Here is a 143,315-nt window from a genome sequence, read left to right on the forward strand (position 1 = left end):
CATCGATTCGATAGTTCTTAGCAACCATCAATGCAGAGACGGGGAAGGTAGAGAGAGTCTTCTCAATCAACATCGCATCTGTGATCTCTTTACCACAGAATTCTATTAAGGATTTAATGCGAAGTGCTTCCTAGTTGTAGTCAAGAACTGACTTGAAATCACAGAAGCGGAGGCTATGCCATCTTACTTCTAGGTCAGGAAGCAGGGAGTCACGGACGTTGCCAAATCTATCTTCGAGTGAGACCCACAGCCTTCTGGGGTCTTCTTCATTCATACACTCGTACCAGAGCGAATCATCCATATGACGAGTCATTAGAATGATGGCTTTCGCCTTATTTGCCTCTAAGGCTGCTCTATTTGCTTCCAAAGCTTGAGCTTGCTCAACAGTTAGCACGTCCTGGCTAGGCTCGAGAATCGTATCCAGGATTCCATCGGCCTTGAGATGCTGGCGGATATCACGAACCCACCTGTGATATTCAGAGCCAGTTGTTCCCAATGGAGTAAAGTCCAATTTGTTCAGGTTACTCATCCTGAAAGAGAACAAGAAATTAGGGTCAGTTTCGGAGCGAAAAATGCTACCACGAAAACAAATAAAATTTCTGAGCGTAGTCACTTCCAAGAAATTAGGAATTTCCGAGCGTAGTTGCTTCCAAGAAATTCGATTCCAAGAGGGGTTGGATTAGATCGAAACAATGATGTTTACGGTCGATCGTTTTATCTCAACAAACTCTAAGTTTAGAGAACTCTACAAGCTCTAAGCTTGGAGTGAGCACGAACCCCCACAATTCGGCTTAATTTGGTCTCCCCTATGATAAAGAAAGTGGGGTAGAAGAAGGGAGGTTGCAAGTCCCCGAAAAAGAAGAGAAATTAAATGTAAAAACTCTAAAAAAGTGGAACTTTTAGAAAAAAAATACCTCGAAATAGGTTCCCGGAAAAGTTGGCCGGAAAAAGTGGTCGGAAAAAAGCGCCGGATAATGGTCGGAAAAGTCGCTGGAAATTGGCCGGAAAGTGGTTGACCGGAGGGTTGACCGGCGTTGACCGGATGCTGACGTGGCACTGGTGCTGATGTGGCAGGCTGATGCTTTACTGACGTGACAGTGGGGTCCGGTTGCTGACGTGGCGATGGGGTCCTGCTGATGACGTGTCAGTGGGTCCAGATGCTGACGTGGCGGTTGCTGACATGGCAGGCTGATGTTAGTGGGTTGGGCTTTGACCTTTGGGCTGGGCTTTGACTTCTTCCTTTTGGGCTGGGCTGCTTCTTTCTTCTTCTTTTCTGCCGGTTTTTCTGCCGGACGATCAGGTTGCCGGTTCAGCAAATTTTAGGCTGATTTTTTGACTTTTTATTCTGGTTCCTGAAACTTCAGATCAATAGGCTTCTGCTACCACAATTTGGTGGAAATTGGAGGTTCGGAAGATGGTGAACCGGTGGAATATTTGCTGCGAGTTGTATGGAGCTTCCGGTGGCCGGTTCGGTAGGTTTCTGGCCGGTTCTTGGGATGGGGCCGCCGGTTCTGGACTCCTGGGATCGAGTTCTTCAAGGTGTGAGGTGGAGGCAGAAAAGGCTTCAAGGTTTTGTATTCGGATTCAAGGTTTTTAGCTTCTTGAATCAGGGTTTGGCTGTTTGTTTCAGGGTTAGGGCTTCGTGCTGATAACGTGTTTAAGGAAAACTGAATTGGGAGAGAATTGAGTCGTACTTTCATTGATAATAGGGGTCTTTTTATATAGAGGATTACAAGCATAGAGATAGAGTTTTACATGGAAACATAATCGTACATTGATTAGATATCTCCTAAGATTCTCCGAGAATATCTCTAATATAAACCCTATTTCAACTAGAGCAAGTAACCTCGAGTTTGGGTCAGACACATATTCTGAATTTACTTGAACAATTTATAGTTTGCTATCACATCTAAATATGATGAAATTGGTATCACGACGAATTAATTTATTTCACATATATCTATCAGATGCTCCAATATTAATTCAGTATATATGTGTGGCTTGTCTTCACAAGAAATACACTTTTCATTTGAAAAGGCAAAAGGATCCCGAAGCAACACAGACATGTTGATTATGCTTCGGAAGCCACACTTGTGCTCCAACGTGACTTTTAATTAGGGTTTTTCTGCAAGACTTGGCTACTCATCTATACAGGTGGAAAACACCAGATACAGAAAGAAATTAGAGACACAAAATTTGTAATTAGTGGAAAACACCAGAAATAAAACAAGTCGTAATTAATTAACTTGATGATCAATCAGTGCCATCAAATCCAAATGATCAATTAACAATCGAGCTAGCAGGTTGGTATAAGTGATTCTATGTTAACTGGGGTGGGCCAAAAATGCCGATCAAATAGTGAGCCAAGCCAGGAGCAACTTCCTATAAAAAAAAATAAAAAAAACTCGGGGAGCATACACATTTAACTTGATTTACATTAAGGTCATGTTTGGTTGGTGGAAAGGAAATGATAGGAAAGGAAACATTTCCTTTCCTTTGGGAAAGTGATTCCTGAGGGGGGGGGGGGGGGGCTCCACTTTTTCATTTCCTTTGGGAACCACTTTCCCTTCCTTGGCTGTCCCAAACGCAGGAAAGGAAAATGTTTCCTTTCCCAATGCCCAGATTCCACCAACCAAACATGGCCTAAAGGTTTTTCCTTGACATTTTTGTCTTAGATTAGCTTAATATAATGTTATTCTTTTGGACAATAAAACGAATCAAACTATCTGAAAATAAAACACTTCTTAAATTACTACGTACTTACTAGATTCGATAACACATTCAACACTTTTGTTTTGCAGAAGTAAAACCTATCCTCAAACTTAAAGAACCGGCCGAATTTTCATTGTGTAATAGTGTAAAATTAATACCCTAAACCCTAAGCTCGTAGTCAACTTTACTTGAGCTAAAACGGCTTGATGTAAATGTAAATGTAATGGAATTATTAGACTTTGTAGAATTTTGTAGTTAATTAATCACATTCCATATTCCATAACGGACATGTCAACCATTATTAACTAAGCCATACGCCATATGTAGGACAATACTGCTAATTCAGCTGAAAGTTTATCAAAACCAAACTTCTACTTTTAAACTTATCAGGCAGAATCAGAGGTGTTAATGTTTCTGTGTTAATCTACAGTTCTCATCAAAACCAAACTTCTAATTTTAAACTTATCGGGCAGAATCAGAGTGTTAATGATTCTGTATTTGTGGTTTGTTTTCTAACTAGTTTCTGCAAAATTCATGATTTAGCCTAATCAATGAACAACAAAAGATCCCTAGCGGTTACAACAATAAGATCCCTCAATCTTGTTCATATCTAATTATTCTGATTCAATAATACTCTTCTGTACTTTGATTTTGTATGCTAGCTATATGCTAGAAAACCCCATGGTAGCCTTTATTTGTAGAACATAAAAACTGCTAAGACAATATTAAGAGGATCAAAATTTGCCTCTATTTATAAAACATACATGTTACTGATACAGTACTAAGAGGATTGAGATTCCTACTCCTAATAGACTAATCTCCCTAAATGTATAGTGCGGGAAATGAAAATTTTTGATTTTTCTAGAACTTGATACTGCGCAAACCTCTACTTAATTTTGACTTAAATTTGTCTCAAATGTTAACTTTTCAAAGTTCAAATGTATCAACAAGCCAAAAGCACAACATTTAGATACATAGATGACAACTCCTATATATTAAAGCCTCATGCATCTTCAATCGTATCAACAAGCCAAAAGCACAAGATTTAGATACATGGATGACAACTCTTACTAAAGCCTAATGCATGCGGGTTAATCATCTTTTTAACAATATATATTTTTAAGATGCTCGAATATTCATGTTCACTGATTTGTGGTTTGTCAAATAGATCGGTTCTTACGCATGTTGAATTTCTAAATCAATGACCTTAAATGTTACTAAATTTGTTAACAAAACAGAGAGCGTCAAACTTGAAAATAAGAATTTAATTTATTCAGTTTCTTACAATATCTTATTATAGACTAGCTAACTTGATGTGATATGTGGAAATCACTGTTCTCAAATAATAAGTATTTATTGAATTATTTATGGTTCACCATCATATGCATGTAGATAATGCTAAATGAATGGTTTTGCCCATGATGAAGTGATTTATTTCACATATATCAACGTGTGAACTGTGAACTGTGAAGATATCCGTAGTGTATGTTTCAAACTTCCAATATTAATTCAGCACTACACTATACGTGCGTGGCCTATTTCAATCTAGAAGCAAGATACATGTCGATTATGTGCTTCAGAAGCCATACTTGTTCTCCAACGTGACTTATTCGATTAGGGTTGTTCAGCAAGACTTGGCAATCAAAAGGCCACAAAATTTGTATATGGAAAACATTTAATTTCTGGTATGTCGTAATTGCAAGCATCCAATCAGCGCCATCAAATCCGATGATCAAATTAATAACCAAGGTTGATATAAATTAATGGCATACATATATATTAGGGTAGAGGGCCAAAGATAAAACATCAAAAAAATCACTTCCAGAACTAGCTTTAAACTAGTGTTGTTACTGTTGCACACTTCCTTTTATCATGTTCCTTATTTCTTGATTGACAATCAACCTGATACATGTGTATATATTTGAATGCGTACTCAAGTGAGACGCTATAATCTCAAGGTAAAAATGATATTGTTGGTCCCAAATACACTTGATTTTATAGGCGGGGGCTGGTCCCTAAACAAAGTTGGGCAATTCTGTCCAAATTCGTGAGCTATTGATTTGATCATTGATCAATCCATAAGGAGCACTTGAACATGTCTAATTAATACTATAAATTCTTTTAGAAAAAATATCATCATGGTTCGCTAAGCGAAAGGAGAAATGGATTCGGGTTGTTCTGCATGTCTTTTTTTTTTTTTTGGTAATGAGAAATTCATTTAGGGACAAAAGCCCAGGAAGAACTGAAGCCCAGAAACATACAAAGATGGAAAGGATTAATTTCCAACTAAAACCAGCAAGGAAATAGAAGCAGGAAATAAACCCAGAACATGGGAAAACAAAAGATGATCAATTCTAATGCCCAAGCTCTGTCGCGTGAGGGCACGGGAATCCGTCGTTCCTCAGCACAAGGAAAACAATGAAAGCTGAAAGACAATGAATACAATGATGTGAATAGCTAGCAAACGAAATAGCTGCAAGACTTAGCTAGCTACTCATCTTTGTACTGGCTAGCAAACGAAAACAACGAAAAGACATGAAAATTTGAAAGTTGAAAGACACCAGAAATTAAACATATCGCAATTGTAGGAGTCCAAAATCAAAGCAATCAAATCCATATATATTATCAAAGTAATAATCAACATTAATATAAATGATTGGTATTGTATATTTTAGGGTGGGAGCCAGAAATGTCGATCAAATAGTGAGAGGTTGGTGATGGCTGCACGCACAGGTGTTTGATGCAGGAGAGAAAACGGCATTGGGAGGGGATAAGGGAGTTGATTAATATTGCTATAACAAATCACTTCCAAAGCTAGCTGTAAACTGCTGTAACCGCTTCTTTTTGGCATTTTTTGGTGAGTTATTGCCGATCAGACAAAATTCAACCGTTAAATTCGATATACATTGAATGTTATATTTTTATTATTGACGTTGAGGTTTCATGTTAATTTAATATGCATTAATATTTTTTATGTATGATGTAACACTCATCTTCAATAGTACGTTGTCTTATAACTAGTCATACTATTTGGCAATAAAACATCTCTCAAGTTACTAGATCGCCTATAGCCCAGGCCAGATGACAGTGAACTTTTTTTGAGTTAGTTTATACCTCAAATATTTAGCTCTTCCTAATTGCTACATGTCTCGAAATTAAGAATCTGGTGAGCTTCATCGCAATGCTAATACCCAAAACCCTAGCTCATGATTGACTTACCCAAAAACGACATGGATGCAAATTATTAGACTTTGCTAAAGTATGTAACTAATCAATAATACCCACATTCCAGAACATGTCTGCCATTATTATTACTTGAGCCATACGCATATGTCTATGTATGTGTGTATGACAATAATGCTGGTTCGGCTGGAAGTGTCTTATCATAACCAAACTTCTATTTTGGAACACGAGACACATTTTCAGACATCCTCCAAGTGAATGAGAATAAACACCTTCCAATTATATATATGCTCTGGTTTGGACAAGTTTTGGTTGCTTTTTGTATAATGAGAATCCAAAGTTTCTTCGTTGTTAAGGGTCCTCTATATATCTTTACTCAAGAATTATAAGAAAGATGCATTTGGCAAACTAAAATTGCTCATTTTAATGTTGGCAAAAGCACCTCAAGAAACCCTTCAAAACGTCTTTGGTTAGTCTAACATACGGATGACAAAGACACCCAATTAAGTACCTGCCGATCACTATCATTCTCTCGGTGCCCCTTTAAGGAGGGGAAAGAGAAGTCCATGGCCGTGCCCATTACTATCGACATTGCTTCTTACCGAACCACTCCCCTAGTGCACTTGCGTTGGGTTGGAAATATCGCAAACATGTATATATATCTAGGTTTCATAGTTAAACACAGAGCTTCAATCAACGCACAACCCTGTTCTCCTCCAAACATTCGTATTCCCGGCCGGCTTTTACTATAATGAAGAGGTGAAGCGCAATGCAACGCGGCGGCTTAGATGCGAGTGCGGTTGCTGGATGTTCCCTCCTACGCAAGAAACACTCTCAAAATGTGTATAATGCCCATTAACATAGAATAAACTGAGACAAGCACAATTCCCTTCGACTATTCCCATGAATACGAAAACGACTTGACATAACCACTTGTTCATGGACCATGCGAGGTCGGGATCGGTAATTGATCGATAGCGATCCAGCACCAACATCGATCTTCTTCTTCTTCTCTTTTTGGAGGTTGCAATCCATTGAATTCTTCTTTGCTTTGTTCCAAGGGAGAATAGAAATGTGTGGGGCCCCACCACCAAATTGCGCGCCATATATTTCACTCCTCCACCACTCTCCACCGTCCACGTCCGCTCTTGCTCTTCTCAAGAAAATTCGTCACTTTCCATACCCGCCAATTATTCACCACAGCAACGACATGTCGTGGGATTAGCATGGGGGTAGTGGTCGGTCACTCAGGCACTGCTGGAGATACTTACCACTGAGAGAAGGCCACGTGGGAAATGGGGGAATGGCTTCTCCTTGTTTGTCTCATATGCCCCATTAAGACTTTTTGAGAAGGTCCACTGTAACAGAGAAGAGAAGAAGGGATTGATTGCTTTGCTAGCTAACCCAATAAAGCTTTCAGCTTTTTGCATTAAGAGAGACTCAGACTTGGAGGCCTTTCCAAAACCATATGGAAGAAGATGCTTCACGCAAACATAAAGGAAGAGAATTTATAGCTACAGAATTCAAATACAAGAAGAAGAAGCAGTAGCATAAGAAAGAGAGAGAGACACAGAGACTGCAGTACCAAAATAGTTAGTACTTGGTACTTGGAATCTTTGCAAGAGTTTTTGAAATGGAGCGCTATGAGATAGTGAAAGATATTGGTTCTGGGAACTTTGGTGTTGCAAAATTGGTGAAGGACAAATGGAGTGGTGAGCTCTATGCCGTCAAGTTCATTGAAAGAGGCCAGAAGGTAGACCTTTTCATATTTTCTTGATCAAAGTTTTGATTTTTGGGTTTATGAGCTAGCTAGTACTGCTCTGTTTTTTCCATTAATCTCTGGTGGGTTTGATTGTTTGTTCATTTTTGTCGTCTGGGATTGTGTTTATTCCAACTGGCTTTTTGGTTTTAATGGAGGAATTGCCTTGTTTATTTACAGATTGATGAGCATGTACAGAGAGAGATCATGAACCACAGGTCACTGAAGCATCCCAATATCATAAGATTTAAGGAGGTATAATTTCTGAGTTTAATCACACCTTTCTCACTTTCTCAGTGATATGTTCTCTTTTGTGAAATGGTACTATTGGAATCTCATTGAGAAAAGATTTGTGCAACTTGGAAGAATTTTAGAATCAAACTACTTTTTGGCCTATCATTCAACATTCTTTTTCACACTCGTTTAAAGACCTTTTTTTTCTCCATTTCCTTGGCCTTGGAAGTTGGAACAGGGCTAAAGTCAAATATTCATCATTACCAGCTTGGCTTTGAATTCCTCTGCCTCTCTGTTTCTAGTTGTTGCTTTAGCATATATAAAAACTTGTGGAATTTTTCTTATGTACAATGTTTTTTTATGTACTGTATATCTAATTATGTGGTCATTTGTGCAGGTCTTGTTAACACCAACTGATTTAGCGATTGTCATGGAATATGCAGCTGGAGGAGAACTTTTTGAAAGAATATGCAATGCTGGTAGATTCAGTGAAGACGAGGTAATTGGAACAATTGAACAAAGGCCGAAATGAATGGAAGCAGATTTCGTTGCAGTAAATTTAATTGTTGTAAATTTAGAGTTTGATAATTGTGTTTTCTTTTCTTCAGCCACAAATCATTTGGAATCTTAGTTGTTGTTTTGAAATTGCAGGCCAGATTTTTCTTCCAGCAGCTGATTTCAGGAGTCAGTTATTGCCATTCAATGGTAAAAAGACATCAAAATCTTAACGTAATTTGCATTTTGTAGATATGCTTTGCCTCACATCCCTTGCTGGTTTAATTTGATTTGATTTTTATTACTGCAGCAAATTTGTCACAGAGATCTTAAACTGGAGAACACACTTCTAGATTCAAGCTCAGCTCCACGTCTCAAAATTTGTGATTTTGGTTATTCCAAGGTGAACTATGCCAATCCATCATGTTAAGTACATATAATTTTAATTACTGTTACAGTGTTACTAATTACTTTTCTGCTACATGTTATAGTCATCTGTGCTGCATTCACAACCCAAATCAACCGTTGGAACACCTGCCTACATTGCACCAGAAGTCCTGTCAAGAAAAGAGTATGATGGGAAGGTAATTTTGTTGGTTTCTTGTTCTGTTTTTAAGTTGGCCTTATTATTGTGGACCAAATTTTGGGTCACCTAATTATATCCATACATATTGAGACTCTTATTTTATCCTTTGAGAATCTTAGATAGCAGATGTTTGGTCTTGTGGGGTTACATTATATGTGATGCTGGTTGGTGCTTATCCCTTTGAAGATCCAGAAGATCCCAGAAATTTCAGGAAAACACTTCAGGTTCATTGTTTTTACTGTAGTACTTTTTAAAGTTAGTTTTCCAATTCTTATGGCTCAACACATATAACATGTTAATGGATTTTGGCAGAAAATTCTGAGCGTCAGCTATTCAATTCCGGACTATGTACGCGTTTCCAGGGAATGTAGACATCTTCTTTCTCGAATTTTCGTTGCTAACCCCGAAAAGGTTTTACTACTCCTTAGAACATAGCGAGCAATGGAATGTCTGTCTGTTGATGCACATTCAATTTGAATCATTAAATTTGATACCTGAACTCCTGAATTCTATGCAGAGAATAACAATCCCAGAGATAAAGCAGCACCCCTGGTTTCTAATAAATTTACCAGAGGAATTCATGGATGAAGACAGCCTGCAAATTGGTGATGATCAAAAAAATGAAACCTCCCAAAGTGTTGAAGAAATAGTGTCCATTATTCAAGAGGCTCGAAAAGCTGGAGATGGTATCAAAGTTGGTGGACATTTTCTTGGAAGTATGGACCTTGATGAGATAGATGATGCTGACATCGATGATATAGAAACAAGTGGTGATTTTGTATGTGCATTGTGATTTGTAGTAGTGCAAGTTCTTATCAGTATACACCTTTACCACCTTGCAGCTTCTGAAGGCCAAATACTTTTTCCCAAAAAGACGTTGGGAGGATGAGGCATTCTACTTTTAATGGTGGGGAATCAAACTATCTTCTAGAAAGTGTTTTTATTTTCCTTTGCTTGGAAGTTTGCTGTTATGGTATGTCTTTAAATTACAACAACTAGTCTTTTGTGAATCGAACTAATTGTAGTAACTCTTAGCCTACAAACTAAAATCTTAACTCCAACACTAGACAAAGTCTTGAATCGCTAGCAAAACAACGATCATCAAAACCGCTGAGCAGTGGACTCAAATTAAGGGATCCAAGGGTAAATTGGGAAGCTCGGAGGCATGGGGGAGGTCACCTCAGCATCCCAGATACTAGGCTTTGGCTGTGTTGCTTTCCTTTTTGGAAAGTTTGTCATAATGTTCGTTCTCTTTTTATAGTCCAGATGGGAAAAGCTAAATCTGCACATTTTGGAATTCTGCTGGCACGTTATAGAATATCAATATCACCATCTGTTATCGGACCTAATCCAACTGCGATAGATTAAGACAGTCTAGAATATTAACAAAAACCGCACAAGGATCACATATAATATCAAACTTTATGATATCTCTTCTTAGTTGATAGAACCGTATGAATATCTTTGATATAAGTATTGCAAAGTCCAATGGTTAGTTCTTGCTCTTACTTTGGAGGAATGTGACCGAAGGTCCATCTGTTAATTAAATATCCAACGAACTGTATCACAATTTTGTTGCATGCATTCACCAGATGAGATCGGATCCGCACAAAGAAAAGTTCAAACGCTTTGTTTAAGGATTCAGTTTTTTTCAGGTTTGTAGCTAGAATAATTGATTCATGGATCGAGAGCGTATTACAAAAGTAATACAACAGCAAATTGGACTCTTAGCTAGGGACAAATCCAAAGTTTTAAACAAACTTTCCAACCAAAACCCAATAACACAAAATTAGTAGAGCGTTTTGTTGTGGGTAATATTTGTTTTTTCACGAAAGTAAGATTTCATTATTTATTGAATCAAAAAGTAAATCTACGAGTAGGGAAGCAATACAATCCAGAACCATAAAGCCTACTTATAACTAAACAATACAGCTCAGGATCCTGAATTTATCATAATCAATATAAGAAAAAAACATGAGCCGCAACATCTCATGAAGCGTCAAAGATGACCACTAACTTATTCAGCAAACTGCCAACAAAGTTGGAAAGAAAGCGCCGACATCTAGCATAAAAGATTGGTCTTTTCAACCGACTTTTGGCTCAGAACCTCAGGTGGAAACAGATATGCTCACACAAGTGTAGGGAAATGACAAGAGCCGCAAGTGTAGTTATTTTCAACAGAGAATGCTTGTGTGATTTTGTGAGGGACAGATCGACCATTCTAGAAGAAAAAAACGAAAGAAAAAGGAGATACAACAGCACTCCTAGGCTAACAAAATCAGGCCCGAGTTTGAAAAAGCCCAGACCCAAAATTTGTAGTCCACCCCAATTCAAGCCCGACCCCAAAGCCCAGAAACTTGCCATCAGAACCCTAAAGCAGGTCATATATAAAGAAGCCCTCTCAGTCTCAGCTACAAAAACCCTAATAATAGCTGCCTGCCAAGAAGAGCTTGGAGCATTTCTCCCCCCATCTCGGCCGCGGCAGCTGAGCAATCATGAAGGTTCGAATTCGCTTCCCATCTCTCTTTCCAATCCTAAACCCTAACCCTAATCCCCGATGCTTTACTGATCGGCTTTTTTTTTTTGCTGTTGTTGTTGGTTTTCAGTTCAACATCGCGAATCCCACCACTGGGTGCCAGAAGAAGCTCGAGATCGACGATGATACCAAGCTGTATGAACACACACTCTCTCTCTCTCTCCCTCCCTCTCTAATTCTTCTCAATTTTATGGCTTTGGTGCTTTTTCGTGAATAGATAATCGGATAGGTCATTGAATTTATATGAAGGAGATTGAAAAGCCTTTTGCTTTTGAGAAAATTTATCTGTTTGGTTTGGTTAGTCACATAGTAGGCTACATGATTTGAATCTTCTTTGTATCAGTAGTACTCATTTGGTTTGTAGATGGATGGGTTTGCTTTGTTTGGTTTGTGTAGGATTTTTGGGCTTTTATTCAAATCATTTGTAATTTTGGATGATAGGATAGAAAACCCACTACCTTTGTTTTGGTTTCTTGACAGTTTTTTTCTGGTGATATGGATGTTAACCGAGTGATTAAGGATAGAAATCTTGTCACAATTTTGCGATACTTTTCGTATATTATTCAATTATGTTCTTGACTCAATTCCTTTTTATGCAATTTGTGTCTGTTTATTTACTGGATGACTTGAGTAACGATTGTGTAGATTGATGATTTCAAATCGATTTTATTTAATTTGCAAATTGTTGGTGAACTAAACTATTTTAGATTGTATGGAGAGCTTGTCTTCTGTTTTGCCCACTCGATGTATGTAATTTTTGTGTTTGGAACCTGATTGCCAATTTGATTGACGTTTCTTTTGCTCATCGTAGCAAGGCTAACACTGTTTTACTTCCTGTTCTTTGTTGAGATCATGAGCACTAATCTTTTAGTAAATAATTTAACCTGCAGCCGAGCATTCTGGGACAAGAGGATCAGTCAAGAAGTCAATGGTGATGCACTTGGCGAGGTATGATTCCTAACAATTCGTACGGTTCTTTAGTTTGCCAGATTTTGAGTTGTTGTATTAATGTATTTTTTTTTTTTTTTATGTTTTCTCTTTAATTTTTAACAGGAGTTCAGGGGTTATGTGTTCAAAATCATGGGAGGCTGTGACAAGCAAGGCTTTCCTATGAAGCAAGGAGTGTTAACCCCAGGGCGTGTTCGCCTTTTGCTCCACAGGGGTATGTTACAATCAAATAGTTTTTGTGGGGGAGGGAGAGGCAGACAGAGAAAAACACAATTGATTTTGGGATACTGGTTTTCTGTTTTAGTACCTACTGCATTGATGTTCTTAGTTTCAACCATTGTTTGATTTTGCCATTGATATGTGCATATCATTTTAGGGACCCCATGCTTCCGAGGACATGGAAGGAGGAATGGTGAGCGAAGAAGGAAGTCTGTTCGTGGATGCATTGTTAGTCCAGACCTCTCTGTGTTGAACTTGGTTATTGTTAAGAAAGGTGACAATGACCTTCCTGGACTGACTGATGTTGAAAAGCCAAGAATGAGAGGTCCAAAGAGGGCTTCCAAGATCCGCAAGCTATTTAACCTCACCAAGGAGGATGATGTTCGGAAGTATGTCAACACTTACCGCAGAAAATTCACATCCAAAACTGGTGGGTTTTGATTTGTTAATTCACTTAATATGTGATTACTAGTTAAATAATTATGAAAACAGTTATTCTTATATGTTGGTTGTGATGCACTATTTAATGAAAATATTCTGGTTGGCAGGCAAGAATTGCAGCAAAGCTCCCAAAATTCAGAGGCTGGTTACTCCTTTGACTTTACAGAGGAAGCGAGCAAGGATTGCAGAGAAGAAGAAGAGAGTTGTAAAGGCCAAGTCAGAGGCTGCAGAGTATCAGAAGTTACTTGCTTCCAGGTTGAAGGAGCAGCGTGAGCGCCGCAGTGAGAGCTTAGCCAAGAAGAGATCAAGACTCTCCTCTGCCACCAAGCCATCTGCTGCTTAGTTTTCTGGTGGAGAATGTTGATGTTTTGGCTCTGATGAGCAACATCATAGTTAGGCTGAGGTATTTCTGATTGTTTATTTAAGCTTTCAGAGTTTATTTTGGGAATGCCGAACATGTTCTGGGCTGACATTTCAGATTTTGTTTATGTTTATGAGTTTTGTGGATCTGGATAAGATATAAATGTTTGAATTATTGAGTTGGCTATTAAGGTGCATTGTGTTTTTGGCTATCTCATTTTGAGACCCAATGTTTTATCCTCTAATTCTATAAAGCCCTTCTATAAAATTAATATCAAGTTTAATTATATGTCAAAGATTGGCATAGGTGGACCGATTCCAAGACTTTTTATTATGTATCTGGATGGATAGGTTTTAGAGCAGTCCTGAACTGTTCTACTCTTTTTGTTTTTGGTCAATAAGATAATTCATTAAAGAGCAAAGCAAAGTACGAACAGAGCCAGGAAAACAAGGAACAGAAAGACTGAAAACAAATAAAATTTAGGCTGCAGCTGCAGGACTAGAATTCAGTCTGCGGGTCGTGGTTGAGCATCACGACGAAGGGCTGACACCAAAGAGGCTGGGGATAGTGTATCCACTCTTGGGATAAAAGCCTCTGCTTAGCTAGCTTGGCTGCAGCATCTGCTGGACGGTTAGCTTCACGGGGAGTCCAAGTGCTGGTGAAGTTACTGGAGTGAGACTTAAACCTCCTCAGGTCTTCCACAAAAGGATTTAGTCTCCAACTCTCACTGCAGGCTTGGGTGTTTACAAACTCCACCAAATCCTTTCAGTCACACTGACAAATAACATTTAGGGCACGTTTACTTACTTGGAATGGAAATAAATGATTACGGGGTAAAAACATTCTTGCGTTTACTAACATATAAAGGAATCAGAATGATTCCGGGTAAAAGAATTCTTGCGTTTACTAACACATGAAGGAATCGGAATGAGTGTAGGTCCCACCTCCTTATCAGGAATCGATTCCTGAATACTCATGAATTTGATTACGAAGGGGGAGATGGGTTTAGGAATCAATCCTCCGGAATCAATACCGATTCCTTTCTTCTCTCATTCCAAACGTGCTATTAGCTTGTTCAATCTTGCTTCCGGGAAACACCCTTGGATTAAGGCCATAGCCTCAGACTCAATGGCTGAGTTGTAGGTACTGAAATAGCTTCCCCCAGCAAGGAAACGCCCACTGTGATCTCTCAAAATAGAACCTGTGCCTCCATTTTTTGTCATGGAATCCCAAGCTCCACCAGAGTTTATCTTGATAAAATCCTCAGGAGGAGGTTTCCAAGTAGTGATACTCTACTAGACTCTGGAGTAGAGATTGGGGAGACATTAGCTAACTTAACATTTGTCCATTCCAAGGAACTGAAGTTGGCATTTGAGATGACTACATCCGGGTTTACAATACCATTCTTGTAGATAGCTGCACATCTCATTTTCTAAATTTCAAAGAGAATGAAACCCAACAGCTCCAGGAATTTTGAGGGATCATCCACCAGCTTTGTACTCTCGAACTGTTCTACTCTTGAAAGGACTTCTAAGCTCTAAATAATTTTCCAATTTGTATCTCCCATGCTCACTTATATTCTTTCCCAGATATGCGTGATGTGTCTTCATAATCAATGCTAAAATCAATTGGAATCTGGAATCTCGATCACTCTCATTTTTATTTAGATTTTAGCTTACTGTTTGAACATAAACTGGCATGGAGGGAAGTTTGTTGTGTAAATACTGGAACAAAATTTGGAGTGAATCTGTACCTCCTAAAGTGAGAGTCTTCATATGGTGTCTGATGATGGGGATTGTTCCTACACGGGCAGCACTCAAATCACGTAAGATTGCCCTGTTTGATTATGGGTGTTTATTTTGTAACAAGGCTGAGGAGACCAGTGTACATGTTTTCAAGAATTGTGATGCGTGGCAATGTTTTTGGCTTTATGGTCCTCTGAAATTAAATGCTCAAGTTCACCCAGCACTTTGCATGAAGTCTTGGATTTTGGACTGGACGTTTTGCATGGTGATAAAATTGATTTTTTTTTTTTGGCACTATGGTTGGTCTGGGGGGAGAGAAACAACGTGCTATGGAAGAATGGCCACTTTAGACCCATGCACTTAATCCATTGGTGCGTCAATCAATTGGAGGAGTACCAGAAGTATCACCCCAAGGCGTGTAGGAAGAAGAACAGGCCAATGACCAAGTGGTAGACCCACCCAGTGGTAGGTTGAAAATCAATATTGATAGCTCCATCAGAGTAGATAGTGGTAATGGTGGGATTGTTGTGGTAGAAATGATGCAGGTATGAGCATTGCGGTTATGGTGAGACCTGTTTTACATGCATACTCGGCTCTAAACATGGAAGCTGAGGTGTGTAGAGCTGCTCTTCTTCTTGATATACATTAAGGTTTGACGGAAATAGATATTGAAAGTGACCCAACCCTTCTAATCATATGTCGGGGCCAGAAGTGGCCCTGCCCCCCCCCCCCCCCCCCCCCCCCCAAACTTTTGAATTGCACACGTGTGCACATGTAATTGGTGTGTCCCAAACTTTTGAATTGCACACGTGTGCACATGTAATTGGTGTGTGAATTTAATAAGATTTAGACCCATGCACTTAATTCATTGGTGCGTCAATCAATTGGAGGAGTACTAAAAGTATCACCCCAAGGCGTGTAGGAAGAAGAACAGGCCAATGACCAAGTGGCAGACCCACTCAGTGGTAGGCTGAAAATCAATATTGATGGAGCTTTTAGAGTTGATAGTGGTAATGGTGGGATTGGTGTGGTAGAAATGATGCAGGTATGAGCATTGCGGCTATGGTGAGACCTTTTTTACATGCATACTCGGCTCTAAACATGGAACCGGAGGCGTGTAGAACTACTCTTCTTTTTGATATACACTAAGGTTGAACGGAAATGGATATTGAAAATGACTCAACGGCTCAACCCTTCTAATCAGATGTGAAACTATTAAGGCCCCCCAAACTTTTGATTTGCACACGTGTGCACATGTAATTAGTATGTGGATTTAATAAGTTTTAGACAAGAATCATGGGACTGGCCCCTCCCCCCCCAACGCACCTACACTTTTTTTTTTTTTTTGGAGAATCCCCAACGCACCTACACTAGTTTGTGCAGAGAAGGAACAATAAATAAGAATAATTTTCAACACTTGTCGTACATTATTTTTAACCTGTTAATAAAAAAATTAAAACGAAGACATGAATAGATGCTATGAAAGCATACATCGGTACGTAGCTCAAAACATTAAAGCTTTCTTTACAAATGTTAAATATATTTTACATTAAACTGACTTTTATAAAAGATTTTTTTTTGTCAAACATATTTCATAATCTCCCCCCACCCGGCCACCCCCCGGTCGAGTTTTAGATGATTGTAAAGATTATATGTCTGCTTTTCAATCAGTTAGAATTCGTCATATTCCGTGAAACAAATGGTGTAGCAGATAGACTTGCTCACTTAGCTAGTTTATTTCATCAGTTTGATGACACTCATGCTATTATTCAGAATGTATTTTACGAGGATTATTGTAAGTGTTTTTCTGTAACTCGGGGTTCAGGTTTTATGTCATTCTGAGACATAATTTTAATATAATAAATAGAACTGAGTATGGGGCTGAGCCTCCCAGCTAAAAAAAATATATATATATGGTGTAGCCTAATTCGTGATCCCTCTTATATCTCGCACTGCTCTCCCTTTCTATCATGAGTTTTTATCTGGGTTATGGCCATAGACCATTGTATCCCTTGTCATCAAACTCTAAACAAAACACATTTGGCTTGTCTCTAATGTAGATCTGCAATTTTTATACAACCCTTCAACCATCCTCGTTGATCTCGAGTCTGCTTGAGATCCATCTAGGCACGGATTTTGTAATTGGTACTTGAAGATTGCACGGCTCCTGAACTTGCAGGGTTTTTGGTGGCGTTTCTTTAATTAGTGGCTGCAGCAAGATGATCTTGAAGAAGGAGCTTTGCACGAATAATTTATCACCAACGTTATTTAAACTAGTTAAAAGGTCAACAATTATTCAAATGGTCTTAGAGGTTTTGGCTTGCAGTTTGTTCATTTCTATAATCGAAAGGAAAAAAAAAAAGAACAAAAGAAATTGAAGTCACAAATAATTAAACCTTCTGAACCAAGAATTCATTGAAAAGCTTTACAGATTCCAAAATGATTATTTATAATCTAGTTCTGAGTAGCTCATTATGAATCTCAGAATAATCCCAAGTTGTTCACTGGGGAAAATACATTTTTTATTCATTAGTTTTTCTTTATAAAGACGAGGAAAAGATTTATTGACATCAGATAACAAAACAACACTAAGACTTTCTCAATGCATTGACCACCCTACAATTCCTTCTCACCTCCCCAGGTTGCTGGATCTGCAAGTCACCCAATTTTATCATCCCCTCAACAAAGGCCTTGAAAAAGGTTCCTTGGTCTATACTAAACTGCCTCACAAATCCCCTAGTCTGTGGAAATGTGTAAAGTGTTTGATCCGAATTCAGAAACCCTCTGCCGGAAACCAAGTCCTTGAAGTACTGGTTATCAAATAGCACTGATGTTGCATCAAGGTCTCCGGTCACGTTTTGGTCCACATTCAAAGGGCAAAGCTTGTCTAGCTTTTCTCTAAACTTGGGTTCAATGGCAGGATCCGGCCTGCCAGTGCCGGATTGGTTGTAAAGCCGAAACATGATGGAAAAGCACCGAGCTTTGCCAATGGAGTGTGATCCAGAAAGTGCAACCATGTCTTTGACAGAAAGATTGAATTTGCTGAATAGATCAATGAGAAAGGTTGCATTAGATCTTGGACTTGGCATCACATTGTCTGAGGCTTCTTGGCTTGCTGTTAAGCTATCCAATCTTCCCAACTTCACTTCCCAATCTGGTCCTCCAGTCTGAGTAACAAAACATTATGTGATATGAGCTGCATGAACTTGCTCGATCAAAATCTATTTACTGTCCAATATATACGACGAAAAAAAAAATCTAAAATGAACTCTAGCTTTGCACACAAATTCTTATTAATTAGTTGTTGTAAGTACTACTTTGATGTCAGTGTAATACCAGGGCAACAGCATCTCTAGAAGCCATGATTATGATATCCGCGCATGAAACAACTCCAGGACAGACATTCTCCAAGGCTTCCTTGGCTTCATCAACAACTTCATAAGATCTCAATGAATTTATATTTGAAAGGGCGAGTTTCTCTCCGAGCATGGTTGGTGTGTCATCAAGTAACAATGAAGCATCACAACCCTACAGGGATAAGAAAATATTAAGTGTTCTGTGTTCAATATATGATAGTAACCATTGACGAAATATAATATCTAGTAAGTCCTTCGGGTTAATTCCAAGGATCTCCGTAGGGAAAGATGGTGAAGGGTTAGGATAAGAAGACGCTAGCTAATATTTTCAAAACGCACGTAACTAGTATTTGGCCTTATATATGTAGTTAATTGGCTTACATTAACAAAGCAATCGTGAAATTGGAGTCGCATGACTGAGGCGAGGCTCCGGGGTTCTCTCATCAAAGCCCTCCACATGACATCTCGGACGATGTATTCGGCTTTTGGACACACTCCCGAGTAATAACCGGTCCGGAGGTGTGTGGCCGCACCGGTTATTATGTGTAGGAGGAAGATGAACAAGAGAGGAGACATTGAATTGGGAGAGATAAGTGACTTAGGCAAGTGTGTCTTTGAATTGGTACGATATAGAGTTTGTTGTGGCTTTTTATACTTGTGGAATGCTCGTACAGAAAGAATGTAGATGTAGTGGTTATTCAATCACTTAAAAAAGAGATGGTTGATATTATTAAGAGGTATTTGAAAGTCAACAAGATGAATATGGTGCAATTAATCCTTCTACAATATGCACTGAGACAAATATTAATCCTTCTAGCTATTAAAGCTGGGCTGATCGAAGTTTGTGGTTCAAAGACGGTTGGCTCGGGTGGAGGTGGTGACGGATTGTCAGGCACCGGTGCAGATGATCGAGGAGGATGGAGTGTGTTATACGAATGATGTAGTGAAAAGCCTAATATCTCTTTTACATGTTCAGACAGTCTCAATTTGTTCAGGGGAAGCAAAACCCAGCGGCTCACGTGATTTGTAACCCAAGAACATGGAGCATTTGTTTGGTTAGAGGCCGAGTTTTCTTGTCTCATCGGGAGGTCGTTTTGCAATTGAAAATGTCAGTGCGGGCGTTAAATTAGCTTATGAGTGTGCCACACCGCGAATAATATGCAGTATAAAAGTTGGAGTTTCAATACTCCAGAGTATCATAAGATTTTCAGAAAATGACAGTATTTGAGCTCGATCATTCAAAAGTACTAAAATTTTTAAATAATTTTGAGAGAAAGTTTGAATTTGTAAAAGAACCCGCACGCGGTTCAACATCCCCGTAAATATATGTTTTTATACAAATGATGAAACAAATCTTAGACGTGTATGAACATATTCAGAAATTTGTCATACTAGAATTGACAATATCCAATTAGAAGTAAGATAACAAATAATATCGAACAGTAAATCTTGAATCTTTCATAGCATCTAAAGGCCTAGATTTCTTTAAAAGTTAAACAAACAAAAAAAACAAAATCACGGAAATCGAACTATGCTTGACCCTTTGGAATCCTTTTTGGCACTTTTACGGCCATAACAAAATTAAGAAAATGAAACGTTACACAACTTATTAAATATACTCTAAGCTATAAACATACTTAAATTTTGATGGATCGAGCCGTTGATAATCAATTTAGACAACAAATAGTATTTTGGTGAAGTCATGCATGATCATGAAAAGTTCACTACTGTCTACTGCTCTCATCTCTAGTGTAATTAAATGGCCCATAGCATGATAGTTTGCGCTTTGAGGATAGTTTGCGCTTTGAGGGCTCTCCCGGAATTGCTTATAAATTGTGTTGATAACTTCAAATTCTGATAGCAGTAACTCTAGTATTTTGCTGCTAATTATGTTCAATGATTATTTTAACTTCCAGTTTTTTGGATTTGATTGTTTTAGAGACACTCTTGTATTTAGTTTTGTTGTGCTTTTTTCTTCTTTTAAAAATTTTTTAATGGTTATTTATTTGGGTAAATACCCAAAGCCAACAAGTTCCAAAGTGATGGTACTGTAATGTCAGCCAATGTGATGGTCCATTTCGGATCCTTATTATGCAACTGTCCTAGTTGTAGGACCAGAACACCAGATATTTGAAGCCCCTCAATTCACATTCACCAATTAAGTCTGAGATGTCAATCTAGCTGTGGTCCACCTGTATCTAGCTGTGGACCATTGGCGCGTGAGCAACACGCACGCTGTCAATCTAGCTGTGGTCCACCTGTGTCTTGATCCACAATTGAATTTTCGTGTCCCTTGATGTATAGATATATGGCTACAGTCGAAGCACTTACCCACTATACAAACCACTCACTTTCTTCCGCTTGATGTTGTGTCACATATTAACTTTTCTCCCGACATAGTTATACCCTCAGACCTCAGTTTGATTTATTGAAACCCTTTCACTTTTGTTTACTCTACATTATTGTATCGAGCAGATTAGTTTGATACACAGGTAAATTAGCTCGATATAATAGTAGATTAATTTGAGATCAAGTCAAGCTAGTCTATTTATGCATGAAGTCAGTCTACCTCTGCATCAAATCTAATCTACTTGATGTATTGATACATTAATGTACCGTATAATTTTCTTTCATTTTTTTCTTTCTGATCATCAAAATAATCAAAAATTGTTTGATCATGTCATTTCATTATCTTCATGCTGAGAAATTTTTAGGTGGGGGTTTCCCCACCACGTGGCTTTAGGGCCATCCAATCAAAAGAAATAAATTTTTTTCTCTTTTCTAAAACTACACCTGCTCTCTAAATGTACAATACCCAAAAGATCTCCATGCTGGATAATGATTGGTCTGCCGCACCATGTGGCGGTGCGGGTGCCCACGCAAGTCTTCCTCCTTCATGTTTATTCCAATGTGGAATTTGAAAAAGATTATGATTGTCAATTAGACAAACAAAATTAAATGGGGAAATAGCTATCTTTCCTCAACTGAAAAAGGTTATTGTACTAGATTCAAGGAACTTCTTTATCTTTGTAAACATGGGGCACACAGTGGTCGAGTAGTCCATTTGAAAATGATATTTAATTACTAGATTACCAGAAACAAAATCCCCGTGCGATTTGAGATTTGACTTATCCAATCTACAACAGTAATAAGCTTTTTCAGATGAGGAAGGGAACCATGGAGGACTGTGGTTGGGAAGATTTCTGCATATCTCACTTTCAATACTTTTGATTTACTTTTCTGTAGTGCACATTATTCTATTTAGAAGAATAGGGTTCTTCTCATCTCCAGCAGCCTTTGAGCCGAAAGTGTAGGATTACAAATCCAAAAGTGGATCATTACTAATCAGATTTTCTTACTTCTGTTATCTGTTATCTTACTAGGGGTAGATATGAATAAACTCAAAGGCATCAGTCTCGTAAAAGTGGTAAAACGTTTACTAGCAAAATATCTATTCAAGAGTTACTGCAACGATCAAACCTAAAACTAAAACAGTTTACAAAGTGTTGTTTACTCAAACCTAAAATGACTCCAGAAATTTTAATGTAGGACAAGGCTTTAGCCAATTTTAACAAAGAATATCAAAAAGAAAGGAGTGGAACATGTCGATAGATTTTTTCCCTAGGACAACCTCATCAATCCAAAGCCAAAAAAAAAAAAAAAACACGGAACATTGTGTATTCACAATTGCTAGACTATGATGACTTTCGAACAACATGTATCACTCATGAGAAGATATGCTTGGTGATAATTGACAGTGGTTTACATGAGAACTTTGTGGCAAAGAAAGATGTGGATTATTTTCAATTATCGATGGAGAAGCATATTGATCCATACTAGTTTCCATTCGGGGAGGAAGAATATGCACAAGTGTCAGAAGTTTGCAAAATTCCTTCTATGGGAAAATTTTATAAAGAAGAGGTTACTTGTCATGTGATCGATATGGACGTCACTTATGTGCTCTTTGGAAGACCATGACATAAAATAGTCAAGGGTATGTATTGCCAAGATGATTCATATTTATTTTGGTGGGAGTCTCACAAAATCAAATCAAATCAAACCTAAAAAGAAGATCATCAAGAATGACCCTCCTAAGATGTGTGAGAATAAACCCAAAGAAGTCACTTTGTCCATTGATAACCAACCTATTGAAGACAAAGTAGGCCTCATCATTTAGCCCGCGGATCAAGTGGGCCGATGGAGGCTCGCAAGCCCGGCCATAGGCCCTTTGACGACCCTTAAGACAAAGAAGTTGATTTGTTCATCGAATGGTTAAACATGTATAGAAAAGATATTTTTGATGGTGAAGATCAATATATGATCAAGTACGATTCTCAACGCATAACTCAATACTATTCTATCAACATGATTGTAGGTGATAAAGCAGATTTGGAGATGCATGTTCACCAAATTAAAAACTTTGTCTCTACACCAAATTCCATGTCATACATGCCTACTAGTGATCAAGATAAATCCAAGGAGAAGTCGATGTCGAATCCTTTTCAAGTGGAGGAGTTCAGGTTCCAAGATGCATATTTCAAACTTGTTTATGGTATTGGATTCATGGTGATACCTTCTAAATTCAAGAATGTTGAAGTTGATGGCTTATCATATTTCATTCCTACTAATGACCGAGCTATATTCAAGCAAAATTGGAGGTCGAGTTCTTTTCAAGTGGAGAAGATAGATGTAGCTCATCTTTAGCCAATTTCAACAAAGAATATCAAAAAAGAAATAAGCGTCGTCATATTAAGAAGAATGATTTGAAGATTGGAAATTGATATTCAAATAAGCGTCTTAATGATAGAATTACTTGTAAATTGCTCTTTTAGATATATCAGGTTTCTCGGGGTTGGGACCCTAGATACAAATTGGCGTAGTTTGACAAGTTTAGTATTCTTCTAGAATTTAGGATCTTATTTCCTGATTTTGGTTAAATTAGGTTTCTTTGTCCTAGTCTATAACTAGTAACTAGTTGTTATTTACGTTTTCTAGTTCTACTAGGTTTAGGATTTGGGCACTATATAAGCACTTTTTTTTAGAGAAGTTTCTCTTTGTTATCTTACGCATGTTCCGTATTCGCTAGTGGATTCGAGCCTATTTCGCAAGTGGATTCTAACTTGTTCCATTTAATTTCAACACTTGACGAAATCATATTTCTACCGTGACACGCTTCCGACATCAATTCTAGCCTTGCAAAAGGGTTCTGTTTACTATCAACATCACTCTACTTTCTCTTTTCATATATTCCAACCAAAACCTTCATAATGACAAGAAATCAGACTACGAATAGAACTTCGTAATCTGTATTCTTTCTAATCTTAAGTCTGATCCCTTCAAGACTCTCAGAATGTGTTGATAGGGCGACGATTAGCCACCCTGCAATTTTTCCTTATCTCCCCAGGTTGCTCAATCTGCAAGTCACCCATCTTTATCATCCCCTCAATAAAAGCCTTGAAAAATTCTCCTTGATCATTGCTGAACAGCTTAACAAATCCTCTTGTCTGCGGAAATGTGAAAAGTGTTTGATCCGAATTCAGAAACCCTCTCCCGGAAGCCAAGTCCTTGAAGTACTGGTTATCAAATATTATAGGTGTAGCATCAAGGTCTCCAGTCACATTTTGGTCCACATTCAAAGGGCATAGTTTCTTTAGCTTTTCTCTAAACTTTGGTTCAATGGCAGGGTCTGGCCTGCCAGTGCCGGATTGGTTGTACAGCCGAAACATGATGGAAAAGCACCGCCCCTGTCCAATGGAGTGTGACCCTGAAAGCGCAACAAGGTCTTTGACAGAAAGATTGAATTTGGCAAAGAGGTCAATGAGGGAGATTGCATCGGCTCTTGGACTCGGCATAATGTTGTCCGAGGCTTCTTGGCTAGCTGTTAAGCTGTCCAATCTTCCTACCTTTACTTGCCAATCTGGTCCTCCAGTCTGACAACAAAAAATCAGAAGGACAAACCAGAAAAAGAAAATAACTCTCTCAAGTCATAATTCATGTTGTACAAATCTTTCTCTAGCATTGGTTATAGTCAAAGGAAATTACATATGCAATAGCATGATATCCTCAAAAAAAGAAAAAAAAAAGAAAAAAAGAAGAAGAAGTAATAGCATGATACTGCAAATCAACATTACAGATACAATCTTGTGCAGTAAAACAAAAAATACCTTTTGGGTTCAGGAGTTAATGACCCCCTTAACATCAATTGACAGGAAAAAAGAAAAAAAGAAAACATCTTTACTCATTTCATCCTTTAATTACAGAGTGAATACTTTTCTCTAAATCCCATTTTGGCATGGGGTAGATTTCCAATCATGATCTGGTAATCCAAGCCACAAATTAACAAAACTAGATTTTACATTTTTAGTTTTGGGTGATGATAAAGATAGATAAGAGAGAATCATACCAGAGCAACAGCATCTCTAGAAGCCATGATTATGACGTCAGCACAAGAAACAACACCAGGACAGGCTTTCTCCAAGGCTTCCTTGACTTCATCAACAACCTCATAAGATCTCAGTGAATTTATGTTTGAAAGGGAGAGTTTTTCCCCAAGCATGGTTGGAGTGTCATCGAGTAACATAGAAGCATCACAACCCTACAACACATATAACTTAAAACCATAAACACAAAGGCCTATAAGGTCTATAACCAAATTAAAGCTTTTTCCTTTGTTTTACTCACATTAACAAAGCAATCATGGAATTGGAAGCGCATGACCGAGGCAAGGCTTCGCGGCTCTCTATCATAAGCCTTCTTCATGACACCCCGGACTATGGTTTCAGCTTCCGGGCACGTCTCGGAGTAATAATCGGGGCAGAGCTGCACGGCCGCCCCGGTTATTATGTGGACAAGAAGGAGGAGGAGAGGAAGGAGGAGGGGAGACATTGTATTTTTCTTTATGTCCAATCCAACTCGGTGCATGTCTATATAGGTGAAGAGGTGAGGAGGCTCTTACCCTTTTTCTGTTTGGGGATTTGGATTGGTGGGGATACAAGGATGGCTCATAATGGGGTTTCAGAAGACAGAGACCAGGACGGGAATTTTCTGGATCCTTGTGTGCTGTGATGGCAGGAAGCAGGGGAATGCAATTGGGCAAGAGAGCCGACTTGAAGGGACTATAGGCTGTTGAGACTGGGAGTGGGGACTGGTGGCTGCGTCAACAATTACGACACCCACGATGATGCTCTGACTGAAGAGACCATCAGTATATGTACTCTTATTTCCTGATACCATTTTGTAATTATGAGGTTTGTCCTGAGACTCTGAAAAGATCTATTTTTGGGTATGGATATTTTTTTTTTTTTTTTTTTTTTGAAATGGGGTATGGATTTTAATGGGATGCAGATTGTGGAGCTGTTATAGCACTGGTGGGAAAAAAAAGAATAAAGGCATCATTACTTCATTAGGCAGGCGTTTTTGAAGGCTTGATTGTCCAATTCAGGGAAAAGAGATCCTGATTACCTTTCCTCTGTTTTTGCTGAGGAATGGCTGAATCCACAACCTTTTATTTTATTTTTTCTTTTAACTTGGACTCGTTGAACTACGGTGTGAAAAGAAATACCGTTATTATTTTATCAAAAAGAAATATATATTTTTTTCATTTTCAGTAATCAATTAAATAAAACGTACTTTATTACTTTTCATTGTTTAGTTTTGAAAAAATCTATGGTTTTGCCTTTCTTCCAGTTCCATTGCTACAATGCTTTTCAAGGTAACGTTTTTTGTTTTGTCGTTCGTCTTTACAGTGCTGTGGTGAATATCCTTTACCCGACATTGATTTGTAGGAAGGGATTGGAGTTTCTATAGTGGCTTTGTCCATTTGAGAGTTTGATGTGAGTGATCAACCCTTGGAAAAGTCGGATGGCTGTGGTGATGGTGCAAGCGTCAATGACTGTGGATGCACAATGAATTGGTCTTGGGGCGACCTTGAGAGTGTGTCGATGGTGTGGCTGCGCAAGGTCTCTAGCTTTCGCAGGCCTTTGATTTTGTAACACCTATATCAAACTAATATAGGGGGAGTCTAATGAGAACTTTAATAATGAGCTCTCCATGAGGACTTTCAAATAAACAATTGTAAGACCCACTTTTTGATTACATCTAAGCAATTTAACCATTAGATGTTTAGGTCTCCACGAGCATATCACTTCTGAAAATTTTCTTCTAAATTTTTAATTGTTAAGATACTGAACTAGATCAAATCAATGGATTGACCAAATATGTTCAACTTGAATATTTTATATTCATAAATGATAAACAACGATTATGAATGCCTTAACGATTTTCAATTTGGTTGAAAATTTATAGAAATGATTTAGTCACAAAGAGTTAAACATTTAACGGTGGATTTGCCAAACTGTGATTTAAAAGTGAGTTTTACAACCGTTGCTTTAATCCTCATTTTAACAGTCCTCATTAGAGACACACCCATATATATTTGGGAATGTTATGAAGTATTGAGGTGTTATTTTAGTTTAGGACAAAATACTGTTTACTCCCTATACTTATAGGGTCTCGACGTTTCAGTCCCTGACGTTTCAATTTCACCTAAAAACTCCCTAAACTCTCTAATTTCACACAATAGGTCATTGCCGTCAATTTTCCATCAAAAACTCCGTTATCTTGCTGACGTGGCATTCCTTTTACATTAAAATGACTATTATACCCTCACTTACTCTTTTTTTATTATTTATTTATTTTTTTCTCTTTATTTTTTCTGTCTCTTTTGTTTTTACCTCTTCTTATTCCCCCCCCCCCCCTCTATTGTCTCCATCCTCAGCTTCACTGAATCACTGCAACCTTCACGGCGTCGCCACCTTCCTCGCTCCGCCTCTGCCGTCGTCATCCTTCCTTCCCTCCTCCGATTCTCCACCGCTTTCGCCGTCGCCGGCGCTCTTGGGAGTCCGCCGCCGCTACTACTGCTTTTCTCTGCTTCATCTTCCGAATCTCCGGCATCTTTCTCTCCACCTCATCTCCAGCAACCTCTTCCTCATCCCCTTCACCACCACCGCCGCTGGTTTGTCCTCAAGGACTCCCATGTGACCCCCCCTCCTCCACCCCACTCGACGTCATCCCCGTCAGCACCTGCCTCACGGTCAAAGGCGCCGAGGACGTCCTCCACAAGCCCTGTGCCTTCGAACTCTCCATCACCACCCACGACTCCATGTACTTAATCACGGATACGAAGCATTGCTGCCTTAAAATCAAAGAAAATTCACCAAATTAAAGAAAATGGTTTCTGAATTAACCTTATGAGAATTAGGAATTTCTGCCAGAACAGCCTGAAGTGCCGTCACAGAGTTCCTATACCGAAAGCGAGCCTCCTCAAGAGCTCCGCCATTTCCAAGACCACCACCGCCGCTCGAGTCTCCGTGATTTTGGGTATTTGTGTTGTCAGAAGAAGACGAATCGCTATGAACGGCGCCGTTTGAGAGCGAAGGATGTCCGTTTGCGGTGGTAGTAGCAGCGGCGGCAACAGAGGAATTGGTGGACCAGAGTAGGGGGTTGTAGAGCTCTTCGTTCATGGAGGAGAGGATCTGGAAAGCTGACTCTATAACGGAGTGAACTTTAATTGTGTGCTTGTGCTAAACCTGAGATGATTTGTTCTACTGGCTAATTGAGGTTCGCAAGAGGAGAAAGAGAAGGCCGAAGTGCAGAGAAATGGTGGTGGAAGAAGACGGAGAGAAGAAAAAGGTAAAACAAAAAAATATATAAAAAGAGAAAAAAATAATAATAAAAAAGAGTAAATGAGGGTATAATAGTCATTTTAGTGTGAAAGGAATGTCACGTCAGCAAGATAAAGGAGTTTTTGACGGAAAATTGACGGCAGGGACCTATTGTGTGAAATTAGAGAGTTTAGGGAGTTTCTAGGTGAAATTGAATCGTCAGGGACTGAAACGTCGAAACCCTATAAGTATAGGGAGTAAACAGTATTTTGTCCTTTAGTTTAGGGTTAATTCCTGTTTACCCAGAAATCACATGTATTGTGCCCACTTGCACCAACAAGTTTGTATTGTGTCCATTTACACAAATCTTTGGGGAAAAGACCTATAAGGGTAGTCTTTTCTAAACTAGTGTCTAATATGTCCTATGCTGACTTTTTGGGTTTAACCTTTGCTTTTTCCTAAAAAAAAACTGTTCACACTTTTGAGAAAAACAAAACTAGCCTTCAACATGCCGAAGTTTTTCACCTAACGGCTTCCTGCCTAACAGTTACTTTAACAGGCAGAATCACTGCTGCTTGTTTCTATCTTAAGCTGAGTCAATTTTTCCTAAAAAAAAGAAAGTCTAAGCCTAAAAATAGTACAGGAATAAGGCAGAAACAGATATAATCATTTAAAACATCAAACTAAAATATAAAACATAATTGACAAGGTGGATGAGCAATCTGAAATTATTTATTCAAACATAAATTACAGAATAAAATTCAGAGCCTCATTCTCAGGTAAACAGCTAAGGAGCTGTTTAGCTATCCATAAGAATGATTACATATACTTACTTGTACCGAGGTACTTCACACTTAAACCGAAAGAAACTAGCACACTGCTACTGCTTGAGAGAAGACTCTTCTGCTCAACTAGCTAATCTTAGAACTATGGCAATTTTTCGGAAAGGTTTTTCTATGGTGGAAACTTTCGATCCTTTTTTTTCGAATGCCTTACAAATGAAACTTAAAGCTCCTTATATAGGGAGCGGACCTCAAAATGAAATTCAAAACAACTAAACGTACAGAACAACTCCGTGATTTTTTGCTTTCCTGAGTGCTCCTGATCATGGAGGTCGGACGGGAAAAAGCAGATTCCTTAGGTGAAATGTTTTTCACCTTGTTCTTTTCTGAAAAGCAAAAGCATCTTTTGGGAACAATCCAAAAATGCTTTCGGTGTTTTCTACACCTGCTGCTTCACATGTTCTCGTCTGTTTCTGAATTGTGGCCAAGGACAAAATAGTTGTTATCCATCCGGGCCATTTGAGTGGTAGTTGCATTGTCTTCGACATCTGTATCAACATACATTTTATAGTGGTTGTCACTTTCAAGTTTTTCGACCCACTGTAAGCATGCCAGCGTCGAGTCTATCTCTTTTCTCATGAGAGATAGGAATAGGTCACTACTGATTACGTCAGGGTGATCGTAGGCAGTGATCATGGTTTTTTCTCCTGCTGCCAGGAAGGTATTCCTTGTTTCTTCTTCGATGATCTTCTTGATATATTCAAGGGACATGGCCTTCATCCATGGAATGCTTGAATTTGGCTGGTCATTGTATCCAACACAGGCGGGCTGAAGATATCTTCGTTGAATAATCCTCACATAGTGATAAGGAGAAATGTATTCAACCTCACCATTTGTTTTCTGAATCCATTCTGGTGGAGTAGATCTGAACTTCAGTCTCAGGGTACAGTCATTTTTTCTGATATTTTTGACTGTGTTGACGATGATGGGGGGGCAGGCCTTTGAGATCATCATTCGTTTTGCTCCAAAGATTATGAACAAAACCATTTTCAACAAGCCAAACCTTGTGTTCTTGAGGATGTTCACTCTGAACATTGACTAAGTATCTTCCAACATAAGGTCCTGCAATGATGAAGAGGGTTGGAGGAATACAGGCCTCAGAATTGTGACTTCCTATCAAGTTATGGAACTCGAACCAATCTGATTCTTTTAATGCTATGATAGGAACTCTAGCACTTTTTGGATCTTCAAGATAGTGAATTTTTTCACTTCGACCAGCACTCTGCTGTGTGTGAATTTCGGCAATCTGTGGTATAGTATTTTCATAGAGTTCTTCAGCTAGGGCAAACAGAGCTGGGAACATTATATCATTGTTTCGTTCTTGAAAGGCAAATAAGAGGTTATCAAGGATTGCCTTTTGGTGGTAAGCTAGCCTCCGGCCAGTTCTGAACACAGGATTATCAAAAGTTTGCAGTTCGTAATTAAAAACATTTATTACTCCAGTTGGAGTAGGTTTGCTTTTTGGCAAAGCAACAGCCTTTAACGGTCTTGATGAGCCTTTAACGGTCTTGATGAGCCTTTACCGTCTGCCGTTTGAGACGGGCTAGCCAATCTTTTACCCTGGGATTGATCAGTTATGGCTAGTCCTTTTGGACCTAGCAGGAATCTTTTGAGGATTTTTTCTTTAGGATCCTCAGCAGGTTCATGTTCTTTCCCAGTTCGTCTGCTTCTGAGATTGCGACCTTCGTCGTCATCTTTTCGGCTGAACATTGCCATTTCCCTGGTTAGGGCGTCTGGAAGATAGTTCTTTTTTCCTGCAATTAATTCAACAATATAATCATATTGGTTAAGAAATAATTGCCAATTTGCTACTCTTCCTCTATCAGCAGCTTTGTCAAGTTTAAAATTTTTAAAATTCTTTACTCTAGCACAATCGGTGCGGACAGTAAAGGGTTTTCCAAGAAAAGCTGGAGAATTTAAAATTGTTTTCTTGACAGCCAAAATTTCTTTTTCCCCTGTGGGATAATTTTGTTCTGCAGGGCTGAACTTGCCGCTACAAAATTTGCAGATCTTTTCAGTATTAGTTCCAGGCGTTTTTGCCAGGACAACACCGGACCAATAATTATCACTCGCATCTGTTTGGAGGATAATTTCATCATTTTCCTCTGGTTGTTGTAGAGGAGGGAGATTTTTGCAGAGATTTTTTATCTGCTTCACAATTTTTTCATCATCTTCAGTGAAGTTCCATTTTCTTTTGGAACTGGTTTTAGGAGATAACATTGCTATTAGTCCTGAGATTTTGGGAATGAAATCTCTCCCATAATTAATGACTCCTAAGAATCTCTCTAGACTCTTAGCATCAGGAATTCTATCTGGGAACTTCTAGATCTTCTCAAGGATGTGCGGTAGGAGTTTTATTACTCCATTCTTGATGTTTATTCCTAGGAAATCAACTTCATCGAGGATAAAGAAGATTTTTTTTTCACTTAGGATAATTCCATGCTGAACTATCAGCTTGACAACGTCATAGAGGTGTTTCATGTGTTCTTCTTTGGTTTTGGAGAAGACAAGGATGTCATCAATATAGACGACGCAAAATTCAGCAACATGTTTGAAGATGTCATCCATCTTTCTTTGGAAGATTGAGGGAGCTTGTTTTAGACCAAAAGGCATTACTAACCATTCGTAATGTCCTTGTGGTGTTCCAAATGCAGTGAGAGGAACACTCTCAGGATGCATCTTGACTTGCCAAAATCCCGACTTTGCATCGAATTTTGAAAAGACTTTAGCTCCTCTGAGCTGGTTGATCAGTACTCGTACTTGAGCAATTTGATAACCGTCCTTCACGGTTTTGTTATTGACATCTCTGTAGTCAATTACCATTCTAGCTTTTCCTCTGAGGTTTTCTGCATGATTTCTCACGTAGAATGCTGGAGCATGATGAGGGCTAGTGGAAGGTTGAATTAATCTCTTGTTCAGGAGATCTTCAATATCTTTTCTGAATTCCTTTTGATCTTCCTCTTTGTACTGAGGAATGGTTTTGACATGACAGATAGCATTCATATAATGTAATCTCAATTCACAGACCACAGGGTCTTTTTCCCAAAATTTCTGAGGGTCTACATCGATATTCTGTTCGAGTAGTTTCTTGATTTTATCAAGAGTAGGAATTTTCTGAGATTCAAGCTTATTCTGAAAGTGCTTGAGGTTATGCTCATGGAGAAAACTAGCTTCTTCATCTTCACTAGTTTCTTCTTCTTCTTCAGAAGATTCATCAACAAGTAATTCTTCTTGTTGTTTGATTTGGAGTATGGGTTCAAATTTGGGTTTGTAGGGGGTAAGATCACCACTATTCTGTTGCGATCTCTGATATTGTGTAGTAAAGTGTGGACCTACTACACTTTTGGCTTGAGTAAGCCTGTCTACCCAGAACACCCGTTCTCCTTTTCTGAAGCCTATCGCTTCTTCATCTTGAATAAATCTCTGTTGGAGAATAAAATCATTTCCCAACAAGAAATCAGATCCTTGGCCTTCAGATTGCCAAAAAGTATGAACAATAAATGTTCCTCCACCAATGGTGATATGAACATTTTTTGCTACTTTATTCATTGTTAGATGGCTTCCATCAAACTGAACACCTGTAGCTGTTCTTTTCTTATCTTCTTTCCAGAGTTCTTCTGGAATTGCAAATCTCTTTGCAACTGTGAATCCCGATCCATTATCTACAAATGCATGTAGATGATATTTCTTGTGATCAAGGAATTTTAATCCAATCTCTATGTAGTTGCTGTACCTACTAGTAGAGATGATTTTCGACTGTTGAAGCTCATTTTCTTGAGCTGCTTGTTCCTGTGGAATGAATGGTTTACATTCTTCTAGAACAATTTTTTGTGGTTCAACCAGTTCAATATTGTCATCGATTTTTTCTTCCTTTATTTTTGAGGAAGATGGTTCCATAATTTCTTGGAACAAGGCTTCTACCTTTTTCTCTTTTTGTTCAGAGAAATATTCTTCATATTCTTGTTCTACTAGTTGGCTGATAAGGCCACTCTTGGTTTTTCTTCTTGCTTAAGCTATGAAGCATTCTTTGTGATAAGTCTTTTTTTGACTCTTCACAGAACATAGGAAGTCCATTATTTTCATGACATAGACAGTAGTCACAAACGAATGTACCAAGGTTCACACGATAAGAAGACATTATCGTCACCACTATGGTCTTCAAGATAAATCAAACCATCAATCAATAAAATCAAGAAGAAACAAGGCAATCACAATTCAAAACAAGCAAAGCAAGTCATAGTAATCATCATAACCCCACACTCTGACATCCATAGGTAGCTCCGACTATAACAGCAGTCCTCTCGATCTTTGTTAACTTAATAACAATTCAACTCCGCTACCGAGCTATCATCACACTGATCATCACACAGATTTCACTGGTCATCACGCAGATAACCATCATCCTACTGATCATCACACAGATATCGCCAGTCATCACACAGATAACGATCATCACACAGATACTCCTACACAAGCCTTACATGACAATCATCACAAATATTCACTGATGTCATCGATTCATTACATAGATACTCCTACACAAGCCTTACATGACAATCATCACAAAGATTCACTGATGTCATCGATTCATTACACATATACTCCTACACAAGCCTTACCATATCTTAAATCTCACTTAAGACGGTCATATTAGACCCATGGTATCTCAACATAATATTCTACAATCACAACTCAATACACAATTTTACCATTCTCGAGCAATAATGAACTCATTTAAAATATTATTCACTTCACAGAGAAACCACCAATACATATATATATCACGCAAATATATATATATGTAGTCATCCACTCAGGAATGCCACTAATACCACTATAGTCACAGTTAATTCCATAACTTCAAGACAATATGGTAATTAGGCTCATAACAAATATCGTGAGATTTACTCACCTCGAAACTCCTGCCGCGTCTTCAATACAGAACAAGGCAGCCACACCACAAAACAACCGTCCAAGGATACCTCGTCAAGTACCTAATCACATACGGTTTCAACTTAGCAACAATCCACAAACGATTTAAGTCTGAAACCCCTGTTTTGAACTAAAATCCCCGAAGTGACACCAATCGAGGCGAAACCACATCCGAGACCACCCAATGTCTCCGGAATACTTCTACGATCGATATACCAAAATCACAAGTCGATGGGAAGCTCGAATCCTCACGGATCGAATAAACGACCAGTATGAAACCGTAAAAATCATAACAATTCCATACGAACTCCAAAATTTGCATATTATATATCGAAACGCTCGTATCAACGAGTAGAACATATATAATACCAAAAACAATTCCCTACATGGCCGGAAAGCCACCAGAACACCGCCGACAAAAAATCAATATTTCACAAAACTCCCAACGTCAAAGCTGTTCATCTAAGCATGCTTGTGAATTTTCATAACTAGCTCGAAGTCAGAAAACATGCATAAAGGGTCGAAAACTACCTCACAAGCTTTGGATTCTTACTCAATCCGAGTTGAACCGATTTCCACGTGAATCGATCCAAACAACCACCACAGATCGATCAGGGAGCCTTCTCTGAACTCAACCAAGGAAGCATGAAGCCACGAAGTCGCCGGAGCTACGTTTTCCGACTGGGTCAGAAAACACCAAACTGCGCCGCCTTGCTGCGCCGCACACGGTGGATATCGCCACTAGAGGATGCCACAGAGATGACCGGACGGAGGAGACGAACCAGCTGACCAAGTTTCACGGCCAGAGATCGCCGGAGCTGCGAGTTCCGGCCTGGTCGGATCACCGGGTCTGGTCAGTCGCGAGTAAGGAGAGAGAACGGAGCGTTTCTGGTTTCCCGAAAAGGAAAATGGAAAAATGGAAATAGTAAGTTTCCGAAAATGGAAACTCCTACTTATAGTAACTTTCCAAAATTTCAAACGCTCATAACTTTCTCATAAGAACTCAGATTTCCGCGTTCTATATATCCACGAACTCGTATCGACGCGCTCTACAGCTTTCGTGAAGGAAGTTTTCGGAGAAACCCAACGATTAAAAAGTCAACCCTTGCGCCCCCCCTAAAATGACGCTTCCTGAATAATTATTCGCCCGAAACACTTCCGCTCCATCCACGAGCCACGAAACCGTCCGATGCCCACAATTTAAATTCTGGAAAATCCTAGGAAAATAAATACGAATTTCCGGGGTATCACAAATATACTGACCTGTCGTCTTCTTCATCATCAGAATAGGCTATTTCGTAGCCTTTCATATTTGTTGTTTCTACTATAGGCTCGTATTCATCAAATAGAGCTTTAGTAAATCTTTTACCCTTTTCCGGGCATTCATTGGCATAGTGCCCTTCTGCTTTACATAACCAACATCTGCAAGCTTTTTTGCTTGGTTGTTGTTTATGCTGATGATTATTCTTCTTTTTCTTGAAGAATTTCTTCTTAGGATCTTCATCCTGCTATTTTTTGAAGTTGGAACTTTTCTTGAATTTCCAATCTCTTTTCTTATTACTCTTTCTGAATTTTTTCGAGTAATATTTTTCTTTTCTTTTTCTGTGGAATTTGGATTCATGACATCCCCAGTTGGTTGGCATATCCAGTATTCCGTAACAGAATTTCTCAACTCCTTTGAGTTGTTTCTTAGCCATCTTTGCTCTAAGATTGGGTTTGCATTGTTCTTTTAGTAATTGCCTGATTCTGTCGGCAATTCCTCAAACTGAAAATCTTTCAATTGGTTTTTCAACTATGCTTTCTCTCACAGCTGTTCTCCATGATTCAGGGAGTTTTCTGTGCAACAAGTTAACTAGATCATTATTCTCTAGTTCACCTATAGTACAGTAGTATTCTTGAAATTCATTCAAATATTCTTCAAAATATCTCATGTCACAAATTTTGAGAGCATAGATATTTGATTTGGCCGTTTCTTTAGCCTTCTCACTTAGATTTGAGAGATCTCCACATAACTGATCATACAGGGGTACTGCAAAATCATATAGAGATTTCGAAGTTTTGATTTCTTCTAGCCAGTCTTTTCCTCTGGCAGTCTCTTTGAAAGAGAAGTAATACTTTTTTGCTACTCCGGTGAGAGTAGTTTCGTAGTACACCTGAAGATCTTGTGCTTCAAATTTTCCAACGGTTAGAGCAGAAGCCATCATCAGGCTGTCAACCCATTGGTCAAGAGTTTTTCTCTTGTTTAGAGCTTTGTCTAGATTTAGCCAGATACCATGAGAGGAAATTGGTACTCTGGGTATATTGTCCTCTGGGACAAATCTTTGAGAATTTCTTTCTCCATTTCTGCCCGTAGGGGCTTTCTGTACATGGAGTTTTATCTTTCCTTTTTCTCTAATGATGGCGGTTTTGGAATTGGAGCTTTCTCCTTCTTCCATGTCAACATCTTGATACGGTAGGAGTTTTCTCTCCTTTCCTGGTTTGAAAATTTTCATTTCTTCGATTAGTTTTTCTAATCGTTCAGGATTTTCGCAAGATTCTGCTTCATCATAGAGATCATAGAGCTTTTGTGCTCTAAGCATATTTACTGGTCTGTTCAGATCAGCTTCTAATAATTATGTAAGATAAAAGAAAAGGATGATGGAGAGGAGTATTAGTGGGATAAATAGTGAGTGGTTTTGAAAAGTAGGGAGAAAAAGTGGAAAGTTTTGTGTGAGTGGGAATAAAAATAAGTTGTTGGGGTGTATGGGAAGTATATTGGTGGATTTGGGGTGTATGAGAATTTCCCCTTTAGTTTAATACTAGACTCCAAACACATCCTATGGGTGTGGATAATTACGTGAGAAGTTATTCAACAGAATGTGGAGAAAATTACTGCACATATTTTGTTTTTTTTATATTAAATTTCTTTTATTTTTCTTTTATTTGTGAATTGACCATTTTGTCTTTCTCAAATATTTCAGTTAAAATGTTTTTTAATATTTCAGGGATATTTTAGTAATTTTTTTTTTTTTTTTAGCTGACAAACTCTCTTCTCTTAATAATAGTATAGATAGATATGAAAAGCATAAATGTTCATTTTTATTTTATTTTATGATGGGGAAGTACAAATTGCCCCATAATTTATGTTTTTGGCAATAAACCCAACTTTTCTAATGGGCCGAGAGAGATGTGAGAGCAATATGATAAGAGAGGGCAGCCCAAACCTAAACCTCCCGGGGCGCACAAGAATCCGATTTCACTGTCCCTCCAAAACCCACAGCAGCATATCGAAGCGCAGCAACCAAGTGGGTTCACTTCACTGAGAGCAGCCACCAATGGGCAGAGGCAGAGGAGGTTCACGCACTCAGAGACGCCACTTCCGTCAGAACAGAGAGAACGTCTGGAAGCGCACCAAGCCCGATCCTTCCTCTGAAAACAATGGCGCCGCCGCCGACCCTTCTTGGCAGCCCTTTGCTACCCAAAACCCATCATTCGAGGAGTACTATAAGGTGAGTATAATATGATTTCTATGGTTTTCGAGTACTAAAGCTTGAATCTTTGTTACTTTTCAGTAGTAAAGATTGTAACTTTTTTTTTCTCTTGGGTGTGATGGTGTGTAGGAGCAAGGGATAGTTGCCCCAGAAGAGTGGGATTTGTTCATGGAAGTTCTTCGAAAGCCGTTGCCGGCTGCTTTTAGGATCAATTCAAGGTAATATATGAAGTAATATGAACTCAAAGGAGATGGTTGTTCAATTGCAGTAGCGTTTGTGTGTAGGCATTGACTGAATTGTATGGTTTTTTGTTGTGTTTAATTTTGCAGTAGCCAGTTTTGTTCCGATATCCGAACCCAGTTGGAGACTGATTTTATGATATCTCTTCAAGCTGAGGTAGGTTGCTTTGAAACTTGGGTGCAGTGACACATTGTGTTGCTACATTTGGATTTGGTTGTTAGTGCAAGGCATGTTTCGGTTTTTGCTTCTTTTTTTATTATTTAAACTATGCTGTTCAGGTGAGTGAAGGGGGTGAACCGCAGCCTATCCGGCCATTGCCTTGGTACCCTGAGAATCTTGCTTGGCAGTCAAATTTTTCTCGCATGCAGCTGAGGAAGAACCAAACTCTTGAGAGGTAAATGATGTAAATTGTTAGAGATATTGAGTACAGTAAGTAGTGAATTCCTACCTAGAAACTATTTAGTTTTGGAAGCTCGTAGTACATCCATATGTTTATGCCATTGTCCTGCAGTTATTTTCAACCATATTTATGACTGTCCATGGCCTTTTGTGCCCCTAGGAGTTCCTATATCAGTACTATGTATCTACCCAAATAATTTTGCTGGTTTCGAAGTCGATCATCCTTCAATTGCTGGTGTACATATATTTTGACCAAGTTGCCATTCTGCTAGCAAGTTGCTTGATTCAATCTCAGTCATGCTCTTTCTAATTGTTTTTTTTTTTCTCTTTTTTCCTAGTTCTGATGATATGATTTTCTCAGGTTTCATGAGTTTTTAAAGCTTGAAAATGAGATTGGAAACATCACAAGACAGGAGGCTGTCAGCATGGTGGGCTGTTGTTATTTACTGTTTGTTCATTTATTGTTTAAAAACTGTTAATGTGTTGTAATCATTGTTTGTAACGTTTTGGGTTTTCAGTAGACGAAGTTCACTTTATCTTAATGCTCAAGTATTCAGTCGTGTTTTTTTTTTTTGATGATACAGGTGCCTCCTCTATTCCTTGATGTACGTCCAGAACATTTTATACTTGATAGTAAGCCACTTATGTTGTATTTATTACTCTCTCTCTCTCTCTCTCTCTCTCTCTCCCAGTTGTTCAAAGTTAAAACCTTGTTTGATCAAATGATAGGATTTGGACTTTTTAGCAATAGAAGAAAGCAGTTAGTTCTTTCCGTAATGAATTTCTAAGCTTCTTGGAATTTTGAGTGAAAAGGTAGATGGATGAGAGTGGCATAATGTCTCATAAATTTTCTATCCGGAGAATTCTCTACCGGCCTTTTGTTTTTTTAGTTCTGTGAAGAAGCCTAAGTTTATCTCATGTGTATCTAGTATAAAGAAGTGGCAGATTATCGTTGAATCATTATTTTTAACAGTACTAAACTTTTCTGACTATGTGCTGCACTTTTCCCAGTGTGTGCTGCACCAGGTTCAAAAACATTCCAATTGCTTGAGATTATACACAGATCAACAAAACCAGGACTCCTACCTGATGGATTGGTATGCATCCCTTTAATTCCTGTTTTATGTTCTTTAGATCCTAATTCTTCTATTTTGTCTTCTCTTCAGATAAGTGTAGTGGAATCCCTGTCAATACCCTATTTAATTGTCCTAGTTAGTACAAATCCTTCTCATTCTACTGCCATATCTGAAATGATTCCTTGTTTTTTCCTTTTTCCTTTTTCCCATGGATTAAGGTTGTAGCAAATGATCTTGACGTTCAAAGGTGCAATCTACTCATCCATCAAACAAAAAGAATGTGCACAGCTAACTTGATAGTCACAAACCATGAAGCTCAGCACTTCCCTGGCTGCCGTTCACACAAAAAAAGCTCTAGTGCTTCTGAAATAGGAGCTGAATTGGAGCCACCCATCAGTCAACTTCTCTTTGATCGTGTTTTATGTGATGTCCCTTGTAGTGGCGATGGTACCCTCCGCAAGGCTCCTGATATCTGGAGGAAATGGTAGAACCTTTATTCTCAGTTACAATTTCTTTTGGCAGGTTGATAAGATTTGTTTTGCTTATGTACAGGCATGCAGGTAATGGCAATGGGCTGCATGCTCTACAAGTTCAGATAGCTATGCGAGGTATCTTTGATGATAAACTTTTACTCAGAATTTTGATATAGTTGTGTGGCTCTCGACTTCTGTCTATAATTCTCATGTATTGAAATTCATATTTTTCCGGCTCTCTTAGAGATTTTGAGTAATTTCGTACAAGTGCCAAGTCCATTATATGCTTAATGTGATATGAGTGAATTGGTTAGGAAGCGGCACATATATGTGAATTCATATGACTTCTCTTCCTTGGACAATGTGACTTGTCTAGTGGATGCTTATGTGGTTTGTGCCTTTCAGATAGACCACATATTATCAATTAATGATAACCCAGAATGTATGTAGATTGATTGTACATCATGTGGAGTTTTTTCCTTGATGCAATGCATTTCGTTGGGAACTAGGGAAGTAGTTATTTTAGATGCTGCACCAGGTGCATGTTAGTTTTTCCTGGGATTTTGTATTTTCACATCCCTTGCGTTGTTTATTAAGAACATTACTTTAAATGTCTCTGGGATTGATTCAGTATAAACTTTGCTCAAATAGACTATTGTGAGTTTAGACAGAACTTAAGTCATTGTCTTTCAGTGTCTGACATTGTGGGCATACATAGGTCTTCTTCTGGTTAATCAGTGAACAGAGGATTGAAGGAAGGCAATTTTATTTCTTTTTTAAGTGAGCATACAAAATGTAGCTAATGTGATATTGTTTATTACAGGTTTGTCTTTGCTGAAAGTTGGTGGAAGAATGGTTTATTCTACCTGCTCTATGAATCCAGTTGAGAATGAGGCTGTGATTTCTGAGGTAATAATATTTGATTCTATTTCTACACACCAAGATCCTGGATCTCTCTACTTTATACATCGTATGTATGGAGTTTGTGTCACCTTTTGAAGATAAAGGCAGAGAAATAATTGGCAATGTTTGGTTCTTATGCAGTTGCAGTTTTTGTGAATAAAATTTATAAAACTAAAATTTGAAAATTTTACATTATCATGTAGGTTTGTTTTGTTTTATTTATTTGTCAAATTAGTGTGCTATCGTGGCCGAAGAAAGTAGTTAACTAGGGACATATTTGTTAAAATATTGTAAGCCAATGGGGTGAAGTCTCTTAAGACTGCAGAGAGCCAGAGAGCCTGTAATTCATGGACTCATGATAGTTTGTCATGGCATGCTAACCATGGTGGAGGCTTATATTATTTCTCAGTATTGAACTACCCCAAAAATCATATATTATTTCTCAGTATTGAACTACCCCAAAAATCATTGTTCTCCCCTTGCAAACTCTGTAGTAGATTGGAGCATGTGCTGTTTGACATATAGTTAATGATTTTCTAATTAGCTCAGTTGCTGATGGATATTTGTTTTGTTTCATTGCTCAACTCTTTTGACCTAGGGCATCAGTTGCATAATTGCATCATTTTCTTTTCTGCAACTATGCATAGCAAAAGTTGTGTAATTTTTTTTTCATTTGACCTTATTTGACCACGATGTCTGCAGATTTTGAGGAAATGTGGTGGATCTGTTGAGCTTATTGACGTCTCTAGTGAGCTTCCTCAACTTGTCAGGCGGCCAGGTCTTAAAAAATGGAAGGTTAGTTATTAGTGTTTACTTTGTTATGCTAGTAAGTTCTGATGAAAGTATGATGTGCATTGTTTAATAAAAAGCCACTTTGTGGAATATAAGTTTTCTTTCTTGGTTACTGAACTGGATGGGGTGGATGCTGATATCATTTTGTAATGCTATAACATGGTCATGCAACCACTGAACTAATGTAGAATTGTAATAAGGTATCTTTGCTAGTATTTTCTTTTGATGGGAAAACTAAAGAGTGGAGAAGATGCCATATATGCTTTCTCTCCAGGTAAAACCCGCAGGATTTCATAAATTGGAAGATAGGATCTATGCATTAGTAATGTTAGGTGGAAGCTTTTTATCCTACTTGGCTCCTTGGCTATGTGTTAGTTAAATGAATATTTAAATTTTGTGTCTCCTAATGCATCAAATTCAACTACATTTCCCATCTTATTGGATAGCATCCTTGGTCTTTGATATAGTGATCTAAATTGCGCAATGTCGCTTACAGCTTCAACTTTCTTTCACTGTATAATTTCATATTTTTCATTCACTTCTCATCTCAGGTACGTGACAAGGGTCGATGGTTAGTTTCCTCTAAAGATGTCGGCAAATATCGCACAAATGCCATTGTCCCTGGCATGTTTCCATCTGGAAGAAGCCTTGCAGTATCAACGGACCACAGTGGTAGTATGGATCAGGAAGAAAAGCAGGAGAATGGTGAATATGGAAATGTTGAAGATGCATTGCAGTCAAGTGAGGATGCTGTAATTTCAGCCGGTGAAGTAGACGAGGAAGTTTCTTTGTTTCCACTAGAACGTTGCATGAGGATAGTCCCACATGATCAAAATGGTGGAGCTTTCTTCATTGCAGTCCTCCACAAGCATTCCCCTTTGCCAGGTGACATCTATCATCGAAGTCATTGGATCTTTCTTAATAATTGAATAGCCTGGGCTAAGTTAATTTGTAGTTTCTTCTTATTAATGTATGAATTGGGTGAATACCATCCCATGTAGGAAACAGGTTCTGTCCTATGCAATAGGTGTGACTTTGATTTGGATTTGAAGCAAATCCTGTACTGTTCCGTTTATTTCTTTTCTAATTTAGTTTCTTTCTTTTGCATGTTGAGCAGCCAATCAGGGGACAGCTTGTCCTGAAGGTGACTTGTGCTCTACAACTGACGAGCTGATTGTAAAATTACCAACTCAGGATACTGAAGATACAAATGGGTTGCTAGCTAATTTGGCAGATGATACGGATGAGACAACTACAGAAGCTGCCTCAGAGGCAGAGTTAATTGAGGGTGAACAAGAGGGGGCTACTTTGGAACCCGATACTACCATAACGAGTGAAGAAAATGTATCAGAGGCAAACCAAGTGCCTGGTGATGTGGAAGCTGATCCAAAGAAAACTCGAGGAAAAAGAAAGCAGCTTCAAGGCAAGTGGAAAGGAGTTGACCCTGTTGTATTCTTTAAAGATGAAGCTGTCATCAATGCCATAAAGACATTTTATGGAATTGATGAATCATTTCCATTCAACGGCCACCTTGTCACAAGAAATAGTGATACCAATCATGTGAAGAGAATTTACTACGTCTCAAAGCCAGTCAAAGATGTTCTTGAACTGAATTTCTCTGTTGGAGAGCAACTTAAGATAACATCCATTGGGCTTAAGATGTTTGTAAGTATTTCCAATCTGAACATTATTATTTTTTCTTTTCCTTTGAAATAATGTCCTGTTATTCTTCTAATTCCAGAGACATGGTCAAATAAAGTTGTGTAACATTGTCATGCCCGGATAAAGTTAATGTGATGCAGGACTTATGCTCTTCATCATGATGGCTTGCTAAAAAGCACATAATTAGAGAACATGTTAGAGAAAATAGAAGAAGACTGAGAAAATAATTAGAAGGGCAAAGGAAAAGAAAAGATTTAATAGAAAAAGTGAGAAGAGAACCCAGGATATGGATTTGAATTATGAGATATTATCTATGTGCTTTGTTATTATAGAATAAAATTGAACTGTATTGTCCTCTCAAGTATTGGATCCATATATATTAGATGTATTATGTTCATCCTAGGTTCTTTATCCAAGTTAAAATTTCTGCTGCAGTCCTGGGACTGATGAACAATTATTTTTTATATTTATCTGTGATGCTTAAATAATATTAAGTTGTCTCTATCTAATTTGATCTCATTCTTTATAGGAACGACAAACTGCAAGTGTTGCAAGTTGTGCACCTTGTGCATTCCGGATATCCTCTGAAGGATTGCCACTTATTCTTCCGTACATCACCAAACAGATTCTATATGCATCCCCAGTGGACTTCAAGCATATTCTTCAATATAAAAGTATCAAGTTTTCCGATTTTGTTGATGCTGAGTTCGGTGTGAAGGCATCAGGTTTAATGCTAGGGTGCTGTGTGTTAGTTTTGAGCAAAGGTACATAGCATCATGTGGTCAAGGACAGTAGTGGTGATTTATGTGTATATTTATTATTTACCAGAACACGTTTTATATATACAGGTGGCAAAACCTCATCAGATCCTATTCAGGTAGACGAGTCAACAATAGCCATTGGATGCTGGAAAGGTAGGAACAGTTTGTCTGTGATGGTCACTGCACTCGACTGCCAAGAACTGCTTGAAAGGCTTTTGATGCGCATTGAACCTGGAAATGGAAATTTGGAGAGTAAAGACGAGGCTTCTAATGGTAAGGGGGATGTGGACATGAAGGATGTGGAAAAGAATGGTGACAAGGAAAGTACCACAGCAGCAACTGAGGGATAAGTAAGAACTTTTGGGCTTGCAGACTTTATTGTTGTACTCTAATTAAATTAGTGTTATAATTGGATTTGGTTACTTGTTTTGACATAGAAGATCATATTTTGCACTGTCAAGCAAGTTCATGATTTGATAAAAAGTAGCAATTTTGGTTTGGAATCTTTTGCTTTTAACAAAGATTACTTTGGAACTACTTATGTGAAAACTTAAAGCTACAGTATATTTAACAAAATAGAAGGTATAATCTGTATTAGTGTATTTCCTCTCTTTCGGTTCCAATAGTTGCCGTCTGAGATTAGTCATTTCTTGCTGCCTTCGTTTTTGTCTGAATCATCAGTGGAATCCAAGATGTGACCATAATATTTGCGTTTAGCATGCAACTCATGCTGCCGAGGAAGGCAGGAAGCCACCCAAATATGGGCGAATATCACCTTTTCTAATCATATCTTGCGAATATCAAATATAGGCGAGGCTGTAATAAGGACCTTCAACATCTCATGAAGTTTAGAACTTTCAACTTAATGGTTGGATGACTTGTATGTTGTAAAATATTTCAACTAAAATTTGAAACACTCGTCAAATTGTTAATTTCAAAGTTCTTAAATATGAAATATATGGATTGAGAATATCAAATTTATATTGCAAATAGCATTTGATCGCAATTTTTTTAAAAATTAAAAATCGGGGAACATTATCATATAAATCAGATAAGTATTTTGAATACTTCTAGTAAATTCTATTTTGAATACTCCTAGTAAATTCTATTTTGAATACTCGGTACTTCCAAATTAATGAAACTTTGGATCATCAGAAAACACAATGAATAGAATCACTTCTAAATTTGGCTGTATGAATATCGAATGTGCATATTAATGCCTACCACAGAAGACCGATCAGATAGGAAATATCCTCACTCATGTATCCAACCATTTAAAGGAGAATGTGGAACTACACATATTTAAAAGAACAGATGACTGATGCCAGGCGACAGGCAAACACAAATCAGCTAAGTCTTTAGTTCATTCTTCCATATCAAACACGCAATTAATCAGCTCATGCAAACTAAACTAGCAAGGTAAAAAATATACAAAGAAATTGTATCACACCTCTCAAAATTTGCTAGTATTAAGAATTGTGAAGACAGCATCCCAAGTTCAGAGAATCAAATCACAATGATGTACAGCATTTGCTCTTGGGGGGGATCACTTGAGCTGGGCCTGGGACGAGGATCTTCTTACCTGACAGAGATGCAGGGTTTCCATTGCCTTGATTTTCGCTAGCAGCCAGGTGCTTCTTGTTAACAATGTTGAATATCTCTGTCAACACAGTCAAGAAGGCACTCTCAACATTAGTTGATTCCAATGCCGAGGTCTCCAAGAAAAACAGTCCTTCCTTTTGAGCAAATTCTTTGGCATCTTCAGTGGGAACTGCACGCTGGTCCTCGAGGTCACTTTTGTTGCCTATTAGAATGATGACAATATTCTTGTCAGCATGGCTACGCAGCTCTTCCAGCCAGCGGGGTATGTGATCAAAGGTCTGACGTTTGGTTATGTCATAAACCAGCATTGCCCCAACAGCACCCCTGTAGTATGCACTTGTAACCGCTCTATATCTGTGAAAAAGACCATAATTAATCATCAGTTGTCAATACACCAATGGTGCAAATTAACAGGAGCCGCAAAATAAGGAAGTTAACAGGAGTTAGGGTGGCAAGATCTGAAGTCTTCCTAGTTTAAATATGCAACCAATATAACTTATCTTCAATGATGCAATTAATTTTTTCATCAGTTACAATCCTTGTGCAACACCATAAAGCTCAGGGGGTAAAAACATCAGAAACAAGTTTGCATAGGATCACCTCTCTTCGAACCCTAGTTAATACTTAAAAAGCTATATGACTGAAGCAGCACTGCAACTACACGAAAAAAACGCTATTACTACTAATAATGAGATACCATTAGGTGATTGAGAGGCATAGACCATCTTACAGCATACAAAACAGACAAAAGATTAACGAGTTTTCAATTTTTACTTACTATGTACAAACAAAGAACTACAAGGAAATATCAATCTAACAATTTTGGAGAACCGAGTGAAATGGTAGATGCATCAAAATTCAAACTGATTAGTTTAAAGAACTATAACCTTGACAAAGACAACCAATGAGTTTAACAGTCAACCCAAAATAAATGGAGATGGATAAATCTATGCATAATCATGTATTGTTATGAAAAACCAAACGGAAAACATTCTAGCCATGCAATCATCTCTTCCACCCCGAGAAATAGATTAATTCTGACATTACTTACAACTTTTGAACAGTAACTGGAATTATTAGGCAAAGTAATCAAGCATAAGCACAGGGAGGTAATGGTTCTATAGTGGGGAAAGTCAAAAAAATATTAATCACATCATTTAATAAAGGGAAACAATTCCTATCACGCTTTATTATCCATAACAGAAAAAGGCCAAAAAGGTCAATAGAAGGACCAAAAACTATAATGTAGATTCTACATAAACTATAACTTTGTCACCAGCTTTGCAACAATGGTGATCAATATTTAGAATCAAGCAATACATGGACCACACAAAGAAAGAGTACCAATGCATTCATAGCCTTTATGGTCCATATGGATGGAGTGACTTCAAAAGGAGGATTGACAACATTAAATTAATCTAAAAAATATAAAATAAAACATTGTATAGTATTTGACATAACCAGATACAATACATTTAAAATGGATTTGAATTAATCATATGGAAAGATTCATTTGAACTCATGTGCTTTCTTCTTTTTCGTCTAATTCAAATCCATACATAGAAACAGTATAATCAAGTAACTTGATCCTCGTAATGTCAACTAAATCTCTAGATTTCGAATCAATCCATCGAAATGGAGCCTTACAGTTCCCAATCATTTGAGTCGACAACCATGTCACTATAACCCCATACAAAGTACATTATAGTGACACCAAACAATGGATCTGAGACTCTCAAATCACAGGTCACATGAAAATCCAATCTGAAATCTCAACTTCTAATCTATCCCTACAACTTTCATCTCAAACCATGAAAACCTCATCCAACACACCAATGCAACACTTCCTCTGCAATTCACTTCATACATCTAAAAAACAACACCAACCCAAAAACAGAACCAACAACACCTTAAAAAGCACACTAGAACTACATCAAAACCCATGTACAAAATTGAAGATAAAAACACAAAAAAGCTAAAGCAAAGAGCAAAGCAGAGACCTTTCTTGGCCAGCAGTGTCCCAGATCTGAGCTTTAACACTCTTGTGCTCAATAACCAGAGTCCTGGTCTGAAACTCAACTCCAATAGTGGCCTTGGAGTCCAGGCTGAACTCGTTCCTTGCAAACCTGGCGAGTATCTGAGACTTACCCACCGCAGAGTCCCCAATCAGCACAATCTTGAACACATAGTCTATCTTCTGGCTCGAATCTCCATAACTCGCCATTTCCACTCCAAACCCAGAAGCCAAAACCAGATGAATGAAGCTCCCCAAGTCTTTAAAGGATTGAAATTTATTATCGAGCTGGGAGAGAGAGATTCAAAGACTCCACCTTTACCTTTGTAAGAAACAATTATATGTGAGGTGGGGAATATGTGGCGGCGTCCACCGTAACAACCGTGAGCCCACCAACGGGGAGAAGGTACTGTCACGTGGAGGGTTGTTACTCGTTGGAAGGGTGTGGTGTTGGGGGTGTAGTGTGGGGCTCGTTGTATAGAATTGCAGTGGGAATGGGGCGTAACCGGCGTATGTCTCGGCTAAGTTGTCCTCTCTGCTACTCTGTCTTCGTTGACGGTCAGGCCGATCCTTCTTTTTATGTTACCTAGGGCCACCCAAACCATGCCTCCGAAGAGATGCACAAAACGACACGTCGCTCTTTAATTTTCCGATCCACAATGTTGTATGCCTTTTCAGAGAGAGAAATTTGGAACCGACATGTTTAGCTTGTTGCTCTAGTTTAATTCAGCTTGATAAAATTTATAAAAAATTGTATCGTGTTTAAGAAAAATTAAATTGGGAGAGAATTGAGTCGTATTTTCATTAATAATAGTGGCCTCTTTATGTAGAATATTACAAGATATAGAATCAGAGTTGTACAAAGAAAGATAATCGTACCCCATTTCAAAAAAAAAAAAAAAGATAATCGTACAATTAATCGGATATCTATGAATATCTCCGATAATATCTCTAATTCAAAACCCTATTATAACTAGCTCAAGTAACCTAGAGTTTGGACCAGACACATATTCTGGATTTACTTGAACACTCCCCCTTGTGTTGCCCAGACGTGGTGCTCCTCTTGTTGCCTCATTAAAAACATTGTCAAGTAACAAAAACTCAGTGAGACAAAAATAACCTCGGTCGAAGGGGAAAAAGAGCACAACACACCATTCACGTTTCGAGACCATACATGTAGACATCTCCCCCTAATGTCTGCATCTCCCCCTGATGACAACGGTCATGGGAGTTCGGATAACTTCCGCAAACGATGCTACCAACATGTTTCTCGAAAGTGGAATTTAGGCAATGACTTAGTGAGCAAGTCTGCCACACTGTTCTCAGATCGAACCTAGTTCACTTTGATCTTGAGGAGAGTCTGTTGTTGCTGATTATGCTTGGTGTTGTCGTTTTTGATGTAGCATTGCTTCATTTGTTCAAAACAAGCAGCATTATCCTAAATGCTTGTAGGCTCATCTGTGGTAGACTTCAAACCACAATTGTTCGAACATGCATAATTATGGATCCAATCCATATACATTCACGAACCACATCGTGAAGAGCAATAATCTCTGCATTGTTCGAAGATATAGCGACTAGGGTCTGTTCTGTAGACTTCCAAGATATCATGGTCTTTACCTATGGTGAACACTTAACCAGTTTGGGAATACTTTTGTGTGGGTCAGAGAGATACCCAACATTAGCAAATCCTTCCAAAACACATGTTGTTTTGGGATGGGGATAGAGGACGCAGGCCAGTTGGCGGCGTTCCTGGTGTGTGATGGGTCCGAATCCATCGTCTCTCTGTAGGGATAGAACAAGCCCATATCAATTGTACATCTCAAGTACCGAAAGATATCTTTTACACCAATCCAATGGCGTCACGTTGGCGCAAAGCTATATCTAGTTAACAAGTTCACTGCAAATGAGATGTCCGGTCTTGCGCATTGAGCTAAGTATAATAATGCGTCTATTGTACTTAAGTATGACACTTTTGCCTTTAGCACGTCTTCGTCATTATCCTTTGGACGAAGATAATGACGAAGAGGATCATTTTCAGGATCAAGACTACGGACGATCATGGGGGTGCTTGAAGGCTTGACCTTGTCAAAATGCCTAAGCATCTATCAACACGATGCTCAAGTTCCAAACCGAGACATAATCGTATTCTCCCAAAATCCTTCATCTCAAACTCGGATTTCAAGTGTGTCACGCCCCGAATTTTGAATAAATAAATTCAAATCCGAAACGCGAAACTTAACAAGCACAAGAAAGCACATAGAAAATTCTTCATTTAAATTAAGCGATAAAATAAACCGAGCTCACCAACATCAAATACGGACTCGTTCTTTAGAGTCACATATTAATGTACAAAGAGTTTACAAATTAAACTGATCGACAATTCAATAAGTAAACACACTCACTACATAGCGGAAAAATAAAACTAACGTACACTTCAACATCCAAGCTACAACAGCAACCAACTCTCAGCTTCGATGACTGTTACTCCGACCTGCACAATAAACCCTACACCGTGGAATAGTGCACCGGGTTGAAACGATAAACCTGGTAAGCTTTTGCAAGCTCGTGTGAGTAAACTTAAATAACCACAAAAACGTCTTTCCAACTTGTTGATACCCAAATTTCCACAGATTCAAATTTAACGAGTGACAGGCAAAGGGAGAGAGTCATCAACCTCGTAACCTATTTGGGCCTTCGAGCAAGCCCATTTCACGTCAAAAGGAAGTTCTCTATTTAACAAGCGATACGAGAAGTCCAAATACTCAAACGATTGGCATGCATTTTCAAATGAGCCAACACGCTTATTTACCATGCGATATGCGTAGACCCAAGCTACGTTTGGGGCTTATACGGAGGGATGTGGTGTGGAAGGTAACAGATTCTGTGAGGCCTATTGTTAAGTTAAGGCCCATCGATAATTTTGGGCTTGGGGACCAAAATTCATGCTTGAGGGGCTAAAATCTTAACAAAGGCTAGTAGAGAGATGAAAGCAGGCCCAACAAAACCTAAAGCCCACTAGAGTTATTTCTTTACCCAAAGTCCATTACCCAAAGTCCATTACAGCAACTTCTAGCCCAAAGCCCATTGAAACCATCTTCTTCCCCAAACTAGAAATATTGCTCCATCAAGATTGCTGCTGGGACTAGGGCTGGGATTTTAGACCCGAAAAACAGAGGAACCGGTCCGAACCGGACCGAAATAGGCGGTTTGGTTCGGTTTCTTGTGTGAAATACGTTCATTTTTTGAAGACCCGAACCATTTTACATGGAACGGTTCGGTTACGGTTCTGTGCTCCTCTAACACTTAAGAACCGAACGAATCTATCCCTTGCCTTTAATACACCCATGACCCATTATATCATATATAATTGCAGCCAAAGTAATACTTTAATATACCCATGGACCCATTATACCATATATAATTGCAGCCAAAGTACTATACCTGGACCCACAAACCAAAAAACGTGACCTCTCCCAAAAAGCTTTATTCAGTGCACTTCCCCATTCCATTTTTTAACGCAATCGGCAGCCCCAAGCCCCATCCCCTAGACCCCTACCCTCGTAAGTCGTAACTGTTCTTCCTTCTTCCTTCTTTTTTAAAAGCTGCAAAACCCATAAAACCGAGTTCATCTTAGGCTCGGTGCTTCGAAATCTCATTCCCGATCTCTACCATTCCTAGTCCCAGCTTCTCAGTTCAGATCTTCTCTGATTTCTCAAGCGTAGCCGGAAGCCCTAAGCCCTATCCCCTACCCCCGTAACTGTTCTTCCTTTCTTCCTTCTATTTGAAAAGTTGCAAAACCCAGAAAACTCAGTTCATCTGTGGGTCTATGCTTCGAACCCCATTCCAGATCTCCACCATTCCTTCATCTGTGGTTCTGTATATAGGAACCGAAAACAGTACAAAACCGACCCGAGAAAAACGGTTCGGCTCCAATACGGTTCTGGGTATGCAAAAGTGTAATAACCGAATCAGAAAATGCTACCGGTTTCGGTTCCGGTTCCTGAAAAAAAACACAAAAACAGAACCGATCCCAGCCCTAGCTGGGACTGGTGCTTCACCATTTTTGGCAAGAACCCAGAATCCATGGAGAAGCTTTGATTCATATACCCAGCAATCCTGTTTCAATTTCCAATAGCCCTCAAACTTTGTGATTACAATAGCAGAAAATAAGGGATTAGAATCCCACAAAGATCACAGCAGCACAAAATCTGGGATCTTCACCACCGACCTTCACCTTCATAGCCAGACCCAGATTTCACCCTTTTGGTTTCATGGGGAAAACAAAAGTTGAAAGCTTCAGGATTAACCCACCAAAACTAAGAATACCACTTCAAAACCCCCAGTTCTTAGCACGAATCTTCCCCTCCTATCTCCACTATAAAAAGCGGGTTCATCACCGTTGGAGCAAGCCATAACAACCCAGAAACATCAAGCAAGAGATCAAGCTCTATCTCTGAATCCCTAGCCATCAATTCATCCCAATCAACCTTAACCCAAAACCTAGAAATCATGCCATTGCTGGAACTCTCTCTCTCTGCTAAACTCCCAAGCATCTAGCTCCCACACCATGTCTACCTATAAGTTCTATTCTCGTGAAATCAACTCCAGTCGCTGCTGTTATCGTCTAACTCCAATCACTGTTGTTATCATCTGGCGGGTTACAACGAAGTTGTTCTCAGGTCCAACCTTTGAACAATTTTGGGCCTAGTCTCGCTTAATCAAAGGGGGTCTTGCTGCAAAAAGTCCAAATCACAAAATCACCCTCACATTTTTGGCGACTTCACTGGGGACTAGGCTGTGACCTGCGAGATGGCTCCACCACGAAGAAAGAGGAATAACAGCAGCATGCCTTCCCAAGAGGAAGAAGAGCACGTTGATTCTATTTCCAGGCATGAAGAGCAACAAGATCAGGAAGAAAGGCAAGAGGAGGAGGAAATCACTCCTGCAGACTTGGCACACATTCTCAGCGCTTTCGGTAGGACTCAAAAGGAGATGGTTGACACCATGAAAAAATTGGTCAGCTCAATCTCAGCAACAAAACATCTTGAGCAACCAAATGATGCAGAGCAACCACAGAAGGTTTCCCATGAGGACTCTGCTGCAAAAGCATCGGACAATCAGATGGCACCTTCTTTTGTTACCCAAGATGATGTTGTTGCCATGCTGGAAAAAGAATTGCGCCGTGGCTCCGAAGACTGGAAGTATGCTCCTCAACCCCCTTATCCTTCAAGCATAATGTATTTGTCTTATCCCAAAAATTATGAAACACCCACCTTTACTTTTTTCGATGGGAGAAAAGGCATCCCAAAAGAACATATTAGTCGATTTATCGACGCTCTCGGCCCTCATGCTAGCAATCATAATCTCAGGCTGAGGGAATTTTCCAAAACCCTCACTGATCGTGCATATACTTGGTACACCACCCTAGCTCCTGGTTCCATTCGAAGCTGGGATGAAATGGCAGGCAAGTTTTGTAGAAAATATTTCCAATATGAGGAAAGGGTGACCATTGCACAGCTGAACAACACTCGTCAAAGGACGGGAGAAAACCTGGTGGATTTTGTTCGTCACTTTCGTGACTTAGCTTTGGATTGCTATGATGAGAAGGATGAAGAGTCATTGGTGGAAATCTGCATCAGCAATATCCTGACTGAATACAGGGTTTATTTGGAGAACATCGGCATTACTCAATTTTCCAGATTAATTGAAGCTGTGAGGAAAACAAGCATGTCTGTTAAGACCACCACAAGTCAGAGGAGTTGGAGAGACAAAAAAGACATAACTCAGAGGGATGCACATCAAGCTCTAATGGTTGATGAAAGATATTTGAAGAGGAAGGAACGGTCTGGAATTGTCCCAGCAGTCCCTTGTACTGATGAAGAACTTCATGCTATTCTTGATACATTGTTTGCTGATGGAGTGATCAAGCCCGTGCAACGAGAAAAGCCCCCCACCAGGGAAGATAAGAAAAATCCACGCTACTGCCGTTATCACCAGATAGTGGGACATCCTACCCCTGCTTGTCAAACCTTGCGAAGGATCCTCCACGCAAAGATTGATGAAGGTACTCTTGAGCTCCCATCAAAGAAGCAAGCTATAGACGATGATCCACTGCCGAAACGCCACAGAAAAGGGGTATGTGCTGTCATCACTGGTGTGGGGGATGACGCCACGGATCAAGATAATGGATCTTGGGCACTAAGCAAATATCAAGGCCCCATTGATCAGGCTTCTTGGCAACAATACTTCAGGGCCTATGGTTATGATAATCCATGGTTCTCCCGTGATGAGTGCGGGAGTAGCTCAACTATGGAGGGCTGGATGAGGACCAATGGTGGTCAGAATCTTGGAAACATGATGGATCAGGTCTATCATGTGACCGAGATAGAAGAAGACATTGTGGAAACTGATGTGATGCAGCGTAATAGGCCTACTGCTGCACAAGTTCTTCAGCAAAACCCCAAGTTCAAGTCACTCTTTGATCAACTAGAGTACGGGCCTCAAGCTAGGCGAGCTGCTGCTGAAGCCCTGATGAACGTATCTGAAGCATTTGGCCCACAATGTTTTGCTACCGGGACTGAGACACAAAGGGGCAGGAGCTTACTCGAAGGTGACAATGCTATTGTGTTTACCGACAAAGACATGGAAGTTTCTTACCCATATCACCAGAGACCACTCTATTTGGAAGCACAAGTCAATGATGTATTTGTGAGACGAGCCTTGGTAGACACAGGGTCTTCCTTGAACATTATATCTCTCCAAGTGCTCAATGCCGCAGGAGTCCCTCTAACTAAAATTGTGAAGGCAAACATGGCAATTACCGGATTTGCAAATGGAAGTGAGCAGGCTGTAGGATACTGTTTCTACTGAAGAATACAGGACCTAAGATAAGAAGCATGATAGGGAGAGAGAGAGAGATGACACCAGATGTATAGTGGTTCACCTTGCCCTTGAGGCAAGGCTACGTCCACTTAGAGATTTCTACTATGAGTGAGGCCAAGTGACCTTTGTAGTGATACAAGTGAGGGGATCATGGATCCATCCTTTCTAAGGAGGGGAGGACTTCCCTTTATAGCTAAGGGAAGTCCCACTCTATTTACATATCCTCGATGTGGGACAATAATACATATATTGCTTCTCTTGAAGCCTCTTGGAGAGCATAGGAGGGTGGCCTCCTAGCAAGGTACCGGCCGACCTCCACCACAGCGAGGTAGCTCGGGTGTCGGACTACCGGATGCATGTTGTAGGCGGGACTAGCCATGCCGCGGGGCCCACCTATGAGGTCGTTGATTATGCTTGGCGGTATGTAATATAGGTGGTATGTACAAGTCCCCCAAGTCCCCGAGTAAGAGGCGCTTCTTGGTTGGGGAGTTTAAATATGATGCCGCCAAGTATGAGTGATGACCTTGTTGAACGCCATACCCATACTAGTCCCCCAACTCCGTAAGTAAGAAGGGACTCTACGGGTATGTTGGTGCCCCGGGGCCCTCATCAAGCTAGTACCTGCAAATAAGATGAGTGCACACAAAGCATATTGATTGCGCTAGGGCAATCTAAGTGACATTTAAGTCAAATGCATCGAGGTGTATGAATGTTTATGTGAGATGCATGTTACACATGGTGTGGATGCTCATATTATGTAATGTTGACAAATGACGTATAAGTCAAAAATGTATGTGGTTGTGATAGCATACAAAGTGTGTATGATGCATAGATATGTGATGAACGTGATGACGCGTACATAATGATATGTAATGTTGTATGCACGTGATACATATGTGTTAGGATCGGGAGTGTTGTTACTTGCCGAGTCCCCCAAGTCACGTAGTAAAACAGGAATTTGGATTTAGGCTACGGTAGACGAAGCCGGTAAGGCTAAGAATGAAGCTCCGGGTATCGAAATAACCATTGACAATACTAGCGAGACTATGGCGTGACCATGATAGTCCCCCAAGTATAGGTTAGAGGAAGGAACTCTGACTTACTTAATCCGAACGTATAAGCCATAACCCGATTGTTTGGCTCATGTGTAACGGGAACGTAAGAGATGAGCTCGCTCATGTTGAGCGGGTGTGAGTTTTGTCCTATGGTTTTATTAATGGGATGTAAAAGAAATTTAATTGTTGCAATCAACAATAGGTGAAAAATTTCAATATTTCCATTAATAGACCGTAGCATGAAAAGTATGAGCGTGAAGCTCAATGATAGTCCCGGTCGGGTACTACCTCCACTTGTGATAAGTGGTATGAATAAGTCCCCCAAGTATAGAGAATGCTCGGGAGGTGAGATGACTCAAAAGCAAGGGACTGGACCTTGGCTTACCCCGCCTTCAGTACCAAGTGGGGTTTTCTGAGGGCTTGAGTCTATGGTTCCCGATGGGGTAGAATGAGGATTTGGGTCTCTGATACCCGGAAGGGTAAATGAGGACTTGAGCCTCTGATACCCGGAAGGGTAGATTGAGGACTTGAGCCTCTGATACCCAGAAGGGTAGATTGAGGACTTGAGCCTCTGATACCCGGAAGGGTAAATGGGGACTTGAGCCTCTGATACCCGGAAGGGTAGATTGAGGGCTTGAGCCTCTGATACCCGGAAGGGTAGATTGAGGGCATGATGCCTCTGATACCCGGAAGGGTAGATTGAGGGCATGATGCCTCTCGTACCCGATAGGGTAGCATGAGGGCTTGATGCCTCTAGTTCCCGATGGGGTAGCATGAGGGCTTGATGCCTCTCGTACCCGATGGGGTAGCATGAGGGCTTGATGCCTCTAGTACCCGATGGGGTAGCATGAGGGCTTGATGCCTCTAGTACCCGATAGGGTAGCATGAGGGCTTGATGCCTCTCGTACCCGATGGGGTAGCATGAGGGCTTGATGCCTCTAGTTCCCGATGGGGTAGCATGAGGGCTTGATGCCTCTCGTACCCGATGGGGTAGCATGAGGGCTTGATGCCTCTAGTACCCGATGGGGTAGCATGAGGGCTTGATGCCTCTAGTACCCGATAGGGTAGCATGAGGGCTTGATGCCTCTCGTACCCGATGGGGTAGCATGAGGGCTTGATGCCTCTAGTACCCGATAGGGTAGCATGAGGGCTTGATGCCTCTAGTACCCGATAGGGTAGCATGAGGGCTTGTTCAGCGTGGCCCGGTGGGGTCACGTGAGGGCTTGAGCCTCCTTAACCCAATGGGGTTGAATGAGGGCCTGTAGGCCTCCTTTACCCGGTGGTGTGACCCCGGGTAGAATGATGTAACCCCGTTGGGGTAACCGGTGGCATTGGCCTCCGGTACCCGGTGGCGTGGCCCCAGGTAGAATATATGATGGTATTGGCCTCGTGACCCCGCTGGGGTACCTCACCGATTAGGGAGGATTTATGTAAGAATATGACCTTGGCTTTACCCATTAGGGGTACCTCGCTCGGGGCAAGGATGTTAAGTGCCGCATAAAAAGTGCCGTATGTGTGCATGTAGTAATCGTAATTGACGGGCAATTAAATTAAAGTATGAAATCAATACATAGGCATAACGGATATGATAATAGATATGAGATTGAATTTATCAGATATCATAGGCATGCTTTAGATAATAGTAATTGTTATTGAAGCATGTAAATTATTGCATTAGCTCCAATTGAAAGAGCACAAGTGAGAACTTATCTGGAGCCGTTCGAAAAAATTGTAAACAATGGTGGAGTTGGCCGAATGCAAAATTTCCGTGTTTTGAAAAGTGATGCCACAATGTAGTGTGCCGGTGATGTATCCGGTTCGAGTGATTGAGATTCCTCAAGACAGAAATATGTTAGCCCAGTTTGACAAGTAGAATATATATTACGGTGAGTAACATAAAGTTTGGGGGCGGCAAATGCATGACAATTTGCCATAGCCTCTAACCAATTAATGTGATTATGACATATAAATTAAATTACACGAAGTAATTGATGGATGTGTAGTATTGCCAGAGATGTGATTCGTAGAGTAGTATAGACGTGCTATATTTGATAAGATCATGCTCAGTATTTTGTATGACAAAATCAGAGAAAGGCTTAGGTTCAAGAACCTAAATGGACTTGCTGCAATAAAATAACATTTCTTTATATGATTGTTGAGATATGTATAAAACATACGCAGCAGTATGTCTATATATGAGTCTATATGAGACATGGATGGCCATATATGCAGTATTGTATAGGAAATGACAGGCATGTGCTGTAAAGTTGCAGGGCACGTGTAACCCTAATTGCATGTATACCTAATTGATTGATACGTGGTAGTAATTGAACAGATCATGTGTATAGTGAAGACATGAGATTGCTTGAAATTTCAATCTAATTAATGTATATACGACAACTCAGCTTTGCATGGAGGGGTTGGTCACCGCTGCGTTGCCCGGTGTCTAGAGAAGATTGATGGGTAAATCAAAGAGACATGACGACCTCGGAGGAGATAGCTGGTGCCGAAGAAGAAAACAAAGCTAAATTGTCAGTGGAGAATTCAACTACTCACAGGCTCACAGCTCGTAACTTCGACCGAGACGATGATGATCCTGCTGGGGAAGAAGTCAAAGAGTTCCCGGAAGAGTGTGTAAGTACTCGGAGTGCCGAAAAGAGGGCTCCTTGACCGGGGTCGTGTTCGAAGCTGCTCAGGGATTATATTGCTTGTTGTAATGTGCATGGGTGCATGCATGCAATAGGTGTTGATATGAAACAACTGAGGTGTCTATGAGTATATTTGTGCATGTGTCAAATATTATATCATGCTGCCAGTAGAATGAGCATAACATGTGCGTGTCAACTTTGTGTTGGGCGAATACATGCAAGTGATGCCCTCAATATGATAGAAAAGTAAGGAAGACATAACTTATCTTCAGGAAGTGATTGACTCGCGCAATGTTCAGAAAGTAGTAGTAGCCAGTCAGATCAGTTCAGAAGGTGATGAACTGGCTTGGTCGGGACGGGACCAGGCATACGACCCTGGAGCACTTTGTTGTTAAATGCCCGGCTTTGAGCTGGGGGCCTGGGGCTAGATTCGAATCTCCTGCCGGAGTAGGATGATCATCGGGGTTTTGGTGCTGCTGGACTGAATCACCGGGATTTAGGACGGTGCTGGTGAGGCATGGGTGATACGTCACCGGGAGGTGCTGCGGTGATGGGCCAGTGATAGGAGTTGCTGTGATGAGGCACCGAAAGGAGCTGCGGTGATGAGGCACCGGAGGGAGCTGCGGTGATGAGGCACCGGAAGGAGCTGTAAGCTGTTGCGACCTCACCGAGAGCTTGGGTGTCCAAACCAGTTCTCCGGGTGCCGAGAGATTTTTTTTTTTTTTGAATCCCGGGGCATCTGATGCTTGAATGAGTTGGTGGAGGTGAGAGTGCCGGGAGGTTGTTCACGGGGAGGGTCAATTGCAGGTACCGATAGGATCGCAATGATCGGGACGACAGTGGGTCTGCAGTTGGAATCCTAGAGCTGCCGGTGCTAGGACCAAGATGACTTGGGTCATGATGAGTTGAGAGAAGGTACCGGCCGGGGAGATGGTTTCTCAAGTACGCCGGGCTGGAGGTGAAGCATTGAAGTTGCCGGTGAGTGTATGGGTGCCTAGAGAAGATTTGTGTCCACAGAACTGCTGGATAATGGGCTGCCTGTGAGCGAGTGGGAGTTGTTGACTCGGTGTTTGACTCGATGACGGAGCTTTGTGGATCCGGGAAGGTGAATGTCACCGAGACCCTTGGTGTGCAAGTGAAGCTTGATTCCTGCCGACTTGTGAAAGTCCCGGAGGCTTAGAAGTGGAGGTACCGGAAGAAGGTGTTGGTGAGTCACCGGGAGAAAGAACTTCGGGGTCCAGGTTGTGGTGAGTTCCCGGATGAGTAGAGCGGTACGGGAGTTGATGACAGCCTAGGAAGCATGGCTGCCCAGAGCAATTCTGAAGTGCGGTACCGGCAAGGGTTGCTGGTACCAGACTGGTCGACCAAGAAGTGAGATACCGCTCGGTAAGCAAAGCTGTGGTTGAGGCTGCCGGTACCGTGAAAGGGACCGCTCGATAAGCAAATCTGGATTTGAAGCTGCCGGTACCAAGCAAAGGTGCTGCCGGGAGGAGCTGCTAGGTTGACTGCTGGGATGAGTTGGATACTGGGCGGTACTATGAGGAGAAGTTGACGTGATATAAGAATGTTGGGAGCTGTCGGGATGTATAGTGGATACCGGGCGGTATGTTGACCAAGGAGAGGTCACTCAAGTACCGGATGGCTCATAGTACCGGGTGGCTAGAGTACCGGATGGCTAGAGTACCGGATGGCTCGCTGGAGGCTTGGGGAGGGAGGTGGGGTGTCTTGCATGTACCCATGTACCCGATGACTTGTGGTACCCGTACATGACTCTTGCTCAAAGTCGGAGGCTCGTACCCTAACTCCTAGGGACCCTCCTTCTAGCGCCAATGTTTCTACTGAAGAATACAGGACCTAAGATAAGAAGCATGATAGGGAGAGAGAGAGAGATGACACCGGATGTATAGTGGTTCACCTTGCCCTTGAGGCAAGGCTACGTCCACTTAGAGATTTCTACTATGAGTGAGGCCAAGTGACCTTTGTAGTGATACAAGTGAGGGGATCATGGATCCATCCTTTCTAAGGAGGGGAGGACTTCCCTTTATAGCTAAGGGAAGTCCCACTCTATTTACATATCCTCGATGTGGGACAATAATACATATATTGCTTCTCTTGAAGCCTCTTGGAGAGCATAGGAGGGTGGCCTCCTAGCAAGGTACCGGCCGACCTCCACCACAGCGAGGTAGCTCGGGTGTCGGACTACCGGATGCATGTTGTAGGCGGGACTAGCCATGCCGCGGGGCCCACCTATGAGGTCGTTGATTATGCTTGGCGGTATGTAATATAGGTGGTATGTACAGATACATACTACTAAACCTCAAGATCGGACCAATCCAGTCTCTTACCAGATTCTATGTTGTTGATGCTGACACGAGTTACCATGCGCTGCTGGGACGCCCATGGTTGAACAAACATAGGCTCGTACCTTCCTGATTACACGCAATTTTATGCGTATAATTATATCTAAAACACTAGAAATTAGTTAGTCCTCAAGTTAATTATAATGTAATTAATCTATTTTTATTTACTTTGTAGGAAATAAGCGGAGTTGCGGAAATCGAAAGAAAATGATGCGAAAATTGAGCAAATTGGAGTTTCCGATAAAAGGACGAAATAGTCAATGAGGGTCAATCGTGGTCAACGCCATCAAGGGAGCGGAATCCAATCACCTCCGATAATAGGTGTGGAAGTGCATTGAGAAGGAAAGAAGGAAATGTGAAGAAAAGAAAAGAAAAGAAAAGAAGAAGCAGAAAAAAAAAAGAAAAATGAAATTCTGAATTTTGCTGACGTCATGAGTGACATCATCACCTCCCTTTATCTCTTTCCTTTCCCACGTGCTGCTCTTCTTCTTTCTTTGTTTTTCTTCTTTTCTTTTTCTTTTTTTTTTCCTCTCTCCTATCCCATGTTGCCACATGTCCCTATCACTATTCTTCCTTCTTCCTTTCTTTCACGTCCAGCCACATGTTAATTGGGGAAGACCCATTCTTCCTCTTTGATGCATATATATAGACCAGACCCTAATATATATAGAAGGGGAGAGTAGCCGCACAGTAGAACACGAGAGCAACAACAGCCGCACCAAACCACCGAACCACACACCCAAAATCCTATTCTCTCTTCCTTCTCCTGAAATAGTGTCGCAGCTAGCCTTGGGAGAGGGTTGCTGCCCTCTTCCCATCCTCCTTCTCCATTTCCATTTTAGCTTTAGTTTTCTTTCGGGTATTTGAGAATTACTCACCCAAAGCTTCCAAACATCAAAGGACTTCATCATCATCAAGATTTAAAGATTGGGTAAAAGTGGGGAGCTATAAATCAAGGCTTGTCATAATTGCTTCATAGCAATTGTGACTTGTTCTTGTTACTTCTCACTTCTTTTCACTTTTTCCTCTTTAATTGATGTTTGTTGATGTTAATTTAATTATGGGTAGTGAGTAATTTCTTTGTTGGGGGTTAGGGTTGTGTGCCCTAACCCAAATTTGATGTAATGGATGCTTAATTTAATTTATATATGTAATTTGTTAATTATTGGATGCTTTTGTTTTGTGATAATTGATTAGAATGCATGCTTAGGAATTGTCAACTCTTGGGTATGTGTTTTAATAAGTCTAGATTAAAATTTAGGGGATGACATCCTTAGATTTTAGAGCTAGAATCCTGCTTTAATATTCGTGGGAAGTACAAGCATGGTTCACTACATGATTAGCTTGATCGCAATTATGGTGAGCTTGGTTGCTTAATTCCTCGAACTCTAGGCCTCTTGATGTGAATTAGTGACCCTTGAACCGGCTCTAATTCATGTCAAGTGAGTTCCTACGACCCTTGAACCGGAGTAGGAATACCATGAAAGGGAATTTCGGCCCTTGAGCCTTGAAAAGCCTTGGGTACGGCTTCTACCATCTTTAATAACTTGCACGTAAATCAAATTAGCACCTAGAGCATTGAATTAGGGTTAGGATTCATCCCTAACTACCAATCCCATATTTATATTCATTTTTTAGTTTTCTTTACTTTATTTAATTTAGTTGTTAATTAAAGTTTTCATTTAAATTCTTGCACTTAGTTGTTAGAAATGCAAATTACATTTCCAGTGACATTTCCTACTTCATTGTAAATAGTCATCACTAGGTCTTAGTTTTGATTAGGCTTCGGTGCAAACCAAAGCCGAGCATTGCTAAGGCTTGGTGCCTTAGAGTAGCATTTTTATTTATTTTCTTTTTCTTTTTCTTTTGTTTGCTAAGTGTCTTTATTTCCGATTACCCAAGGATTGTGGGTTAGCCACTAATCCCCGTGGTACGATAACTTTGGGCATAATACTTCCCTATCTTGACAGTGATACGTACGCTTGCGTAAATATGTATCAAGTCACTTCCACTTACCACCAGTGTGTTAAGGGGAGGATTGGACTCAAACCTATCAGGCTGCCAGGAAATCAAGTACCGTTCCACCGGTCAGAAAGTCATCACGCTGAAGCACAATTTTATGATGAGTTTACTGATGGAGAAGGAGGCAATCCGTCCAAAGCAGCAGGCACTCCTTTACCTTCATGGCTTGACATTCGAGATCTCAGCAACAACGAGCTTGCAATGCTGGTAAGACAACAAAGTGCCTATGCTCAAGCACAGCAGCCGCAATGCTCTAGAGTGGTGTTGCCGGATGGTCGCACCATATATCGCTTATGACGGGTTGCGGGGCCTAACCATTCATTATGGGAGGGCCCCAAATCAGCAGGTGCCATGGAATGTGATCAAATTCAAGAGGCAGAAAGGGCTTCCATGGTGCCTGAGAAATTTCCCCTTCAAAAGGCAATGCCGGCACCAAAGTGTATGCAGGATGGAAGTGTTGCTGTGGCAAAAGAAATGGAAGAAGTTGACCTCAGTGATGATCCCGCTGTTCAGAAGAACGTTTCCATCTCCACCCATTTGTCACATGAAGAAAGAAGCTGCCTCATCTCTCTATTAAAAGAATATAAAGATGTTTTTGCCTGGAGTTATGAGGAGATGCCGGGATTAGACCCAAATCTGGTGTGTCACACTCTGAATGTGCAGTTAGGAGCAAAACCGGTGGTGGAGTCGAGAAGAAACTATCATCCTAACGATGAGCAGCAAATCAAGCACGAAGTTGAGAAACTCTTGGCTTCCGGTTTCATCAAGCCAATCAAGCACCCTACTTGGCTGACAAATATTGTCCCTGTGAAAAAAAAAAGAATGGTCAGATACGAGTTTGTGTTAACTTCAGGGATTTGAATAAAGCGTGTCCCAAGATGAATTTCCATTGCTAAACATGGATGTTCTCATAGATTCGACCTCAGGCCATGGTATGCTTTCATTCATGGATGGCTTCAGCGGCTATAACCAAATTAAAATGGCCACCAGAGACGTTGAAAATACGGCTTTTCGCACACCGTATGGAAATTTCTACTATACGGTCATGCCATTTGGCTTGAAAAACGCTGGCGCCACTTACCAAAGGGCGATGATAGCAGTGTTTCATGACATGATGGGAAAAGAAGTGGAGGATTATGTGGATGATCTGGTGGTAAAATCTAAGACTAGAAGTGAGCATTGGGGTACCTTGAGGAAGTACTACAAAGATGCAGAGAATATAAGCTGAAGATGAATCCAAAAAAATGTGGATTTGGGGTGTCTTCAGCGAAGTTTCTTGGTTTCGTGGTGCATAGTAGAGGCATTGATGTTGATCCCAGCAAGATCCGGGCCATTGCATCTCTTCCACCACCCTCAAGTCAGAAAGAATTGAAGAGTTTCTTAGGGAGGTTGTCTTACATAAGGCGCTTCATACCTGGTTTAGCTACTGTGATCAAGGCCTTCACGCCTCTGTTAAAGAAGGGGAACAAATTTACATGGAACGATGAATGCAAGGAGGCTTATTTAAAAGTACAACAACTCATCACCAAGCTCCCAACCATGAAAGCACCAACTCCAGGCATCCCTTTGAAGATCTATCTGGCCTCTACCAATGCAGCCGTGGGAGCATTGTTAGCACAAGATAGTGAAGCTGGGGAAGAATTTCCTATTTACAATGTGATCAAGCTTTTGAGGGGAGCTGAAACACGCTACCCCAAGGCAGAAAGGCTTTGTTTAGCACTTATCTGCACCACTATTTTTTGGCTCACAAGCTTCAACTTATGGTGAAGATTGATTTGGTCAGATATTTGCTGACGAGACCAATGCTGTCAGGGTGGCTAGCAAGATGGCTGCTCCAGTTGTCTGAGTTCGACATTGTATGTACGACACCAAGGGCTATTAAGGGACAAGCCGTGATCGACATGATCACTCTATTCCCAGAAGAAGAGGGATTTGATGTTTCTCATGACATACTCGGAGAGTTACTTAATTGGAATGACAGCAGTGGTTGAAGAAGAAGAACCTTGGACCCTTCACTTCGATGGGTCAGCCACGGCTAGTGGAGGAGGAGCTGGAGTTGTACTCGTGGACCCTAAGGAGTATGCCAAACCTCTTTCATTCAAGCTAAACTTCTCATGCACCAATAATGTGGCAGAGTATAAAGCTTTTATTGTTGGGCTCGCAACTTCACATGAATTGGGAGTCAAGAAAATCAGAGTGATCAGGGATTCAAACCTAGTCATTAGTCAATTAAAGGGAGATTTTGCAGTGAAAGAAGCAACCTTGGCACCCTATAGGACTTTGGCAGAAAAGCTAATAAAGGGGTTTGAGCAGATAACTCTTGAGCACATTCCCGGCAGCACTAACAGATATGCAGACGCTTTAGCTACCCTTGGTTCCAAGCTTTCATTCACAAGGGAGAAACCCAACATCACTGTAATCCAAAACAACAAGCCATGTGTAGAAGTTATGATTCTCTCAATCCCACCAAGTGAGAAAGATTGGCGGGAATCTGTCAAGAACGAGATGGCTCAGTTGGACAAAGAAGACAGACTCAGAACATTGGGAGACTATAGTTTGATATTTGGAGAGTTATACAAGCGTCTTCCAGGAGGAGTGCTGGCCCGTTGTGTAGGTGAAAAAGAAGCTCAGAGGAGATTGCAACAAGTACATGAGGCCACTTGTGGGATGGAGCAAGTAGTCAGCTTATACCGGAGGTTGCAACGCAGAGGTTATTACTAGCCAGATATGAAGAAACAAGCAGCAGAGACACAACTTTCATGCCCCAAATGCTCCTTGATCCCGTCAGAGCAGGAATGATTTACAACAGCAATTACTGAAGATTGGAGATCACCATACTTGGAATACCTCATAAGTAAGACATTGCCGGAAGATCGTAAGCATGCATACAAGGTCAAGAAGACGGTAAAAAGGTATTTTATGGATGGGAGCACGCTGTATAGAAAGGGATTCAATGGTGAGCCATTAAGATGCCTTGGGACTACTGAATGTCAGCAAGTTCTACAAGAAGTGCATGCTGGAGAATGTGGAGAGCATCAAGGAAGAAAGAAGCTTTACCGGAAGCTGTTAGACTTAGGATACTACTGGCCTAACATGCGTGAAGATGCCCATAACACAGTCAAGAAGTGTCATACATGCCAAGCACACGGAAACTTAGGTCACAAGCCACCGACGTTGTTACAAGACATGAAAACACCTTGGCCATTCCACACCTGGTGGTTGGACTTAGTAGGAACCATTCACCCATCTTCTGGGGGCTTCATATGGATTCTCACAGCAACTGAGTCTTTCACCAAGTGGGTGGAGGCAGTTCCACTTCGTAAGGCAACGGGAGCTGCAATTTCAAATTTTATAAGGGAGAACATCATTTGCAGATTTGGTATTCCTTATAAGATTGTATCTGACAATGGGACACCATTTGTCAATCAAGAAGTGAGCAAAACACTCAAGGGATATGGAATCAAGCATAGGAGATCAACACCTTATTATCCTCAAGGGAACGGCCAAGCTGAAGCTACAAACAAGACGCTCATCCGAATCTTGAGCAAGATGGTACATGAATACAAGGGAGGATGGAGCACTCATCTACCGGATGCCTTGTGGGCTTATCACACTTCACCTAGGAGTGCCACCGGGTTCTCTACATATTCCTTGGTTTATGGATCTGAAGCAGTTTTACCAGTAGAACTTATGATCCCGACGGCTAGAGTGCTAGCTGTTAATGATCTGGAATGGGATGACGAATCTTGTGCAAAGTGGAGGATGATGGACCTTGAAGCAGCAGATGAGAGACGAAGACAAGCAGAGGCAAGGGCAGAAGCATATCGGCAAAGAGTGACCCAAGCTTACAATAGAACAGTCAAAGAGAGAAGCTTCAAAGAAGGGGATTTAGTTCTTAGAACCGTTGACTGGGTAAGAAGACAGATGCCTGGCCCTTCTAAATTCGCAGCTCAGTGGGAAGGACCATTTGTCGTTAAGGAGTCTCACAGGAGTGGTTATTACCGTCTTGTTCATGCTAACAGTGGTGAGCTGACTGATCCCATCAATGGCAAATGGCTCAAGTCTTACTACTGCTAGACCTTAATACATGAAGGTCCCTATCTTATCACTTATTTTCCTTTCCAAGAAAAATACCTCTATCAATCTCTGTAGTCACTTGCAAAGACACATCTTCTGTTTTATTATTCAGAAGCTTTTGTAAGGTACATCACCATGATGATACCTAAATCTGTACTAAGAAGTTTGCAATGTGAAATGAAGAGGTGTTCTCGAATATATTGCCTTACCTCATTTGCTCTAAGACTTCGTGAATCTACATAAGGGGGCTAGCGTGAGCCTAAAAAAAAAAAAAAAAAAAGGGGTCAACGCTAGTTTGAAATCCCAGCAGTAAGATTCAAGGCAATAATACAATTCCGGCAGTAAACAAAATGCTATTCGAGATTTAGGTCCAACCTTTCCAAAAAGAAAAAAAAAGAAGAAGAAAAGGGATGACAAGCAAGGCAAGCAATATCACCAGAACAATCTTCAACAATAGATAAAGATAGGCATTCATACATGCTGCATTATTCAAAGTTTAGTCCTATTGAACAAGCTTCCATATATAGGCGTACAAGCTGCATTGCAAAGCAGTATAAACCCAAATCCTAGCATAAATAATGGAAGAAGCGACTGTCATCCTTCCAAGAAGATTCCAGTACACACTCCATAGCACGCATAGGAACATCACGCAAACTGAAATTCAAATCATCTTGAGCCTTGCGTAACTCTCCCTCAAGACGTGCAAGCTCCTTCTTGGTTTGTAAAACCATCTCCTGCAAACCACGAATTTTAACACACTGGTTCTCTGATCCTTCAGGCCTTATCATATAACCAAAGAAGTGTTGTGCACCTTGTTTTAAGGAATCCAACAGGAAGCCAACATTAAGACCCGTCCCCATGAAATCACGGCAAGCATCTCTCCAAATAAGGAACACTTCTCCATCTTTTATCTGACAAACTTCCATGCTGTACAACATCATGCCAAGTTCCTTAACCAACTTGCACTTCTTTCTTGAAGTATAGTCTCGATCAATTAAGTTAAAGATATCTCCCCCACTATATCTCTAAGCAAATCTAGCCAAAGGACCCGCTAACTCTGAAGGAATTTTCATGCCTGCAAAATCAGCAGTGTCTCCATTCAATGCTGGCGCAACGTCAGCCATGCTTAGAGTGAATTCCTCTTTAGAAGCAAATCGAATCATGAAGTTGTTCATACGAGTCGCCCACTCACTAGTTAACCCTTTAGCAGGCAAGCTTGGGTCAAGGCCTCGAGTCTCAATGACGGTCATCTCATCAACCTCTGAAACACAATTAGCAGGCTACACCAATAAAGTGTGCACCGCCGTGTCATGACCAACTCCCAACATTCGAAAGATGGTTCTGCTCCTAAAAAAAACAGGAAATCATAAGCAAAGGAGAATGTGTGATCATGCGAAATATTACATGCCTTTCACATTTCACATTATCAAAGGGGCAAAACTCATGTAACAACGGCAGTATCAAATGTAGTATTATCACAGACTATGGCGGCTGGGAAAGCATAAAATCAGTACATATGAATACTTCAATATCAGGCTGCATGATTGTAAAAAAAAAAATTCGCGATGCTCAAACATACTTTGCAAGTAAGACCAAGAAATCAAAGCAAATACAAAAACAGACGCATGAGTAATGCAACGCACCTCAAAGAGAAGAAAGCGATTCCTTAATCTGTTACTCCAAGCAAATAACCAGAATCATAGCAAAAGGTGTCTCTCATTCCAATTTTGCTCTCTTTCATCTCTATTTTGTTACACATGCATTATTTTACCTGAGAATCTACTTCATTATAGCTCATCTTACTTGCAAATTTATTTGTTCACACTATTTAGTACTCATGGTTTTTCAAAACACACTTGATTTCTTTTTATTTCTCACGAGTATTACTCCTGCTGCTGTTCCCAGCAGCAAATCATCTATCTCATCTTTCAATTATCAAATCATACGTTTCATTCTATTCTTTTCATCACTCTTATTTCTTTTTTTTACACAATAATGCGGGCATCTTATCATTTAAAATCACCATTCTTAACACAAAAGTCATGCTTGCTGCACTATATGACACGCACTTCACATAACTAATACAGGCACTATCAATTTACATGTTACATTTCATTTAGTTTTAATTCTGTTGACTATTTGATTACATGTTTTTCTTACTTTATCCCACGACTTAGCAAGTAAACAAATCACTATCAGGCATGCATTAAATCAATGCACATACGCACACATGGCTCATTAATTTTAACACATCAGCTTATTTAGCTATCTAATCTCTATGTCATTACTCATTTAATTACTCTTTCATAAACTAAGGATCTGATGAACATGCATGAAAGTATTTCCAACACATGGCAGCAAGCAAATAAAAGGCTAAAAGCTCCAATTCAAAAACACATCAGCACGCTAATGCAAAAAAAAAAGAATCCAAGCTTTCAGTTTCGAATAAACAAGCTACCTGATCATTATTTTCACTCTCACTTGGACTATGCTGCAAAGGCTGGAATTCCGCATCAACCTAAGAAGAATATACTTTGTGAGCCAAAGAATCTCCATGCATATGACACATACAATAAAGAGGAAAAGGAATAGCTGGGACATACCTGATTGTCATTGCTCACACTGTCGTTTTCAATAGCCTGCGAAGAAGCAACATCATCATATTTACAAAAAAAAAAAGAGTAAAAAAAAAAAAAGAGAGGAAGAAGTCGTTGCAAAAAAAAAAAGGAAAAAAAAAAACCTGATTGTCACCATCTTGATTAATTGCATCCATGGGAGGCATTTCAGGCACATGATCAGATGCCTCTTTTGAAAAATTAGTATGGTCCTCTTTAGAAGAATCAGTTGGACCCCTTTGAGAATCCTTTCCGTGATCAGACTCAGGCAACTCAAGATAAACTGGAGGACCACGAGGAGAAGGAGAACTCATAGACTTTACACGATTGCTTCGATGAAGAGGGACATCAAAATCTACATCAGCCTTCCTCTTCGCCCCTTTTTTCACTTCAAAACTTGTAGCATTCGCTTGCTTTGCATGAGAAGTACTACTTGCTCGGGAAGTTGAAGATGTTTTCTTCTTCACCTCCTTGTTCTTTTGAAGCAACGTGCTTGGAGGAATCATCAACTTGACTCCATGACAGGTCGTATGCATGAACTTATCAAAATCCACTTTGGGCTTGAAGCGCCGAATAGGTTTTTGGGTGTTTTGTTCCTTCACATTACCCTTATCACCTGCCTTCTTGTCATGCTTCCTTCCCTCTCTCTTCGCACTCTTAGCTTCAAAGCCTTTCAAATAGCCGACAATCTTTCTAGTACCATTGTTGTACACTTCAGTATAGGTGAGATTATGCTTTTCAGCATAAGTCAGTACAGTCTTGGGGCTAGTCAACCTACTGCTGGTAATAGGTCCCAACTCTAGTTGAGGCTGCCTGCTTCCACAAAGAGCCTGAACATGCACAACACCCCCTACAGTAGTAACTATAAGCATGGGAAACGTTAGCATTTGCAGCACTCCCTGGCAACTGAGATGAGAGGTCAGCAATTCTGCCAGAGAAATCAAGTACACATCTACGCTCCATAAGAGAAAGATTTCTGATATTCGAGTTAAGAGAGCGAGGTGGAGGCGAGGGAACATCTTGAAGGTAACCGAGTTGCCGCATCACTCTATCAGGAGAATAAACAATAGTGAAGAGATCCAAGTCCTCCTTATCCTCGCTGATGGATGGGATAAAGTTTGGGCAAATAGTCAAGTAGAGCTCAACACGACCGAGAGCCGTAGCACACTGTTCTTCTCTACCAGAAAATGAAAAGGTCTCAAATTCAGAAGGCTGGAGATAGGGCTGCCAAATGAAATTGCTTACATCATCCAACATACTCGGGGCAAACACTGTCTTATCTTGCTTTCTTTTGAACCAGCGACACAGCAGAGGAAGTACCGGCGGCAAATATTCAGCCCGTGCTTGCTTGCTGCCTTCCTTGTCATTGTTGTACAATTCCAAGGATAGACTCATGGTCAGAGGCTCCACCTTTAGTCCTTTGAACCGTTCCCAGATGAATACTTGCAGAAAGGTGGTAGAAACCAAAGTAGTAACTCCACACCGACCAACACTCTCTAACTCATCAACAACGATGTAGTCAAGCAGACGATAGACATGACCGAGAAACATTGGTCCTAAAGGAAACCTGCTGACGGCTGCTATTGCAATTGCCAAGGGAAACATGCGCTCTTCAATATACTCATAAGAGAACTCAATGAAGACAAATTTCGTTAGCCACAGAGATAGCATTGCTTCCAAACGGCAACCAGAATTGAAGCCTTTACCTGGGACAAACACCCCATTTTCAGTAACGCCCCAAAAATGCTTCACCCAATTTGAAAAACGGCGTTTACATCCTTTGACACTGGAGGCCCCTTCTACAAGAACCTGCAAAATCAAAACCAAGGGGGTTGACTGAACCAGTAATGGGAAGCCTCATAATGTTGAAGACGTCCTCCAAAGTAGGGGTAAACTCTCCCCACTCACAAACAAAGGTATGCGTATGAGGATTCCACCTTCAAACCACATGACGAAGAGACTCTACATCCCTATTAATGTCACAGCGAGCAGAGATGAATACAGAAGATAGGACAGCAGCCTCTGAAAGTCTAATTCTCGTGGCCTCGTCTTTGAGCTCATTGTCAACCCATTGCGGCCACCCCGTAACCAAACCACAAGGACACTAAAAGTTTATGGGGACTGCCGGATAATCCCCCCTCTCAATCAGCAACCTGGAAATCTGCTCAAGACTGACATCTCTGGAGGTTTCAAAATTGCCTCTAAACTCCCTTTTAAGGCCATCCTCGAGCACAAAATGATGATCGACTAGACTAGATACCTCGGGAGCCATGGTGTGATTAGGAAGATACAGGGACCTACACATACAATGAGGTATTTCCTAAAAAAAAAAAAAAGAGAAAGAAAGAAGGAAGACCAAGCCATTGAATCACAGCACGCTATTCATAAGCAATCAACTTTGAATCAATTAACTATTACATGCCAAGCAAGAGACCGAGCAAAATTAAAACCATAAAGCCAACATGGTCAATCCAAGCTAACAGGCACAATTTACATGATGAACTAAACTATATGATACCAGGCGACATCATGTCCATTGCAATCACAGCAGTAAAACTCCACGCATAATGCAAAAAAAAAAAAAAGGGGAAATCCAGGCCACTCCATGCTCAACCAATGAAATCACAAGCCAAGCAAGGGCTAAGCTAAAATTGAAACTATCAAATCCTCATAGCCCAACCAAGCTAATGAACACGGCTTACATGATTAACCAAGCAAACTAACAACAAGCTCCATCATGTTTAATAGCAATCACAACAATAAAAAAAAAATAAAAAAAAAACTCCATGCATAAAGCAAAAGATCGAGCCACTCATGCCGAATTAATCTATCTAAGCAAAGAACTAAGCAAAAAATTAAGGCCATTGAGTCCATATAGTCAAGCCAAGAAGACACACTTTACATAGCCAATAATACCCTGCTGTACCAACTTCATTGCTATCACGGCAGTAAAAAAAAAAAAAAACAGAGAGAAGAGAAACAAATCGGGACGCGTTATGAGGCTGGGGAATGGGAAGAAATACTTATAGTTTGTGTACCCCAAAGCGCGTGGTAGCGAATCAATCACAGCGGCAAAATTGATCACAACAACAAATTAGTATAGCTAAAGCGACAAGCAATTGCGACAACAGAATCAATAACACCAGAATAGAACATGCGATATCCAACGAGTCAATCACGGTAGCGAATCAGCAATATCACAGCAGCAACAAGCAATTGCATTGGTAAACTGATATCACGTCGGCCAATATGAGATTACAATAACGGCAGGTATCAAATCAAAAAAAAAAAAAAAAGAAGGAAGGAGAAGAGAAAGAGAGAAGAAAAAGACAGAGATAACAAAGGAAGAAGATGGTCGCACCGAGCAAAAGATGATGCAGTCAGCCAAGCTCACCAAGCGCAGAAGAAATCACAAATTGGCTCCACAGCGAGCTCGACGCACTCGATCTGTCCCGTAAGAGAGTGAGGGAGTGGGAACGGAGTCTCTCAAGCCAAAGAAATTTGAAAGGGGAAGAGCTTTCTCTCCTCAGAACGAGAGACTGATGCTTGAGAAGAAAGATGTCTCGAGCAAATCAAAAATATGGAAGAAAACGAAGAGAATAGAAAAAAGACTTTACACGCCAATGTCGTTTTCCTAGAAGGAAAGTAACTAAAAAGTAGGACTTCTATCTTCTAACTAGGAGTCCAATGATGATGAAGATTTGTTGTCACGTGGGAAGCTTGATAAGTCATGGGTTGTATCAATAAGATACGCAAGCCAACCCAAAAAAAAAAAAAAAAAAAAGGTCTTCGAATTTTAGGCCAATCACTCAATAAGTTTTCGAATTTTTGATTATGTAGCCCGTAACACGGTCACATAACCTACATAATCAAGGGGGCTAATGTTGATACCCAAATTTCCACAAGTTCAAATTTAATGAGTGACAGGCAAAGGGAGCGAGTCATCAACCTCGTAACCTACTTGGGCCTTCGAGCAAGCCCATTTCACGTCAAAAGGAAGTTCTCTATTTAACAAGCGATACGAGAAGTCCAAATACTCAAACGATTGACATGCATTTTCAAATGAGCCAACACGCTTATTTACCATGCGATACGCGTAGACCCAAGCTACGTTTGGGGCTTATACGGAGGGATGTGGTGTGGAAGGTAATGGATTCTGTGAGGCCTATTGTTAAGTTAAGGCCCATCGATAATTTTGGGCTTGGGGACCAAAATTCATGCTTGACGGGCTAAAATCTTAACAAAGGCTAGTAGAGAGATGAAAGCAGGCCCAGCAAAACCTAAAGCCCACTAGAGTTATTTCTTTACCCGAAGTCCATTACAGCAACTTCTAGCCCAAAGCCCGTTGAAACCATCTTCTTCCCCAAACTAGAAATATCGCTCCATTAAGATTGCTGCTGGGACTGGTGCTTCACCATTTTTGGCAAGAACCCAGAATCCATGGAGAATCTTTGATTCATATACCCAGCAATCCTGTTTCAATTTCCAATAGCCCTCAAACTTTGTGATTACAATAGCAGAAAATAAGGGATTAGAATCCCACAAAGATCACAGCAGCACAAAATCTGGGATCTTCACCACCGACCTTCACCTTCATAGCCAGACCCAGATTTCACCCTTTTGGTTTCATGGGGAAAACAAAAGTTGAAAGCTTCAGGATTAACCCACCAAAACTAAGAATACCACTTCAAAACCCCCAGTTCTTAGCACGAATCTTCCCCTCCTATCTCCACTATAAAAAGCGGGTTCATCACCGTTGGAAGCAAGCCACAACAACCCAGAAACATCAAGCAAGAGATCAAGCTCTATCTCTGAATCCCTAGCCATCAATTCATCCCAATCAACCTTAACCCAAAACCTAGAAATCATGCCATTGCTGGAACTCTCTCTCTCTGCTAAACTCCCAGGCATCTAGCTCCCACACCATGTCTACCTATAAGTTCTATTCTCGTGAAATCAACTCCAGTCGCTGCTGTTATCGTCTAACTCCAATCACTGTTGTTATCATCTGGCGGGTTACAACGAAGTTGTTCTCAGGTCCAACCTTTGAACAATTTTTGGCCTAGTCTCGCTGCAAAAAGTCCAAATCACAAAATCACCCTCACACAACTCAAGAACAATAAATCAAAACAATGATTAATTCTAACAACAAATCCTTTTCTTTTTCTTTTTAAGGAACACATATGTTACACCCGTGACAAAACAAATCATACTAAGTGAAAACCGGTAATCCCTGCATAGAATTTTAGTTCAAGAAATCACCAAAAGTATACAAACCAAAACCATAGTAATCCCTGCGTATAGTTTAGTTCCGGAGATTACAATTAAAATCAACCATTAGAATGAAGAGGAAAATCAATAAGGAGTCAAACAACTCACACTAAAGTCAATGATCACCCATCAACACTAAAGCCGATGATCACCCATCAACTCCAAATAAATCATCCCACAACATGACTCGTTTCCAAAACCCGACATCCTTACCCCTAAGGTAACATACATCACAAAAGTGATAAAAATCATATTAACACAACTCACCCATAATATGAAAATCAAGTCCCTCTTGGACAATAAAAGAAAGAACCCACTCGAACTCTCTTTTAAAAACACGTGTACTCATGGGCCTCAAGTAACCCAATGAGTCACTCCCATGCAGTACAATGGCAGACAGACTAGAGGTCTAACTGATCGTAACCACTAACCCGGCCAACGGTGTGGTTCCCGATATAATTGCCTCAGTCACCACTGTGACACTAAATCCGTAGATCCGAAAACAGTCACCACTGTGACACCAGATCCTTAGATCCAAAAACATTGAAAAAGTCTCACACGACTCAAAATGTCACACCAACACTCGAGTACTCTTTCAACACAATATAATCAACCATTCCATGATATAATGTATTGCCACGAAGAGTAAATACTTGAAATGACAATTCAATCAACTCTCAATCATTACATCACCAATGTCACACCATCAAATATATATATTCCATGCAAATATATATATATATATATATATATATATATATATATATATATATATATATATATATATATATATATATATATATATATATATATACGTAGTCATTCACGCAGGAATAACCACTAATACTAACCATAGTTCATACGTATTAAAACCAATAAATTCATTTTATACTTAAATTCATTTTTAACCTGTGAGCCATAGCCCTATGAACCGTAGTCGATCGAGTTCATATTATTTCAAACAAATCTTTATTTTCGAAAACGATTTACAATTATCAATCAATTCCGACATTAATAACTCGGTTCGTAAATGAACCACGTGAGATTTACTCATCTCTAAATCCTACTGCGTCTTCTCTAACAGCCAAGATCACACAATCAACAAATGTTCGCCCAAAACAATTCCGTCAAACACCTAATCACATACGATCTCAACTTAGCACATAATTCACAAAAACACAATTATACGATGATCCAACGGTTGGATCCTCATCCGAGACCACCCAAAGTCATCGGAACACTTATACGATCAATATATCAAATCTACAAGTCGATCGGACGGCCGGATCCACACGGATTGAAAACCGATTGAACCGAAAACCTTAAAACCCTAAAAATTCATAACTTGCTCATATGATTTCCAAAAATTACAAAATATATATCGAAATACTCGTATCGACGAGTAGATCACAATGAGGGGCAGAAACTGCCCTAAAGGTGGCCGGAAATTGCCGGAAAACGCCACCACAGACAGTGGCAGAGCCGCCGTCAACCACCGTGGATGACGGTGAAACCAGGCTACACCTCTTTGTCTCAACATGGTGAACAACTTTCATAACTAGCACGAAGCCTGAAAACGAAAGGAAGTGATCGAAAAGTACATTGGAAGCTTCGGGTTTGCCGAAATTTTCTCAGTTACCGGCGAGCTTGAGATTTCCTATCGAAGCTTCACTTCAGGTCCGATCCTTCTAGAAGAATCATCAGTGTCCTTAGGCGATCCCAGGGTGCCCAACAACTCACACAAAGGTGACCGGAGCTGGGAAAAATTACTGTTGACTCTAAATGGAGCCCGAATCGAGTTTTGCTTGCACCGTCGTGTAGCCGCCGTGAGAGGGGAAAAGGTGACCACAGGGAAGTGTGCAAGGTCGAGGCGATCATAACCCAAGAAATTTCACGTCCAACAGTGGCCGGAGGAGGAAGAAATCGCCTGTTGAAGGAATCGGACGATTTCCGGCCGAGATGAGAGAGAAGAGAGCTCGGGTTTCCCAAAATGGAAACCTGGGCTTTTCAACAATTTCTGAAACTTTCGTCCTTTTATCAAAAATGGAAACTTTTTCTTAATACGATAACTTCTTCATAAGAACTCCTATTTTCCCGTTCCACATATACACGAACTCGTATCGACACGATCTACGACTTTCATGAAGGAAGTTTTCAAAGAATCCAAACATACAATAGTCAACTCTTGAGACGAAGCATTTCGAGCGATTAATTGTTCGAAATACTTTCCGCTCCACCCTCAAACCACGAAATCGTGTTATCGAACACTTTAATAGTTCCCGAAACATTTAGAAATTAATAACGAATTTCCGGGGTCTTACAAAGTGTTCAACGGTTTCCCTTAACTCTTTAAGGGCTTCCAATGAGGATCATGTCAAACATGAACCATGATAGAATCCAAAACTTGTTATGGAAACGCGCGGCCATATCCCTTCCCAATCAAGTAGTCACTTTAGTGAGCTTTTCAACCTTATTGTAAATGCGCTTCGTGGTCTAGAGCCACTTGGCTTGGGTAAATGAAGTTCACCATGAACCTTCATGTACATTCCATATCTAGATCCCCATAGAGATACGTAGTGACCACATTTGTAAGCTTCATGTTCAGTTATTCGGAAATTACCAAATTGACAGGGTAGTGGAATGCAATGACATCCATTAGGAGAGAATATGTCTCATCGTAGTCGATTCCAGGGCGTTTTGTGAGAAGCCTTGAGCCATAAAGCAAAATTACCATCTCTTTTTCTCAACACGCTTTCTAACGAAGACCCATTAGTCAATAGGTTTTATGTTAGGAGGTGTTGGCATCACTGGCTTGAAAATCTTCCTCTTCGTTAGAGAATCCAACTTAACATGGATCACATCTTTCCATTTAGGCCAAATTTCTCTACGTTGGCATTCATTCATCAACGGAGCGTGGTTCGATATCATCAGACTCAACAAACTCATGCGCAATGAAATGCGCGAATACATCATCGATAATGATGGAGTTTCTATCCCACGTCTCATGTACACTAGTGTAATTTTCATAAAGCTCTATATTCTCAGGAATAAGTTATGACGTTGAGGCGTCCCCCAACGATAACCATAATCTGGAAGATTCTCATGTGACTGATTTTGAGTGTTGATGATCAAAGGATTGGAATGTACCAAAGTATCCTTCGAACCCACGGGCCTTCCACGCATCCTAGCTGGGGCCATGGCCTATAACGCCAGAGTGCCACTCTCTTTGACGTTAGCACCATGCCTACCTCCGTGTAGGGTAGCGCTACGTCCTCTGGTAGGGGCGTCATTCCTTGCAGGCATATTTGCAGCAGATGTGTGATCTCGTCACTTTAACAAGGATCGAGATGAGACATAGTGGGGACAGACCACAACAATTCCTGTCGTTCCTGCTGAACATTTGTGTTCTTATCTCCCCCTAACGACGAGAAGACTGTCTCATCAAAGTGACAACCCGCAAATCTAGCGGTAAGGAGATCGCCTTGCAAGGGTATTAAGTGGCAGACGATCGTTGGAGTCTCAAATCCAACTGAGTTCCCCATTCGTCTATAAGGACCTATCATAGTACGCTGTGGCGATGCAATTGGCAAATAAATGGCTCACTCAAATGTGCGTAAGTACAAAATATTAGTACCCAGTCACTAGCTGTAACGCAGAGATAGATTGAGTGGCGGTGGGTCGTAGACAAATTAGCATAGTTGCATGCGATATTGCATCACCCCAAACGGATATAAGGAGATTGGTGCGCATTACCAATATCCGGCATCGTAGTCGTTTCCACGAGACCATTTGGGTGTGTTCATGGGAATATGATGTCAAACATCAGTCCCATTGCAATAACCATCTCTAGCATTCGATGTAAACTCTCTAGCATCGTCAAATCCAATTGACTGAATAAGATGATCCGGGGAGTGAGCCCGTTGTCATATGATATGTGCTAGGAGTGTAGCATAAGCATCATTACAAGTGGACAATGGCACAACACGTGACCAGTGTGTTTGCTTGTCAGCCATAATTACGAGATATTTAAACGTCCGCAAGTTGGTTGAACTAGTCCACAGAATCCCCACGGACTCAATGTAAGAACATAATGAGTATTTTCATATCCTTTGCATAGGACGGTTTCAGTCCTAATTTTCCTAAGGAACGGGCTTTGTAAAACGAGCGAGAGGCTTTAGAAGCAACCAATGAGGATTTTGGTTGGGCCTGAGCATCTGAAACGCTATTTGAAGCAAAGTCGGTGATTGCAGCATCACCTAGGGAGCCATCACCATGATGGACACCATCCATGGCGTCATGGATAGGGACTGCCAATCCTAGGCTGCTGGTGGACGGCAGTGGTGCCAGAGGAAGCGACGGCGGTCATACTTAGTCTAGGAATCAACTTTTGATTCATGCTTCGTTTTGCTCGAGAGAATGGATATCCGTGTGAAGTCTTTAGTAGACGGATCATAATGACCAAGATGACCTATCCTGTCGTGACAAAGCCAATATGTGTCTAAATCCAAGAGATCTTCTCTCATAACTTTATTGGATTTAATAGCTCGAATAGTGACATAGAGTCCACTAGAGAGACACATAAACTTCTCTAAGATGCGCATTTGTTCGCAATCGTTAGAGGTATTGCAAAGGAACTCATTTCCGTTCTCTACATGAGTTTTCGCATGGAATCCGTTGACTATTCATAGGTGCGATTTGCCCTAGGAGCGTAGAAAGTTTCTGTGACAGTAATCAAGGTGCCATTTGGCAAGTGGAACTTGGGCTATTCCATGTCCTTGAATTAATACTAATGGCCCAGCCATCGTAGTCACAAAGTAATATGCTCAGAATCAAAATGGAATCATAAAGAAAAGAACTCGAAATTTTATTCATAAGCCAACGGAGTACATCATTGTCTCTTAACCATTAGGAGAATCTAATCCAAATGCTAGCTAATGCAAAACAAAGGTAGTTGTTTGACTTCTTTCGGTAACTCCAAAATAAATATGTCCAGGTGAGTGGAGAGATGTCGGTGGAGCAAAGCTCACTTAAGTACCACTAATCTCAAAACCTTTCTAGACATCATACTTATTTTGGATGAGCCTATGTGAAGAAAAACTAAACCAATGGCATTTACTACAAAGTATATGACAATTGCCTATTACATCTCTTGGAAAAATAAAGACTTAAACAGAATTGGCGATCTATTGATCCCAGCCAGATTTGTAGTCTTCAACCCTTCACTCTAGATCATCTTTTTGATCTTCTTGTTCCACATAGTGAGCTTCTCTTGCTTCACAATATGCTTTGTAGGCAGTGGAAATTTCTTCACGAGCTCTACAAATGTGTGCCCAATGACCGGATACTCCACATCGAGAACATACATCTCTTTGGTCAGACTCCATTGATTGAGGCGCTTTGAAAACGTCATTTAGATGGCTCCTAGTGTTGGTGGCGCCACCAATATGGCCAGAGGCGTTGCCTTCTTCTCTCTTTCCACGTTGACCTCTTCGGTTCCATGTTCGCCTATTTTGGCGGTTACCTTCCCAAGTAGAGCATTATATGGACCGGAACGTCCAGAAGTATCCCTAAGATTATGGTTTCGCTCTTGGCGTCCTCTCTTAGGGGCGCGACTATAATTGGATTCCGGAATATGCTCTGTTTCCATGTATCTCAAATTATAGTTCTTCACAAGGATGTTGTCATGCTTTTCAGTGACATTTATAGCTTCAATGAGCTCATGAAACCTTGTGATCCGTCCTGCAGTAACATCGATTTAATAGTTCTTAGCAACCATCAATGCAAAGACGGGGAAGGTAGGGAGAGTATTCTCAATCAACATCGCATTTGTGATCTCTTTACCACAGAATTCCATTAAGGATTTAATGTGAAGTGTTTCCGAGTTGTAGTCAAGAACTGACTTGAAATCACAGAAGCGGAGGCTATGCCATCTCACTTCTAGGTCAGGAAGCAGGGAGTCACGGACGTTGCCAAATCTTTCTTTGAGTGAGACCCATAGTCTTCTGGGGTCTTCTTCATTCATACACTCATACTGGAGCGAATCATCCATATGACGAGTTATTAGGATGATGGCTTTCGCCTTATTTGCCTCAAAGGCTGCTCTATTTGCTTCCAAAGCTTGAGCTTGCTCAACAGTTAGCACGTCCTGGCTAGGCTAGAGAATCGTATCCAGGATTCCATCGGCCTTGAGATGCTGGAGGACATCACGAACTCACCTGTGATATCCAGAGCCAGTTGTTCCCAAAGGAGCAAAGTCCAATTTTTTTAGGTTACTCATTCTGAAAGAGAACAAGAAAAATGGTTAGTTTCGGAGCTGAAAAAGCTACCACGAAAACATATAAAATTTCTGAGCGTAATCGCTCCCTAGAAATTAGGAATTTCTGAGCGTAATTGCGTCCAAGAAATTCAATTCGAAGAGGTATTGGATTAGATCGAAACAATGACATAAGTGGTCGATCATAAATTCTCTACAAACTCTAAGTTTGGAGATCTCAACAAGCTCCAAGCTTGGAGTGAGCACGAACCCCCACAGTTCGGCTTAATTAGGTCTCTCCTATGATGAAGAAAGGGGGGTAGAAGAATGAAGTTTGCAAGTCCCCGAGAAAAAGAAGAGAAATTGAATAAAAAGGGGAACTTTTAGTAAAAAACACCTTGAAATAGGTCGCCGGAAAATTTGGCCGGAAAATGGTCGGAAAAGTCGCCAGAAAATCCGGAAAAGTCGCCGGAGCTGACGTGGCTGTGGGTCAGTGGGCCGAGTCGACTGTGGGCTTCTGGGCTTGAAGGCTTCCAGGCTTCTGGAGTTGGGCTTGGAGGCTTCTGGGCTACTGCTTGGGCTGCCTCCTTCCTTTTTTTTTTTTTTTTTCTTCTTCTGCCGGTTTTTCTGCAGTATGTTTTGGCTGCCGGTTCAGTAACTTTTAGACCGGTTTTTGGGTTTCTTTTTCTGGTTCCTGAATGGTTGGTTCAAGAAGCTTCTATTGGCAAAATTTGGTAGCAATCGGAGGTCCGGAAGGTGGTGAACTGGTGGAGTATTTGCTGCGTGTGATTTGGACCTTCCGGTGGCCGGTTCGGTAGGTTTTCGGCAGGTTCTGGTGGTTCTGCCGCCGGTTCTGGATTCCTGGGGTCGAGGGCTTCAAGTTGTGTGGCGGAGGCAGAAAAGGTTTCAAGGTTTTGTATTCGGATTTAGGGTTTTAGCTATTTGTTTCAGGATTAGGGCTTCGTGCTGATAACGTGTTTAAAGAAAACTGAATTGGGAGAGAATTGAGTCGTACTTTCATTGATCATAGGGGCCTCTTTATATAGAGGATTACAAGACATAGAATCAGAGTTGTACAAGGAAAGATAATCGTACAATTAATCGGATATCTATGAATATCTCCAAGAATATCTCTAATTCAAAACCCTATTACAACTAGGTCAAGTAACCTAGAGTTTGGGCCTTACACATATTCTGGATTTACTTGAACATATCGATAATTATGCACATCTATACTATTATTAAGGGAAGAGGTTTTGTTAGCCAAAATTAAAAAAAATGTACCAAAATAATCTTGAAATGTTAAAAAATAAAGCCCAACTTTTATTCTCCAAAGACATAATCATCAAAGCACTGAACAAGAAAAAAATTAGATAAAAATGGGAAAATAGAAAAATATAATCCATTTTCTGTAGATAAATACGCATTATCTGCAGTTATGTGAAGGGCTGAATAAAAAAAGGAGAAATGGTTTCACTTTCAATTGTTTATGTAATTTTCTATAAAAAAAAAAAAAAAAAATTTAAATAAATTAATAAGATTCATAGTTTCTTGTTCTTGGATGGGAATAAGAACAAGAAAATAAGAAATTAAAAATAATTTAACGAGAAAAATCTCTTCTGGTCTAAAAAATCGGTTGTAATTATTATTTTCAACCCTGAACGATGAAATCGTTGTAAAATGGCATGTTATTTTTGTTGGTTGAGTTTTGAAAGAGGTACACTTCATTCCTCTTGTAACATGACAAATTATTGGTGTAGATAAAAAACAGACAGAAGAGCTACATTTCCCTGGTCTGTTCCACTTTAGATAAAAAAATAAATGAAATTAGCTCCCAGCGAGGATCGAACTCGCGACCTTTCGCTTACTAAGGTCAAACTAATTTTAGTTCTTATATCTCTCACTTTTTAACATTTCAATAAATTTATTTTTTGTTTATTTATTTATTATTAATGAGTGCTTCTATTCATACCTCCAAATTTAGCATTTGAACCTCCCTCTTTTTCCAAGTAATCGTTGATTGTGTAAATACATATAAAATGACTAATTAAGATATGTAGAAATAGTGGGAAAACAATAAATTTCTCTTCTTCATCAAATTTCCCTGCTTATTTCCTAAGAACATATCTCAATAGATAATATTCTATTTTTTCTGTTTGTTACGTTCACCGGTGTTGAAGAACGTTGAAGAAACCTTACCAACATAACCACCATTATTTCATAGACTTTAGCATAAACTTTAGTAATGTAGAAAATGAAGTTTGCATGCATTTTAGTGTTCACTGAGCCTCATACTTCTAGTTAAAATTTTTCTTTTTAGGGCTAAATACTGGTTACTACCCTATGGTTTGGGTCCAAAATCATTTCAGTCCCTGAACTTCCAATTTCATCAAAAACACCCATGCATTATGATTTCTCATCCAATAGGTCATTCCGTTTTGCTTCCGTTAAATGGAGCCGTTAAAGGCTGATGTGGCATGCCAACTCAGCTCCGGTGGGGCCCACATGGAAGGTGAAATTCCAATGTTAACCCTGGCTCTCCTCAAACCCATATTTGCTGCTTATGATGCTTCAATATACGTTCAATCTCAAACTTAAGATAATTTGAAACTTGGATTGTAATTAGACAATAATTTGAAGTTGACTGGGGATGTAAGAATCATATTATAGCATACTCATCCACGAGGGCCAAAACATGCCTTCTTGTACATATCTAAAGCCCATTGAGTCTTCAAGGCGAGTCATAAGAAATTGAAGATGAAGCTTCCATTTGAATTCACTCCTGCAACTTTTTCGAATAACAAAAAGGGATAATATATAGGCAAATGAAGATGACTTATTCACATATCTTGTAGAGTACGAATTCGTTAAGATTTCTTAGATTTGTCATCCTATAGCTTTAGCATGAAAATTCTTCTGGGTTATCACATATTTGCCAGCTGCAATCCAAGCTCGAACTCTTCCTCAAAAGGCTCTGCAGGAAAATCTTTAGCCACGACGACACAATCTTCTTTCTAAGCCACCCCAGCCGCCTCATTTTTTCTCGATGCTACACAAAAAATGGTGAATCAATCAGCTCATTTAGCTTAAAGAATAAAATGAAATGTGAACCACCCAACTCTCAGAAAATGTCACAAATTTGGAGAAACTAAAAATACAGTAAATTAGCTGCCCACATTGCTTCAGAACACTAAGAGTCCCAGACACAACAGAACACAAATCAAATTAAACTAGATCAATCCTGATTAGTCTTAATTTGAATTTAAACAAATTTTGAAGTATCAATTGGTAAAGCAAAGAAATCTATTCGAAGTGAAGTTTAACACAAATATTGATCGATTGCATATTCTTAGCTGAAAAGATAGCCCTTTTGAATTTCGCTAAGCAAAGACAAGAACATCCAAACAAGAATTAGAAATGAGATAGTGAGTTCGTACTGGATCTCCTCAAGGGTCAGCCTTGCCCAGATACTTCGCGGCGACGCCATTGTCGAAGTCACCAGCGCCGATCAAGACAAGCTCGCCGAGGAAGGCGGCGCCTGCTCTGTCATCTTCTCCGACTTGGCCCACCCCTGCGGCGGCATTCTCTGCATGCCGATCCCTCTTTAGATCCCCGTCAAGATCCCGAGTCGGACATTTCGTCGAGGCCAAGATCCTCGAAGTCATCAGGGTGGACTACGAGAGCAAACATCTAGCCGTCGCCGATGAGGACCATTATAGAAACAAGCACAAAATGCGTAGTAGGTCGTGTAATAGGGGTTTTGGGTGAATGTGGGTTAGAGGAGAGCCAGGGTTAACATTGGAATTTCACCTTCCATGTGGGCCCCCACTGGAGCTGAGTTGGCATGCCAGATCAGCTTTTAAAGGCTCCATTTAACGGAAGCAAAACGGAATGACCTATTGGATGAGAAATCATAATGCAGGGGTGTTTTTGATGAAATTGGAAGTTCAGGGACTGAAATGATTTTGGACCCAAACCATAAGGTAGTAACCAGTATTTAGCCCTTCTTTTTATATATCGAAGCACTCTATATGCAATAGAACAAAACTAAACAAGACAAATTATTTCAGAGATCTCAAAGATTAAATCATTAAGATCGATCCCAACTTCAAGTAATAAAAAAACAAATAAAAATTGTCAACGCATATCCTACTTTTATAATCGTCCCATCTTTTTTTTTTTAGACGAACTATGGTCTTCCCATGTTGCTCTGCATCGATATGGGTATAATTGATTGTATATCAATGCTTTTGATAATGGAATAGTTGAGTGAGAGAGAGAGAGAGAGATGTTCCACCCCAACTATGTCTTTGCTTAAAATAATAGATTGATGAACTCCGTTCTGAACCTCCATCTCACAGTTGTAGAAGAAGAGTGAAGATTAATTGCACCAGATTTTTATTTGAAGATCAATTGTAGCTGCTTGGTATTAAAACTTGATCAAAAACCCTAAGCTTGGTTAGATAATAAGTCCAAAAGCATTTTGGGAAAATCATGGGAGGTGTAGTTAGCTTATTGTATATTTAAATAAGCAAATTGGAGGTCTAATAAGAAAGGAGGTCCAAATGCCAAACACCCTTATTTTCTTAAAATAGAATCGTCATAAAGGATTATTGGATGATGTAAACCTTTTGGGCTTAATGCATAGAATCAGATATGGGTTTACTCTCTCACTTTTTATTTTTTGGCAAAAGAACAAAATTAAATTAAAGAAAAAATATTACAACCACCACATGTGGTCGAATTCGTAAGAGTCTCCAAGTGTGAAACCCTCACACCCGGGTTCGAATCCTGTCGATGCTGATTGGAGTTTAAATCTCAAGTTATTCTTGGTTGCCAGGGGGAAGCATCTTGACAAGACGTCCCGGCACGTATTAGTCTCTGACATGACCTCTCGGTACATATTAGTTTATGGGCCTAGAAAACATTTGAGGATACCATGTGATTTTAATTAAAAAAAAAATATGACAGGGAGAAATTCCCAACTGGGCCTTCCTAATACAAACAAAAGCAAATATGGACAACAAAGGCCCTACTTTTGCCCAAATAAACCAAAACACAGAAAACTACGTATGCCTAAACCAGGCAAGCCCACACACATGACCACCAAAACACCAACCTAGCAACGAGTAGAGGTGGCAAACGGGCCGCTAAGCACGAGCTTGGCACGCTTAAAAGCGGCCGGGCACAGCCCAAGCTCGTTAGTAGCCCGGCAAGACCCGAGCACGTTAGAATAACGGGTCAGGTTGGGCCTAGGAATATTAGGCCATTGGCCCTACCCGACCATAGCCCATAATGGGCCCGGCACGGCCCGAGCACGACATATTGTGGGCCGGCCCGTTACAAACACAAAATTTCATTTTGTTTTTAAAAATATTAAAAAACCACAATGATGAGATTTGAATATTAGACTTTTTTATTTAAAATCTCATGACAATTCCACCAATGCTATTTCTTTAATGTTATCAAAATAGTGAAATAAAACATTATATCCTTGTTTTGACATAAAGTATTTTTTCAAAATATTAAATATATGTTTATTAATAAAGACTAATCTCATAATAATACAACTATAGAATGAAGAAAAGAATAATATGATACGTACTAAATCTTCATTATATTAATAAAGATTAATCTCACAATAATATACTAAAAGCAATATATTTTGAGTTATTTTTTTCTTTCTTTCTTTCTTTCTTTTTTGTAGTGGAATATAAAAAATTATTAGAAAACTAATCTTAAAAAGCTAAGATTGAGAAAAACATTGTAGAACTTAATTGGATTAAATTCTGCTTACTACCTTGTACTTTCAAGGGTCTATCAGTTCAGTCTCTGCACTTTTAATTTAATCAGAAAAGTCCTTGCACTCTCTAATTTCATCAAATCGATCCAATCCGTCACTATTCTGTCAATTTTCGCTGTTAAAATGTTGACGTGGGACCTTCTCACAAGAAAAATTCCCAAACTACCCATCGCTAGATAGCTGGCCGACGCGTTAGTGTTGTAAATTCAGATGGGTAGTTTGGAAATTTTTCCTGAAAATTGACAGATTGGACCGATTTGATGAAATTGGAGAGTGCAAGAACTTTTTTAATTAAATTAGAAGTGCAGGGACTGAACTGATGAACCCTTGAAAGTACAAGGTAGTAAGCCGAATTTAGTCCAACTTAATTTATTTGAATTTTCTAAATAGTTAAATAAAATTATTTTTTATTATTCAAATTAAGATTTTAAAATCGTGCTTTATAGTGGGTAGGCACTAGCACAGCCCGTTTATTGGCCCGGCACGAGCACGGTCTGGCACGATATGGGTTCGGGCCATGGGCCGGACCGGGCTTAATGTTTAAGTAAATGGGCCGGCACGAGTCCGGCATGATAATAAAAGGCCGGCCCAAGCATGACTAGGCCCTCTTAAAATGGGCCGGCCCGTATGCCACCTCTAGCAACGAGGAAGAAGCATCATAATCAAGCACGCCGCAATGAAGAAAAGTGCGTCTATCGATAAGACCGATCTTTTCTCGGAGTAGAGCATAAACCTAAAAAAATTGAAGAAGCCCAATCAGGAACAAGAAAATTACATCGCGATTTAGATTGTGTCTCGATGAAACAATACATCAATGAGAAGTTAGTGAGATAAGTTTAGCAATTTTTTTTTAGATAAAGAAAATAGAAATTTTCTTTTGGAGATATGGCCGGGTGGTTGAAAGCCCCGGTCTTCAAAACGGGTATAGTTCGAAACAAAGAACTATCGAGGATTCGAATCTCTCTCTCTCCTTTTACTCGGTGAATAGATTTGTTGTGTTTCTTTTTTTTATTGGTTTTGCCCAGCTGAGTCGCATAAAAGGAAATGGCTCGGCTTAGAGAGAAATGAGTTGAAAAGAAAGGAATAAGGAATACTTTTTAAATAGGACTTGACAAAGGAGGCACTGATGGCGGATCCGATAAAAGAGTACCCAACCAACTGCAGTAGGCCTCATCAAAAAGCCCACGGATCAAGTGAGCCGATGGAGGCCCGCCGGCCCTGAGGGCTAAAAGCCCGGCCCGGCCCGTTAAAAAGCCCTTAAAAGCCCTCCTCGGGTGGGTAGTGGGCCGGCCCGCAAAAAGCCCGCAAAAGCCCATGGAGGCCCGGCCCGCCAAAGGCCCGCTAGGCCCGGCCCGTAAAAGCCCGTAAAATATTTTATATATAATTATATATATGTGTGTGTGTGTGTGTGTGTGTTTATATATATATGTGTCACTAATGTGTGTGTGTTTATAAATATATATATATATATCTATCTGTGTGTGTGTTATAATTTATATATATATAGATATATCTATATAATAGATATATGTGTGTGTGTGTTTATAAATATATATATACACACACACATACATATAGATATATATTACTGTGTGTTTATATAGATATATATATATATATATATATATATATATATATAATATGTGTGTGTGTTTATATATATATATATAGATATAGAGATATATAGATATATAGATATATATATCAATATACCATTACCATGTGTGTGTGTGTTTATAACTTTATAGATATATATATATATATATATATATATATATATATGTGTGTGTGTGTGTGTGTGTGTGTGTGTTTATATATATATGTGTGTGTGTGGAAATTCTTATACTTCTATATAAAATATGTGCATATATATATATATATATATATATATATATATATATATATATATATTCTAAATATCGGTTGACCAATTCGATCGGATTCGAAAATATGGTGAAATTTGATAAATTTTTTACCACACTCATAATTTATTGTAATAAACTCATCTAACGGTCGGTTTTTTCATTTTTTTTGAATTGATAGAGGTTGCTCTTTGGAGTGTACGATATATAAATATAGGTTTATAAGAGTAACTACGTTTGACCTAGTTGATCGAATTTGAAACGATAACCAAATTGGTTGGATTTTCTACCACCATCATAAAACATTACAATCTCTCCATCGAGCGGTTGGTTTCTCCGAATTCATTTTCTACTTCATGGTTGCTTTTGAATGAACCTAAACAATTTAAATGCAATGTATAAGTCATACAACTTTAGGAGATAAATCGGTATAGGCCAATGTGTTTGTAATTGAAATTATTTTTTTTATCTTATGCCCACGCACATCCATCGATGGAATATATACAAATGTGATGTGAAAAAATAAGCACGTTTCGCAGTTGTCACGCCATCGGTCAATTAAGAAAACATATAAGTGACTACGGTTGCCCAATCCGATCGGATTCGAAAATATGGTGAAATTGGCTAAATTTTTTACAACACTCATAATTTATTGTAATAAACTCATCTAACGGTCGGTTTTTCCATTTTTTTTTAATTGATAGGGGTTGCTCTTTGGAGTGTATGATATATAAATATAGGTTTATAAGAGTAACTACGTTTGACCTAGTTGATCGAATTCGAAACGATAACCAAATTGGTTGGATTTTCTACAACCATCATAAAACATTACAATCTCTCCATCGAGCAGTTGGTTTCTCCGAATTCATTTTCTACTTCATGGTTGCTTTTGAATGAATCTAAACAATTTAAATGCAATGTATAAGTCATACAACTTTAGGAGGAAAATCGGTATAGGCCAATGTGTTTGTAATTAAAATTATTTTTTTTTATCTTATGCCCACGCACATCCATCGATGGAATATATACAAATGTGATGTGAAAAAATAAGCACGTTTCGCGGTTATCAGGCCATCGGTCAACTAAGAAAACACATAAGTGACTACGGTTGACCAATCCGATCGGATTCGAAAATATGGTGAAATTGGCTAAATTTTTTACCACACTCATAATTTATTGTAATAAACTCATCAAACGGTCGGTTTTTTCATTTTCTTTGAATTGATAGGGGTTACTCTTTGTAGGAATTTCATATATATAAATATATATTTATATTTAAATTATGTAAAAGAAAATTGTGAAGTTACCGTTTTCTAATCCTACCGTTGGATCCGTCCGGAATATATACAAACGTTGGATAACAGCTGTGAGACAATGACTGAATGACCTAAACCTAAACTGCTAAACAGCCTAAACTTAAGTCCTCTGTTTCTCAACTTCTCAAGCCGCACAGCGGCCTCAGCCTCCTCTGAGTCCTCTCAGTCTCGACGAAACTCAGTCACTCAAACTGGACAGTGAAAGAGAGCTGGGAGAAGGTCGAGAACGGGATCTGATATAGCGTCTTCCATTCCGATCGATATCCACCAACGACGAGCTGTATCTGTTCGAGCAGGTACTGGTTTTGTTAATCAGTTGATGTCTTTGATCTGCTGATTTGTTTTGTTGATGTCTTTGATCTACTGATTTGTTTTGTTGATGTCTTTGATCTGCTGATTTGTTTTGTTGATGTCTTTGATCTGCTGATTTGTTTTGTTTCACATGTTTGAGCAGGTACCGGTTGCTTGATCACAATTGAGTTTTACCCAATTATGGTGGGACGACGGTGGGAGCTGGTGCGTTCCCGGTTCCTCCTCTCGACCTAAACTTCCATACCCGATCAGCCTCCTCTCGAGCAGGTACTGGTTTTGTTGATTTATTTGCTCTGTGGATTTGTTGGTATTGTATTAATGACTGGATAATTTCATGGTGATGAACAAATTAAGGCTTTATGGTATTGTATGGAAACAAAGGAATAGACACTTACATTGATTGTGTCTCAAAGGTATTGTATTAAGGCTTTTTGATTGTGATCTCTTACATTGCAGGATGAGTAAGAGCAAACAAAGGAATAGACACTAGCATCTCTCAAGTAATATCTTAACTTTGTTTATTTCCAGCTAGAAATGGATGGTATTAATGCTGATAACTTGACAGAAGCTGGAGCTTCATCTATTTCTGCATCTTCTAAGAAAACTAGATTCACTAGTAATGTTTGGGAGTTTTTTTGAAAGGGTTCAAGTTAATGAGGTACCAAAAAATAAATGTAAGGTTTGTAAGGCATTGCTTAGAGGTGGTGCGAGTGCTGGTACTAGTCATTTAAGAAGGCATTTACAAAGTCATTGCTTCTATTTTTTTATTTTCAGTTTAGCAAAACATGTTTTCTGATTTTTTAGTTCTTTATTTAAATGGGTAGGTACCAAGATCAGCTGAATCCCATGAGTTATCAACCAATCTGCAGCCTTAAATTTTCAAGATCAGTAAGTTGCAGTTTGCAGACTTGCAGTTTATGTGGAAAATAAAGCTGGAGTTTTGGTTATTCTGTGTAGTTCGTGCATTACAAATAAGTGGCTCATTTCAAGAATTTTTTGCAGGGCTGTACCATGCAGGGCTGCACGCAGATTTTAAGTGTCAGCCTCAATGATACCAAGTCTGAATGGAAGACAATATGCCTAATTAGATAAACTCATAGAAATTGTATTAATAATTTGCTTTCGTTCTAAGTTGTAAATTGGGACACTTAGTATTCTGTTTTTTTATAATTTTATTTCAGTACATTAAAACGGGCGTGGGGATGAGCCTCCTAGTTCAGCTAGGTTCCAAACCCCTTCAAACTTTAAAAGGAAAAAAATAGCATCCTTAATATGACCTGAGATGATCTAGAAGCAAGATATTTGAATCTAATATTCATTTCAGCCCAAGACCTTATCAATTAGTTGAATGAGGTTGAGTAAAATTAGTTGTTGCGGACGAGGCTAAATATTGCACAATAAAATGGTTTGTCTCTGATGGTAGTGGTTCTGAGTCTCTGAGACTCGCATTATAGAAAAGCCCAGCCCGGCCCGAAAAAAGGTGGGCTACCCGGCCCGGCCCGCAAAAGCCCGTGAGGCCCGCCTTATATAGATGGGCTTGGATCCGTTGATTATCAATGAAGCCCGGCCCGTGATTATTTAAAAATATAATTAGGCCCGGCCCGTGCCAGCTATGAATGGGCCGGGCTGGGCCCGGCCCGGCCCGTTGACGAGGCCTAAACTGCAGTCCAGAATCAAAGACAAGAACCACAAAACTCAAGTATCTCTGCGTCAGAGATCATCCTTTACCAACACAGAAACCAAAAGAGGGAGGGGGGATCTGCAGAGGAATCAAAGAGATAGGCACACAAAGTGTATTCAATCCCTTGTGTTGCACCATCATAAACGGATTTGTCTGCTATGGCTGGTCGTAGCCCTCAATTATGTGAGCTTTGGGTTTCATGCTTTTGTTTTACTCTATGGTTCGTTTGGCACTCAAGTAATAAAGCCTAATGTCTTAAGGGTTCAAAGGTTGATCGCTGGGTGTGTAAATGCCTCTAGCTATTGGCATCTAGGTTCATGAATAACACAACTCAAGATCTTAGGATTGTCAAACGTTTTGGAGCTTCATGTAGGCCAAGGTGTGTTCCTCGTATTATTGAGGTTCATTGGCATTCCCCGCCATATGGTTGGATTAAAATAAATACAGATGAGACTTGGAAGAGTACATCCCATGAAGCTGGTTATGGTGGTGTTTTTAGAGATCACAACGGAAGTGTCATAGGTGCATTCTGTTCTAAAATAAAGTAACTATATATTACTAATTATCTAACTTAGCCTCTATATATGGTTTCTATGTGACTAAAAAAATTGGTTATTGCCACTAGAAAGATGAGATAGTAATGATGGTAATGTTAAACTTCCTGGCATTGTTTGTAGTTCTATTTGTACTCCTTACTCCCAAGGATGTTGGTCGAGTGGGAGAGTTATTAGCTAAATTTGCAGGGTAGGTCATTACAGATCTTATAGTTGGGTGACTTGGTACGTGGGTGCAATTAACTTTCATGGAGTACCTTAGACGTTACCCTTTCTCTCTAAAATGAATACTAGGGTATCAACTATCAGTAGCTGGCGCATTGTTAGCTAAAAAATAGAAGAAGAAGAATTATGAAGAAGACTGGACGAAAAAAAAAATCATAATGAATACTAGGGTAAAACAGCTAATATATTAAGCCTCATTAAGTACATAGGAAATTTCACAAACAGTACACCAAGTAAATGCCACTAATAATTCTTATACATAAAGTTCCAAATCAAACATTTCGGTACACGAAATCTGAAACTCGACTCATTATCAGTACACGACGTCAATTTTTGACACCAAAATGTCCATTATGCCCTCAGTTCTTTTTTTTTTTAATAAATTTTTTTTTCTGTTAAATTAACCGGAACGACTTATCTTTTTTCTTTCTCTTTTTCTTTCTCTCTCTTCGCGTCTCTGGTTCTATGCTATGTTCTTCCTCTGGTTTGTAGTCCCTCAATCTGGGTCGTCGAAGCAAGATTGGTCCGGGACTTGTGCAGCAAATCTGATCGTCGGAGGTCTGGTGGGCAGATCGGTGCTGGGATCTGCGCAGGCGGGTCGGGTGGGCTGCTACAGCAGCGATGGGTGGAGGCGGGTAGGCTGCTGACACGGGGATGTTGCTGTCGGCGGATCGAGATGGAAGCCGGTGATGGGAAGGCGCGGCTGGGATCTGCGTCCGGTCTGGCTGGGCAGCGTGCTAGGTGAGGGAGCGGAGGCTGGCAGGGGGCAGCGCAGTTGCAGACGCTGGGCAAGGCTGAGGCTGAGGCTGAGGCTACGGTGGTAAGTTGTTGCAGCTCGTCTGGGAAGCCGGTGACGGCTGGGTATGGTGCTGGTGTTCGCTAGAGGAAGATGGGTGCAGAGATCAAATTGGCTGGGTGCTGAGAGCAATTGGCTGGGTGAGGCCGGTCTGGATATGCCGGCTGTGCGCTCGGAGGGAGGGAGTGGGATTGAGTTTGATGGGTGTGGATTTGGAAGGTGGAGGAAATGCGGTGGTCGCTGGAGAGTTTTCGCCAGAAGAAGGAAGAAGAAAGAGTCGTCGGCGAAGGAGAAGTTCAAGGTCTCGATCCCGTGGATTTGGGCCTCTTTGGCTCTCTCGCAGTTGTTGAACTGAAGCTCGTGGGCCCTGCTCAGCCAGAATGAGGTCCCGGAGCCGAATGCCTTGCCAGGAACAGAGCCGTCCCCGACGGCGAAAGATCGAGTGAGGGAGTGAGCCCGGAAGAAGGAAGAAGGAAGAAGGAAGAAGGAAGGAAAAAAAAAATAACTGAAAAAAAAATTTATTAAAAAAAAAAAAGAACTGAGGGCATAATGGACATTTTAGTGTCAAAAATTGACGTCGTGTACTGATAGTGGGTCGAGTTTCAGATTTCGTGTACCAAAATGTTTGGTTTGAAACTTTGTGTATAAGAATTATTAGTGGCCTTTACTTGGTGTACTGTTTGCGAAATTTTCCCTACATATACCCAGGACTCTATGATATTCATTTATTTTTTATTTTTTAAAATTTAAAAAAGAAAGAACAAATAGATGGATGAGTCTCTACAGCATCCAATGTTCAAGTTATCAAATATGATTACATTACACACCAAATGAGACAAATTTCGTGTCTATGAACATCTTGAGGAAATCTTGTGGCCCTAATTTGCTAAACGATCGGCCTCAAAATTTTATTTTTTAAATATGTGCTTAAAATTATGAGTTAAGGGACTTGATATTTGATAAAATCGATTTGATTTTTCAAGGGGTAGCTAGAGTAAGTGCCGTTGATCTAATTGACGAAAATTTTGGAGTGATCTTCTACTTCAATTTTTTTAAAGTCAGAATTTGAAGCTTGAATGAGACCATCACAAACAGCTAGTAAGAAAGTTGGCATGCTTTATATGAAGCATGGACCAAGCCACCAACCTTACTCCTAATAACCATCATAAGACAAACGAAGTCATTAATACAAGAAGATTATGAATGACTTCACACGATTACCTAAAGCTAGTTTTAATCAATGTTTTAAAAATCGCTATGCGGTAGGTGAGCGGTGGGGAGAGTCCTAGGTCCTAATTGCTTAGGCGAGATTAGGTTAGCGCCTAGGTAGATATCTTTTTTTTTTTTATTTGATTATATAACATATAAATAAGTGTTTAATTAAAAAAAAAAATAGTTAGCAATAATTGATGAAATCAAAGGGAAATAGTTAAGTACATAAGGATACTAACAAATCAAAAGTTAGATTTTAAGAATTTGATCCCAAAATATATATATATATATTTTTTTTTTTTTGAACATTTTACTTAAACCCAGAATGCATAGGCGTCACCTCGACTAGTTGATACAGTTGGCTACCTTCTAGTGCCTAAGTAGGATCTATGTAGCCGCCCAGAGAGATTTTTAGAATATTGCTCTTAATTCGACATCTGACTTTCTTGTAATAAAGATTTCTTTTTCAAAAAAAAATCAGACACTCCCCATTTACTAGGGGTGGGCGCGGTGCGGCTCGGTTCGGTTTGAGGCCCAAACCGCAACCAAACCGCTTTTTTCAGTTGACCTATATATCAAACCGCAACCGCATTACAAAAGGGCTGAACCGATTATTTCGGTAACACCATTTTTCGGTGTGGTGCGGGTCAGTTTCGGTTTGGAGCTATTTATTAATTTCAACTAGAAAGAGAGGGCCAAAATCAGGCTTATTTTTACCTAACAATTTTAATAAGGCATAAATAAATTTTGAATGCATTTAGAGTCCACACAAATCGACAAATATCACCCAAATATCAAGCAACTTGCAGAAAGACCATAGCAACTTATTACACACACACACACACACATATATATATATATATATATATATATATATATATATATATCAATGATCAAGCAAACATAGCAACTTATTACAAATTGAAAACCTAATCAAAAATGGATTTCTTATATATTGAAAACCAACATTTCCATCAATAAAGAAATAATAAATAAATAAAATGTAATTAAAATAAATTCGGTGTGGGTCGGTTTAAATCGGGCGGTTTATGACCCGAAACCGCAACCAAACCACTTTTATACGGTTCGGTGCGGTGTGATCATAAAACGAAACCATTTTAGTTCGGTGTGGTTACCGAACCGTTTTTTCGGTGCGGTTCGGATCGGTAACCGCATTTTCGGTACAAAATGCCCACCCCTACCATTTACCACGTGGATTTTATTGTATGAATGAGATCGTACGTAGTATATATTTGGTGAGTCAAAAAGCCTAGTTATCATAGTCATAAGCTAATTTTGACCTTGCTTAAGCATTGATATATAGGGCGGCCAACTAATAATTGTGTTAGCATTTATAGCGTGAGGCCTTTATCAGATCCTATCCGAAAAAAAAAATATATGAAAGAATTCCAAACAAACTATTGTGTTTGTTCTTGGCGATGGATTCGCACTGAGATTCGCAGTACGTAGATAGACCTCTATACCGATCTTAACTAATCAGACTCTTGATCAAAGGCCTTCGTCGAGTCTAGCTTGAATAAGCACCGGCCGATAGGCAAATGAAACTCCTTGGAAAACATTAGCGTACGCCTCTACAGCTTCAGAATAATAAGTTTGAGGTGACAAGGAGGAACTCAGACCAAGAGATAACGACCTGAAAAGAACAAACACGAAAATGAAAGCCACTAGATCGAGATCAAAGGAGAAACATGATCTTGCAACGGAGAAGTTTCAGCACTGGATCGGTTGAGATATGCGCCATGATTGGCGAATAGCTATTGCTTGTCACTTAAGCAAAATAAAACCCTTAATTTTTGGTAAAAAAGAAAGCTGTATTCCTGATTATTCAGAATTGAATCGAAATATGGCTGCCACCCAAAAAACACTGGCTAGTATTGTTTTTAACAAAGGTTTTTTGCTTTTAACCTATAGTGTTAATTGCAAAAGTACAAAGGGGACAAGTCGATTAGTGAAATCAAAATGATCGATTAAAAAACATGAATATATAGGTAGTACGTAACTTAGTATCGGTAAGTTGGTTATTTGTAAAGTGGAGATTACGATGAGTTCGAATCTTATATATGTATAATCACTTGTTGGTGACGAAAAATTCCGTAGAGGATTTTACTTACCAATGAATGCGGATTGGGGCGAGAGCTGACCGGGAACAATTTAGAAGCTTCCTTGGAGGCTTGACTTGAAGTTCGACCGTCGGCTCGAGGAGGGGGGACCGGGGGAGGGGGGGGGGGGTACCTATAGAAAACCCTTCGATGCCTAAGTCAGTACATTTCTTAGTCGAGTGGAGTAAAACAGGTTGGAATGAGATGGTTTACCTTGACGTCAGGTCGCCTTTATATAGGCGATGACTTACTTGGAGGACAAGCCGCCATTATTTCAACTTTTATGGCTGCATTTATTGATGCACTTATTATGACAATTAGTGCTGCACTAATAACGGTCATTCATTGCGCATTTATGACTGCCATTCATTGCGCATTTACGACTGTCATTCATTGCGCACTTATAATCGTAATCATTGCATGTTTATTACCGTAATAATCGCTGCATTCATGACTGAAATTTAACGCCATATTAACTACAGAGTTAATCGCCTTAATTACGGGCCAAGCAAAAGTTGACCACTCCCACAACGAAGAAAAATCTACACATATTTCAAAGTTAAGAAATTCACACTTAAGAAAACCATGGGGGAGGTTCACAAGCTTCTGAAAAGTCTCAAATACTAGTTGGTGGCCTGAACCCTCAGACCTTTCGGTACTTCCGCCCTTGCCGTCTGACCAATATTATCACATGGTTGAATTCCCTCAGACCTTTCAGTACTTCCGCCCTTGCTGTCTAACCAATATTACCACACCTTGTGATTGGGTAAACATTGTTTTCGTAATTAATCAGAGGTTGAAATTTAGCTCAGCTAAAATGTTTGCAATTTAGTCGCACATCAATAGGTTTAAATTATGGTAAAGTATGTCTTGATTTTGTTAACTAATATTAAGTTATTTGCGGCAAAGATCATCATCATTTAGCCAAAAGATGATCACATTTACGAGAAAAGTTTGACCTTTGATTATCATCCTAAATCATCAATTGTATGACATACGAAGCTGAATGAATAGCTCGATCTCAATTAGGCTGTATATGGTAGCACGAACAGTACACCTGAAATTGAAATGATATAGCATTTAACGTAACTAACCAGAAGACACTAACTTTTCCGATTGTGAAATAGCTAAGCTCTCTCTAGAAGACTCTGCCATAATGTAGTATACACCTTTTATCACAGAAGAGTAAAATATAGTATATAATGTACCTAACTACCTCTACAAAATATAGTATTTAATGTACCTAAATTCCATAGTCTGATATGGCTAAACAAATCATGAAGCTGCATGGAGCCATGCATGAACACACCCTTTGAACTGGTGACAGCAGTCACAGCACAATGCGTTAATACTTAATACCCAAGTTTTCCAAATGTTTTTCTTGAAAATTATTAACCAAGTGGTCCTACGGTAGCTGAGCTGAATAAATTTTGTCATGGCAATGAGGTCCAACTTAATTATAAGCCTGACCAGGTTCACAAGCTTCTGAAAAGCCTCAAATACTAGTTGGTGAGTGGAGAAGTGCATTTGTAACACTCTGCAACTCTTTCCCTTCACCCAAGAAACAGGGAAAGCCATATCCATGGAGTCTTCTTCTCCAGCTAGTTTTCCCAGATGGGCACCAAGTCCAAGCTCCTCAAGAGTACTATTATCACCTGCGGAAGACCCCAGGTTTGAGGCAAGTGCTGATCATAATGATCATGATTCTGTAGAAGAGATATCCTCATTATCTTCTAGTATGGACAGGATTTTCCCATTTAGCGTTGAAGTCAATGGCACTACTACTACTACTACTACTACCGCTGCCGCCGCCGCCGCTGCTTCTGTGGTTAAAAAGTCACTAGATGATCAAAGCGCTTATGTTAGAAGCAGAAGTGGTGCTTATGTTAGAAGCCGAAGTGGTACTATGCTTGTTCCTTTGACATGGGAGGACCTGTGGGTTGGAGTAGGTGATGGGAAGGGTGGGCAGAGAATGATTTTGCAGGGGCTTACTGGGTTTGCTCAACCTGGTCAGGTTTTGGCTATTATGGGTCCTTCTGGCTGTGGTAAATCTACCCTTTTGGATGCTTTAGCAGGTACTTGATTTTTGTCTTCTTGGTACTTGCTGTTCAATTTTGTGAATTGAATATAATTCCTGTTAAACATTCCCAAATCATATTCTTGCAATATATTAATACAGGTGAATATGCAATCCTAGCTGGTTTGAATGATTTGATAAAGTCAATTACTTGGCAGAGCCCTTTTAAATTCTTCTTCAATTCTAGAATATTATGAAATTAAGGGCCCATTTGAGATTTCTTTATGAGTTTACGTAATTGTTTTTGTTCAGTAGCAGCTTTTCTTCTAAAAAAACTTTTTAGTAGCACATTTTTAATTTCAAATTCAAAAGCCTAGTGCTTCCTGTCAAAGCACGTGGAAGTGCTCTCTAAGGAAGCACTTAATTGTGCTACTTCAGAAAGCACTATAAAACGCTTTCAGCAATTGGAAAGCAAATAATGTCAAATGAACTCCAACCATGATGCTAGTCAGGGCATCTTGAATAGGTGTTGGTGTTGTGATGATATGTACACTAAAGGGTGAGGAACAGGAATAGGGTAGGTTCCAGCTTAAGTATTCATCCATAAATCTATAGGTGTATCTACTATTATGTTCTCGTAACAACAACAAACTAAAGAAACCTCAAACTAATGCAGGAAGGCTAAATTCAAACACACAGCAGAGAGGGAAGATCCTGATCAATGGCCGCAAAGAAAAACTTGTTTGCGGAACCTCGGTAAGAAAATTGAATGAAACCTTGACTTGACACCACAAATTCCCACAATCACATTGTCATCTGAATTGTGAAATGGGGTAACGTCACTCAACTGGTCAGTTTGAGACCCTTTGAAACTTGGTTTTTCATGCCTTAGTAATTTCAAAGCTATATCTATATATATAAGAAATAATATTCGATTCTCTCCTTAACTTAGAGAATTCAATTATAGTTCTCATGTCTATCTTCTCATTTGGTATAGGCATATGTGACACAAGATGATACACTAATGACAACCTTAACAGTAAGGGAAGCTGTGTATTACTCGGCACAGCTCCAACTGCCTAACTCCATGTCGAAAGCAGAAAAGAAGGAAAGAGCAGAGACGACAATAAGGGAGATGGGCCTGCAAGACTCCATGAACACAAGAATAGGAGGTTGGAGCAGAAAAGGTCTCAGTGGTGGACAAAAAAGAAGAGTTAGCATCTGCATTGAAATCTTGACTCGTCCCAAGCTTCTCTTCCTTGATGAGCCTACTAGTGGGCTAGACAGTGCTGCTTCTTACCACGTCATGAAACGCATTGTGAAGCTGGCTCACCGGGATGGAAGGACAGTTATTGCATCAATTCATCAACCTAGCAGTGAAGTTTTTGAGCTTTTCCAAAACCTCTGCCTTCTTTCCTCTGGCAGAACAGTCTATTTTGGCCCTACTTCAAAGGCAGAACAGGTATTATTTTCTTTGAAGAATGAATGTGAATTCATGATCATTCTAACTTTCATTAGCATACAGTTGACTTTCTAGAACGAAATAAACAATATATATAACCTATCTGGTGCAGTTCTTTGCTTCAAATGGCTTCCCATGTCCTACTACGACAAACCCATCGGATCATTACCTTAGAACAATTAACAAGGACTTTGATGTTGTAAGTCTTCTTATAAATAACTACCTATATTAAAATCACCTTTTAAGTTGTTGCTAGAAAATATAGCTTGATTATGCAATAGTGAAAAGTCAACTTGCGTACTGAAATTAGGACATCGAACAAGGACGTGATGGCAAAACAAGCACTGAGGAAGCAATCAATACTCTCATAAGATCATACGAGTCTTCAAATACTTTAAAGCAAGTTCACCTCAGGGTAAATGAGATTTGCCAGCAGGTTAGTTACTCTTTGGAATGATCCATAATCAATTTCAGCATTAGTAGGCAGGACAGAAAACAAGAAAGGCTAATGAGTACCCAACTCTTTTTACTGTAATGTAGAGAGGTGGAGCTCTGGAGAAGGGAAGCCGAGCCAACTTCATAACTCAATGCCTGGTTTTGACAAGGAGATCATTTGTGAACATGTATCGCGATCTAGGCTACTACTGGCTTCGACTTGCAATTTACATTGCCCTGTGCTTATGTGTAGGGACTATTTTTCATGACATCGGCTCCACTTTTGGGTCAATACAGGTAAGTTGGTGAAATTATCAGTGAGATATTAGTCTGCTAATGTTATATTATTACATTAGCCAATATATAATACAGTGACTTCAAAATGAATGCAATTTTTCAGGCTAGAGGATCAATGCTCATGTTTGTTGCATCATTCTTGACTTTCATGGCAATTGGTGGATTCCCTTCTTTTGTTGAAGACATGAAGGTTAGTAAGCATTTTTGGTCACTGCATATATATTTTGTTGATGATTTTGACCCTTTTTTGTCTGTCACAAACCAGATCTTCGGGCGGGAAAGATTAAACGGGCACTATGGCGTTGCTGCATATGTGGTTGGAAACACACTTTCCTCCATTCCATATTTGCTAATGGTATCTTTAATTCCTGGAGCAATTGCCTATTACCTTGTTGGCCTTCAGAAGAGATTTGACCACTTCGCCTATTTTGCACTGGTTCTATTTGTGTGTCTGATGTTGGTTGAGAGCCTGATGATGATTGTGGCAAGCATTGTGCCAGATTTCCTCATGGGGATCATCACAGGTGCTGGGATTCAAGGAATAATGATGTTGAATGGAGGTTTCTTCCGTTTGCCAGACGATCTTCCAAAGCCCTTTTGGAGATACCCAATGTACTACATTGCATTCCACAAGTATGCAAATCAAGGATTCTACAAGAATGAGTTTGAAGGACTAACATTCCCCAATAACCAAGCAGGAGGGCCACCCACCATTACAGGTGAAGAAATATTGAAGAGTACTTGGCAAGTGGAGATGGGCTATTCTAAGTGGGTTGAGCTTGCCATTTTGTTGGGAATGGTAATTGTTTACAGGCTGATGTTTTTGGGAATAATAAAGATAAGTGAAAAGGTTGTGCCAATGATGAAAGCTCTTCTTGTTGGTGTTCCCAAACACTGAACAGTTCACAGATAACCAATCCTCCTAGCCCTCAGTGTAAGCAAAACTATAGTTGTATGTACTAATGTAGTATGTAAGTAGAATACCGGCGTGTATTCAAGTATTCTACTACGGTTGAAAACTTGAAATGACTGGGACCAAAAAGAAATATGTGTATAAAATAACTTGCTCTCATAAGAGATAATTTTAAGGGATTGTAAGAGATAAATGCATATCAACTATATGTATTAAATTTAAGAGCTGTAATGAAAGTTTATAGTTAAATAAATGACTTGGGCTCCTAAATGAGTTTTGTGTTCCAACGTGGAAGTCAGAAATGAAATGGAAGCCCATTATGTCATGTCTTGTGTAGTGTGATATAGTTTTTTTTTTTTAGTGATTTTTCAGATTATATGCTTTTGAAAAAAAAGGTTCTTTATACTTTTTGAGGGGATTAGAGGATGGTGGTTTGCTGCTACAATATTGTGGACGAATAAAAAAAATCATTTTTCACACTCACATCTTTAGAGATTTTTCAAATTATATACTTTTGAAAAAGAAGGTTCTTTATACTTTTTGAGGGGATTAGCGGAGGTGGTTTCCTGCCACAATATTGTGGATGAATAAAAAAAGGGTAGTTCTATTCATACCTCTCAATCTGCTATTTAAACCTCCTTTTTTATTTATTTTTATCAAACTTCCTATTTTGCCCTTTTTTTAGTTTATGCTCACCTCCTTTTCTATCTATCTATCACGTACCATAATCACCTGCAACTCTGCAATGGACATCACAGATATGGTGCGATCTGAACAATCATGTACTCGACCCTAGAGCAAGTAGCTATCTCTCTTGTTTCTCGAGTGAAAGAACAAAGCAATATGCACACAACTGAGCATGCACTTCCAATATACCATATTCTTATCAAACTTAAATTATGCTGCATGATAGTCAAATCCCCGCCTATTAGGCCAAGAGAAATGTAAAGAATGTAGAAAGCCTTGCCCCCATTCACCTGGAAGTAAGTCAAGAAATATAATCGAAACAGCAAGCCAAACCAATTAGTAAAATTTCCCAATGATGACCACTACCATCCACCTCCACTGCCAAGTTATTGTCAATTACGACATCGAATCGCTATAACATTGAAAATATCATACTATCACAACTTGAGTTCTTAACTACTGATCTAAAATTTTAAATTAGCAGTTCTGTGAAAAGATGCCCTTCATTTTAAATTTTTTTTTTTAATCTGTCAAAGAGGGTAAAATTGGAATTAAATTTTTACAAAAATCAATTGAGGTCCAAATAGCAAATTGGGAGGTTTGAATAGAACCACCCATAAAAAAATCATTTTCACACTCGCAACTTTATACTCTGGGATTAGCGGATGGTGGTTTCCTGCCATAACATTGTGGACGAATAAAAAAAAATCATTTTTCACACTCATGTTGTAAATATTAATGTGTCTATTCATGTAATAGCAATTAGTGTTGCGTAATATACGCCAATTAAGATTGATTGGTGATCCTTTCAAAAAAAGATTGATTGGTGATTAATAGAATATAATTAGCGATTGATTGATTTATAATCAGACGAGTGATTGGTGTAATCGTTAAATAGTTAGCTTTCGTATACAATGGTGAGATGATTAGAGACACTCCATTTATATACTCTCTCTCTTTCTGAAATACTTTTAATTTCATTTTACAACACGTTATCAGCACAAATAGCTCTGAGATTTGGATAGAATAACTTTGAGATTCGGATTTCCTACCAGAAGAGGCGAATATCTTTTGGATTTCTAATTGCCAACGAGAAGAGGTGAATCATCATTCAATCAACATCACCCTAGCCTTTTTAGCTCTACAACCATGCAAGTAGGTTTTTATAAATCTTGAATCTTATATCTACATGCTTATTAAACCTTGATTGTATGTAAAAATCCTCCATGATGCATGAACCCTAAATTCTGATTGTTTTATTTGGAATATATATATATATATATATATATATTATCAGATCCTATCCAGAGCGGAGTTCCGCTTTGAAATTACGGAGTGAACTTCGAGTTTTTGGTCGCTTTTAGGTCTCGACCGTTCAGTTTTTAAGTACTAGTGTATAGATCATCTCTGCAAATTTTCAGCCAAATTGATGACCGTTAAGGCATTGATAACTGCCTTAAAGCTAGTACGGTTCAGGTTGGACAGATTCAGTTCGTCGATTGGTTTAAGAGAGTTAGATACTTTAACGATCATCAATTTGGCTGAAAATTTGCAGAGATGATCTATACACTAGTACCTAAAAACTGAACGGTCGAGATGTGGATATGCGACCTAAAAGCGACCCAAAACTCGAAGTTGTTCACTCCGTAATTTCAAAGCGGAACTCCGCTCTGGATAAAATCTGTATATATATATATATATATATATATATATATATATATATATATATAGAACGTTGCTCAGGAACAGATTTCTAGTTTTTTCTCACTTTTTGATCACACATTCACATCTTAACCGTTCAGTTTTTAGGTCCTAATGTATAGATCACTTCTGCAAATTTTCAGCCAAATTGATGATCGTTAAGGCATCTAAACCTGCAATTTACACGAACGGACCGAATCTGTCTAATCGGAACTGTTCGTGTTTATAATGGTAAATTGCAGTTTTGGATGCCTTAACGATCATCAAATTGGCTAAAAATTTGCAGAAATGATCTATACATTAGGACCTAAAAACTGAATGGTTAAAATGTGAAAATGTGATCGAAAAGTGGGTTAAATATGGCAATCCGTTCCTTAGCTAAGGAACAGACGTCCGTTCCTGAGACGGACTGTATATATATATATATATATTATATATATATATATAGGATTTTTCTCAGGTAAGGATGTCCTTAGTTTTTCTTATGGAACGGATTTACTGTTTTCACCCACTTTCCGATCACATTTTCACATCTTAACCGTTCAGTTTTTAGGTCCTAATGTATGGATCACCTATGCAAAATTTCAGCCAATTTGGTGATCGTTAAGGCGTCCAAAACAGCAATTTACACGAACGAACCGAATCTGTCGAACCGGAACCGTTCGTTTACATTGTTGTAATTTACAGTTTTGGATGCCTTAATGATCACCAATTTGGCTGAAATTTTGCAGAGGTGATCTATACATTAGGACCTAAAAACTGAACGGTTAAGATGTGAAAATTTGATCGGAAAGTGGGTGAAAACCGGAAATTCGTACCTAAGAAAAACTAAGGACATCCTTAGTGTAGCCGGACTGTATATATATATATTTGTTCATGTTTTTGGATTTGATTGACATATATCATGACACGTTGACATATATCAATGCTATTTAATATTAGTACAATGCCAGAAGCATTTATTCAAATCATTACCATAATAACGTGCATTACTACATCTTAATGCCGTGCACTATTACCTCTTATTGCCATAATAATGTGCATCATTACCTATGAATGCCGTATATTACGCTCATCATCATAATTATTTCATGATATTTATTTCCTTCATTATTACCCCTTAATACCGTACATTAAGTTCATTATCATAATGACTTTACGATATTTATTTACTTCATTACAATTCCTTAATGCTGTATATTAAGTTTATTGTCGTAGTGATTATGTAGTATTTATGGGGTATGTAATGATGCATTAATGCCAGAAGCATTTAAAGAGAAAAAAAAGGGTATAATTTGCGTATTAAGTTATTTCCGTTATATAACTTAATTTATAGTGAATATTAAATAAGGCTGAGTCAGAAGCTCAAATCAAGCCCAAACAACAAAGTTGAGCTAGAAGCTCAGGCCCAAGCTGCAAGCTAGCACAGAAGCTCGCCACGTGTTGTCATGACAATGGTTATGAATCTTCTCCAATTAGGCTCATCCAGTTGGATGCGATGTCTAGGTAAGGTTCAGATGGGGTTGTGTACTTAAGTGAGTCTCGCTCCACCTAAACCTCATCTTTCCTTACCTGGTCGTATTCAATTGGAGTTACTGAAAGAGTCAACTAATAACATTTCATTCCTTGGCAGACCAGTCTGAGCCCAGCAGGCCCACTCTCCATCCGCTGGATGATTACACGCATTTTTATGGATGTAATTGTATCTAAAACACTAAAAATAAGTTAATCCTCAAGTCAATTAGAGCCCGTTTGGTATCATTTTGTGATACTGTTTTTTATTTTACAAATTCAAAAACTTATGTAATTTGCGTTCGGTGCATTAAATTTGAAAAATAGGGAAAACAAATTTTAGGAAACAATTCAGGAACTGGAGGGGATAGAAAGGAATAAAGAGGAAAAATGGAGGGGAGGAGAGGATTAGAGCAGCCCAAAGGGCTGCCCAGTTTTGGTGCGGCGCTGTGTTCTTCTGTAGGGTTCTCTTTCCCTTTCCATGTTACTGTGCGAGAGAGATATATAGTGAGATTGAATGATCATCGGTGGTCGTCCACGTGATGGCAAGGACAGAAGGAATGGACAAGATTTGCTCCAATGAGCACGTGCCAAAGAGCTAGTGTGCGCGGAAGAAAAGAGAGGAAAGAAAAGTCTGTGCTTCTTATGTTTAATTAAACCATCATGCTTAATTAAACCACCAATGTGCTGCTGCCATGTTTTGGTTTCCAATGCATGCAATTAAGCAACGTGCGGTACTTAATTAACCATAGTTAATTAAAACTAATGGTTAATTAAGCTTGTTATCTCCCTTTTCTTTTATTTATTTCTTTTTCTCAAATTACTTCCGCGTATCTTGACAGCACGCCGACTCATGGTTGACCTTCCCGTCATGTGGTAGAAAATCCTCATTTACTCTATTTTTTTCGTGTCGGTTGTCTCGATTTCGTAACTCCGCTTATTTCCTACGAAATAATAAAAATGGATTAATTACATAATAATTGACTTGAGGATTAGCTTATTTCTAGTGTTTTAGATATAATTATACGCATAAAAATGCGTGTAATCAGGGTCTGTTCTGTAGACCTCCAAGATATCACAGTCTTTACCCATGTTGAACACTTCACCAGTTTTGGAATGATCTTTGTATGGGTTAGAGAGATACCCAATATCAATAAAACCTTCCAAAACACATGTCGTTTTGGGATGGGTATAGTGGATGCAGGCCAATGTTGGCGGCTTTCCTAGTGTGTGATGGGTCCGAATCCACCATCTATCTGTAGGGATAGAACAAGCCCATATCAATCGTACATCTCAAGTACCGAAAGATATCTTTTACACTAATCCAATGGTGTCGCGTTGGCGCACAACTATACGTAGCCAACAAGTTCACAACATATGAGATGTCCGGTCTTGTGCATTGGGGTAAGTACAATAATGCGCCTATTGTACTTAAGTAAGGCACTTCTGCCTCTAGCACATCTTCGTCATCATCTTTCGGACGAAGAGGATCCTTTTCAGGATCAAGACTACGGACGATCATGGGGGTGGTTGAAGGCTTGACCTTGTCAAAATGCCTAAGCATCAATCAACACGGTGCTCAAGTTTCAAACCGAGGCATAATCGTGTTCTCCCAAAATCCTTCATCTCAAACTCAGATTTCAAGTGTTCAGCGGTTTCCCTTAACTCTTTAAGGGCTTCCAATGAAGATCATGCCCAACATGAACCGTGATAGAATCTGAAACTTGTTATGGAAACGCGCAGGCATATCCCTTCCCAATCAAGTAGTCACTTTTAGTGAGCGTTTCAACCTTATTGTAAACGCGCTCCGTGATCTAGAGCCAATTGACTTGGGTAAATGAAGTTCACCATGAACCTTCATGTATATTCCATATCTAGATCCCCATATAGATACGTAGTGATTACATTTGTAAGCTGCATGATCAGTTATTCGGAAACTACCAAACTGACAGGGTAGTGGAGTGCAATGACATCCATTACGAGAGAATATGTTTCATCGTGGTCGATTCCAGGGCGTTTTGTGAGAAGCCTTGCGCTAGAAGGCGAGATTTCCATATCTTTTTCTCATCACGCTTTCTAACGAAGACCCATTAGTCAATAGGTTTTACGTCAGGAGGTATTGGCATCACTGGCTCAAAAAACCTTCATCTTCGTTAGAGAATCCAACTTAACCTGGATCGCATCTTTTCATTTAGGCCAAATTCCTCTACGTTGACATTCATTCATCAACGGAGCGTGGTTCGATATCATCAGACTCAACAAACTCATGTGCAACGAAATGCGTGACTACATCATCAATTATGATGGAGTTTCTATCCCACGTCTCATGTACACTAGTGTAATTTTCAAATAGCTCTATATTCTCAGGAACAGGTTCTGACGTTGAGGCGTGCCCCAACGATAACCATAATCCGGAAGATTCTCATGAGACGGATTTTGAGTGTCGATGATCCAAGGATTGGGTTGTGCCAAAGTATCATTCGAACCCACGGGCCTCCCATGCATCCTAGCTGGGGCCATGACCTGTAACGCCAGAGTACCACTTTCTTTGGCGTCTACGTCATGCCTACCTCCGTGTAGGGTGGTGCTATGTCCTTTCGTAGGGATGTCCTTCCTTGTAGGCATGTTTGCAGTACATATGTGCGATCTCATCACTTTAGTAGGGATCAAGATGAGACATAGTGGGGACAGGCCACGACAATTCCTGTCGTTCCTGCTGAACATCCGTGTTCTTATCTCCCCCTAACTACGGGAAGACTGTCTCATCAAAGTGACACCAGCAAATTTAGCAGTAAGGAGATCGCCTAGCAAGGGCATTAAGTGGGGGACGATTGTTGGAGTCTCAAATCCAACGTAGTTGCCCATTCGTCTATAAGGACCCATCATAGAGTGCTGTGGCGGTGCAATTGACACATAAATGGCACACTCAAATATGCGTAAGTACGAAATACTTGTACTCAGTCACTAGCTGTAACGCAGAGATACATTGAGTGGCGGTAGGTCGTAGACGAATTAGCATAGGTGCATGCGATATTGCATCACCCCAAGTGGATATAAGGAGAGTGGTGCGCATTACCAATGTCCTGACTACCATCTTAGTCGTTTCTGCGAGACAATTTGGGTGTGTTCATGAGAATATGATGTCCAACATCAGTCCCATTGCAATATCCATCGAAAGTCTTCGATGTAAACTCTCTAGCATAGTCAAATCCAATTGACTGAATAGGATGATTCGGGGAGTGAGCCCGTTGTCATATGATATGTGCTAGGAGTGTAGCATAAGCAGCATTACAAATGGACAATGACACAACACATGACCAGCGTGTTTGCGTGTCAACCAACATCATGAGATATTTAAACGTCAGCAAGTTGGTTGAATCAGTCCATAGAATCCTCATGGATTCTATGTAAAACAGAATGAGTATTTTCATATCCTTTGCATAGGATGGTCTTAGTCCTAATTTCCCTAAGGAACAGGCTTTGTAAAACAAGCGAGAGGCTTTAAAAGCAACCAATGAGGATTTTGGTTGGGCTTGAGCGTCTGAAACGCTATTTGAAGCAAAGTTGGTGATTGCAGCATTACCTAGGGCACCATCACCATGATGGACGCCATCCATGGCGTCATGGATAGGGACTGTGCCAGCCCTAGGCTAGTGGTGGAGCGGTGGCGCCAGAGGCAGCGGCGGCGGTCACACTTAGTCCAAGAATTAACTTTTGATTCGGTCACACAGCCCTCTGGGGTCTTCTTCATTCATACACTCGTACTGGAGAGAATCATCCATATGACGAGTCATTATGATGATGGCTTTTGCCTTATTTGCCTCTAAGGCTGCTCTATTTGCTTCCAAAGCTTGAGCTTGCTCAACAGTTAGCACATCCTGGCTAGGCTCGAGAATCATAACCAGGATTCCATCGGCCTTGAGATGCTAGCGGACATCACGAACCCACCTGTGATATCCAGAGCCAGTTGTTCCCAATGGAGCAAAGTCCAATTTGTTCAGGTTACGCATCCTGAAAGAGAACAAGAAATTAGAGTTAGTTTCGGAGCGTAAAAGGCTACCACAAAAACATATAAAAATTTCTAAGCGTAGTCGCTTCCAAGAAATTCGATTCCAAGAGGGGTTGGATTAGATCGAAACAATGATGTTTGTGGTCGATCGTTTTATCTAAACAAACTCTAAGTTTGGAGAACTCTACAAGCTCCAAGCTTGGAGTGAGCACGAACCCCCACAGTTCAGCTTAATTTGGTCTCCCCTATGATGAAGAAAGGGGGGTAGAAGAAGGGAGTTTGCAAGTCCCCGAGAAAAAGAAGAGAAATTGAAATAAAAACGGGAACTTTTAGTAAAAATTACCTCGAAATAGGTCGCCGGAAAAAGTCACCGGAAAATTTGGCCGGAAGTCGCCAGAAAAGTGGTTGGAAAAGTAGCCGGAAAGTTGACCGAAAACAGTCAACCGGCGTTGACCGGTGCTGACGTGGCGCTGGGGTCCGCTGTTGACATGGTAGTGGGGTCCGGTTGCTGACGTGGCAGTGGGTCCCTGCTGCTGTCGTGGTAGTGGGTCCCTGCTGCTGCCGTGGCAATGGGTCCCTGCTGCTGACGTGCCAGTGGGTCCCTGCTGCTGACGTGCCAGTGGGTCCCTTTGCTAACGTGGCGGTAGGTCCTTGTGATGAAGTGCCGGTGCTGACGTGGCAGTGGGTCCCTGTGCTGACGTGGCTGTGGCTGTGGGCTTCTGGGCTTCTGCTTGGGCTGCCTCCTCCCTTTTTTTCTTTTTTTTTTTCTTTGTTTTTGCTGGTTTTTCTGCAGTATGTTCCGGTAGGGCTGGGCATTTAAGCCCGAAAACCCGTAAACCCGGACCGGCCTGTCAAGGCCCGACCCGTACGGTCCGGGCCCAATTTTTTTTTTAATAAAAACGGTTCGGGCCGGGCCTTAACTTTCAAAATACGGTTCGGGCCCGGGCCTGAACTTTCAGAAATTAAAAAGCCCGCTAGGCCCGTATTAGTTAGTAAGAGATATGTGTCTCTATCTGATTGGCCATAATGGAAGGGCTTAAAACCTTTTTCCTACACTCCACCTCACTCGATTCAAATCTTCAGCTCCTCAAGGGTGACTCGATTCACTCCACAAATTTCATCCCTCTCTCTCTCTCTCGTTCAACCTGACATTCTAAGCTTCTGGGCATAATCTTTTTTTTTTTTTTTTTGGTCTGAGCTTCTGGGCATAATCAATTCATGCAAAATTGAATTGATTATTGTTGGGCATATTAGTTTACACTTCTGTTCCTCTCACTTCTATTGTGAGATCTTCTTCAATTTTTCTTCTTGCAAAGAGATGCGAGATCTTCTTCTTCATCACCAAAATCTTCACTCTCTCTTCCTCATCCGGATCTTCTTCAGTTCAATTTCTTTATCATCACCCAAATCCTCGTTCTCTCTCCCTCACCCAGATCTTCTTGAGTTCGTCTTCTTCATCACCGAAATACCCACACTCTCTCCATCACCCAGATCTTCAGTTCTTTATCTTTCTGGGTTCATCACCCAAATCCTCATTTCCTGTCCCTAGACTAGCACCGCTATACCTTCCACCACATATGCGGCCTCTAATCCACCGCCAGAATTCGATGCTTTCAAGACAAATTAGAAATAGTAAAAAATTTCTTACATCATATGAGAATGTTCCGTCTTTGTTCTTGTCGCGTAGATCGATCAAAGATATGATGCCAATATAATAAAGCCAAGATAGAATTGTAGTAGTTGAACCCATGTCTATTTAGTAGTTGAGAAACTTGGTGAGCAGATCGTGGAGCATGTTTGCTTAGCTTTATTGGAGAACTAAGTCTTGCTATATTATACAAACCTAACAAGGATTCTATGAGCTAAGAGTTTCAGTTTCAATTTGGGCCCGTAAACCCGGAAGCCCGGCCCGAAATGAAACGGGCCGGTCCCTGTTGAGTGCAAAACGGGTTTTGGGCCCGAACCGTAAAAAACGGGCCGGGCCCGGGCCCAGCAAATTTTTTGTTGAACCCGGCCCGTGCCCAGCCCTATGTTCCGGCTGCCGGTTCAGTATCTTCTAGACCAGTTCTTGGGCTATTTCTTTCGGTTCCAGAATCTTTGGTTTGGGTAGCTTCTGCTGGAAAATTTTGGTAGAAATTGGAGGTCTGGAAGGTGGTGAACCGGTGGAGTATTTGCTGCGGGCGATTTAGAGATTCCGATGGCCGGTTCAATAAGTTTCCGGCAGGTTCTGGTGGTTTTGCCGCCGGTTCTGGATTCCTGGGGTCGAGGGCTTCAAGTTGTGTGGCGGAGGCAGAAAAGTTATCAAGGTTTTGTATTCAGATTTGAGGTTTTGGCTATTAGGTTTTAAGGTTAGGACGTCATGCTGATAACGTGTTTAAGGAAAACTGAAATTGGGAGAGAATTGAGTCGTGCTTTCATTGATAATAGGGGCCGCTTTATATAGAGGATTACAAGACATAGAATCAGAGTTGTACGAAGAAAGATAATCGTACAATTAATCGGATATCTATGAATATTTTCGAGAATATCTCTAATTCTAAACCCTATTACAACTAGGTCAAGTAACCTAGAGTTTGGGCCAGACACATATTCTGGATTTACTTGAACAGTTTTTAATATCCCTTATTCTTTTTTTTTTTATTACTAATTTAATTTTGTTTGGCTTTTTACCACTCTATTGATACGTACCATATTGATGGAACATGTCATACTACCAGAATTAGACTTTGTTATTGTCCAAGTAATGATCAGTTGGCATATGAGACTGATTTGGTTCATATAATTAAGATTGTGTGGAAAATGTGAACCCAATTTACCATTTTGGCAACCAGAAACTCCATATTATTTTATGAAAGTGTGCCAACTACCAAGTAATGTTGAAACAAGTGAAGCACTGATATGAACGTTTTGTTTTAAGTCAAAGAAAGTCTAATTATGTTTTTGTTTTGTTTTGTTTTGTTTTGTATTTTAATTAAAATTAATTCCGATCTTTTAAAGCAAACCCGACCTAGGGTTTGAGCAGAGCGGCGGCGGACCCTCTTCGGTGGCCAGCTGAGATCTAACACCGGCGAGACTTCTCGTCAGGGTGAGGCATAGGACGGCACACGTCTTGGGAGGGCAGATCGACCTAACACCGGCGAGACTTCTCGTCAGGGTGAGGCATAGGGCGGCACACGTCTTGGGAGGGCAGATCGAAGCTAGAGATTAAGAGAGTCGAGGGTTGCATGGACTAGTTTGGGCCGACGGTTTCGGATTTCTTTCTCGGCGTCTTGACGAGAGAGATCGATCTCTGGGTTAGGGGACTAGCATCGGCGACTCTGGCTTGAAGATCGTCGCTGTTTCTATGGTTTCATCACTTGTTGGTGTAGTTTGCAGGGGTCCTTCAGGCTGAGTTTTGGTCGGTTTGGTGCTTCAGTTTTTTGACACTAGTGCCGGTTAGACATGATCTGTGGACAGGGAAGGCTGCCAGACGGGACTGCGGTGGTGCAGACGGTGGAGGTGCTCCTCTGTTGGCTGGGGTTTGGAAAAGCTGGCCGCCGGAGCTGTGGTCGAAGGGGATGCTGCTGGAGGTCTTGACAGCGGTGGAGGCAAAGGAGCAGCGTGATTTTTCTGCGCTGTTTGCTTGGGTCTGGGCCTAGGCTCAAATTTGGGCTGATGGGGCACGGGAGTCATCCTGCTAAGCAAGAGTTGATTTGGGTTTGGGCCTACGGGCTTGGGCTCAAATTAAGGAAATCTGGGCCCTAATGAATTAGGGTATTAAGCATATGTGAGGTTGGATTAACTTCTATGAGTCTTCTATGACGTTTCTAGTATCTTGCTTGTACCACAATTGCGTGATTGGCAAGTAGGGACTAGTTGAATGATTTCTTTTCCGTAGGAGGTGAGGTTTTTTCATTCTTGTATAGGCTCACTTAAATGTGAGCGTCCCAGAGATTTTAATGATCTGCTCTAACTTAGATAGTTTAGTTCAGATTTTCTTGCCGAGTTTTGCTTATGTAAGTTATGGTAGACTCTAGCGGTCTAGCCTATTGGCTGTTCATCTAATGAAATCAAACTCTATTTCAAAAAAAAAAAAAATTACATATTTTAATTTACATGGAGAAAATTTAAATTCCGGTTAATATTTTGTTGAAGAAAAATACCATATTATTTACTGAATCAAATACTATTTGGTTGTTAGTGGGGGCGTTTTTGACTATCATGTCCCCGTCTCTCTTTGCTCATTTCTCTCTTCACTTGTTGAAGTGTGTTAGTGGGCCCACCCGTTGAGCGTACAAGCACGTGCTAGCTCGTGCGGAGGCTTTGACTGGACCCCATGTGAAGAGGATAACGATCCCGGGAAGAGCAGCGCGCGTCCATACACGTGAACAAGCATGATCAAACCGGGTTAAGTCGGTTTAACAACTGGCCTGGATCCCAGTCATCCTCGACACCTATCAAAGGGGACCTCGAACCTCACCCCCCATTCTCGAGTATTGATTAATTCTTATCCTCACTCATCTCAAAGATGACTTCCGCTTTCTGCTTTACTCTCAACTGATTTGAGCGTTGGAGGCCCACTAACTCTGAATTTTCTCTTAGCGAATTTTTCTTTGTTCGTAATTTCCAGTAGGGCTGGGCACGGGCCGGTTACTGACTGATACCGAACCCAGTATTGAAAATATTATTCGGGACGGGCCGGGCTGGGATTTCATTTTTTCAAAGTTGGTACCGAAGGTACCGAAACCGATCGGGATCGGGTCGGGCTTGGGTCCAATTCGGGATACTCGACTTTTTTTTTTCTCTCTCTCTCTTATATGCACTTCAGTACTTAACATGTATCCAAATTTTCCAGATTTCAAATGAAAAGAGAAGAAGAGATGACATATGAAAATATCTATATTGCGTGCCACTAATTCCAAGTATAGAGGACATTGAAAGTTTTGAAACATAAGAAACTAAGTAGATTAAGTACTGAGAGATCATCTTCCAAGTGAACTAAGGAAAAAAAAAAAAAAGTGTTTCTTCCATGTCACTAATTCAGTAATCTACAATTAAAGACAGAATTTGCAACTCAGAAACTGGGATATTACTGCAGGCTAAGGTTAGTGAGATTACTGCAGTAGTAATTTCCGGACTTCATTCTGGAAGGTGGACCATTCAACCTTACTAACTAACGACGACGACATCAAGTACTTTTTAATCACACAAAGGTACAGGAACCTTTTAGCATGGTATCGGTAATTCAAATAGTCTTTCTCATGGAAACATTACTACAATCAATCAAAAACACTTGGGCATCTCAATCACCTATTCTTGTCATAAAAAAGAGACTATCCTAACCTCCAATTGCGATAAAAAAAACAAACAAATACAGAAAACTAATGAGATTACTAATGCGATTACTAAGACGAGGTTAATGAAATCCAATCTAATATCTGAAGTATGAAAAACAAACTAGTTTTTCATCACTTACTTAGAGTCTTGGATGGTGCTGGAACAAGCTTAAGCTGAAAATCAAATCCTCACAAAGAAGGTTGAGGGCCTGAGGCTAATTCAACTCTACCATTCGCTCATCTGAGTCATGCTTGCTGTATGTATGAAGGGAAATTAGAAAGAGAGATTGGGGATCTGGGATTTAGATGAAGAATAGAAGAATATCTGGAGAGTGAAGAAGAGAGATTAAAACAGATGTCAAGTGAATTGGGGATCGAGGTCTTCCGTCTTGGTTTAGCGGTGGGTTAGTGATCAGGTGTGGTCATTTCTCTGTGTTCCCATATGTTTGACTAAACTATCCAATCAAACTCAGCTAAGTAATATAAAAAATTAAAGATTTAATTTAATTAATTTAAACGGGACGGGATGGGACCAACCGGTATCTATTGGGCTGGTACCGGTATCGGGCCAGTTTTCTCGGGACGGGACGAGCCTAAACAGTGAATTTCAGATTTTGATACCAGCCCGTACCGGCAGTTTTCGGGACGATTTCGGAATGGGACCGGGCCTTCGGTTTTGGATGCCCAGCCCTAGTTTCCGGTGGATAAAGGATCCAGAAAACGTGGCCGTTAGAGGACACCAGCTCTGACATCCTTACTAGAATTACTCCTTAACAAAATGGATTTAATTTAGATAACTACCTACATGGAGTCTATCAAACCAAGGGGGACCCTTAATTAATTTAGTTCTAAAGCCTAAGGGCCAAACAAAGCATGTAGGTAAGGTGGGTGATCGGAGCCATGGACACGTACACTCTTTCAACTTGGCTCGTAACTGGCACAATACTAAATTTTTATTTTGTATTATTTTTTATTTTATTATGAAAGCTGAATTTTATTCATAATAGGATAAATACGTAAAATGATTATAATCGGGTCATTAAAACCTTGTCAAAACGATGAAGGGAATTAGGGAAGAGTGCCCCAACTGATAAACAAGATATAAAAGTCATCTTCATTGAGTTGAGCCACACTGCCACAATCCCATTCCAGAAAGTATTTGAAAGAGTTGCTCTAGCCAGTAGCCACACAATGGGCTGCGCTATTGCAATTTTTAGGTGCAAAACTCCACGTTGAACGCAACCGACTCTTATCTCGTCAATAAGAACTCTTTATTACTCCAATCTCCTCTTGATTATTCAAGGCAGCATTTTCTTCTTGAAAATGGAAAACCAGCTTGTAAACAGAAATAAATGCCATTAATGATAGGTGTCCGGTTACCGGCTATAGGTACGTACGTCGACCCAAAACTCCCAACAACATAGTTTCCTCATTATGCACAACTACTACACCAGTATCACAAATCCCTTGTTGGTATGAGAAAGCCACCTGAAGGACAAAGACGGCCGCGGATCCACGTACTCGAGAGGCTGGGCCCTGGGGTGAAGGACGTCTCCATTTTGTTGATTGATTTACTGCACCAGTACCAAGCAATGAGAAGTGGATGCCGACTGCAAAACAGTAACGTACATATTGCTCCATCCAAGCCGCAGCAGCATCAAGTAAAGCTTCAGCTGACAAAACTTGTTCACGATGTAAAACACAGTTTCTGTTAAGCCAATGCCTCCAACAAAGAATCTCAAACTATTCCAGATCTTCTCTTTGAACCACCATAGCTACCAGAATAAATAAATCTATAAATGAGCCAAGAATTACAGTTAAAAAAACTGAGCTTCCACACCTTCCTAGCCTCTTTACACCTCCAAAGGCAATGCAAAACAGTCCGCATCCTTCTTCCACCAATTATTTTTTTTCTTAATTAAAACAGCAAAAATGAAGGGTGATGTTATTGACACAATTTTTCTCTAGTCATACACTCACTATATTTTTCTATTACTTTAATTTAATTTTTTTCACAAATTACTCTAATTGCCCTCATTTGCAATTATATTTCTTTTTGTTTTTTATTTTTTTCTATTCGGCAAGTCAATCATCCGACGCAATCTGCGGAGTTTCCAGGTAGGGATAGCGCCTCTCTGCTATGTATCGCCTCCCCAGCCCACCTCAAAACCTCACCACCCGTATAAGAAAAACCGAAAGGCTAAAACCAGCAGAGAGAAGCAAACAAAGCCACAAAAACAAAGTATGAGAATTTCAATTGGGTAGTGACTCAGTGATGGATCCTCTTCTGGTTAAAATCTAACCCTAAGGTTTGGAATCACTGAGGTCGCCGAATTCGCCGTCGTCGTCATTCTTTAAATTCACGATCTTGATTTCTATGTCATCAGTGTGGCATTGTTTCCCAGAGTAAAGAGGTTTGCATGTGGGTGATTTATTCCTTCATTTTGGTGTGGGCTCGTTGGCCATAGTAGTTAAGAAGGCATGTGAGTCATTATCGAAGAGCTTGATTGATAAGGTGTAGAGATGAGGGTGTATGAAGTAGACGGGGATGAGCCATGATGGAGTTTGGGTCAGCCCATGTTGAGGAGCTAGCAGATATAGAATGATGATGAGAGAAAAGGATAGGGGTGATTGATTTACCAAATAGAAAAAAGAAAAAAGAAAAAGAAACATAATTGCAAGGGAGGATAATTAGGGTAATTAGTTAAAAAAAATTGAATTAAGTAATAGAAAAGTAGAGGGGGTTTGTGAATAGAGAAAATGAGTGTGTCAATAACACCACCCAAAATGAAACTTCATTTTCCTGCTCGTTTTTTTTTTTTGAAAGGGAAATGATCTTTTTTTTTTTATCAGATAAATAACTCAAATGTTACAATTAGACTTTTGCTCATATTTAATAAGAAAATGATTAACTACAAAATATCCTCCGAACTATGAGGCTATTTTCATTTTCATATCCAACTTTTAAATTTTTGCATTTGCATACTTTAAGGCCTCGTTTGGTTAGCAGGAATGTCAAAATAAGAAAATGATTTATTTTCCTTTCCAGATCGATATGGATGGAATATGTTTTGGTATTTTTATGTGGGTGTTTGAAACATTACTGGAAATTAAATTCTGGAATTAATTTTCCATTCCTATTATAGTGTTTGGTAAGTCATAAGAATGAATTATAATTTGTTTATAATTCTCAATAATGCCCTTTTATTAATTAAAGTACGGGGAAGTCTAAGGTGTGTTGATGTTTGTCATACATCAACTTTTTAATTAATATATATTAAATTAAATTAGTTAGAGAAACCTGTTGTACAGGTCAACAGGTTATCCACTTATAATTTGACATGTGTACTTAAAAAAAATAAAAATTATCATACTAAGTACTCATTTATTCTTTTATATGTAAATCGTTCAAAAACTTGTAATGAAGATCGTAAATGTTGTAATTACTTTTATTACAACTATAATTATCACTAAATACGTTCAATGTCGTATTTTGTTGTAAAATGCCTCATCGATGATATAATTTACAAAAGAAAGGACTCTAGTTACAAAAAGAACAACTGGATTACAAGAATAAAGACTTGAAAAGTTTTAGGTCTAATATGATTATTTACCATATAAACAAAACATTTGTTGTAGCATTGGTAAAGGGATCGTTTTTTTTTGTAAATGGATCATATTTCATGTAATTATCATAAAAACAACCATAATTACCACTTTATACCTCAATTGTTGTAATTTATAGTAAAATGCATTGTCAAACGAGTAATTCTCTCATGGATGATGAGATTTACACAAGAAAAGTATTAAATTACAAAATATAGAACTTTAATACACAATTAAGGACTCGCGCCTCATTTACAATATATACATAAAGTTTTACCACTTTGACAGCAATTCGTTGTCACATTAGTAAAATGGTTCTCAGACTTGTAATATAAAAAATTACCACAAATAAGAGTTTGATTACTACTTCTACAACAATTTGTTGTCAAACTTGTAATATTGAAGAATTACCACAAATACAACCTTGGTTATTACTTTGGACCTCAATTGCCGTAAAATCTAGAAAAAACATTGTCAAATAAGTAAATAACTCCTAAAGGACAGTAGTTACAAAATAAACAACCTTATTACACCATAAATGACTCACTGCAAATTTACTTAAACATATGAAGTTTTACTATTATAGCAACACATTCGTTGTTTTATTAGTAAAGTGAATCTGAAAACTTGTAATAATGAAGTATTAACTATGTTTTTTTTTTTTTTTTTTTTCGAACTGAGGATTGGGGTTCTCTATTTCCCTTTCTCTTCCAGCGTCCTTCTTCCTTCTTTCTTCTTGGTCAGAGGCGCTCAGATTATTTGCTTCTTCTTTTTTTCTTCTTTTGTTGTCATTTTTCTTCTTTCTCTATTTTTACTTCCTCATCTCTCCTCCAGTCGCTCTCACCCTCAAAAACCAGATCGAAAAACATGCCAAACACCAAACAACCAAATCTGAATCGTACCTTCGCCATCCGTTTCGTCATCCTTCTCTCTCAGCCTCTCACATCCTGTTTCATGTCCTATGAAACCAATCTTGGCCCAAAATCCGTAATACCCAAATCAAAAAACCTAACACCTCAGCCCCAAATACCTCCTCCAATCACACGTGCTCTCTCGACTTCTTGCTTAGCAATCAGTTGCTTGTCACACTCGATTTCTGTTTAGCAATCGAAATCTTGTCGCTCGTTAGGTATTTTTGGCTTTTTGGTATATGTTTGCAGTTTATTTTCCGTAAATTGGAGTTGATTTTGGTTAGTTCTTTGGTTTTTGAATGTGATTCTGAAATTTTGTTCCTTTAATGAACTTTGGTCCAGTAAAGCTTTGAAGATAAGTTATAGGTTTCTGGTAGTGATTTGGCTTGAAATCTGGTAGTGATTTCAATTCGCAGCAGTCAATTTGAAGGTATTGGAGTTCGATTCGCAGCAGGCCATTTGAAGGTATTGGAGTTCGATTCGCAGCAGGCCATTTGAAGGTATGATTCCAATTGATTTCATTATAAATCTGGGTTTGAGTTGTTCCGTTTGGATAATCATATAGAGTAAGTGTCTATGCTTTTGTGGAGAATCTTTGTGGGGTATTCCAGCTGCTATTCTTTCACTGGTGAATGGGAAACCTCTGATCTATATGAAGTTCCCTTCTGCTTCTGCCAATGAAAAAGTCGAAAAAGTTTTATCTGGTCATTAGAGTATATCATTATAAATTTAGTTGCTGGGTTGATTTTTAGGTGATTGTGTTTATAGTGCAGGTGATTGTGTTTAGTTGCTGGGTTGGATTTCATTTAGAATTTGTCAACAGTATGATTGTTGGTAATGTATGAACTGTTTTGATTGTCAGGCAAACTTGATTAAGTTTTTATAACCGTTGGGGTTTTGTTCCCTCCCTGACGCATTACTTCACCAATATTCCCTTCTGGTTTTTCTCTTCACCATCACATTCTCCTCATCATAAGGATTGGTTTTGTCTCTAGTTTTTCTTCTTTTTCTTCCAGAGGCTCGACTTGTGTCAGCGATGTGGAGATGTCAAGTTTGGAGGAGGAGGAGGACTGGAAATTGGGGCTTTCAATGGTGGAAGGCTCGGAGGAGGAGGGTCTTCGTTCGGGTTCGGCAGCCCAACTACCGGCTCGGATGTGAAATCTGGAGGTTGGATTTGTACCAAGTAGTTATGCTAGCTAGAAGAACTGGATTTGCACATCTTTAATCTTTTTGGTTTGGCTAGCTTTTCTGTGCAATGATATAATTTTCAGCTAGTTTTAGTTTATTAGTTTCTCATTACTTGCGTATTGAATTCCTCTTTCTTTGACTACTTTTCAAGATAGATACAAGTACTTTAAGAATCTCTTTCTCTAGATCTGTTCTTTGACTGCTTTTTGGTTTGCCTAGGAACAATGTGTTCTGTAAGTTAGTTTAGGAGACCGAAATGCTTTTGCAGAAGTACCAGCATGTATTATTTTGGGATTTTTTGATTCTCTTGTATATGGTTCTGTCATTTCCCAGTTCTAGATTCCTCTGCCACAGTCTTAATCCATTTCATATATTATATACTATGTAACTAGTATACTATTTATAAATCTGATGTTGGCCTGCCAATTGTATCTTTAACTAGACCCAATAAAGCTAAGCTTTGAGGATTTCATAAACTCGTTGTGTTCTATTTATGGTCAGGAACTCGTTGACGAGTTAAGGGTATATTTTCTCTTCTTTGACAGTGCTGCTTATGGCAAAAGTGATCTGTATCCCTCACGCCCAGTTTAGAGTGAAGCATATGATATTCAAGAACTAGCCGACACGTTGCAGATTGGGTCCAAATTCTATGTAATTGGAATTTCAATGGGGGCTTACCCTGTTTGGAGTTGCTTGAAATACATACCGCACAGGCATGCTACTTACTTGAAGAGCCATGGCGCTATTGTTTTCTTTTTTTGTTTTGAATAATGTTTCTGACATTTACTAAAGAGAGGGACATTTACTAAACAAGAGAGGGAGACATTCCTAACCCTTCATCATATGTTAGGCAACAAGTAAGCATTTGTTCAAGTACTACCAACTTTTTAATACAGTTGTAAAATTGATAGGAGTAATTCTTGGATAATTAAATTTCTGGGTCAATGATGGTTAGGTGGTCTCAGATTGCACAACATTTGCCTGGAAGGACAGACAATGAGATAAAAAAACTTATGGCATTCTTATTTGAAGAAGAAAGTGGCCAAGGCTGATGAAGATCAAGATCAAATGGAACTAGCTCAAAGCAAGTCTCAGTACACAAGTTTATATATGGGGTGATTTATGTAGTGATTTTACCTTGCATAATGATGTGATGTATATAAAAGGGGGTGAACTTTGAACTTCTAATTATGCTTCTATATAATAGTAAGGTTAGAGAGATTGAATAGTGCTTTCCTTAGCTGCTTTCTCAGCTGGTCTATATGAAATTATATATAGCTTGCACAAGCATTAGTATGTCATTGAAACAAGCAAAATGATTAGCTAACCAACCAGACTTTTATCACAGTAAGAACAAAGCTAGCCTCAATTGTAACAATCAAATGTAACTTGCAAAAGAGTATGATAAAATGTAACTAGTAGTAACTTGCTGTGCGCTATTGGTTATTTCTTAGGTTTATTTTTTGAGCCACGAGGCCGACCACGACCTCTTTTTTTGTTCACGTTGGTTGCATCTATTTCTTGGATTGTCTTCTTTTTCTTTGGAGACCTTTGCAAACCTTCATCGGTGTCGCTATGTGCTACTCTGTCTTCATCTGTCTTCATCGTCTGTGGTCCACGTTTCTTGCATATAACTTTTTGTAGTGACCTTTGTCTAGCTTCAGCAATATTTTTGCGTGCTTGGTTGTCCGGATGCTTCAACAAGGAGAGAGCTATGCGCAGACGCTCATTCACAGAATGATACTGCATGCACGAGTTTATTAGAATTTTTATAATCCAATAACTTGAAAAATTACATGTTGAATTTTAGATAGAATAACTACCTTGTCCCCTGCTTTGGATGCATTTTCATAATCCTCCATGAATTTTAGCATATAAATGCCACAGTCGAATCCATTTTGTTGTATTGGAACACAATCAGGATGACAAATTTTAAATGAAGAGAATGTGCATCCTTCATCGAAATGAATCATAATCTCATTATCAAATATCATATCCAGTGTATTCAGCTGCATCATTAAGAACAATAATGTGTGAATTTTGAAAATGTGTACATATAATCTAAGAACAATAATGCTGCAAAAATAATTTATTACCAAATGATAAACTAGATTCTCTCGTGTTTTTTTGCATGTGCGACTAGGTAAACTATCCCATATCTCAACCTCCTTGCTTCTTATTTTCACTACCATCAGGAACCAGTGGTTCACTTTTCCAATTTTATCTAGGATGGGAATAAAAATCTGCACATTGTAGATAGTTACAATATGAAATATCTGTTTGACAAACTCAATGAAACAAATTAAAAGTGTGTATGATACCTTTTCGCATTTCTCAAATACAAAATACCGGAACTCAACCTTGCTTTCCTTTTTCGCTTTGGCAGCAAATGTTGACAGGTCTTCACCTTCTTTTTTAGAAAGTGCTTTGGTCTACATCAAAATACTGAATTTAGTCTCCTACACTGAAATCTTGCACAGACAATCCAAGTATATACAACCTTACCGAAAAATATGCACTGAAAAACCATTGTGAAGCAACCCCAGGTCTCCGAAGAATTCCAACTACAGCACTTACCAACTGGTTTCCAAAGAAAAAATATGATAACAGTTATAATCATAATAAACATGTAAACATGATGAATAAACAAAATATGTAATCTATTGTACTGTACTTGAAATTCATACCTTGTCGCTGACATATTGACCAGGCTGTAAGCATCTCATATCAGAACGGTTTAGGAAGTTATCATCTGTTTGGAAAACAATAAAACTGCAGAACAAATTTCAAAATTTAATTTTGTACATGTATGTATCAGATTCTTGTAGAACAATGTACGAAAGGTATGAAGACTTACTCCTTTTTATATTTTTCATATATAAAACTCAACAAATCGCAATCATCATCGTCAAAATCAAAAGGACCCCTGAATTCACCAATTCTCTTTAAATTGAGGGTTCTCCCATGCAAAAATTGGTCATTTAGCTCATCATCTAATTGGATCCCAAGCTTCACAAATGGAGATGATATTGCTTGACTTGGCTTCCTTTCAGCGGTGCGCCTTGTATTGATTGGACTGAATTTAGTTGATGTTGTGTCCCATATATGTTCTTCCTTAATCTGTAAAGAACAAAAAAAATTACTTGTTTGTTTGCATCATAATATATATTCTCGTTAGTTATGGTTTTAGAAACATACCTTAGGATGTGCTGCCTCAGAGTTGTCTTCACTATGTATTTGACATGATGACTCATCATTAACCTCAACTTCTTTTGAACTTTCAGTATCGAAATCATCACTTTCCTGATGGTTTTGCCCAATAGTGTTAGTTGATGACAGTTCCACGGTCTTCCTTTCATGATTAGCCTCATCCCTTTTTATACTGACATCTCGATCACCATCTTGTCTCACTAGTTTGAACAATCCTTCTTGTATCCCTTTAAGAAGACCTCCCAATTCATCAATCTTTTCCTCCACACGCATGATGGTACTCTTCACAGATTCAACATCAGCTCGAAGGGCAACCACATTTTCTGCCTCATGTTTCTGTTCACTTGAATTATAAACTTTGGAAACCAAAATGTTTGGACTTTCATGACCCCCTTTCCGCAATATCCATTTAATTAATTTTGCTGATTGCTCCTCTCCCCAAGCTGCAATTGAAGGCCTTTCACAATCAACAAGTGCCCTTCCATATCCGATGACATTATAATAATATAGTTGGAAGAACAACACACATCCAGATATGTACTTTGCTTTATTCTGCTTGAACAACCGCACACTTTCTAATAGAAATTCAAATGAGAAACTTGCCCAGTTCATACTTCTTATATTCTTCAGATTCTTCAATGCAAGAAGATACTTTGGATTGAGATGTGTTGATGTATTTGGGCAAAGCAAGGTTCCCAATGCCAACAGAATGAAGCTGACTCCAAAGTGATCATCTGCAACGTTTGCACCATCTAACTTTGTAATTATGTCAGAAATTTCTATATACCCAGAGTTTCCGACATAATAATCAACCAATGGTTTCATGTCAGGGTCTTCAATTGAGCCGTTGAAGTCTACATCTGTTCCTCCTTCAGGCACACTCATAATCTGTTTAAAATCTGAAGAACTCACTTTCATACTCTTACCATGCAGCTCAATCAAACACTCCTCAGTGTCAAACTTATCAATCAAAAATCGACATAAATCTCGGCGTACTCGTGTGCATGACAATTGCACTAATGTACCAAAGCCCAATTCAGTTATTGCTGCAATCTGTTCCCCAGAAAATTTAGAAACAACTTGTTGAAACTGGTGTGGACTACATCGAGTGGATATGGTAGCTGAGGGTTTGGATGTATTCCTACTTTTCTTCCTAATTCCAGATGAAACATCAGGGCCTGGAATATTGTACTTGGCTTTTTCAGTAGGCGTGAGTTTATGCCACTTAGAAGCCATCAGTTTCTTAAACTGTAATAGATTGGAACCACATATTTGCATATTAAAAGTTGCAAATAGAAATAAATAACGTAAATCAATCTCTTAGAAAATTAACTAGTTACCTCATTATCTTTCTTCACATTCTTCCCGCAAGCAATCAACTCATCTGCGTGGATTTTTCTGACGAAAATGAGAACGTTAACAAAGTTAGCTACAATTAATATTCAATGGATATGATATAGGTACATATACTTACAGGTATTGGTTGAAAGCAAATTGCCCAACAATTACTTTCTGTTCCTTTTTATCGTCTGTTTTATTCTTTAATTTACTGTTGCTTGTTATTACTTTCGATTCCGCCATCATCTGCAGAACGGTTGAAATATATTAAAACAAGAAGACCTGCAAGGCAACTCTGATACGTCCCTAAACCCTACTAGGAGGTATAGGGATATAACAATGGGCCAGGGCATGGGGAAAAACATACCCCAAACTAATCAAAGGATTCAAAGCACAGAATGTTGGAGTTAATGGGTTAGGACACAAAGCACATGGGAGGAGCAGACTTCAAGCATCTGCACAAATAGCAAACAGCACTCTCTGAGTCAAATTGCAGTGTGGATTAAAATTGTTCTCAAGTTTTCAGTCAGGGAAGAAAGGAACTCCGTAATGTATACCTTCAGTTAATAATTATAGGGTTACAGCATCTTCTCTTTCGCCTCCTTGCCTGCACTCCTCAAAATCCGTTCTGTCTCTAGGTTGAATTGTGCCTTTACCTGGATACGAAGCCTTGCGCAACCGAGATAGTTTCTGGTCTTTAGGAATTAGGGTTTAGGTCGTGGACTATAAGTTGTGGGTTATAACTTACGAACGAAATTGATTTATCATGTTATAGATTTAATTATTTTTTTCCCTTTTCCATTAACATAAAGGATTTTCATTTAAATATATGGAAAATATTAATGCTTTCTGAAATATAAAAGACCCTAAACCCTAAACCCTAAACCCTAAACCCTAAACCCTAAACCCTAAAATTTTCATTTATTTAGAAATTAACTACAATTGAATTCCTAATCAGTATTAAATGTTGTTTAACAAATTTCAAAACAACAAGATACATTCATTAGTACTCTAAGACCCTAAACCCTAAACCCTAAACCCCAAACCCTAAACCCTAAACTCCAAACTTTAACCCCTAAATAGTAACCCTAACCCTATTCCCTAAATGAAATATATGATTCTTGATAAGATATATGCTCCTCCTCGACAAGATATTTCTTTCTCAACAAGATACCTCATCCTTCACAGGATATCTGCTCATCGACTACATTACTACATATGTCTCACCTTAACAAGATATATGCTCCTCCTCGACAACATATCTCTCCTTAACAAGATATATGCTCCTCCTCGACAACATATCTTCTCCTTAACAAGATATCTGCTCCTCCTCGACAACATATCTCATCTTAACAAGATATATATATGCTCCTCCTCGACAACATATCTCTCCTTAACAAGATATATATATGCTCCTCCTTGACAACATATCTCTCCTTAACAAGATATATGCTCCTCCTCGACAACATATCTCTCCTTGACAAGATATATGCTCCTCCTCGACAACATATATCTTCTCCTTAACAAGATATCTGCTCCTTCTCGACAACATATCTCACCTTAACAAGATATATATCTGCTCCTCCTCGACAACATATCTCACCTTAACAAGATATATGCTCCTCTATAAAATAGTTCACTTATACATTGCATTCTACTACAAAATTTATCTAAAAGTCGTTTATGTTTACACTTTGACCACCTTTGTCACCTGAATAAGGATTCTTCAATCATATTTTTGCTAATTCCACGCTAGTACATCAAATATAAGCGAAGTGAAGTGCGATCCGTGTACTCCTTATTTCAGCCGTCAGATAACGACTTCTGTTCTCTTTTTTTTCACGCGGATCGAGCTTACTAACCGTCGATTTAATCCAATTGAGTTTTCAATACAATTCAGTTTTGTTTTTTGTTTTTTTTTTGATGCATAAGTTAGATTGCTCTTCTTCGTGCAGCGCCTCTTCTCTGTTTTCTCCTTTAACTCTCTCTCTCTCTCTCTCTCGGTGCTCTTGGGACGACGTCGTTCATCCATCGCCGCCTCCACCTTTGCTACTGTCGGTGACCACTTCAAGTTGGGTCTTCGCATCTGCAATCAAAGCCGAGTATTGGGGACATGCCGGAGAGCTTCGCGGCGGAGATTATAGCAAAGGTGTGTGTACGTCTTCAGTTTTTTTCATTGTTTGGATTGATTTCTATTTGGGTACCCATGATCTTTAGAGAAGTTTGAGTCTTTGGATTGATTTGGTGTGAAATTTGACTGTTTGATCCCAATTTTTATGTATTTCAGAAGTACAATAAAGGTGGATACTTTCTTGCCCATCTCTTAATTTCAGTGATGAACTTTCTTCATCTTATATTTGTGGGTATTATTTTTACGATTGAGAACTCAATTGGCCTTCATTTTTTTCACTAATCAAACAGAGTTTCTTGTATTTTGGGGAGAGTGTTCATGTTTGAAATGTTTTAATTGGCTGCAGAGGGTTTATGCTCTCCTCTGTTCTCCGGTGTTCTCCTGAAAATGTTGGATTGATTATGTTTTCTGGGATTTGATGTTGCTCATTTATCTAATAGTCTCCTCAAGCATTTTTGTGACGTTTGGCTATGTATTAAGCTTCTTCTTTACAACAGGTATGAAGAAAGACTCGCATGGTTATCAGTCCATGCTTTGATGTTGGTGTCAAGGAGATTGAAGGCTGACTGCTACTCTTCTTCCATCAAGACATGTTTGCCCTTGTTAACTCACCAATGTATTAGTTGTTAGGTCACCAAGTGTTGTACATGTTAAATACTACTTGCCCAGTTGATACGTTTTCAATTGCCTTGGTTGTTGCATTATACCTTTTGACTTTTTGCTTATATGGTTGAAGATGACCGGTTTTTCAAATGGATATCATCTTCCTGCAAATGCATCAAGGAATTATGTCTTGAAAATGTTAGTGGAATAAAAAAATATCACTATTGAGAGCTCGTCTTCAAAGTAACCCAAATGAAAATCGCTAAAAGATAACAGAAGGATAAAATGATGGCCAAAACTGATAAAGAAGTTGTTTGCTAAGGATAATATGCCTGACACACAATAAGATGTGTATAAGCATAAGAAAGGATTTAGACAGATTTTTTGCACCGAAACTGAGTAATGATAGTAATCATAAATAACTAATATGCTGCTCATTGTAAACAAAATGTACATTAACAAATTAGATTGACCATAACTGTTGGTCAATAATTGAAAAATTCTTTGTTTACAGAAAACAATTATTACTCTGTTTCAATCAAATGTTTCAAGCTCTATTTCGTCGACGTTTTTTCTGCGGGCATGTCGTTTTTGTGTGTCCATAGTTCTTGCACCAACTACACTGTCTAGATTTTTTAATACTTGTGGTCTTTTGGGTGCCTTTGGTCCTCACCTTGATTGGATCTTTTATAATATTACTGCAGTGCTCTGGAGTGACAATTTTTTCTTTCTCTTGCTTCCACAAGTCTAATAGTATGGGCTCTACTCTGATGAATTCTCTGTTGAGGATGTCCGTGCCCTCCTTTGTTTTCGATGCAAGAAAACACAGTTTACTTCCAAAACAATTTAAATCGCCGTACCTGTACGATATATGATTTATTATTGATTGTTCATCACACTATAACAAGACATTAGTTAAGATTCACAAACGAGCCTAAAACTAATCATAATGTGTTGTTAAAAAAAAAAAAAAAAAGTAAGTGACATTGTTAATGTAAAACAAGAAGAACTATTAAATATAATTAAATGAAGTATGTACCTGGCAAATTCTATAGCTTCATTAGGGACGTTGTCTTCATGAACTGATATTTGCGTATCAGATTTTGCAGACTTCGTCCACCTCTTCATTAATAAGGATGAAGGAATCTCATTCATACGCTCATGTTTCATAACGTTAAATATATGACAACATGGAATGCCTTCACATTCAAACAGCTTACATGAACACTCCATACGAGGATTGTTTTCATCAGGATAGTAAACCGTCGTGTACTCAATCTCTTGCTTGTTGTTATTGTAACTAGATGTAAAGTATACACGACTTGAACCAAACACCATAGTTCGAGATGTTATTAAATCGCCGACCCCATCAATCTCGTTACGTACATGCTCAAACACACTATCAGTGAACATAGTACCTGCATGATGTTCCATGTTAAAAAAAAAAAAAAAGGACATGAATAAAGTTATGTGTCCTAAAATCTTTAAGTAGATGCTCAAACACGCTATCAGTGAAAATAATACCTGCATGATGTTCCAATTTTCGAAGTGAAGAAGTAAGGACATGACTAGAGTTATTGGACTTAAAATCCTCTTCCACAACCTTGTTCCTAAGCCGTAACAATGCCCTATCAAGTGCCGGAATAAGTTCAAATAATTTCACACCGTTTTTCAGATAACCCTTCATATAGCTATTCATACCCTCACATCTCTGCGTGCTTCTCATACGGGCAAAAAAATGGCCACTAATAAATGCCTCTGCCCATATTTGCCTCTTTTCATACATCATCTTAACCCAATCCTTATTGTGGAGACCATGTGTGTTAACCATAGCATTCCAGCGTTTTTCAAAACCATCTGGAGTGACTTCATCCCACATACAACGTCTAAATTCAGAAAATACACTGTTCTTACGCAGGTGCCTCCGGGCATTCTTTGCTATGTGCCACGTACACAGACGATGAGCACAACCAGGGAGTACCACTTCAATAGCCCTTCGCATTGCTTCATCCCCATCAGTCAAAACAGCTACAGGCCTTTTGTTATTCATAGACGATATAAAGGTCTCCAAAACCCATGTGTAAGTCTCAATCGTTTCATCCATGAGTAATGCAAAACCAAAAACTGTGGTTGATAAATGATTGTTTGAACCAACAAACAACACTAACGGCTTCTCATAAGGATTGGTTTTGTAGGTACTATCAAACACCAAGACATCTCCAAAACAAGTATAATCCACCAGAGAATTAGAGTCTCTCCAAAACATATTCGCCAACCTATTATCTTCATCTATGCTAAACTTACAGTAGAAATGCGAGTCTGTGGCAACTTTGCCTCTCATATATGCAAGTGCAGCTTCTGCATCACCCTCAAGTAAAATTTCTCGGCGTCTTGAATCTAACTTGTTGTACAAGTCCTTCATAATAAACCCGACATTCTTAAAACCTCCTGATCTATCAACAATGTATTCATATGTATGACAAGGCTTAACAGACACTCTCTGCATAGATGTGGCCAGTGCTAAATGTTGATCTTCAACTGATCTGTGTGATCGAAGAAGATGCGACTCATGTGCTTGTGCAAGCTGATGTGAGTGGTTCGTTATGAAATCATCAACAATATAGGCATTAATATTCGAACGGTACCTTACTTTGAACAAGCATGGACAACTGAATCTTGTTTCTTTCTTTGGCCTGCGAACTCTTTTCTTGTTACTCATGTACTCTTCTCTTCTTTTCCCTTGAGCAGAACAAACCAACCGCAATGAAGTGACTCTCCCTGTTATGCGTATACTTAATCTCTTGTAGTCGTTTCTAACACCAAAACCCATAGCCTTTGCATAGGCATTGTAAAATGATTCAGCTTCCTCCACAGTCTTAAACTCCTGCCCTTTAAGATCTTCTGTAGACAACTTATCATACCGAACTCCCTTATATTGCATTTCATTACAGTTACTTCCATTACACATTGAAGATTCATATGATCCATCCATGCCTAAAATAGAAAAAAAAAAAAAGTTACAGAGATTGAGATTACAAACTAATATGCAACATATAATTAGATGGATTATCTATATCAAATTGAAACCTGTAGGATTATTAAAACAAAATTACTGTACTGGGAACAATATGTACGTACATAGTAGACCAATTTAAGGAATAAACAGGGTTTGGGATTTGTAAAATAGAGTCTTTTGGGTGTTTTGGATTGTGAAGTAGATGATGGTGAAACGAAAGCTAGTTCCTGGTTTATATGAAAGATCAAAGTAAAAAGATTTTAGTTTATTGTCTCTTACATGACAATAAATGAATCAGTAGCTAGGCCTTTTCTTTTCTTTTTTCCTTTTCAATAATATTTACATTGGTTCAACTAAAGTGGGATGAGATGCATTTGAGAATAACAAATAAGATGTCTCAGTTTCCACCTGCAAGCCAACAAATAAGGTGCACCCAGATATCATATTTAATCTTCAATATCCAAAATAATTTTTACCTTCAGATTGGACTACAATACATGCTCACATTCATCGTAACAGTCACTTTTTATGTAAAAAAGCAGAACCACCCTTTTGTCCAATCCTCGAATAGAATACTAGAAAAACTAGTAATTTTTTTATGCCCTAATGAGTTTTCTATTTCTAAACCAAGAACTATAGCTTGGATTTGAGAGCACGTTATGAAATGGGTCCTTAATAGGTTAAATTTTAGCTGATGTCGATTTTGCATGGGTCAAAGTTATGTTTTGTGATGAAATACTTACACCAACCTAGAATCTGTGACCTTAAGGATAAGAAAGGAGAATTGCAAACCAATCAATATCAGAAGCTTAGTATGAACAGAAGAAATAATGTTCACTCAAAACGATTTGAAGATGAAGTACAAAAAACAAAAGAACAAAAAAAACGATTTGAAGATGCAGTTCAAAATGGAGGTTGCTCCCACTGAGGCTGGGATGAAGCCAAAGAATTATTCTATGAACATGTCGAAAGACTTTATTCCTATGTGCGTTTTCTCGGAGGGAAATCAAGGCAAGATTGCTGTGAAAGGAAAAGTAGAGCACAAGTTTGACATGAAGCCCCATGGTACAAACTTTGAAGAGTATGGGAAGATGTGTCGTGAAAGGACAAACAAGTCCATGATCAAGAATAGACAAATACATGCAGGTTATTGATAATGACCGAGGAGTACATATGAGGCCCATTCCTGGTATGATTGGCTTGATTTCTACCAATGCCAAGGATGAGAAGAAACCTGTACCAGTTAAACAATCAGATGTGAAAAGGACTAGAAGGGATCGTGGGGAACTGGAGGATATAATGTTCAAGTTATTTGAAAGACAACCAAATTGGGCATTGAAGCAGCTTGTGTAAGAGACTGATCAACCTGCGCAATTCTTGAAAGAGATACTAAATGAGCTCTGTGTATACAACAAAAGGGGAACCAACCAGGGTACTTATGAGCTTAAGCCAGAGTACAAGAAATCTGTTGATGATACACCTGCAGAGTAAATTCTCTACCAATCTATTCATCATCCACTTTCCATTTTCGACAAACGCAAGTTCTCAACTGAAGAAGAAAGGTTTGCCTATGGTATTGTATGAGAAAGTAACACCATCAACGAGAACTGTAAACATGGGAGACAGCAGTCCCATTTCATCTTTTTAACTCCCACAGTTATATTCTCTTATTTGATCTGACCAGTGATAAAACGCTTACTTAAACTTAAAAAAAAAAGATTCAAGAACAGCAAGAATCTTACTTCAAAAGTATGTGATGACACACGAAAAGAAAAGTCCTTTGGAAGTAACCAAGAGTCCAAGATGGTCCAACCTGCAAGAACTCATTGTGAGAATCATAAACAATAAATCATGACCTCATCAAAGCTCTCATGGCATGGTTGGAGAGAGAGAGAGATTTGGGTACCAGAAAACTTACGAATACTGGGAAATCTATCATTCCTCAATGCAATTCTTCATTCCTCCGGTCTTCTCCTTTTCAACTTAGGGTTTTATCAGAGCAAAAGAAAAATTTGTACTGAAGAAATTGAACCAGTTCTTACGTCCCTTTTCTCCTTTTCAGCGCTCTTCCTCCTTCTCCTTTTCTCCTCTTCACTTTGTTCCCTGTGGCGCCTCCTCAATCCTGGTCAATATTGCACATAATCATCCAATTCAAATCACACAAACCCTGAATCACATCATCCAATTTATATGAAACAGAAAGGGTTTTGTTTTCTCGCTTTGTACAAGAACAAACTGTCGTTCTTCCTCTTTTCCTCGTCTTCTCCTCTTTTTCAATTCTAGGGTTTTTTTTTTTTTTTTAATTTCATTGTAGATATGTAATTCAGAATTTTGAAAAAGAAAAAAAAAATTATACATGCTACCTGGTAAGCAGGTCACCACCACTGAATATTCCTGACCATCAGATATATTCAACTTTTAATTAAATCCAACGGTCTAAGATATTCAAAAAACTTGATGTATGGCATATGTCAACATATACTAGAATTTTCCTTAAAGTACATATATGAGATCAACTTATAAGGAATATTGGTGGGGGAATATAAATTTTTTAGAGGGATAATTAATGTAATTTTACCTTTGACAGTGGGAAATGGAATTAGAATACCACCCTGACTAGATAATTCTATTCAGGCTTTATAAGGGAGTCAATTTCTAGTAAAGATCTCATTTTTTATTTCCTTTCCAATCTCTAATTACAACCAAACGGCACATGTGAATAGAAAATGAAATTAATTCTCATTCCATATCATAATTTCCTGCCATCCAAACATGGCCTAAGTTTCCTTCTATTAGCATTTTAATACCCTGACCACTAACACTATTTAAATACAAGGACATTTTTTTTTTTGGATAGAAAAAGTTTAGGTGAGAGCTTGGTTACGCTACACTACCATCGCCAGGGCAAGCCTACAATCTCACCCTAAAAGACTTACATGTGATACGTACCTGTCTCACAGCCCACAGGTATGGATTTCCGTAAGAAACTTATAGATCGTGAACCAACGAGGCATGTTGGCAGCGGAGATCAAACTTGGGTGGGGGTTCCAGAACTAGTCCCCTCTTACCAACTGAGCCAAAACCTTGTTGGCAATACAAGGACATTTCTGTCACTTAAATGAATTTATGATTTTTTTATTTATAAGAATGAATTTATGATTTTTGATATTCACTTTGACAGAATAATAATTTTTTTTAAATGACCTAATATTAGTAGTTTGTCAAAGAGAAATTTTATATACACATCCCAATCTACTTAATACACACTCCTATTTATTTTTCTTATACTTTTCTCCCTAAATTTCCTACTTTAGCCCTCTTCAACATATATACCTCTCCATATTGTTCTTCTCTACAACACAGTAATTTCCATAAATGGTTGGAACAATTTTTTTTTGTTTTTTCACCATTCATAAAAGGGAGCTTCTATTCATACCTCCTAAATTGGTATTTGGACCTCCCCTTCTCAAATTTACACATAATTTCCAATCTTGCCCTTTTTTGTATCCACACAATTTTTTTCAATACAAATCTACTAGTAATATCTTTTTTTTCATCACTTAAAACTCAGTTCATAGCCATGACTTAACACCATTCACCTTATAAGCTTGGATACTCTTATGAACATCCTTCTATTTCTTAATAATCGTGCAATTTACAATACCACAGGAGAACTATTATCAAAATCAATTTCCTTAAACCCAAATCAGGCTAGAAACATAGTCTACTCTAGCAAAAAAAAAAAAAACACCATAAAAAGAGACCAAGATAACAATTAACGATCAACTCCATGAAGTGAAACAATTAAGCTAAACTAGAAAGAAACAAAAAGAATAAGAAATAGAAATTGCTTTTCGATCATTATTTTCTCGATTGTTCGATCTTCTCTATATTTTTTGTCCTTTATTCCATTTTGCAATCTTTAACATTCTACCTTAATCAAAGTTGCCCAATAATCCTCATGTATTGCTGTAAGAGAATGAGGGAGGGGGAAGGGGGGAGAAGAGAAGGTGCAGATTTTATTTAATTTGTTTTATCTTTCATTTTGTTCAATTTTTAGAAGGTCAAAGTTGGATTTAAAAAATTCCAAAAATTGTTAGAGGTCCAAATACCATTTTAGGAGGTATGAATAGAACTTCCCTTCATAAAAACCTGAAGAAAATTAATTTGAGAAGAGATTAATGTTTGAGTGTTTCTATTGGGACCTCCAAATCTGCTCACTTGACCTCACTCTATTATGAACTATTAAATGACATATATAACCTACTATAAAATGACAATTAAGGACAATAATTATATCAAAAAAATATTATATTGATTTTCACTAGACTTTCCAATTCAATAATATTAGATTGCATTTTTTTATTATTTTCCTTATCTATTTTCATTTTCCAATTTCACTACATACTCATTAAAGAATTCATATATATTTAATAAGAATTAAAACTATGATTAAGATCATGTGACATAAAAATGTATGATATACATGTTGAACACATATTGGTGAGGGAAAACAAAGTAAATCATATTATGACCTAAATCTAAGTCTATCCATTATATTTGCATAAAACAAAAAATTAGCTAGCAATTAAAAAAAAAAACAAATATTTAAATAATTAATCATGAGGTATAGAAAATAGAAAAAATAAAATAAACATTAAGAAAAAATGATTAATCTTCATTATTTTGTGCACAACTAAAACATAAAAATAAAAAAAGTTATAAAAAAATATCACAGAATAGTTCATGTTATTTTCTTGTTGATTAAAAATTAATTTTTGAAAGTCAATACTAGATTTTTTTTTATTGAAAAAGAGATTTATTTTGAAGATAATAGTTTGTTTGCAAATTATATGAGTGAGGTTATTTGAGGAACTTTAGTGAGGTTTAGTGAGAAAATTTAATATTTGAAAATTTGATAGGAGGTGTAAAAAGCATAAGAGGTCAAGTGAGTAAATTTGGAGGTTCCAATAGAAACAATATTGCTTACGTCTACAATAACATTCTCAAGATAATAAAAGAAGCCTATAACTTTGCCATGTAGTGATATTTTATTTTCCAGCACCAATTTAAAGAATGAAATGATACACACACAGACCTTCTCTACTAAGGATATCCTTAACTTAGTTTACGGTATGGATTTTCATATTTTGACTACTTTTCGATCACATATTCATATCTTAACGGTTCAGTTTTTAGGCATATATAAGTGGATCACTTCTGCAAATTTTCAGCCAAATTGATGATCGTTAAGGCATCCAAAACTGCAATTTACACGAACGGTTCAGGTTTGACAGATTCGGTTCGTTCGTGTAAATTGCAGTTTTGGATGCCTTAACGATTATCAATTTGGCTGAAAATTTGCAGATATGATCTATACATTAGGACCTAAAAACTGAACAGTCAAGATGTGAATATGTAATCGAAAAGTGGTCAAAATATGGAAATTCGTACTGTAAGCTAAGTTAAGGACCTCCTTAGCATAGAAGGACTGTATATATATATATATGTATATACATATATATATATATATATATATATATATACACACACGGAGCCGTTCGAGAGCGGACGTCCGCAACCTAGAGAAAGTGCGGACGTCGCTCCTCCGGCCTTGATCGAGCGTCGACGGCGCGGCGCGGCTTGCCGAATGGATGCCAGGGGTCTGCAAAGCCGGTCTGCGGTCGGGTGGAGTCGCCGGCGACCGTTCTACAGCGCTGCACAGAACCTGCAGTTGCAGGTGAGGTGGCTGCCCAGAAACCGGCAACTTCGACCTCCTCCAACCTCGATCGCTGCCCAGAAGAGGTCTGGGACACCTCCGGCCTCCCTCCGGCCAGCCCCGCGCCTGGAACCGCCTGCTGCGTCGACGTCCGCACTTTAGCGAAAGTGCGGACGTCCGCCTATGATCGGGCCTATATACACACACACACGTGTGTGTGTGTGTGTGTGTGTGTGTGTGTATACATACACACATATGTGTGTGTGTGTGTATATATATATTACAGGCTGTAGCTAAAGTGCGGACGTCGATGCTTCTGCAGCAATCATGCTGCGACGGCGACGCGAATCGTGCCGGACGGAGGCCAGAGGCATCTCAGACCGCTTCTGGGCTGTGATCGAGGTCGAAGGTTTTGGGCAGCGACCTCACCTGCAACTTCAAGGTTCTAGACAACAACTGCAAAATGGTAGCTGGCGACTCCACCCGACTGCAGACTGGTCCGAGATGCCCCTGGCCTCCGTCCAGCAAGAAGAGCAGCACCGTCGGCTCTTGAATGAGGAGAAATCCCGAACATCCACAATTTAGCGACAGTGCGAACATCCTCTTCAGAACGCCTCCGTAAGTGTGTGTGTGTGTGTGTGTGTGTGTGTGTGTGTTATATTTATCCAGAGCGAGGCCTCGCTTTGAAATTAAAGTGCAAGGTTAGAGTTAAGGGTCACTTTTCGGTCTCATATCCACATCTCGACCGTTCAGTTTTTAAGTACTAATGTATAGATCATCTCTGCAAAATTTCAGCCAAATTGATGATCTTTAAGGTATCTAACTTGCTTAAACAAATGGACGAACTGAATCTATCCAACCTAAACCGTACTAGCTTTAAGGCAGTTATTAATGCTTTAACGACCATCAATTTGGCTGAAATTTTGTAGAGATGATCTATACATTAATACCTAAAAACTGAATGGTCGAGATGTAGATATGCGACCGAAAAATGACCCTAAACTCTAAAAACGAAGCGCTTTCTCAGGCGGGTATGGGTCTTGGATAAGGATTTTAAGATTCAAGAAAGAGCACCAAATCGTTTTGTCCTAGCTTTCGACCTGAGAAAGGATCGAAATAAAGTTTTGAAGGGAGGACCATGGAGATTCAATCAAGCCCCGATCGTACTGCAGGAGTATGATGGCGTTACGCCTATTGAGGACGTCGCTCTGACTCTACTCTTGTTTTGGGTTCGCATCCTAAACATCCCGCCACTGTTTGAAGAGCCTGACATGATTAGGAATATTGCTTCGGTGGCTGGTAAGTTCCTTGAACTGGATGATAAATTGTTTGTGAATCAAGGCAAGGTTAGAGTGCGTGTGGCTCATGATATCTCAAAACCTTTTTTCCTCAAGAATACCCTAAAACTTGCATCCGGGGTGGAAGTTGAAATTTCAAATTTTTTTGAGAACTTGGTGGGAAAGTGTGATCACTGCAATTTGATTTATCATGAAAGTGATCATTGCCCTCTACTTGGGCGTCATGCTACACCGAATACAGGTGACCAAAGAAAAGAAATTGTTGGTCCTTCATTGGGTTTTGCTGCTAACAAATTTGTTGATGGGACCTTTCGTTTTCAGGGTGTGCAAACACCGATTCTACCAAATATTTGCAGGTCACTCTTCCAATCCAAGGAACCAAGCAAACCGCGTAAGCCTATTATACTGCGGGAAAGAGACCTAGCTCTCTCTGAGATAGAAGAGGACGTCCATCAACCTTTGGCGCTGGTAGTGATTCCAGCCTCGGCCACTCAAGTACCAAACCCTGAAGCAAATGCTCCAGATGCGTGCTTGGAGCTTACGGGAGTGTCACCATCTATACCTGCAGTAGTGGAGGAAATAGCTAAGGAGAATAGGGTTGACAAACGTCAACTACCTCCCTCTCCTACAAAATCTCCCCAAAAGATCAAGTTCCTGCTACCGGAGCTCTTCAAACCGCTCCTCCCCGAGGTTCAAGGAAAGAAACAAAAGATGCCAATGTTCGCCAGTAAGTTCTCTGCTAGGTCCCTGGGGATGGTTGAAGCACCTGGAAATATTCTAGTACCAAAGGAGATGGTCTCTGCAAACCCTAAACCAAAAAAGAAAAGAGGGAGGCCGTTGGGGGCAAAAAACAAAAATCCTCCAAAGTCGAAGAAGGTGACTGATGCACAAGAGACTTGTCATGCTTATCTCTCAAAGCCTCCTAGCCCTACTATGAAGGGCAAGGAGAAAATTTAATTTTTTGTTTTTTTGCTAAACTATGCCTAATTACTATGTTTAGTTTTCATAGTTATTAGGCTCGTTTTTGAATAAGTGAGCACTGGTTGTCTAATGGGTGGTGCTACCATACCACGTCCAAAACTTGTCTTAGATATGGTAAGGGAAGGTATGTATCCGTGCCATTCTGGCTTGAGTTGAATGAAATGATTGATTTGGTTCAAAAAAAAAAAAAAATCAAAGAATGATTGGAAAGAACGAAATTTGATGAAAAAACACTTGAAAAGCTATAAATATAGTTTGGTGAGTACGTAGAATATATAGCGCATTGATAACACACTGCAGCTTTTACCCTTCACCCAAGAAACTCAGAAAGCCATTTCCATGGAGTCTTCTTCTCCAGCTAACTTTCCAAGATGGGCACCAAGTCCAAGCCCCTCGAGAGTATTACTATCACCTGTGGAAGACACCAAGATCAAGTCGAATGCTGCTCGTGATTCTGCAGAGAATGGCTTATCCTTATCATGTTCTAGCATGGAAAGGATTTTCCCATTTAGCATTGGATTCAAAAGCACTGCTACTACTAGTACTGCTTATGCTTCTGCGGTTGAAAAGTTACTAGAAGCTGAATGTGCTTACGTTAAAAGCAGTGGTACTACTGATATTGAAATTGCATCAAGAAAGAATGGTATTTCTTTGACATGGGAGGACTTGTGGGTTGGAGTAGCAGATCGGAAAGGGGAGCAGCGAATGATTTTGCAGAAGCTTACCGGGTTTGCTCAACCTGGTGAGGTTTTGGCTATTATGGGTCCTTCTGGCTGTGGCAAATCAACCCTTTTGGATGCTTTAGCAGGTACATATTAGTTTCTTTTGTACGTCTTCTTAATTGGTATATTGCTCAATCCTTGTGAATTGACGAATATACATATATTAAGCTTCTTCATAAACTTTCCCACATCATATCCTAAGGAAGCATCTTTATGTACGTGCTACGTACTTATTCAGAAAGCACTATAAAACACTTTTAGTGGTTCTAGCTATAGATAATGTGAAACAATCTCCGACCTTAGGACAATGGTATTAGTTAATTAATTAAGAGAAGTAATGGTTTTATGATCAACTAGTATGGTACAGTAATGGGTCAGGTATAGGAATGGCGCAGTTTAGAGGAAAGAATTGCCCATAAATGATAAATTTGTGTATATCTAGTGTTTTGTTCAGATCCATTTCATTAACAAAAACATACTTCAAATCAATGCAGGAAGGCTAAGTTCAAGCACACAGCACAGAGGGAAGATCCTAATCAATGGCCGGAAAGAAACACTTGCCTACGGAACCTCGGTAGGGAAATTGAGGGGTTCCTCTCTCTTTCTCTATCTCTCTCTTCTTATTCTTCTTTCATTATTTGGCCATCCCTCACTTTCACACACAGATATCCACATGTGCATATATTAATTAAGGTATATTTGTCTTGGATAATAAAAGGTATAAATGAGCCTAGCCAAGGCGATCAAGTCATCAAACTAGCATATATAACTTTTAACAAGCTCATGCTTGGCTCAAGTGTGAATTGTTATTTTTTTTCAAGCTTGAGATCAATTGTGGACTTGATTGAGTTTTTTTTAAGCTCACGCGACTCAGCTCAGCTCAGCTCAATTGTGAAACACTATCAAACTCAATTTAGACTCTAGTTAGTTGACTCAATCTTAAATTTGTTTAAGATATCAAAAAATTAGACAATAACTATAGAAAAATACATTATTATTTATTAATTAGTATTACATGCCCAAAATTGTATTTAATCGTACCTAAAAGGAAAAATATATTTTATTTAAGGGTTTTTGTCCATTTACCCCATTTCTAGAGATTTTTTTCCCACTTACCCCATTAAGTTTTTTTTAATTCTCTCTTACCCAAAACACTCTAAGGAGGTATTCCCTAATACCTCATTAACATTTTTTTTTAATACCATTTTACCCTTACCCTTTGTTACTTAGAGAGAGAGAGAGAGAATGGAAGAGAGAGAAACCATATGAGACTTTGCCGAAGCCAGTCACCGGCCGTCGGAATCCGGTCACCGGTCGCCGGAGTCCGGCCAACTTTCGCCGGAATCCGGTCACTGGTAGCCGGATTCCGGTCACCGGCCGCCACCCACCGGAAAGATTTACTGCCCCAATAGACATCTATTGCCCTCCAATAGAGGGGTAATAGAGTCTATTGCTCTCCAATAGATGTCTATTGCCTCTCAATAGACGTCTATCGCCCCAATAGTTTATTGCCCCCCAATAGACGTCTATTAGCCATGTATTGCCCCCCAATAGACGTCTATTGCCCCCCAATAAACGTTTGGATCACCGAAATGGAAACTACTCTTACTAAAATTAGACAAATAAAACTTTGATTAAAATAAAGGGTAAATTCCTCCTATGGTACCTGAGGTATTGCTACTTGGACAGTTTGATACCTGATGTATTAAAGGGGACAATTTGGTACTTGAAGTTAGACTCCGTTTGACACTTTGGTACTTCTGTTAATTTGTTTGTTAAATGTAAGGATAAAATTGACATTTAGAATATATGTATAAAAACATAATAAAAAAACATGAGTTTGTGGGTTGATTTTCTTCATAATTTTATAGGTATGAAGACCTAAAATAATACCAAATAATATCATCGCATTGTGTTTATGAAGAGGAGGAAAAATCTAAGTTTTGGAGGAAAATCAGTGGATTCATAGAGAATAGTACAAAAAAAATATCTGATTATTATATTTTTTTAACATAAAATTCAAATATTTCACCTTCAACATAACTCATAAACATTAATTCATACCTATAAAATTATGAAGAACGGCAATCAACCCACAAACTCATGTTTTTTTATTATGTTTTTATACATATATTCTAAATGTCAATTTTATCCTTACATTTAACAGAAAAATTAACAGAAGTACTAAAGTGTCAAACAAAGTCTAACTTCAGGTACCAAACTGTCCCCTTTAATACATCGGGTATCAAACTGTCCAAGTAGCAATACCTCAGGTACCATAGGAGGAATTTACCCTAAAATAAAAAAAGAGGAGTTTACATAAATTCAAAACGTCTATTGCCCCCCAATATACACTTTTTTTTTTCCTTTTTTTCTTTCCTTCTTGGACTTCCACCCACACTTTACCCAAAGCAAAAAAGATTTTGACCATTTAACTGATAGCAATTACCAATTTGATCCATCCAATATTACATTCAAGGGAAAATTTCACAAACAGTACACCAAGTAAAGGCCACTAATAATTCTTATACATAAAGTTCCAAACCAAACATTTCGGTACACGAAATCTGAAACTCGACCCACTATCAGCACACGACATCAATTTTTGACACCAAAATGTCCATTATGCCCTCAGTTCTTTTTTTTTTAATAAATATTTTTTTTTCCTTCGTTTTTTCTGTTATTTTTTTCTATTATTTTTTTTCCTTCGTTTTTTCTGTTATTTTTTTTCCTTCATTTTTTCTATTATTTTTTTTCCTTCTTTTTTTCTGTTTTTTTTTTCCTTCGTTTTTTCTGTTATTTTTTTCTATTATTTTTTTTCCTTCATTTTTTCTGTTATTTTTTCTATTATTTTTTTTCCTTAATTTTTTCTGTTATTTTTTTTTCTTCCTTTGTTTTTTTTTTCCTTCGTTTTTATCTCTTTCTTTCTTTTCACATGACTAAATATTGGCTGAGTTACAAATATAAGCTGTAGAACCATAAATCTCACCAATTGGAGGGCAAGGGCGGCGTTGGAAGCGAGGGAGTGAGCCCGGAAGAAGGATGAAGAAAGAGATAAAAACGAAGGAAAAAAAATAACAGAAAAAACGAAGGAAAAAAATAATAGAAAAAAAAATAACAGAAAAAACGAAGGAAAAAAAATAACAGAAAAAAAGAAGGAAAAAAAATAATAGAAAAAAAAACAGAAAAAAAAATTATTAAAAAAAAAAACTAAGGGCATAATGGACATTTTGGTGTCAAAAATTGACGTCGTGTACTGATAGTGGGTCGAGTTTCAGATTTCGTGTACCGAAATGTTTGGTTTGGAACTTTATGTATAAGAATTATTAGTGGCATTTACTTGGTGTACTGTTTGAGAAATTTTCCCTACATTCAATATTATAAAGGCCAGAAAATAGTTCATCATGATGTAACCAAATTAAATCCCAATTAAATATAGATCCGTGTATACGCACCACCTTAGCCCAGCTTAATGACATCAAACCACTAATGACAAATCACCTTATAGAAGGCCACGTTTCCTACATGAGTCCCATAATATTACTTGGAAACTTTTCCTGAATGTTTGATACTTGTCCTAATAGAACTTCAGTAAGGCAGTTTATGTTTCATCTCGAATTCTCTCTCTTTTTTGGGAGCTGCTTGCTCTTAGATAGAGCTTCTGCACTGTAGCTAGTGCTCACCTGTTTTTGCTTTTTTTCCTAATCCTTTCAGTCTGTTATCTTTTGATAACAGTTTTACAATCCCGTGTTGGTTTTCTCCCTTGTTTTCAGT

General features: G+C 39.2%; 10 protein-coding genes, 1 long non-coding RNA gene and 1 pseudogene across 16 annotated transcripts in view; 8 read left to right on the forward strand and 4 right to left on the reverse strand.

Moving 5' to 3' along the window:
- The first annotated feature begins 7,230 nt into the window (after nt 1-7,230).
- On the forward strand, nt 7,231-9,929 carry LOC133723724 (serine/threonine-protein kinase SAPK1). The gene is made up of 9 exons (XM_062150601.1): nt 7,231-7,648; nt 7,835-7,909; nt 8,286-8,387; nt 8,540-8,593; nt 8,694-8,786; nt 8,875-8,967; nt 9,089-9,193; nt 9,282-9,380; nt 9,487-9,929. The coding sequence occupies exons 1-9, from the start codon at nt 7,529-7,531 to the stop codon at nt 9,760-9,762; spliced, it is 1,017 nt and encodes a 338-aa protein (XP_062006585.1). The 5' UTR covers nt 7,231-7,528; the 3' UTR covers nt 9,763-9,929.
- A 1,445-nt stretch (nt 9,930-11,374) lies between these two features.
- On the forward strand, nt 11,375-13,685 carry LOC133723735 (small ribosomal subunit protein eS6-like). The gene is made up of 6 exons (XM_062150608.1): nt 11,375-11,470; nt 11,576-11,640; nt 12,396-12,453; nt 12,559-12,667; nt 12,830-13,102; nt 13,221-13,685. Exons 1-6 carry the CDS (start codon nt 11,465-11,467, stop codon nt 13,454-13,456), a joined length of 747 nt encoding a protein of 248 aa, XP_062006592.1. The 5' UTR covers nt 11,375-11,464; the 3' UTR covers nt 13,457-13,685.
- A 4,021-nt stretch (nt 13,686-17,706) lies between these two features.
- Nucleotides 17,707-19,523, reverse strand: LOC133723746 (peroxidase 17-like). Its single transcript, XM_062150615.1, has 3 exons — nt 18,957-19,523; nt 18,556-18,747; nt 17,707-18,386 (listed from the first exon to the last, which is right to left on the reverse strand). Exons 1-3 carry the CDS (start codon nt 19,149-19,151, stop codon nt 17,808-17,810), a joined length of 966 nt encoding a protein of 321 aa, XP_062006599.1. The 5' UTR covers nt 19,152-19,523; the 3' UTR covers nt 17,707-17,807.
- Nucleotides 19,524-23,779: 4,256 nt separating this feature from the next.
- LOC133723754 (peroxidase 17-like) lies at nt 23,780-25,761 on the reverse strand. Its single transcript, XM_062150625.1, has 3 exons — nt 25,257-25,761; nt 24,979-25,170; nt 23,780-24,505 (listed from the first exon to the last, which is right to left on the reverse strand). The coding sequence occupies exons 1-3, from the start codon at nt 25,494-25,496 to the stop codon at nt 23,921-23,923; spliced, it is 1,017 nt and encodes a 338-aa protein (XP_062006609.1). The 5' UTR covers nt 25,497-25,761; the 3' UTR covers nt 23,780-23,920.
- Nucleotides 25,762-37,214: 11,453 nt separating this feature from the next.
- Nucleotides 37,215-44,292, forward strand: LOC133723763 (uncharacterized). Its single transcript, XM_062150633.1, has 15 exons — nt 37,215-37,499; nt 37,611-37,699; nt 37,811-37,877; nt 38,000-38,115; nt 38,482-38,548; nt 38,705-38,753; nt 39,132-39,217; nt 39,415-39,680; nt 39,749-39,804; nt 40,493-40,578; nt 41,275-41,367; nt 41,916-42,249; nt 42,482-43,029; nt 43,556-43,790; nt 43,875-44,292. Exons 1-15 carry the CDS (start codon nt 37,326-37,328, stop codon nt 44,135-44,137), a joined length of 2,529 nt encoding a protein of 842 aa, XP_062006617.1. The 5' UTR covers nt 37,215-37,325; the 3' UTR covers nt 44,138-44,292.
- Nucleotides 44,293-45,027: 735 nt separating this feature from the next.
- LOC133723774 (ras-related protein Rab11D) lies at nt 45,028-47,852 on the reverse strand. The gene is made up of 2 exons (XM_062150642.1): nt 47,390-47,852; nt 45,028-45,743 (listed from the first exon to the last, which is right to left on the reverse strand). The coding sequence occupies exons 1-2, from the start codon at nt 47,611-47,613 to the stop codon at nt 45,299-45,301; spliced, it is 669 nt and encodes a 222-aa protein (XP_062006626.1). The 5' UTR covers nt 47,614-47,852; the 3' UTR covers nt 45,028-45,298.
- Nucleotides 47,853-64,317: 16,465 nt separating this feature from the next.
- On the forward strand, nt 64,318-66,450 carry LOC133724573 (uncharacterized). Its single transcript, XM_062151333.1, has 2 exons — nt 64,318-65,083; nt 65,183-66,450. Exons 1-2 carry the CDS (start codon nt 64,318-64,320, stop codon nt 66,448-66,450), a joined length of 2,034 nt encoding a protein of 677 aa, XP_062007317.1.
- Nucleotides 66,451-97,952: 31,502 nt separating this feature from the next.
- Nucleotides 97,953-101,835, forward strand: LOC133723811 (ABC transporter G family member 1-like). The gene is made up of 8 exons (XM_062150678.1): nt 97,953-98,545; nt 99,164-99,243; nt 99,485-99,949; nt 100,062-100,148; nt 100,260-100,385; nt 100,490-100,681; nt 100,785-100,871; nt 100,947-101,835. Exons 1-8 carry the CDS (start codon nt 98,053-98,055, stop codon nt 101,577-101,579), a joined length of 2,163 nt encoding a protein of 720 aa, XP_062006662.1. The 5' UTR covers nt 97,953-98,052; the 3' UTR covers nt 101,580-101,835.
- A 17,259-nt stretch (nt 101,836-119,094) lies between these two features.
- On the forward strand, nt 119,095-121,751 carry LOC133723790 (uncharacterized). Of its 6 annotated transcripts, none has more exons than XR_009853281.1 (4): nt 119,095-119,553; nt 119,678-119,835; nt 120,198-121,380; nt 121,479-121,751. It is a non-coding gene; the product is annotated as an uncharacterized LOC133723790 (long non-coding RNA). The 6 variants fall into 6 exon arrangements; XR_009853282.1 differs by having other exon boundaries at nt 120,331-121,380; XR_009853277.1 differs by having other exon boundaries at nt 119,097-119,553; nt 119,678-120,518; nt 121,025-121,380.
- A 6,489-nt stretch (nt 121,752-128,240) lies between these two features.
- LOC133723782 (protein FAR1-RELATED SEQUENCE 5-like) lies at nt 128,241-133,078 on the reverse strand. Its single transcript, XM_062150650.1, has 5 exons — nt 132,740-133,078; nt 132,564-132,634; nt 129,330-130,799; nt 128,845-129,223; nt 128,241-128,665 (listed from the first exon to the last, which is right to left on the reverse strand). The coding sequence occupies exons 3-5, from the start codon at nt 130,795-130,797 to the stop codon at nt 128,353-128,355; spliced, it is 2,160 nt and encodes a 719-aa protein (XP_062006634.1). The 5' UTR covers nt 130,798-130,799; nt 132,564-132,634; nt 132,740-133,078; the 3' UTR covers nt 128,241-128,352.
- LOC133741180 (uncharacterized) lies at nt 131,335-132,513 on the forward strand (annotated as a pseudogene).
- A 6,195-nt stretch (nt 133,079-139,273) lies between the features above and the next one.
- LOC133724583 (ABC transporter G family member 1-like) overlaps nt 139,274-143,315 on the forward strand; it is a 15,447-nt gene continuing 11,405 nt past the window's right edge. Inside the window, exons 1-2 of the mRNA XM_062151343.1 lie at nt 139,274-139,627; nt 140,036-140,115. Of these exons, the coding sequence (XP_062007327.1) occupies nt 139,309-139,627; nt 140,036-140,115 (399 nt within the window). The 5' untranslated portion in view covers nt 139,274-139,308. The remainder of the gene's footprint in view (nt 139,628-140,035; nt 140,116-143,315) is intronic.

Source organism: Rosa rugosa, chromosome 1 (genome assembly GCF_958449725.1).
Source record: "Rosa rugosa chromosome 1, drRosRugo1.1, whole genome shotgun sequence".
NCBI classification, from domain to species: Eukaryota; Viridiplantae; Streptophyta; class Magnoliopsida; order Rosales; family Rosaceae; genus Rosa; species Rosa rugosa.

What these genes read in the sequence shown, in the direction of transcription:
- LOC133723724 (XM_062150601.1), top strand. Translation starts at nt 7,529, where the DNA reads ATGGAGCGCTATGAGATAGTGAAAGATATTGGTTCTGGGAACTTTGGT. An exon ending in TCATTGAAAGAGGCCAGAAG is followed by an intron (nt 7,649 to 7,834) that starts GTAGACCTTTTC and finishes GTTTATTTACAG; the next exon opens with ATTGATGAGCATGTACAGAG. An exon ending in TCGTTGCTAACCCCGAAAAG is followed by an intron (nt 9,381 to 9,486) that starts GTTTTACTACTC and finishes AATTCTATGCAG; the next exon opens with AGAATAACAATCCCAGAGAT.
- LOC133723735 (XM_062150608.1), top strand. An exon ending in TCGCCTTTTGCTCCACAGGG is followed by an intron (nt 12,668 to 12,829) that starts GTATGTTACAAT and finishes ATATCATTTTAG; the next exon opens with GGACCCCATGCTTCCGAGGA. An exon ending in AAAATTCACATCCAAAACTG is followed by an intron (nt 13,103 to 13,220) that starts GTGGGTTTTGAT and finishes TCTGGTTGGCAG; the next exon opens with GCAAGAATTGCAGCAAAGCT.
- LOC133723746 (XM_062150615.1), bottom strand. Translation starts at nt 19,151, where the DNA reads ATGTCTCCTCTCTTGTTCATCTTCCTCCTACACATAATAACCGGTGCG. An exon ending in TTCACGATTGCTTTGTTAAT is followed by an intron (nt 18,748 to 18,956) that starts GTAAGCCAATTA and finishes TTATCCCTGTAG; the next exon opens with GGTTGTGATGCTTCATTGTT. An exon ending in CTAGAGATGCTGTTGCCCTG is followed by an intron (nt 18,387 to 18,555) that starts GTATTACACTGA and finishes TTTGTTACTCAG; the next exon opens with ACTGGAGGACCAGATTGGGA.
- LOC133723754 (XM_062150625.1), bottom strand. Translation starts at nt 25,496, where the DNA reads ATGCACCGAGTTGGATTGGACATAAAGAAAAATACAATGTCTCCCCTC. An exon ending in TCCATGATTGCTTTGTTAAT is followed by an intron (nt 25,171 to 25,256) that starts GTGAGTAAAACA and finishes TATGTGTTGTAG; the next exon opens with GGTTGTGATGCTTCTATGTT. An exon ending in CTAGAGATGCTGTTGCTCTG is followed by an intron (nt 24,506 to 24,978) that starts GTATGATTCTCT and finishes TTTTGTTGTCAG; the next exon opens with ACTGGAGGACCAGATTGGCA.
- LOC133723763 (XM_062150633.1), top strand. Translation starts at nt 37,326, where the DNA reads ATGGGCAGAGGCAGAGGAGGTTCACGCACTCAGAGACGCCACTTCCGT. An exon ending in TGATATCTCTTCAAGCTGAG is followed by an intron (nt 37,878 to 37,999) that starts GTAGGTTGCTTT and finishes TATGCTGTTCAG; the next exon opens with GTGAGTGAAGGGGGTGAACC. An exon ending in AGTTCAGATAGCTATGCGAG is followed by an intron (nt 39,805 to 40,492) that starts GTATCTTTGATG and finishes TGTTTATTACAG; the next exon opens with GTTTGTCTTTGCTGAAAGTT.
- LOC133723774 (XM_062150642.1), bottom strand. Translation starts at nt 47,613, where the DNA reads ATGGCGAGTTATGGAGATTCGAGCCAGAAGATAGACTATGTGTTCAAG. An exon ending in GACACTGCTGGCCAAGAAAG is followed by an intron (nt 45,744 to 47,389) that starts GTCTCTGCTTTG and finishes TCTTTTTCACAG; the next exon opens with ATATAGAGCGGTTACAAGTG.
- LOC133724573 (XM_062151333.1), top strand. Translation starts at nt 64,318, where the DNA reads ATGACATACTCGGAGAGTTACTTAATTGGAATGACAGCAGTGGTTGAA. An exon ending in CCGGAGGTTGCAACGCAGAG is followed by an intron (nt 65,084 to 65,182) that starts GTTATTACTAGC and finishes GATTTACAACAG; the next exon opens with CAATTACTGAAGATTGGAGA.
- LOC133723811 (XM_062150678.1), top strand. Translation starts at nt 98,053, where the DNA reads ATGGAGTCTTCTTCTCCAGCTAGTTTTCCCAGATGGGCACCAAGTCCA. An exon ending in TAAATGAGATTTGCCAGCAG is followed by an intron (nt 100,386 to 100,489) that starts GTTAGTTACTCT and finishes ACTGTAATGTAG; the next exon opens with AGAGGTGGAGCTCTGGAGAA. An exon ending in CCACTTTTGGGTCAATACAG is followed by an intron (nt 100,682 to 100,784) that starts GTAAGTTGGTGA and finishes GCAATTTTTCAG; the next exon opens with GCTAGAGGATCAATGCTCAT.
- LOC133723782 (XM_062150650.1), bottom strand. Translation starts at nt 130,797, where the DNA reads ATGGATGGATCATATGAATCTTCAATGTGTAATGGAAGTAACTGTAAT. An exon ending in AAAATTGGAACATCATGCAG is followed by an intron (nt 129,224 to 129,329) that starts GTATTATTTTCA and finishes AACATCATGCAG; the next exon opens with GTACTATGTTCACTGATAGT. An exon ending in GAAGCTATAGAATTTGCCAG is followed by an intron (nt 128,666 to 128,844) that starts GTACATACTTCA and finishes TATATCGTACAG; the next exon opens with GTACGGCGATTTAAATTGTT.